Genomic DNA, 144,179 nt, shown 5'->3' with positions numbered 1-144,179 from the left:
AAAATGGTTTACTTTGAATTCTATGCCACTAGCTCATCAATCTTATCCTCCACTTGATTCACACAATCCAAGAAAACAAACTTATCATCTCATATTCATTTAATCTATGATCTTTTATATAATGCACCAGCTTGGCATTATCATACTTTTGATGCTCGACACATATTGCATTGCTTAACATCCACTGTGAAATTACTCGGCATTAACTAAAGTTTACTAGTGCTCAGCATCAACTAAAATTTACTTAGCATCAACTGTTCTGCTCGGCTTACACTAGAATGAAATTTTACTTGGCTCCAACTAATTTTTCTACTCGACTTGTACTGACTTTGCTCGGCACCTACTATCCACTCAATCAAGCTTGGCAGACAAACTTTGTGTAACTTGTTCTACTAAACTTTGTAAGCATAACCAACCTTTGTAACTTTAAGTAGATTATCAATACATCGTGTCATCACTATCTTAACTAATCATTGTACTTCATTACATAATCATAACTCAACCTTTCCTCTAGGTGTTATAGTTACATCTTTTGATCAAATCCTCTTCATCAACCAACTAAGTGGTAGTACTTTAATCTTATAAGTAGTTGTCTTACCAGCAAATAGAAAGTTTGACATCAGTGACAAAACAATGATTGAAACACATATTCTTCTTCAACAATCTTCCTCTTTCAATGATCTTTTCAATCAGATCTCAACAATCTCCCTCTTTGGCATTGATGACAAACCAAACTGATCAACCAAATCAACCAAATGGTAAACAACTTTGTTCAGCCAAATTGACTAGGTTAAAATAGTAAGACAATACCAAAAGGAAAACTTGTATTGAAATCTCTCCCTCTAGCAGTAACTTCCATCTTCTGATTAGGTTGCAAAATTCTTTCTTATAACTCCATCTTACTATATCTCCCTTTGACTAGGTAGATTAGGATTTCTCCCTCTTTCTTATATTCTTCTCTATCTCCCTGATCATACTTGTGTTCTCCTTTGATCAAAAATATCATCAATAAGCTTCTTCTCTCCATCTCTTTGACAACAATCTTTTGATATCTCCCTCTGTGATTATACATACTAGCTTGATCAAAAGAATATCTCCCTCTTTGACAACAATATGAAAGACATATGCCAAAAATTTGTCATCTTAAACATGTAGATATGGGCTTTTTTAGTTTCTTCAATTTCTCCCTTTGTCACCTTGCTTGTGAATAATTTGAAGTTTCAGCTCTATGATTACTTTAGGCAACTCCTAAAGTAAGATCCTCTACATCAATGTGTAACATATGAACATCAGCTTGTTTGATGTAGGGCACTCCTCTTGTTACTTAGATAAACTTTGATAGGGGTATCACACCTAATTTACCTCTTACATACTCATGAGCATCCTTAGGTAATGCTTTTGTGAAGATATCATCAATTTGCTCCTTTGTGTTAACATATTCCATCTTAACCTCTTTATCTTGAACTAACTCTCTTAAGTAATGATACTTGATTGCAATGTGCCTAGTCTTTGTGTGCATCACTAGCTTCTTTGATATATTGATAGCACTTATATTATCACAATAAAGTATCATTGGTTATGTGATTTCTTCCTTCATACCTTTGATAGCTATTTGGTCCATAAAATGTTTGTGTAATTTACAGTAGCAGTAACATATTCAGCTTTAGTAGTAGATTGTGAAGTACAATTTTGTTTCTTACTAGTCCATGTAACTAGTCTCTTACCTAAGAAAAATGCTCCTCCACTAGTGCTTTTTCTGTCATCAATATTTCTAACCCAATAAACATCAATGTAGGCTCTCAATTCAAAATTTTCACTCTTATTGTAGTATAGACCAAACTCTTCTATTCCTTTCAAATATCTCATTATTCTTTTCACATCCATTAAATGATTCTCCCTGGGGTTAGCAGAGAATCTTGCAACTATCCCTACAGATAATGCAATATCAGATCTGCTATGTACTGCATATTGCAATTTTCCAATCATAGACCTGTACAATGTTTGATTCACCTTAGCTGAATCATCATTCTTTGATAACTTGTGCCCTGTCACCATGGGTGTACTTACTGGTTTAGAATCCTCCGATCCAAAAGTTTTCAATATTTCCTTGACATACTTTGACTGAGTGATGTATATACCATATTTCGTTTGATATACTTGCAAACCCTCAAAAAAATTGATCTCTCCAAACATAGACATTTAAAATTATTACTTCATCTGATTTGCAAAATCGTTACATAAAAGCATCTTGACCTCCAAATATGATACCATCAACAAATATTTCAGATAACAAAATACCTTTTCCTTTCTCTATCTTCATGTATAGATGTTGCTATAATCAGTCCTTTCAAATCCAATCTTCATAAGATAATTATGAAGTCTCTCATACCATGCTCTTGGTGCTTGTTTCAAACCATATAGAGCTTTGTGTAGTTTATACCATGTTCTTATTATTAACATCAACAAAACCTTTTGGTTGTTCTATGTAAACTTCTTCTAATATGCCATTCAGAAATGCAGATTTAACATCGATATGATAAACTTCGAAACGTTTGCATGCAGAATAGACAAGTAGAGTTCTTACTCCTTCCAATGTAACAATAGGGGCAAATGTCTCTCCATAGTCAATTCCTTCTTCTTGTGCACATCCTTTGCAAACTAATCTTGTTTTGTTCCTTTTGACTTCACCATTTTCATCTAGCTAGTTTCTAATACCCACTTGGTACCAATCACATTTTTGTCTTTTGGTCTAGGAACTAGACTCCATGTTTTGTTGTTTTCTATTTGTTCAATCTTTTCTTCCATGGCTTTGTAGTAGTCAACATCTTCTAATGCATCTCTTGCTGATTTTGGTTCCTTCATGCTCAGCAAACATGTTTCACTTTTCAATATGTTTCTTGTCATTGGTTTAGCATCTTTATCTCCAATGATTTGAGTAGCAGGATGATGTCTTTTGACATACTTAGACAATCTTGGTTTAGCTCTAGTTTCTTCATTTTATCTTTTGGCTTTAGAATCACTGTGCATATCTCTATCAAGTAGTTCAACATCTCTTTCATGTATACTAATCTCAGAATCAGAATGTGCATCCACTTCACTCTGTAACTCAGCATCTGAATGTAGCTCAGTTCCTGAATGCAACTCGACATTAATAGGGTGTGACTCGATAGTCACTATAACTTGTTGTTGAATTGTGACTTGATTTGCAACATCTTCTTCAGTAGGCATACCTTCACAAAAGTATACAAATGATTTGTATTCTTTTGGTTATTTCATAGGTTTAGCCTCATACACTTTTGTATATTCATAAAAGTTCACATGTGCACTTTCCACAATTTTGTTAGTGTTATTATTCAAACACTTATAAGCTTCACTTCTTGTGGAGTATCCTAGGAATATACCTTCTTCACTTTTTGCATCAAGCTTGACATTCCTAACATATTTAAGAATGTAACACTTACTTCCAAATACCTTAAAGTATTTTACATTGGGTGAGTATCCATACCATAGTGCAAAAGGTGTTAAATGAGTACCATTCTTGATTTGCACATGATTCAAGGTATAGATAGTTGTACTTACAACTTCTCTCTAATATTTTAAAGAAATGTTCTTCTCCATCATGAGTGTTCTAGCATAGTCCATTATAGATCTATTCCTCTTTTTTAGCAATTCCATTTTGTGGAGGGGTTCTAGGGGCAGATCTCTGTCTTTTGATTCCTCTGTCATTACAGAATGTCTCAAATTCATTTGATGTTAATTCTCTTCCTCTGTTAGATCTCAAACACTTTAGACTTTTACCTATTTCCTTTTTAACTCTTGTTAAGTACCACTTAAACATTTGGAAAGCATCAAATTTATGTTTTAGAAACATAACTATCATCATCCTAGAATAGTCATCAACAAAAAATATTATGTACTTATTTCCCTTGTAGCTTTGCACATCAATTGGTCCACACAAGTTAGTATGAAAAATCTCTAGTATTCCTTTAGAGGTACAAGTTTTACTCTTAAAACTTGACTTTGTCATTTTGCCTAATTGACATTGTTTGCACACTACATTATCATACTTCTTCAACTTAGGAAAACCTCTAACTTTCTTCGTATTATTGATACTAACCAAGTTATCAAAATTAACATGACATAACCTCTTGTGCCATAGCCATATATCATCAAATTTTACAACAAGACAAGTAGCATCCTCTATACCAAGATAGAATAGATTACTTCTACTTTGATCACCCTTTCTAATTAGTTTCCCATTTGTGTCATATATCTTAGCAATCTTATTTTTAAACTCAACCTTACATCGTAGATTGTTCAGTTGTGACACACTCAACAAATTATAGTTAAGCTCTTCAACATAGTAAGCATTGTCACATAAAATCTTGTCTGTAAGTTTGATAGAACCTTTTCCTTTTATCAAACATGGTGCATCATTACCAAATCTTACACTATTTCCATCATAACGATTCAAGGTAATGAACTTACTTTTTTCTCCAGTCATGTGATGTGAACATACACTATCAATGATCCATCTATCATTCTTGTTTACACAACTCACAAGTGTAGTTGTATCATCTTCATCAGATTCATCCTTCATTGCAACATACACCACTTCATCATCATGTTCATCAGAATCATCCTTTTTTTCCTCTTCAACAATGTAGTAAGACTTATTGCCTTTGTCTTTGTAATCTTTGTTGTCTTCACCTCTTCTACTCTTGTACTTGTCACAACCTCTATAGTTCTTCTTTTTTGGACATCTAGTAGCAATATGACCAACCTCATTGCAATTGAAACAAATGATGGGTAACTTACCTTTGAAATTGCCTTTACCTTTGTGGAATCTTCTTGCTAGTAGTGCTTCAAGTTGTTTGATATACTCCTCATTTGTATCATTGTCACTAGAAACATACTTCTTTTTCTTCTTCTTCTTCTCATCAAGTTCCTTTAATGACACCTTAGCTTTGAAAGCATATTCAATATTTTTTAGGTTTGTAATTATCAAAGTTAGATAGCTCAAAAATAGTGAGTTTACCTACCAAACCTTCAAGTGATAGTTTATTCCTTGGAATACATCCCAGTTCTTGAATTGCAGAGACTGTAATAGCATATATAGGTAGCTCAGTGTTCTCAAAACTTTGCTTAGTATGGTATTATCATCTATCTTACCAGTAGCTCCTCTTATTGCATTGACAACTTCTTCTATCCTTTCAACATATTGAGTAATATTCTCACCTTCCTCCATTCTCATATCATCAAACTTACCTCTGAAACTTTTAGCTTTGGCTCTAAGAACATTTACATCTCCTCCATAAATAGTGGTTAGGGTATCCCAAATTTTCTTGGCACTATCAAGACCTTTGATATCATCAAGTTCGACATAACTTAGGGCAGAGGCAATCTCCAACATTGCCTGGTTGTGTTCTTTCTTCTTCTTCATATCTTTGGCAGTTGGGGAACCAACAGGATCAACATGCTCCACAAAAATGGTAGATTGTGCATGATCTCCAAGTCCTTCAAGGTGTAGCTTCATCAAGCTTTTCCATGCAGGAAATTTATCTCTATTGAGCTTGGGTACTTCACTTTTTGACATCTCGATCTTTGTGCTTCTAGTACTTTCAAACTAGTTCTCTTAAGCAGATAACTCTGATACCAATTGTTGGAATACTTTAGAATAACTAAGAGGGGGAGGGGTGAATCAATTATCCAAAGTCCAGATGTATAAATAAAACTTTTCACAGCTTAGTGAACCCATAAAACATTTATACTCATGCATGCATCCATAAGATTATGCAATCACTAAAAACTTGTAGGTTACTATCAAATCAACTTGCAGAAGTGTAAAGCATGAAACATAACATATTTATCAACACACTTGACACAATGATTTATGTGGAAACCCAATTTGGGAAAAACCACCAGTAACATGCTAGTCTTTTCACTCTTCTGAAGCGATGCTCTGTGAAAGACCAACCTTGTTAAAGGTTACAATACACACTATTAAATGTGACCCGATTAAAGGATTTCAATCACCCTATTAGAAGTAAGCCTTGTTAGAGGACTTTAGACCATTCACTTGGAATGTCACTTGGTTAAAGTATTTACAAATGACTGTTAGGTCAACCTTAATCCAAAGGATTTACCCTGGACTGATACAATTGTTAAAGAGTAAAAGTAAGTCTTTGATTTGATACAACTTACAACTTCACTTACAGATAACAGATCTCTATTCAGTCCTCAATTTTGCTTGGCCTTCATACTTTGTAGCTCTGATAGCTTGTTCACCCTTCAAGCATTCATCTCCTTAAGCCTTCTTGCTTAACATGCCATTACAGACTCTTCTTGTAGGTCACTTGATGAAGTACAACCCTTGACTCCTTGTCTCTCTTAGGTTCTTGCATATGACAACCTTGCTTCATGACCAACCAGTCCTATGAATAGGAAATTAAGATATTTTTCCACTCATTCTCCATTTTCCAATTTAGGGTTCAGATGGATTAGGTAGGATACAATGTATCTACCTCATATCTCATATCTCTTCTAGAAACTTCTCCTTCTATCCAATTTGATTTCACCTAAAAATGGTTTACCTTGAATTCTGTGCCACTAGCTTATCAACCTTATCTTCTACCTAGTTCACACAATCTAAGAAAACAAACTTGTTGACCTAAATTCATCGAATCTACGATCTTTTAAATAATGTAGCAGCTTAACATTATCAACCTTCTGATGCTCGACACATATTGCGTTGCTTGGCATCCACTATGAAATTACTTACATGAACTAAAGTTTGCTAGTGCTCGTCATCAACTAAAGTTGGCATCAACTATTCTGCTTGACTTGTACTGACTTTGCTCAGAACCTACTATCCACTCGGTCAAGTTTGGTAGACAAACTTTGTGTAACTTGTTCTTCTAAACTGTCTAAGTACAACTAGCCTTTGTAACCTTAAGTAGATTATCAATACATCATGTAATTAGTATCTTAATTGATCCTTGTACTTCATTACATAATCATAACTCAACCTTTCCTCTAGGTTCTATTGTTACATCTTTTGATCAAATCCTCTTCATCAATCAACTAAGTGATAGTACTTGAATCTTATAAGTAATTGTGTTACCAACAAATAACAGGTTTGACATCAATGACAAAAAAATGATTGAAATACATAGTCTTCTTTAATAATCTCCCTCTTTCAAGATATTTTCAATTAGATCTCAACACTTATCTAGCTCCTTTGTAATGTACACTTCCATTAGCATCCAATACCTTTGGCTCTTTATTGACCTAAGTGCTTTTAAATCATGGGCCTAGGTCAAACTTCATCCATCAGTGTAAAGTCTTGGTTTTCAATGGAAACTAACTTGTCGACATTTAACTAGATGTGGTGCGATAGGTTCAAATTGTCATGTATTATATGCACTCCCTTTTCCTCAAAACTGTCACATCATTGCTGACATGCTTCCAAAAATGAGTCAATATGTGGACCTATATGTTTCCTTCCCAATGCATCTCCAAGAGAGACCTTTGGATTTTTTGGGTCAATAGGTCCCACTACTTCATTCAGGTAGCCTCTAGGTATCTCGTTATGCTTTCACAGTGTTATTAGTTCTGATTCATCCTAATCCATGTGTCAAAACACCTCTGTCATGCTCGTAGTAATCATCACTTTGGTTGTGTCCATCATGGGATTTCCCAACATGACCTCCTTTATTTGGTATTCTTTAGGAGTTAGTTTTTAGATGTTGGCATAAGAAGGAGGAATGGTGATATGAGCTAGAAGGTCTTAATCTTGATTCTTCATGATGAAGGGAAGTACTCTAGCATCACCCTTAGGTGGCTCAAGATACTTTATCACTTTAATCAATTCCTTCATTCCCTCCTCTTCTATTAGCTCCAACTACATTTTCTATCGAAACATGACCTCCCTCTTCAGCCATGATGGTGTGGTCCCCATAGGTGACATGTACTTAGTTGAAGAAGTTAGTCATTCAACAGGATCCTTTCCCTAATTACTCCTCTCTGGAGTCTTCTCATGTTGAGGAGGATCTTCAAAAGGAGCTTATGTTCTTTGTTAGGCTAAGGATTTGGCCTCTGTAATTGAGGGAATTTGTTGAGTTTCTTCTATCAGCCCCTCTTTAGATACTTTATCGACATGAAGTAGTTGGTATTCTCCCTCCTTGGCTCCTTAACTTTGTGGTTTGTTCTTGTATTTTCAGAGGAGGTGAAGCTATTGACCCTTTATCTAGAATGATGGTCGCATCCTGTAGTGGTGGTGATGGAATGCCCAGAGGTCCTTAAAGAAGAGGAGGTAATTGATTCCAATCCTCTCCTAATGGCTTGCTCATAGGAGTATCTCTTATCTTCTCATTCACCATCTTAGTGCCCATTGGCACAAAATCAAAGTTTGAGAGATCGAAGACATCTATCCCTTCACCCTCCATCTCTACTATCCACTTCTATTGGTCATCTTCTAAAGTTTTTACTTGGATAGGCTCTCTTGGAGTGGATGAAGGTCTCTAAGTAGAGATCCTTGTTCTCTCTTCCTTTATGGCTTTGGTCAAGCATGTTCTTTGGCTCAAGGGGATGAACTCTATTTATTCCCCTTCTTCCTCATCCTCTACTTCAAGGATGGTCTTTGGAACTTGTGGGGAGGGAGTATTTTTTTTCTTTTAATCTCCTTCTCTGAGAACCCACCATAGTTATTTTTGTTTTTTCTTTGTTTGGTAGTGAAGGGGAGGGTTCTTCCTCTCAAGTTCCTAGTGGTGGGACCCCTTTTTCCTCTCGTTGCGCCCAATTTTTCTTTTCTATAGGTTGCTCTTGGCCAGCTTGAGGCTGGGCTATTGGCTCTAGCTCTTACTGAGTTGGTGTTATTTGGGGCTAACCCACTTGTTTCCTTGCCCTAGGGGTTGCCCTCCTCCTCTTTTTTCCCTTATCTACCTCAAAGTATTCAACCTCCTACTCATGTTGATGTACTTTTCCTAACCTTACTAGGGATTGAGTGGGGATGTTGGTATGATGACCTTAGCACCTTTTCCTTTCTAAGGTCTAGTCATGGCTTATAGAGGTATGACCTGGGGAACTGGATCCATTCGAAATGGTTTCCAAGTCTATTCCCTTATTAGCTCTACTAAATGTCTAGCTCGACGATCTATGGTATCACTCTTCTCTTCCCCTATTTCAACATTCATGACAGGCTTGTCATATAATTTATCCTTGTTATACAAAGGATCCATGACTTTTGGGGCATCCTTTTCTAAAACCTTTAGAGGAATCTTCATTTTTAGCACATTCTCTTAAAGATATAGACTCGTCCTACAATAATCCCTTATGCAAACATCATAGTCATCTACAACATTCATCTAGTGATCTTCCAAAACTTCTTCATGGATAAACTATTTTCCCACAAGATGTTGGACCATCCCAATGTTGTCAAAAAATGGGAAAGGAGAGTTATATGCTTCCAAGGGATACCGATCCCATTCTAAATCAAAGGTAGCAATATCTTATTTTTTCTTTACCTTGAATGTGCCAATTGTGATTAGCCAGACCCATGTCTTCTTGTGTTGTTTCCTCACTCTATCATAATCAAAAGTAAGTTAGCGAGCTATCTCCAAGAGTATCAGTCAATCTGAAGAATATCTCAAGAGCTTTTTGGGGCACATAAGAGTACCAGCTAACTGAAGATACATGAATGTCTTGAGCTAAATATAGTAGGCTCCTACTTTAGTGATTCCGGTTGTCTCCTCTATTGACATTCTTTTTGCATAATCTCCTTTAATGAATCTGATGATAGCAATGATGATCCCATCATTGATCACTCTGTATTCCACGTTTTGCAGTGGGAGCTTCTTTTTCACCAGTTGTGGGTAAACCACATAGGGCCAAGCATCTACATCCTACATGCTTCCCTTTCTGTGTAGCCTTGGATAATTTGTGATTCTATCCACTAGGAGGTACACCATGTATGATGTCATGTAAAAATGAGTTTATGTATTGAACGTGACTAGCTGTTCATCCAAGTTGTCACTTGGGATGGTGGCCCAATCAATGGTCATCTTTGTGGTCCTTCTCATTTAAATAAACTGAACCATCCATGTTAGAAAGTGACCCATTATAGGAAGGCCCATTACTCTATTGAGGAGGACAGTTGAGTATCCGATGTCATCTTTCATATATCCTTAGGCCATATCTACCTTAACCACTCTTCAACCCAAATGTGTCTTGTCAATTAAGAATGATGTTTGCACTAGTTTTTTTTCCTCTTTCTCATTCTCTTTGTACCACCTCTCTGATCCATCATAGGATATTTGTAGGTGTTGATCCACCCAAGGAAGATAAAATTCTTTCTCAATGTTGTGAGGTCAGAGGTCTAGGACTATCTCTCTTGTGACACTCTTCGTGACCTTCTCTTCTGTTAGACAATGTTTTGCCAATGTCACAATCAGTTTAGAGGACTAAATTGATGTAGGATGCGATGTTGCATTAACCAATCCACTTCAGATTAATATAGATATCATCAATGACCTCTCCTTTGGTTTGTTGCAAATGGTTAGAAAGGAACTCCAGTCAATGTAGCCTAGCTCAGTATCTCGGATCTCTGCGTGACTATCCTGGAGTCTTGATTTCTTAGGTGTTCCCTAGTATGTGAATACAACTAGTTTTGGTGTCATTTTCTCAACTATGGAAGATGATGATGATGTCATTTTATCTGCGTGAAAGAAACACAATTTAGTCACCTTATGTTGAAAGACTCAAAAGTGGACTCTATGGGACTCAAATTGACAAAAAAATGGGTCAAAACCATTCAAAATTGTAAAAGAAAGTGAGATTGTCCCCAAAAAATCTTGTTTTGCCTTTAGCACACCTAGTGCAGCCTTATATGTTCGTTAGTGCGCTTATTTGACCTTTAGAATGACTTAGTGCATAGTTGTGCACCAATGCACATGCGCACCCTAACAAGTTGTGCATGTCTGTATGTGCACAGTTGCACACATGTGCAACTGGCTTGTGCAAAGGGGGGGCATTATTCCTTTTATATAGTGGAGGTGCACACATGCACACCTCTTAGGGGTGTGCATGTGTGCACCTTTTTGGGTACCTTCCCTATTTTTAGGTTGTTTATGTTCTTTTTAATTTTTTAGGGTTTTTGGGCTTGCAAAGGTGTGCACATGTGCACCTCTTAGGGGTGCGCATGAGTGCACCTCATCGGAGTTCTTTACCTTGGTGTTTGAGTAGGGAATGGAACCAGAGCAACACTAAGGGCTTATGTGTGAAGGTACAACATTGGGGAGATGCAAAGAGCGAAGTGTGAGAGAGAGGGGTCAAGGTCTATTTATAGACCCCAATGCACAGGTGCACCCCAAGGTGGTGCATATGTGTGCATCTTTGAAAGGTGCACATGTGCATACCTCCAAAGGGTGCGCAGGTGCATGCCTTTTAAAGGTGCATAAGTACACACTTACTAAATAAACATCTCCCCTTGCTCCCACCTTGAAATTTGATTTTTTAAGCCTCCAACTCTTGCCTAACAGGGCCTAATTGAAGGCTAGGTTTGACCTAGACCTAGGGGAGGGTCCAAAATGATTGAAGGCTCTGAAGATGAAGCCTCATAGGAGAATTTAAAAATAGGGGGTCCCCATTTTGAGTCACAAAATGGGGCGTGCATTATGAAACCACAATAGTATGAAGTTTACTTTATTCCAGAAGATATGTTGTTTAAAGGTTTTCAATTGTGTATACCAAGAGGATCTATGAGAGTTAATTTGATTAAAGAGAAACATAGTGGTGGATTGGCTAGACATTTTGGTATGGATAAGACATTGAATTTTTTTAAGGAAGAGTATTATTGGTCACAGTTGTATAAGGATGTTCATAAGTTTGTAAGGAGTTGTGGAGTTTGTCCAGTTGTAAAATAAGTAAGTCATAATACTCAATTTTATATACCTATTTCAATACCTAAGAAACCCTAGAGTGATATTAGTATGGGTTTTGTTCTTGGCTTACCGAGGACCGCAAGAGGACATGATTCTATGTTTGTTGTTGTTGATAGATTTTCTAAGATGGCCCATTTCATATCATGTAAGAAAATATTTGATGTAATACACGTTGTTGAGCTTTTCTTCAAAGAGGTTGTTAGATTGCATGGATACCAAGGAGTATTGTACCTAATAGAGATAGTAAGTTTGTTGGTTATTTCTAGAAGACTATGTGGAAGAAGTTGGATACCAAGTTAAAGTTTAGTTCTACGTTCCATCCACAGACTGATGAACAAATTGAGGTATTAAATAAAAGCTTGGGTAAATTTTTGAGATGTTTAGTTAGGGACAAATCGAGTAACTGGAATTTAGTGTTGATACAAGCTGAGTTTGCACACAATAATTTTTTGAACATAAGTACTGGGAAAACACCTTTTGAGATTGTTATTGGAATGTAGCCTACAAGTATATCAAATTTGAGAGATATTGCTAGAGAGGCGAAGAGAAGGGTTGAGGGTGATGAATTTGCAAAATCCATGAAGTTTTTGCATGAGGAAGTGAAATATAAGTTGGTACAAAATAATTAGAAATACAAGGAGCATGCATATAAGCCTAGATGAAATATGATTTTTGAAGTTGGTGATGAGGTGATGGTTCATTTTGTTGTCCCGCATTTTATCACCACAAAATGTAGGTAACATTATGAAACTTTTTCAAACTAGTTTCACATTTCTTTGAGTTGAATTTGTTATTCAATTGGTTAATGTTGATCGATCAATTAACTCCAATTCATATAACAAAATCTTTTACTAAAGGCTTTCATCAAGTCTTTTTTTTTTCTATTTTTAAAACCTATACTTTGTTTTTGAGGCCTTAAACATCATTTTCTTCATTTTTAATGTGTTTTTATTAGTTTTTAGTCCTTTGGTTTTGCTCAAGTCATTGCTTTCAATTTTCCCTTTGGTTCAGTATATCTTAGGGCCTAACTAGAGTTGGAAATCAAAGATATGATCATTTTAGTGCCCAAAAAGTGGACTCTTCGAGTGCAACTCTATGAATTAAAAATATCATGTTATATTTTTAAGTTGACATTCACTTTTTGAAAAATATAACTTAAATTCACTTTATGTTATATTTTTAAGTTACTTTATCATTTAGATTTTTCACTTAAAGTAACTATAGTGCACTTTATGTTATGTTTTTAAGTTGAGCTACTTCTTAATTTTTCACTTAAGTGACTATGTTAACTATATAGTTTGATTTAAGTTTTGATTTTTAAATCATATGCTCTAGCAAATATTACTTTTAAAACGATATTCATACATTAATTTTTTGATATGATAGTTTAAATGTTATTTATGGCCCATTTAAGTAATATTATATCAAAAATTAAATTGCCATGTGCTTATTTAAGTCATTGAAGTCACACATCTCATTCTCTAGATCCAATTGCATATTTATAAAATATGCAAATGCATCTAGAGAGTGAGCTTTTGAACTAAAGGCATGTAAATGTCCCTTATTCAAAATATGCAATGACCTTTCAAGAATGAGCTACACATAAAGCATATTTTAAAAATATGCATATGCACTCCAAGAGTGTGTCCATATGCATGTTTTAAATATGCATATGCATCTTGAGAACTTGTTTTTGCTCAAGATGCATATTTTTAATATATGTATATGTGCTTCAAGAGTGGGTTTTGGTTTGGAAAGACCAAATGCATATTTTTAAATATGTAATAGCACCTCAAGAGTGTGTTTTGGCATTAAATCCATGCAGTGCCGTCTTAAGAACCCATTTTGGCTCCTAGGGCAAAAAGGTTAATGTCATTGGCCATCAAGAAAACATTTTTGGTGATTTCTCTTAGATTCTTCCATGGAATGACTTGAAATATTTCTCTTAAGGGGCATTTTTGCATCCTTGTGCCTCCCCATGCATTTGGAAACCTCATTCATATAAAAAAAAAGTTTGCTTTTGGTCTCATTTGGAGCCACGTTTTGGAGAAAAACACCCAGATTTGGGCCTTTAAAATTCACATTTTTGCTAAATTAAGAGTCATTTTGGAGTTTTGATCATTCTAGATGACATTGGAGGGCACGTTTTTACATTTTAAAGTGAAAATCAATTCATGTAATGCTCTCATGCAACCATATTTTTGACAAAAACGAGTTTCCTCTCATGTTTATTGCAAAATATGTTTTGTGTTTTGGTATTTATTGATCATGTTTTTGGGCACATACATGAAAAATGCCTCTTTAGATGCTCATTTTGAATTCAACATTGCAAGGTTGAAGAGGTCCAATTTTGTTTGAGAATTTTTTCAACATTGCAAGGTTGAAGAGGTCCAAGTTTGTTTGAGAATTTTTTCAACTCTGGAGTCTCTTTCTACTTCATTTTTTGCACACTTTCATCAAGTAAGTGGAGATTTTCCTTCTTGATAATTATATTCATGCTTATCTTGTTGATTTTATGCATGTTTTGGCTTGATGGTTCACATTTGTTGATTTAGATGTCATGAAAAGTGCATCTTCCCTTTAAAAATGATGAAATGGTTCATTTTCATGCTTTTTACTTTTTTGCAAACTCCAAATTTGAATTTGCATATTGAAGTAGCTTGCTTGTTGACATGTTTGAGTCTTTTGCCAAAGGTATGTTTTTCTTTTGTGTTTGCTTGTTTTCATTTTTTTTTCTTCATTTTGAAGAAGTTGCAAGTTCTTTCCCAAGAACAAAGAGCATCATTTCATTCCATGTCATAATGCTTCACATCTCATTCTTCACATGCAATTACATGTGTTTCCAACCATCACTTGCACATATATGTAATCTCATTCTCCATTTCCATTTTCATGCATCTCACTCTCTGCACCCAATTGCATGTCATGATTACATGAAAATTCTTTTACATTTAATTACATCTTGAGAACCCATTTTTTTACTAAAAGTCACTTTTAAAAGGTCAAAAAATGTCATGTGCATGCATTCCCATGTACTTGGACTTCACTTTTCCTTAGAGACATTTCTAAGAGCTCACTTTGCCTCACTTTCTCAAGGCACATTGCATCCATTCCTTTCATATGCAATTACACTTCATTAGCAAATTACATGTAATTTTGCTTTCCATGTCATAACACTTTTCGTCTCATTTTTCACATGTAAGCTCATCTTTCATCTGCATTTGCATGTCATCTTACTTTCCATTCCTTATTACATGTTGCATTTACATGTAATCCATTTTCCGTGCAATGACATCTTGAGAACCCATTTACACGCATTTCCATGCATTCCACTTTCATGTCTCAAGCATATTCCTCACTTTTTATTCCTACTTCATGAACCATTTTCTATCTTTTGCATATGCATGATGTCTCTTTTTAATATCATCTCATTAGATCCTTGAAGTGTTTGAACCATACTCCAAATCAACCTTTATGGTAATATCCTCTAATGATGTGTTCACATTTTGGAAATTTTTCATTGCAGCGCAAGCACAAGAGATACCCTCATCGCCAAAATCTAAAGGCAAAATGAAATACCAATTTGACAAATAGTTGGCTCACAATCTGACATCATGTCCATTCTTGACTATTTGTCAGATACAAAGATTAGACATGTTGACATGACTGATTTCTTGCGGAGGGTAGAAGCTCTTGTTAGTCATGAAATGAAACACAACAAAAGAAGTAATATTCACTTGGTGTCCACATTTCCCATGGCTGCCCTAGAACTAGAGTTTGTTCTTGGATGTGTGAAACATTTCAGTCCAAAGTCAAAGATGATCAAGGATGTTGATGATAATGTTATTGTAAGCCTTGATCCAGAGGTTATTGAGCAGATTTTCAAAGTGTCACATAGTGCAAAGTGCGTGGATTTGACCAAAGAGTCATCTTTGGAGATATGGAATGAGAATAAGGGGAATTATCAAAAGCATGTAAATCTATATTGGTTGGATTCCAAGAGAAACAACTTATCAAGATGGCCACAAACCATTCACAAATCTAATTTGAAGTCAAAATACAAAAACCTTATTATCCTTCTCAGCAGGATATGTGGTCTCAAAAATTCCTGTGATTTTGAACCATTGATGTATAAGCTCATTTTCCAAACCATGAATAATAAGGAACATATCTTTTGGGGAGAACTAATCAACATTGCACTTTGTCAATAGTTGCTCGATGTAGGGACTTTAATACCTTTCTACATGAATTCCTACTTGTTTATATTGTTGTTGCCATGGGATATTTCATGGACTCTCAACCAAAGGAGATCATCTTCAAATTCTAGTTTGGGAATATTATGATCAGATTACTCTGACTAATAGTAAGTACCATTATAGAAGAGTTTTGAATACATTCTTTGGGTATTTTTGATGCCTTTTGATAGATAATTGTCGGTTAAAAGGGTATTTAATGAAGCTTGGGAGAAGGTAAATCAATATGGCTGTATCTTTATTTAGTTTCCAACCTTTACTTACTTCAGGGCTGGGTACTTTAAAGGTGAGCCATATACCTTACCTAGGTATGCTAGTGACAGGATCATTTTAATGGAATCGGCCAGACAACTTATGGAAGTTCAATTTGATCAGCGTGCTCTGCATAGACTAGGTTTTGGTATTTCTTCAACCAAACCCCTGGTAATTGGTACTTATATGATCAATATTATATATAGAGAAAAAGCCATGGAAGTAGAACTTTAGTTGATCACATTGAAGAAATTCAAAGACAATTTTGACTTTGCTTACAAAGAAATGAATTCTCAAATCAAGAGGGCCTTTACTCATGTTCATCAGATCAAAGATGTTTGGATCAATATGCGATCAAAATTAGATATAATGAAAATGGATTACTACAGATTGACTTTGCAATAGATCATTGATCTTAACATGCTTAAGATCCCATCTAATTTCCAAATTGAGGATGATGGTAATATTCTTGATCCAAAATATCATCAAGTCAGTTTTGATAGACATTTCCCTTTGCCTATTTAGTGACAAAAAAGGAAAGTACATCTATCCTTTATAGATTTCAATCAATTTTGGAAAACACCAACAAGTGGTTGAAAATTAAAGGCCTAAAAAGGGTTAATTTGAAATTGGGTTTAGATTGTGGAAGTTTTGGTTCTCCTAGAAGGAAGTCATAGTTGGAAATCATAGGTAAAAATGGTACTTGTTCTTCTGATGTACACAAATCTCTCAAATTCAATTTGAAGGGTGGAAAGGGACTTTAATAATCTTAGATCCCTGAACCAATTCAAGAATCAGAGGAAGAGTTAGAGGAAGAATGACGAAGAACTTAACAAAGAAGATGAGGAGGAAGAAAGAGAAGTTATGATCATATCTCCCCCAAGACCTGCATCAACTCATGAACCATCCATGCATTAAGCACCTTTTCTGGATGTGATAGATGATGGTGTGGATTCATTTTCCACTATTTTCACACCTTTCGTCCCAACTTCAGAAGTCAATACATTGGCTCTTCCTATATCTTCAATAGCTTCTCCCATTTTAACAAATGAATAATATGAACATTTGGGGAATGTATTTGAGGATTTTCCAACTCTCACAGATGGTCAAGTTTCTCAACTTGATAAATCTCTAACAGGTTTTGAGTTTTTCATGACAAAATCCTCTCATCATGCACTTGTGAATTGAGTTGTGCAAAAAGAATCTTGCTTAGTCACCATGAAAATACAATCAAGATCAATGCCAATTGTCATTGCTGCATTTGTTTCCACAAGTAAGGATTTTAGTTTACCTACTTGGTTGATAAGAATTGCAATGAAAAGGAGAAAGGTGGCAGTACTCCCTAGATAACCTTCCTATAAAGAAAACTAAGTCCAAATCTTTGAAAGATAAGATTGTTTTTGAATCTTAGTTGACTAAGAGAAAACCAAGTTTGTAGAAGTTGTTGAGCCACTAGTGGACAAGCCTGTTGAACAACTTATCCATTCTTGTAACAAGTTCACCAAGGTAGAGATTGGAAACAAGTCACAAATGAGTTGCTTATAGGATTCTCAAGATGCACTTGCCAATGTATCAAAGAGAAACCATAATTATGGGAAAAAGAAAAACCAGCTTAAGCAGGAGGTTGCTCGTTTAAATGAAGTTATTCAACAACAATCTTTGCAAAATGTTGTTGTTGTGTTTCATACATCTAGGGAAAGAAAGATAGTAGAAGTTGCTAAGTCTTGGATAGGAGAAGTCATATCTGAAGGAGTTTAAGCTATTATAGATATGGTTAAATTCCTTAAGTGTATCAAAAACATGGATGAAATGGAACGAGATTTAATTTCTTCTTTGACTCAAGAAGCTAACACCTTGAAAGAGATTCTTGATGACTTGGATGAAATTGCTAAGTTTGATCTAGATGCCATGGTTACATGTGACATTCTTCCATCCTATGAAAATTTCTTCAGATATCAAGGACTTATGCGCTGCAAAGAAGAAACATTGAGAAAACTGATAACAAAGCGGTGCAGTGCAAGGCAGGAGAATCCCCAAAGGAGATGTTGTAGCCCCCAAAAAATAATAACACAATGGAGAATAAATGGGTAAAAGAACAGATCTGTGTAATCGTTTAGGATACCAAAACCTATTTTAGTCAAATCTCATTTCTCTATCAAAACTCAATTTTTTTTCAAAAACCAAAAATACCCTTTTATATATCTCAAATTCAATATCAACATTATATAAATTTTTGAGTGTTTTGATTAGTTATAATATGTTATAATATCAAAATATTATAAGTCAGTATTTCAACATTTCAAAAGATGCTCCCTCAAAAAAGGAAAAAAAAATAGTAAATCATATCAATTTTTTTTTTAAAAATTATATTTATCTCTAGAGGGGAGAGTCCTCTTCATGAATATGTAATTTTTTTTCAAGAAGGTGTAGGTTTGATGTGGAAATTTTGATGGGAAGGAAAAACTGTTGGATTCTGATAAGGTTGAGTTTGAGTACTTATAACAAAGAAAATTTACATAAAAAATAATTACTTGTTTTTTTGTTCTCTAGCTATATATGTCATCTATAAGATATTTTCAAATTAGAACAAAAAAATATGATTTGCATATACTTGTTTGACGGGAACTACACCGCATATTTTTTACAATTAAAAAAGGGACTTCAAAATAAAAGAAAATGAATAAATCATTACTCAAAAAACTTATAAAAATTATAGGTATAAAATTCATCCAATTCTACACATTTCATTAGTTTACATCATCTTCAAATTCTAAACACAAATACCATTTTTTTTGTCATTAATGTTGAATTGTCACATTTTGATATCCCATTTCTTTATAAAAGGTGACACAGGTTTGTGCTTTTACCCAAATAATAACACAAATATTTAGATCCAAAATAAAGACAATTCATAATATGATCATAATATTTACATCCAACATGCCCGACTGTAAAGCCTTTTGGGTTATGACCCAATACATAAGCAATTACAATAGTAATTCTACAAGAGCCCTCAAGATCCAATCCCAACTCTAGCTAGTCTAGATCCACACTCTGGTAGAAACCTCCAAGGAAGATCCAACTTGTACTCACAAGCCCACCAAGTAATCTCCTTGTTTTCCAAGCCACAACTCCTAGCCCTTCTTAAACTTTATCCAAGATCAAAGTGTAAACTGCCTCACATTTGGCACTTTGTCCACACACTCTAGAAAACTCGCTCTTTAGCTACTCTCCACACTCACTCCTCCTCCTCTGATTGAATGACTAATGACTAAAGACTCCACAACACCCCTTATTTATACTCAACCAAGCCACAAGTCGGCCTAGAATGCTAAAAACTAAATAAACCTATCATTAAATACTTGAAGAGCCACAAGCCGGCTTCCAATAGAAATTAAATACCAAATACATTTAGAGACTTAAAATACTTATTAAATACATCAAAATTAATTACCCAAGACCCAAATAGGTCCACTTAACCCCACCAAAATCCCTTAATCATGCAGGATAGCTAACTACCCTAGGATGCTTCTGCACCACAAAGTTGCAAGCAACCCTTGGAGATTATCGAGCAATAGGAACAAGAATCACATGTGATTTAGAGAAAATAGGATGTTTGATTCTTGATGAACAGTTGAAATGATGACTCCAGAATATACAATCAGGGTTAATGCCGACTTAGATTTTGAGGATTTTGATTCTCACATAATGAACAAATTTGTCTCGCATAAATCTTTGGAGAAACACTTGCAAGATTTTGTGGTGGCAAATTATAAGGTTATGCAATCACCATATGCAGATGCAATATGAATAGAGGCAATATCAAAGACAATGAAGATTTTTGATCTTCCTACAATGCATGATGTTATCATCAAATTTAATGCACTAAATAACAAATTTTAAGATTTTTATCTTGTTTTTATGTGTGTAGATCAAAGAGATGCATTGCATGGAATTATGTAATTATATGTAATGTGAATTACATGTGTAGTTGCATATAATCCAATAATTTCTCTTCTAGTTAGACTCAGTCAAAGTTGGTTGAGTTGCTCCCACTTTTTCCTCCATCTTTTTCTCGACTCCTATAAAATCCATCCTTTATTGTATGCAAGAGAGCTCTGGAGAAATTGTGCAAGCATAACTTTGATTGTGTAGCACCTTTTTGAAAGAAAGTGAATACAAATAATCAATTGAGACTTAACTTTGATTGAGTGAGATTGTTACTTTTGCAAGTTAGCTTTGACTATGATTTGTATTTGTTATCTTTGATTCACATGTTGTTTTGTATTCTTCATAATTGAGTATAAAAATAATTATGAAGCAATTAGAGCCGAAGCTTTGACTTGGAGTGGTTGTAGAGATATATAGACTAGAAGCTTTGTCTGTACCTTATATCTCTTTCTTGATTCACAAAATAATTAGGATATATTTATTTTAGGAAGTGTTTGTGCCCCAATCGGGGTTAATTTTAAGAAAACCCCCTTTGGAAAAATGTATAAAATCTTGGCAAATCCAGCATTATTTTAGGGGCGAAATATTAATTTGTATTGGCAAAAGTTTTTTTCAAAATAGGAAAAAAAAAAAATTTTATTGGTGATTTTTTTTCCATCGTATGAAAATTTTGTAAAACCGTGGCGAATCTTTAATTATTTCAAAAAATCGTGACCAAAAGTAAAAATATCTTGAAACCATAAATTTGTATCATTCAAGATACAATAGCCCTTTTTAATGACCGTTAGATGATCCAAAATCAATGGTATAAATCCTATTTCGGGCTAAAAAGTTAAAGTACAACAAGTTTCAGAGAAACTTTTTGAAATAATGACATTTGTCACAGTATAATCTATTTCGAGTGAATATTAGAAGGATAAAAAATTCTTTAGAAAGTCTCCAGAATAGAGACACTTGTCAAATCTATGTACTTTACATATAACCCGACTTAAAGTTTTACCATAGATTGACGAATGTGACCATCTATTAAGACATGCTTCAGAATTTGTGGGCAAAAATATTTGATTTACTATGTGGAAAGATTAGATTCCATTGGCGAAGTCACCATCAAAATAAAAATGATTATGAATCATTATTGGCGATTGATCTGAGCATAGGACCCAAGTTTAATAAATTGCGGGCGATGGCACCACCCCAAAAGTGCAAAAAAAATTGTTAAATTCAGGGTCCCTGATGAGTGAGATTCGCCACTAAAGTAAACCTTGGCCCCAATAGTAAAGCTTATTCGTATAGAATTATGATTGGATTTAGAGCCAAATCGACACACTTTCAACTAGCCTTTGAGTTAGTGTTGGTTTATCGATATCACTGTTTTCAACATTTAGATAGAAGTGTAGTTAGAGAGTTTATCCTGCCCATTACTCATTCTATGGGTAAGTGGATTCTTTCTTGAAAGTTAAGAGGAAAGAATATTGGTAACAACCTTTTACAAAATCTCTCAACTTCTTGCTTACTTTGAGTTGATCCAAGGAACAATGAGAGGGGGGAGCGTTCCCTTTAAGGTAGGAGATACTCTATCTCACACATTGTGGCCGGTCATATTATTTTGCGACTAGATTTTACCAAAAACTATCAGTTGCAAAATATCCATGATGCCCATTTGCCAAGTTTTCATCTTGGTACCTTCCCAAGGTGCCACAAGAAGTGGTTTTCACCATAGGACATAATTCTTTCTCTTTACTCTTGCTACCAAGATGTCTATTTACTAGGTTTTTGCCAAGGTACAATTTTCTTTTTTTATATGTTTTTTGATATTTCAAAAAGAGTTCAAGCCTTTTCCTCTTTAAATAATGTTCCTCTTCAAAGGATATGTCATGATAGGCCAGGGTTGCTGAAAGGTATGCTCATTAGTAAGGTGTTGGAAGGGAGATGGTAGAGAAAGTAAAATTATATGGAGGATAAAGTTCTATGCTTCGGATGAGATTCATGAGAGATAGGGATAAAAGGAAGTGGATAGTAGGTAAATGTAGGATCAAAAAGATTGTATAAGGGTAGGCGAGAAAGTGGAAAAGATCAACATTGAAACATACCTTGAAGGGTGGTGGAATGATGGAGGAGTAATGGATGAAATAGGTTGAGGTTTTGATATATGAGGTGGAGGAACATGTTTGGAAGAAGGTGAAGTGCAAGCCTTTGGAAGCTTGATTGTCAAATTTGATTTATTTCAAGATTCAAGTCTTTAAAAGGAGATTTTGGAATGCTTGTAACTTTTTATTTGGCTTTTCCTTTGGATGCATTAGGATGCATTTCTTCAATGATGGATTTAGGAACCCATATGTGCTTTGATTTCACCATTTGGTTAGTGGGCCTTTGCGGTCTCTTGGATATTTTTACATGTTGATTAGATAGGCCATAGTGATCTTCATTTGTAAATGGATTCTTGTGTTTATTCTTATGTTGTACATCCAAATTGCTTCCAAAGACTAGAGATTTGTGGATGAATAAGGATGATATGATATGTTTAAATAGATGGGTGGATAAAAACATGTCAAGGATTAATGTATATGTTGATCTTGGGGTATGAATGCATTTCTAAAATGAGATATCTGAATTAAAAGTGTTTGCAAAAACCACAAAACTCGATAATGATCTTCCTCCAAATTATATTAGTGGTACAAACAACAAATATGATTGATAATTTTAACTCCTGGGACAATTTTATTGTACTTATCATAGGCTAGTACTAATGTATTCACTTGTGCACAATGAGTATTATTAATTAATTATTTTGCACTCATCATAATCAATTATCTTTTCTAATTGATATATTTCTAAAGTTATCATATTTATTCTTGAACTTTATACATCACATAAAATATTTATCTCAAACATGATTGGTTAAATTGGTTTGGTCTTATAGGACCCCTTTTTTAGAAGATTGTTCATATTGCATTTTGTTGGCCAAGATTTTTGGATGCACATTAATTTTTTTATTTGAATATTGATAATGTGGTATTGACAATAATAACTATACATTACCTATCAAAATATAACTATACATTATTAACCAAAACTATGTATCATAATCTTCTTAAAATTTTACTAGAACATTAATTGATTTACCAACTTATTAAGTCAAATAATAATCTTTACTAAATAACGTAGTTAATTCACATGGTCACTATTTTTTGACTAGATCTTAACCTCTACTCAATAATACTAATAACCATTGTGACATTTATTAAATATTGCTAATTCATTAACAACTAACACAACATGTTGCATTTTAAACCAATTTAAAACTATACTATATTAGGCACTTCATATAATTCAACCTATTTGTTTATGGATTAAGTTGTTAATACCATGATTATCTAATAATAAATCAAGTTATTATTACCAATTATCACCACACAAGTACAATTAAATGAATAAATTTACTAGAGTAGTCCTAATATTCTTTTACAATATTTTAATTATTTATAATCTTTTAAATCTTGTTGGATAAAATAAATAATTAACTTCCATTAACTATGTTAGTACAATAGAAGAAAATATTCAATAGAATAATATAACATATCCAAGAGTTAATATTCAAACAAATATTTTTGAATTTTTTCACATATCTATTCTACTCTTTTATTATATAACAAAATTATTTTAATTATATTATAATTATTTTTTAAACTAAAATTATATTATAATTATTCTCTATACTATAATGATAAGTACACACCACTACGCGACACTTGTTTTTCTTTCATTCTCGACTATAGTTTGACCAAAAATTAATTTGGTAGCAACATTTTTAATTTACTAAAGAGGTTGTTGAAAGATATATTTTGGGTTTTGAAAAAAAGTGGTCATCTGTACACAAAATAGGCTATATTCATATGAATGCCTAGATATTAAAGATCAATTAGGATATGACATAAATCACGAACTGATATTATATGAGTTTAAAATTGACTTTAATCAAATTGACTCTTTGATAACATTTACAAAATGCAACCACTGACACTATAAATCTTGTCGTTGAACCCACACCTTTCTTAAAAATGCATTACATTTAGGGTTCGTTTGGTTGTTGGAATTAAAAAATGTTCGAATTAGTCAATTCTTGAATTTCTAAATCTAGACAATGATTTTTGGAATATGGTTGGAACTGTTTCGTTCACCTAGAAGATAAGTGGGAAGATGCATATTTTTCATTTCGTTCCTGGAATTGGAATTGGAATAAGACCAGTTGGTGATTGTTTTGAAACCATTTGTAATGTCCTTGTTTAAAATATTCATTACCTTTATAAATTTAACTCCATCTAATCTCATCAAAACATTTATAACTTTAATAATTATGAAAATGAAGTTTATTTTAATTTTCTTTAAATTACATTATACTAATAAATATAACTTTATCTAAAACAATATTTTGTTTTTTCCGTCAAGAAATTGAAAGTGGCTCAATGGCTTCCATTGTTTGTTTTCCTGCTGGCTTTGCAGGTTTAAATATAATTACTTGATCTCCTGCTAGCTCTACGGGTTTGAATTGCATTCCCACTATGATTATTGGTAGAGCTTCTCCTAATGCGGGTGACCTATCACAACTATCAAATCCTTTGATTGTTGTTGCTTCAATGAGGAAACCTTCCACCATTAAGGTTTTTGGCCTCTTGTATTTGGTCATGTTTTGGAGTTAGGTGAAGTTTTGAGGGGTAAGGATGCTTGCTCTTTGTCTTCCCCTGGTATAGTTATTTATATTCTATATGAAGAAATGCCTCTACTAGAGAAATGCCCAAATTGTAATGCTTTATAAGACTTACATACTTGAAAAACTATCAAATGTTGTTTATTCCAATTCCCCAAAAAGTAGATTTGGAATTCATTTTTCATTTCCATGTATTTAGATGGAAGATCAATATCTTGGATTCGAGATTAAAATAGAATTTGGTAATTTCATTTCCATTTCATCTTTTCCAAAACAAATGTGGAATATGACAATTTCGGTATACACAAATGCCAATTCCATCTCAATTCCAAGAACCAAATGGGCTCATAGAAAATAAGCTCATGAATTTTGGTGCAACCACACAATTATATCACCCTACTAGTAAAGTAGGAAAACTAGAGTCCTCAATGGCTCAAGGTGCATGATTTGAACGTAAGAATCACATCAGATGAAAAATTTCAGAACTACAAATAACTCCATTTTTGTCTCTCTCTAGAATTCAAAAAATAATTTCTTTAATGTTAACCCTTTAGGCTAGCAAGATCACGAGTCTAATAGCACAAAAATATCCCCAACGAGATATTTGCCCCAAATCTCTTAATAAAATCTCCAAATATTAAACAATAATTTTCATGCAATGGATCTAAAATTTAACCTACTAAACTTATATAATATCCAAATAAAATAAAGTCTCAAAAATAAATATTGTTATAACTCTCTAGCAGAAATGAATTTTAGAAATAATATTGCATTAAATTTCTTCAACAAAACAACCACAAAATACAATTGTAGGTACAATAATACGTCAAGATTTGATGTCAAAATATGAACCTAAAGCACTATGTGAAACGCTTGAGCGATGTCTTCAATTGGCAATGGGTTTCTATCTAGTGTCTCTTAGCCCAAGGGTTTCTATCCTCTCATTTGCTCTCCAAGAGAGAAAAAAATCCAAATTCATAAAACTAAGCTTGCAACAAATGAGCCCCATTTTCCTCTTTTAGTTTAACCCAATGACTCTTCATCTTCGTTTGTCTATTTTTTATTTCCTTTTTAAAGTAATACTTTTTCCCACTTAAGAAAATAAAGTGCTTGTATATAATAAAGTGACATTCACAATATAAGCTTATGTTTTAAAGCCACTTTATTAATATACCACCCAAATATTCAATCGTGAAAATCACTAATTAGAAGAACCCAAATAAGCATGTGATGCCACTCAAAGTCAAACACTTAAATACCACAAATGCTGAGCCAATTGACTTAATAAAAATATCAAGTATCTTGAAACCTTACTGCAACAACTTCAATTGACTGACAACTTGAATTGCCTAGGCCAAAACTTGACTTGGTCTTAGAGAAAACTTGGTTAGTCCATTGACCAAGACAATATGGCCTAGCAACACAACAAAATTTACTGTCCTCGAAAAGGAGTCACGATGAGTGCTCAACTTGCAAAGATATTTGAAATAATTGCACTAAAACCTTAAAAGTGAAAACCATGAGAAACTTATTTGAAAAAAACAATAGAAGAGGCAAGCTCTAAAGAGAAAAATAAATTTAATTGATGGAGATCATGGCATTTAGGTCTGCTCATTGTTTCATTGCTAGCTAGTTGTGGATGCCATAAGCTATTTGGCCTTGAAGACGTTCTTATAAACTTTAATTTCATTTCGTTTCATTAATACTTCAAATGATGGTGAAATATGATTGAGTATAATTAAAGATACGATAAAGTCATATAAATGAAAACAAATAAAAAATATATCTAAAAAACTTAAGATTGAAAAAATTCGTTTGAACCACAAAAGATTAAAACCAAGAAATAGATTAATTTTTTAATTAACTTATTAAACAATTTTTGTCAAAAATTGACAAGCATATACGTATTTCCCGAGGACGGTCCTACGTATGACATGGAGATTATCTGATACGGTGAAAAACTAGTTTTAGAAAGATCCGCCAAACTTTCCAACATTCCTTTTAAAAGTCCATTCAAAAGACTGCAACAGTAAAATGGTGATTTGGGATTGCAGACCAAAAACAATAAATACAGCGGAACATGTGCAATCTGGGAACATTCCTCTGAAAAGGCATGGGAAAAGTTCTTTACACGTTCTTAGACTATGGATTAAAAATATTGAATCACTCATCAGAGCACCTGCTCCACAGAATTTCGAATATAATTACCGCTCCAGATCATTGTAGCAAAGAAGAAAAAATTATAATACTGGTGATTAAAAATGACAACTGGTGCTCATGATTGCTCTTCTCTCTTTCTTTACTCGTATTCTACGCCGTATGGAAGCGGCAGATCCCAGAATAGTTTATAATCTCCTTAACTACTGCTACCTGTTTCGTCGAAGAATCGAGTCTCACCCAGTCCGATGCAGACATATTTGGTCGCTTTCTCACAACCCATTTCGTCTGTCGTTTTTGTATGTGCTAAACTATGGTTGGTCATGCATTCAAATCCAACCCGGTTTCCAAAATACCGTTAAGTACTTGTGAGTAAAAACGCGAGTAACGTAATTATAAATTGAAGGTTTCAACCTTTGCTGTGGAGACTTTTGCAGAAGAATTCCATTTCTGCCCCATCGGTTTCTCTGCCCCATTTTATAATGTCGTTGTATTCTCATCGGGATAACCGAGACGCCGCCTGTGTGTTTGCGTCACAATTTCCGACCATTTGTTGAGGTATGATGTTTCTGATCCAAATCGTAGTATTTGCCAAATTTCGTTGATGCTGATTGTTTTGAATTTTTGAAGCTTTATAAGCATTTTAGAATTCAGTTAGCTCCTTAGGCGGTACAGGGTTTGTAATTTCATGAAGGCTGTATTATTTTTGGTGCTTGAATTGTATAGTAATTTATGTTTTGTGGCATTAAGTAGAAACTATATGAATCAAATTTTAGGAAATGTCAGGATGGAGCTATTTGTTTTGTGAAACAATAAAGAGCTGCATATTGGAATAGCTCTGCAAGACGAAGCCAGTTACAGTGTGGAACTCTAGAGTTTATCGATGGGCTTTAACAGGGAAGCTCCGGCTTGGAAACCCCCGAGAGTTGTATTCATCTGAAATGTTTGTGGTGGACATCAGTTGACGAGGTCGGGTGCCGTGTGCTTCAGTGAACGAGGTCATTTGCGAAATCCCACTTGTCGAGCTTGATGAAATATGCACCCTTAGTTCTGGCGTCTACGCTGAAGAGTTTGCTTAAGGAATAATTATTAATTCCAAACTAACAGGCCTAGAGGTTTTGCAGAGCACAACTGACATTTTGTCGCAGAAATACACGAAAGGATAACATTGAAAGAATGCACAGTTTTATTTTATAGATCAATGGGGCTACAAATACAAATGAATTCTGCTGAAGTGAAATGCCAGGCAAAACATCAAAAAATATTAAATAACAAAGCCTCAGGCGCTTACAACTCCGTGTTGCATCTGCTGAGCTATGATCTAGTGATAATTGGGGGCATCTACCAAGCAGATAGCCCACTTTCAAATCTTGTAGGGCTCTTGTCGCGATTATATGGTTACTGTTTGGTAATAGTGCTGAAGTTGTACAATGTGTACTCCAGAGAAAGTAGGACTACAACTACAATCTGTCGAGAATCCAATGGCATGACATCGAAAAAGATCAACCTAGAGATATGCATGCCAAAGCCTCTTCACAAAGCACACACTCAACGTGCACATGGTTAGAACTTAGAAGGAGAAGAGACAAATGGCACTTTCTGCTTAGAAATTAGGTCGCTAAACACGGCGGGCTGGAGATTTGCAACAGAAGCTTGCTTCTGGCTTGTATGAATTGCCGATTTAGAGAACATCTGGAAGGCTAGAGTAATTATTCACCAGAATACTTATTTAGCAATTTCTTGGCAAAGCCACCTCCATTCAAGTTTTTCAACCTAATCTGGACAAAAGAATCTGTGTCATATTCCAAGTTTCATCGTTCTAATCATGTAGTGAATGCCCAAGGTGAAAGGGTTTTCTACATTACTTTTTCAAATTGAAGGGGATTTTTGTATTGGATAGAGTACAGCACCCTGGGCTAGTCTTCAAAATACACCTTCCTGAACTTCACTCTTGAAGTTGCAATAAAGTTTATTTGCACTCTTATAGATCACTAATGGGAGAAGAACAAGTTATTGCATTTTTCAAAACTTTATGGAATCTCTAGAATGTATGTTTATCATCCTTTTTTGTGTACTTTCAAGAAAGGATCCCAGGTTATTTAAACTTTAAATAGCCATGCTTGAAATGTTCGTAGCTTTTTTGTTGAGATTGCTTTATTTTATTTTATTTTTTGCACCAAGATATCTGTCTTACATGCTTTAATTAAATTTGAAAGTATGATGTTGGATCTTGATTGCTTCCCTAATAGTCAACTCAAGCGGAGGAATGATTTTAATGTGAAAGTAAAATAAAATTCAGTGCACACAAGAACTATTCAACCTTGTAGCTTGAAAAGATCCTGTTTTTGTCATTTGTTTGCTTTTTACATTTATGCAGTTGAGGTATTATGGCTCTTAAAGCATCAACAATTGTGCTTGAATTAACTACAAATTTTGTTTGTATGCAATTGAGGTATTATGGCTCTTAAAGCATCAACAATTGCACTTGAATTGACTACATATTATGTTTGTAACTGTAAGCAATAACTTCAAATGCTGCATGTTGGGATTAGCAAGATCTGTAAAAAATTGGGTGTTGAATAACATTTTTGGTTTTTGAATATTAATAGATTGCAGTTGATACATGCTCTTTGGAGAGGCAATTGATTTAACAGTAACTGTATTTAATATATGTAAAGTGGCTACCACCATTTATGGGTTTTATCTGATGCAAGAACTAAGCAGTGTCTGAGTATAACATTCTCAGAAAATAGAATCTATTAAGCATGCTATTCTGGGCCGAATCAGGAAGAATTATGGCAGAACAATTTGTAGCTGGTAGAAAGGAAGAATAAACAATAGGGCCTTAGAGATTTTACCATCAATTTAGTGCATCTTATTGATTGAGTTCTTTATGTTGAAAAACTTAAATTGTAGTAGCACTTGGATGCTTTTCTGATTAGACTTCGGTAATGTCACAAAAATAAAATAAAAAGAAAATTAGAAAAGAAATAAAAGAGGATTGAAAAAGAAATCACGATGCTAAAAAATACACACAATTGAATCCAGAAGCGAACTTCATAATCTTCAATGGGTTGTGGAAATCTGATATTATTATTTAGATAGTTTCAATTTGTTTTAGCTTGTTTGATGGAAAGGAAATAGTCACTTTCATGATATCTTCTTTAGCTATCTGAGTTAGCAATTACTGATTGTTAGGTAATTGTACATGCACCGAGTCCTAATTATTTCAAATATTGTAAAATGCTATATACTTATCGTGGTCATGTTATTGGTTTTTGTTCTCATTACAGGTCAGAAGAAGATTTAAGGTTTGCTTAAGTTCTATGTCTCCTGCAGCCTAGATCTTATCAGGGAAATGAGTACTCAATCCAAGCAGGTGATTATGGGGATTTCCATTGGTGTGACTGTTGGCGTGATATTAGTAGCCTGTTTGCTCCGCTGTATCATATGGCATAGAAAGCGTTATAAAGACCAACTGAGCAGGAATATTCAAAGTGGTATATCACTTCCCATCCGTGTTAACAGCATTGATTCAAGTACAGTACTTTCAGAGTCTGTATTTGATCATGGATCAACTCTAGCATCCAAACAAAATGGCCATTCAACTTGGTGGGGAAAACATGAGAAAAATTTTGTTTCTTCAGCCTCTGGGATTCCAAGATACTCATACAAGTATGTCATTTTTTGTATTTTAGATTTGTACATTGTGTCTGTTGATGGGCTTCATACTTGACTTACTTTTGATTTGATCTCTGTTTGCAGACTATCTTTTATTAAATATAAAATGTATTTATTTGACCTACTTCATACTTGAGTTGCTTTTGGTTTGGATTTTGTACAAAGCTTTTCTTTCATCAAATATTCAATGCACTTTTTTGTTAGCTTTTTCATCACTGGTAGTATTGTACAGCTTGTTGAAAACGCTTAATGGTGCTGGAGCACCTAAGCTATTGGAAGTCAATATGAAACATTATGATATTTCAAGTCCAAAGAGGTTATTCATGATGTGATAAGATTATTTCAGTCATAAATCCTTTAAATCCAAATGTAAGGATATGCAAGTCAAAGTTGTAAAGTTCTCCCAATAGGTCCCGATTGTGATTAGAAGGCTATATTTGTATAAAAGAGCCATGGAAGGGTAACTGTAAGAGTCATTTATAGTCCATTTTTAATGCGTTTGGAAGGTTCTTGCAACAATTTAAAGCCGTCGTGTCAGGAATGTAAAAGCTGTCCAAAAAGTTGTAAAATGCAGCTTTTCAAAACTTGCTAAAGTTGCAAAACAATGTAAGAATTGGGTGTTTGGTCCTAATAGGTGGTTGGGCAGTTATGTCCAAGAAAAGATTATAAAATGCTTGTGACAGGTCAAATGGAAGTGTGTGGGTAAGTTAGAGGAAAAGTTTGAATGGGATAAACCAATAAGCCTCTAAATAGCACCACCCTGCAGGTATTTGGTGGATGGTAGAGAGCAAAGTCTATCATTTCTATTATTTATCAATTATCCTTCATGTACTGAGAAGGAGGGATTGATGAAGATAGAAGACCACCAATGCGTCAATTTTGTAACGTATTTTATTGAGAAAGGAATAAAGAGTTTGTTGTTTAGAATTCATTTACAGTTATTTGTTGCAGGCATGTTTCTTGCCGCTATTTGGCATTTTTCTTGTATGCAAATAGATTGAGTGAAGCCTAAAACCTATTTGGGATGATAATATGTTGGTTAACTTTGCTTTGAATCCATTTTGAGCATTGGACTTGATGTGTGGAGAAAGTTTGAGTGGATTCTTTCAACATTGTCACAAAACCCTCATGGACAGAGTTGATGTGAAAGTCTTGTGCATATCTTTGTTTATAACGGTTGAAAATTAATGGTCTTCTGGATTTGGTTAGTATTGTGGATTTACTTTCATGTGAATTTGGTTTGAGACCAAAAGGTTTTATATTCTGGGAGAAAGATGTTGCCCTAGGCGGACTGCACATGCAAGTTTCTTTATTTCTTAATGACAGTAAAATTGAGGTTCACTATGGGGGTCATAATTTTAAATTGCACTGTTGGATTCTTTTCATATTTGAATATGTTTTTGCGATCCTAATTCTCCACAAACACACCGGAACAATTTTACAAATTCAGTCTAGGTTGGAAGATATTCATGTCTGTGTACAGGTCTATAAAACTGTCATCAAATTGACGGTCACAAGAATGAAAGGGTAGAATCTGATTATTGAAATTGACTAGATGGGTGAGGCATGAAGAATTGATTGAAAGGGATTTAAAACATGTGATCAGACCTCTCAATGGTATTGTGTGTCATTGTGACGAGGAGGGCGATAGGATGTAATGTTGGCAGATTTTGTTTGATGGACATATTTTGTCACAAACTTGACAGCACTAATGCTCGAGTGTAGATGTAACAGGGTATGGTTGTAAGAGGGGACGAGGAAAAGGGATAAGTGATCTGTTGTTTATGAATGTTGTAGGATTCAAGGATAGTACAAATTTGATTGATTGAATACAAGAATTAGGACAATGTGAGAAGACTAAAGGATGATGATAAAAAGTCGTTTGTTGCTAACAACATGTTTATAATGCAGGTAGATCAGAGTTATCAAATGATTGAAGACTAATGTGTGAAAAGTGAATGGAAGGTAAGTGGAAGATTGTATAAGGTATGACATCGCCTCAAGAGATGTTGATTAGTTATTGTTTGAGAGCGATCCTAGGAGAGGGTTAAAGATGGTAAAGTTGATTGATTATGGAACATGATTTTGGTGATGACAATATGCCTCTAATATGTAGTAAATAAGATTTTCAACATGAATATGTGAAGATGGCGGATTGGATCAAATGGATCATAGACGGATAAAAGGTTTTGGTAGATGCTCTGCATCAAATTGGTACCAGAGCTCAGCAAAAGATCTGGGCTAAGCAAATGAAGATTGTTATGTGGTTTTGGTTGACGTGTTTTATGGTTGCAGGTGCATGTCCACTAGCTGCAAATGGGCATGTTTGTCAAAGGGCCATAGGAGATGGTCTAGGGCTAGAGGAGATGGTCCAGTTGGTCACCTATCGTTCTTGGGTGAGAGGCAAGGAAAGGACTCCCGGGTGAGGGACAAGTTGTTGGTGAGTGGAGCAGCATTGGAGGGTGGACTTGAGTATGGAGCAGTACCTTGGAAGCAGCTTATGAACTCCATCGTTGGGAGTCTAATTGAAGACAGTGTTCAACAATGACATAGAAAAAAGACACGAAGAGGCAAAGTTGAATGAAGACAAAGATGGAGATGATTTCAGTCTCTTTTTTTTTCTTCTTCTTGCAGGTCATTGCATCCACGTTTCCAAGAGGCTTGGGAACTTTTCAAGGTTGGGGGTATGGTGTAGGAGCACCTAAGCTATAGGAAGCCAATATGAAACATTATGATAATTAAAGTCCAAAAAGTTATTCATCATGTGATAAGATTATTTCAGTCATAAACGTAAATCCTTCTAAATCCAAATGTGAGGATATGCAAGTCAAAGTTGTAAAGTTGTCCTAATAGGTCCTGATTGCGTTTAGAAGGCCATAATTGTATAAAAAGAGCCATGGAAGGGTAAATGTGTTGCAAAATTCATTTAGAGTCCATTTTAAATATGTTTGGAAGGTTCTTGTAACAATTTAAAGTCATTGTGTCAAGAATGTAAAAACTGTCCCAAAAGTTGTAAAATGCAACATTTCAAAACTTGCTAAAGCTGCAATCAGAAGTTGCAAAGCAATGTAATAATTGGGTGTTCGGTCCTACAAGGTGGTTGGAGAGTGAAGTCCAACAAAAAATTATAAAATGTTTGTAATAGGTTGAATTGAAGTGTGAGGGTAAATTAGAGGAGTTTGAATGGGATAAACCAATTAGCCTTGTTGATCATTTTTCACATACGTTCAAATGAAGTAAAATACATGCTTATTACTTTCAAAGTAATTTTCAGAAAATACATCAAAGAAAAGTATTTTTATTCATTTTGAAATAATGTTCAATATTTGCATGATGGAGTAAATCATGACAGAAATTAAATGCTGAAAGTAAATTTCTCCCACACATCTGACTGTGAGAGTAGTCTCTACGTGCTGACATATATCTATACCCTACTGAAATCAATAACTGAATAGAAGAGTAAAAGGAGAAAGGTTCATGGGCACCAGTCATTGCCTGTAATGACTGGTGATGTGGCATCCAACTGCGTCCATCCTCTCGCTGTTCCAGATCTTGCCCGTTCTGTGCTTCCAATTCCTGCATTCGCAAAGGAGAAGTGGGTTAGATCCAATGGATCTAAGCAATGCTGATGACTCACTCGAATCTCGCATTTACCATCCTACATGCTATTCATATCAGTAAGATACAGACATACACCAGCAAACAGAGACGTCAATTATGAAGTACAAAAGTATTAAAGGGACGATTTGTCAAAAGTTTTGAAATCTTTTGTTTCACTCATACAGTAAGAATGAAAGCCACGGTGATAAGATTCAGATACAGCAAAAGATAAACATTTTCAGCCAATAGAAAGAGTGCATGCTACAAATTCAAAAGACAAATATTTCAGAATTTCAACAGATGTAGTGGCGACATCCAAAAGTCATAGTCTCCAAGTGTCTGAACAAGCAGAGAGTTATTCTGATATTGGAAGCATTGCACTATCAGAAATGGAGGGCCGATGAGCAAAAAGGGCATGAGAGCAATATAAAAGTTCAGAGATTAAAGAACATCAGCATTGGAATGAATATCTAAGATTATCTTATGGAATTTACAAGATAGATTTATAAAGGAAAAAGAGGGACAAACGATAAGGAAGATAAAATTACCAGCAACATGTTATGGCAGCCAAAGTACAGACTCAAATAACTCCACCTCTCAGCAGAAGCATAAGAAAAGGTCAGAAAAGTGACATTCAAGATTCACTTACAGCATACTAATAGCAGAGATAAATTTCACATGCTCAAATTTGCAATCAAATGAAAAGACAAATATGGTACCTAAATGCATTTTTCAGCTAAAACCCAAAGGAAAAATCTGGTATACTTCCAACAGTAACCAATAAAAAATGATTAACATACAGCAGAAAGTCCTTGTAAGTAAGTTACAGATCTGAGAAGAAAAATGTTATCCAAAGTTAATCAAATAACAGCAGTTCAAACCAATGGCAAAGTAGATGACATCGATTGAAAAGAAGGTGAGAAAATGTAATGGAATGTCACAGTAACATACAACAGAAAATCCTCATAATAAAACATAAATCTGAGATATATCACCAGTATGCTGCCAAGGAGAAATACGCAAGATGGCGTCTACATGATAACCTCCATCAAATCAACCATTAGATACAAATCTATTGCAAGTATTTTTATAAAATTTTCATATACAGCAATAAGAAGAAGATTAGACATCTGGAGTCACTTTCTTGCATACCCATAAAGTAGTGAAGGTTTATAAAGGAGAATAAAAGAGGCATTGTCACTTACAGCAGTGAACAATAAGAGAGCCGTGTTTTCTTGCTTTCAAACCAAGACAAGATGTCATTTCCAGCATGCTGTTAGAGCTCCAAGTGTCTGAACAAGCAGAGGAGTTTCATACTATTCCAGTCAATGAAGAGAGGAAAAACCCACAAAGAAAATTACTCTCAGCATACATCAAATGCCATATGAAGAATACTAAATGATGGCTACAGTAGAGACTTTCATTTCAGATCTAGTCGTGTGCTTCCATGTTTGTTGAAAAACAAGAAAATGGCGTCAAAGTAACAGCAGACACCACTCTGCTCTCGTCAAAAAATCCATGCATTTTCACTACCACAGTCACGGCTAAGCCATAACAGAGACCAAATATCAGATACCCAAAAAATGGCTTCTTCAGCAACCAAAAAAAATCGCAAATTTGAACTCTAAGGCGGCTAGGGTTAAAAGAAACCCTCAGGCTATCTCACGCAGAACGCAAGAATCTCCAAAATGAGATTAAAAGCAAATAACTCGCCTTTCTTTGCATTATACATAAAACGCCCCTTTATCAAATTTGATAAAATTTTCGGGTTCGGTTACATGCTAAAGGCAGAGTTTTTGTTTTTTGCATGTGTTATCATACTACTTAAAACATCATTATTCTTTAGTTGATTTATAATCAATTTAAAGGTAATAATAGTTTTAATACACTTAAGTCTTAATTTTCTTTTATTTTATTTTAATTGCACAAGTAAATATATAAAAAAATTGTAATTATTATTTTATAATTGATATCCTATAAATCAATTATTAAAATAATGAACGTTCGTGCAATTAAAAATAATTAAAAGTCAAGAGTCAAGACGAGTTTAAGGAGAAGATGGTATTTTCAAATGCCAAATTTTAAGGGGCAGCTTTCAGAGTACATTATGGAGTGATTTATGGCAGTTTGGGGAGTTTTTTCTAGTTTTTCTCATGCATGGATGGTGGAACCTCAGTTTGGGGTATTTTGAGCGTGATTTTGGAATTTTTAGTTGTTTTTAATAATGAGTTAACTCATTATTTCGACCCAGCTTTTCTGCTTTGAGGCAGTTGTATTGTTTATATATACTCCTCTTATTTATGGAGGAGGGGTTCAGATTTGGAGAAGAAGTGCTTACGTGATTCCCATCCTTAGCATTTTTTTTGGTTTTTCTGATCCATATGCAGATGTACTGTTTTTGAGGCCTTTGCTCGAAATAAAAGTTTTCCTTGGGACCAAATTTGGAGTTAACAGATTAAGTTGTATGCGTGGAGGTGATTGATATTATTCAAATTGTGTTTTTTCATAATAGACCTGTCTGAATGATGTTTTATCTTGTATATTCCTTATTCGAAATAGCTGTTCATAGGTTTTGAGTCGTGTTTTTCGTTATCGATATATTCGATTGTGAATCAATTTTCCTTTCGTATATTTTCAAGTTATAAACCTTCTCTTAAATTATTGATATGAATCAGCAGATCTTCAAAAAAGGGTTTCTTGTGATTGTCTTATCAAAGCGTTCATTGTGTCTGAGGTATAGCAGTGATTTGTGTCATCATCTTGGTATATCACCTTAGTTCTTTAAGTTTTCCGTGTTTAGATTATTTTTCTCCCCTTTTCCTCTGAAAGTTGATTTTTCCATTAAAGCAAGTAAGGTATCAGATACATCATATAGGAACCGGCCTAGAATCCGGAGGTTCAGTCAAGTTACCAGTTACCCACAACTTTTGGCTGATCCCATGTTTCTCCAAAATCGCTGCAAGTTTTAGGACTTAAGGCAATTTTTCTGGGTGCAGATTTTGGCGATAACAAGCCTCTAACAATTACCACCTTGTAGGCATTTGGTGGATAGTAGAGAGCAAAGTCTATCATTTCTATTGTTTATCCTTCATGAACTGAGGAGGAGGGATTGATGAAGATAGAAGATCACCAATGCATCAATTTTGTAATGTATTTTATTCAGAAAGTTGTTAAGAATGTTATCTCTTAGTGTATTGAAACATCTATTGTTTAATCTTAGTAGTTATACACACACACACACACACAAGCCTCTCATATACTTACATTGCAGATTATCAATTACGTGAGAGACGATGATTTGTCACTCTTACATATGCTACAAGGTATCGATCTTCTATATTGGAGTTACGTCTGAGTCAATTGCTCTACCACCAATAAGCATCGGGTGTTATTATGGTTACACACCGATTGATAATCGGGTGTTATTATGTTTACACATTTATTGTTAATCGGGTGTTATTATGTTTACACACTGATTGATAATCGGGTTTCTTTATTGTTATATACACCGGTTGGTAATTGTTTATCAATCTTGTTTTATCACCATCGATTAGGATCGGGTGGGTTTTGATTGGTTTTGAAAAGATCCAATTAAATATATGTTGAGGCATGACCACGTAGGGGCATGCCCCTACATGGTTATATTTCAACATATATATATATATATATACTTGTTCTGTTTTCTATCTACCGATCATATCAATCACATTGGCATATCGATCTTAGGTTGTATCAGAGTACTACTTCAATATATATATTGAATATATATTGGATTTACATAAATCATTATGCACACATAAGAAGAAGAAGTCAAGCATTCACATAAGAAACTCAGAGATCTTCAGAATTAAATAATCTTAAGACTGAAAATATAATTGTTTAGTCTCCATCAATAAAGATCTATTAAACTTTACATGGTATTAGAGCCAAATTGGTAGAGAGACTTTCAAATATAATCTTGAATCAAAAGTGATAAAATGTCAAATAATGTTAGAGTAGAGGACAGGCTTGAAGAAGCATCGAACTTCTTTTCTTGGAAAATTCGGATTATTACAATTCTTGAAGAATTAGAATTAGAATATTTTATTGAATCAGTCATTTCGATACTTGAAGATGAGGTAGAAAAAGCCACTTGGAAAAGACAAAATAATGAAGCCATAAATTTTTTTGTGGATTCAATAAAATCATATTCTTCCATCCATCTCAAATCTCAAAAAGGCATTTGAAGTATTCAAGACTATTAAGGATACATTTGAAATCAACAACTCGAGTAAATTGATTAAATTAAAAAATCAACTGATGAATACAAATATTAATAAAGGAGAAACAATCTCATCCTACTTTGGAAAGATTTCTGAAATTAAAAATCATCTATCTTCTATTGGAAGCAAAGTAGAAGACCAAGAACTATTGATAATAACACTTAGAGGATTACCCATACCTTGGGAAGCATTCATCCAAGGCGTCAGCAGACCTTCAATACTAGCTTTTGATCAACTAAAAAATGATTGCACATTAGAAGAATCAAGACTAATCTCTAGAGGGATTATCTCAAATCAAGAGGGAGAAAATCAAGCCTTCTTCTCAGTCTCTAACAACAAAGGGAAAAAGAGGAAATTCAAAGGAAAGAAATATGACAAAAGGAAAGGGAATAATAATTACAAAAGAAATGACTTCTCCAAAGTTAGATGTTATAAGTGAGAAATTTAGACATACCTTCATAAATTGCCCAGAAAGGGAAAAAATCTTAGTTTCTTTAGTTGAACAAAGAAAGATAAAAATCTATTATTCTACTCTGCCTTATCAAGTGAGATTAAATCCAACAAAAATGTGTGGATAATAGATAGTGGCGCTTCCTGACATATAACAAGATTCAGAGATAAGTTTGAAACTTTTGGAAATTATGTCACTGAAGGAGTCACCATTGGAGATAACTCCACCGATCTAGTTAAAGGAATTGGGACCTGTTCTATACAACTAAGGACTGGAGTCGCACTAAAATTGAAAGATGTTCTCTTCGTACCAGGCATAAAAATAAATCTAGTATCAATTTCTAGACTAGCTGATGAAGGGTTTAAAGTTACCTTCAATGAAGACAAAGTTTTGTATTGGCCTAAAACCACTAATCTAAAAAATGTCATCACCATAGGGACTAGAGATGGGATCCTATATAAACTATGCACCGTTCAAAAGCAAGCTCTCAACCACGAAGTGACAAATTCTAATGAAGTATGGCATAGAAGACTCAGACATATTGGATTTAGTTCACTTCCAAATGTAGAGAAAATCACCACTGGAACACCTAGCCTAAATTCAAAACATATAGGCACTTGTAAAGGATGTGCTCTAGGAAAGAACATTGAAAGAGCTTTTCTTCCTAGTGAACACAAGTCTAAATCAGTTCTGGAATTAGTCCACTCTGAATTATGTGGACCTATGCTAACACTTTCTCTAGGAGGTTACTCTTACTACATAATATTCATTGATGATTTCTCGAGGAAAACTTGGATCTATTTCCTAAAGGTCAACGAATCAAATGAGGTTCTATCAAAATTTAAAGAATTCAAAGGAATTGTGGAAAATCAAATGTCAAAAAGAATTAAAACCCTAAGATCAGATAGTGGGGGAGAATATACTTATGAGAATTTCAATTTATTTTGTACCTCTATTGCGATTAAGAGGGAGAATATAGTACCTTATAATCCTCAACAAAATGAGGTAGCAGAAAGGAAAAATAGAACCATTGTTGAAGCAGCAAAAGTCATGCTTCATGATCAAAACCTACACTTCTCTTTTTGGGCGGAGGCCACCAATACTGTTGTATACATTCAAAACAGATGCCCACACTTAATACTAGAAAACATAACACCTAAAGAAGTTTTTACAGGAACTAAACCTGACTTAAGTCATCTTAGAATTTTTGGTTGCCCTATTTATATTCACATACCTAAAGAAAAAAGAACTAAGTTAGAACTATTTGGGAAGAAAGGGATATTTGTTGGGTGTAGTGAAAACTCTAAAGGGTATAGAGTCTATGTACTTGGACAAGGATTAGTTGAAGTAAGTAGAGATGTCATATCCGAGGAAAACATTGCGTTAAAACTATCATCAAGTTCAAAAGATGAGCCCATTACAGACTTAGATGAAAATCTACAAATTGAAATTTAGAGGGAGAACATATCAAAAGAGAATGAACTATTATCAGACACAGAAGATAGAGACATCTCTAATATCAGGAAAAGACCATTATGGGCAAGAAAAATGATTGAAGCAAATAATGTTGAACCAGATGAAATTTCCAAGGAAAGCAAGAAAACCAGAAACAAATCTTGTTACATTGTGTTAGTAACTGAGCTTACTAAATCTGAACCATTAATTGTTGAAGAAGCCCTAACTTGTCAAGCTTGGAAAGATGCTATGGTTGAAGAATATCAATCCATACTACAAAATGATGTTTGGGATATTGTATCTAGACCAACAGACAAATCAGTTGTTTCTTCAAAGTGGTTATACAAAATCAAATATGCTTCAGATGACAATATTGAAAAACATAAAGCAAGGTTTTTTGCTCAAGGTTTTTCTCAGAAGGCAGGTATCAATTATGAAGAAACTTTTGCCCCTGTTGCTCAATACACTTCAGTAAGAACAAGTATTGCGATTGCAGCCGCCAAAGGAAGGAAGTTACATCAAATGGATGTCAAGACTGCATTCCTAAATGGGGTCATTAATGAAGAAGTATATATTGAACAACATGAAGGTTTTGTTATAAAAGATAAGAATCTATATGTGTAAACTCAAGAAAGCTCTTTATGGCCTCAAACAAGCACCTCTAGTTTGGTATGAAAGAATAGATAACTAACTCACCAAATTAGGACACTCAAAGAACAAAGTTGATCCTAACATATATTGCAAAATCTCTACTGATGGTATGTTAATACTTGTTTTATATGTGGATGATCTATTGATAAGAGGAAATGGCCACCTAATTGAAAGATGCAAACAAGATCTTGTAGCTAGATTTGAAATGAAGGAGCTGGGCCTACTACACTATTTTTTGGGTCTAGAGGTATGTCAAGAGAAATATCATATCTTTCTAAATCAAACAAGCACCTCTAGTTTGGTATGAAAGAATAGATAACTAACTCACCAAATTAGGACACTCAAAGAACAAAGTTGATCCTAACATATATTTCAAAATCTCTAGTGATGGTATGTTAATACTTGTTTTATATGTTGATGATCTATTGATAAGAGGAAATGATCACCTCATTGAAAGATGCAAACAAGATCTTGTAGCTAGATTTGAAATGAAGGAGCTGGGCCTACTACACTATTTTTTGGGTCTAGAGGTATGTCAAAAGAAATATCATATCTTTCTAAATCAAGGAAATAGATAACTAACTCACCAAATTAGGACACTCAAAGAACAAAGTTGATCCTAACATATATTTCAAAATCTCTAGTGATGGTATGTTAATACTTGTTTTATATGTTGATGATCTATTGATAAGAGGAAATGATCACCTAATTGAAAGATGCAAACAAGATCTTGTAGCTAGATTTGAAATGAAGGAGCTGGGCCTACTACACTATTTTTTGGGTCTAGAGGTATGTCAAAAGAAATATCATATCTTTCTAAATCAAACAAGCACCTCTAGTTTGGTATGAAAGAATAGATAACTAACTCACCAAATTAGGACACTCAAAGAACAAAGTTGATCCTAACATATATTTCAAAATCTCTAGTGATGGTATGTTAATACTTGTTTTATATGTTGATGATCTATTCATAAGAGGAAATGATCACCTAATTGAAAGATGCAAACAAGATCTTGTAGCTAGATTTGAAATGAAGGAGCTGGGCCTACTACACTATTTTTTGGGTCTAGAGGTATGTCAAAAGAAATATCGTATCTTTCTAAATCAAGGAAAGTACATTGAGGACATATTGACTAGATTTAGAATGATGGACACCAAACCACTTGCGACTGCAATGGAAACTAATCTACACAAACTAAAGGAGGAAGTTGTACATTTAGAATCTATTGATCCTACTCTCTACAGACAAATCATTGGATCACTCATGTATTTGGTAAATACTAGGCCTGATATTTGCTATGCCACAAATGTCTTAAGTCACTTTGTATGTGAACCAAAAAAGACTCATTTAATGGCTGCAAAACATATCTTGAGATATCTATGTGACACTATTGGTCTTGGATTAAAGTACATAAATGTTGAAATCAAACTTGAAGGTTATATCGATTCTAATTGGGTTGGTTGTTCCATAAACCATAGGAGTACAAAAGGATGTTGTTTCAGTCTTGGGTCAGCGATGATATCATGGTTCAGTAGAAAACAACTTACAGTTGCTTTGAGATCTACCAAAGCTGAATATATGGCAGCGTCTATGGGAGCTCGCGAAGCAGTATGGTTGAGAAAGCTATTAATTGGATTATTTGGAAAGAAATTAGATCCCACAATGATTCATTGTGATAGCCAGAGCTGCATCAAACTTTCTGCTAATCTGGTCTTTCACAATTGTTCAAAGCACATCAAAACTCCATACCATTATATCAAAGACATGGTTGACAAGAATGTGATCAAGTTGATCTATGTCAGCACTAATGATCAAAATGCTGATTTTTTTACCAAGCCTCTTGCAAGGATGAAAATAGAGTACTTCAGAGATAAACTTAGTATGACAAATTTGTAAATACATTTGTAAATTCATATATATTCATGAATATTGAAAATTAGATTGTTTGCAATCTTGTAAAATGAAAGGTGACGATCTTTCATATGTGTTTAAGGTCACTATTGTAAGGTGACAATCTTATCAATAGTTGACCAACCTTCTGACACCAAAAGTGTTGAAGGAAAGTGTTATCATGGTTCTTCGTGCTGGATTTTGTTGGACACATTGATAACTGTTGTGAGGTTTTCACATCATCGCCCCAAAAATTTTGGGGACCACCCTTTTTCGGTTGCCTTGGCAAATTTTTTGGAGTTGTCTAAAGGTTTTCGATTTGAAAATTTTACACCGTGGATGCCTTCGGGGTAGGAGGGATGTGATTTGATTTGTTTTTTCCAACTGGTTTTAACTTGATTTTCCGGAGCATGTAATTTTATCCTTATGCCAAATAGGTTTCAACAACAACATTTTTTTCAATGGTTAAAACGATATCCGGTAGGATAAATTTGCAAATTTTTGGACTTAGACGGATTTTGAAAATTTGATATAATTGTATAAGTTCAGACATTTTTAGAATGAATTTTAGATTTAATTGTTTTGGAAAACTTGAATTTTTTGGTGAAAAAGGATTTTTTTTGATAAGTGAAATTGGAAGTGGAGTTTGAATTTCAAATGCCAGAAAAATGATTTATTTTGGTTAAAAAATCGAAGTTGTATTGCAAAATTAAAATTGAATTAAATTGCAAAATCACATTAATTGGGTTGAAATTTTCGCCTAGAGGATTTTAGAAATGATAAAAGAAATTGGTAATTTAAAATTTAAAATTGATTTTGGCTTGCTAAATTCAATTTTAATGATATTTTAATTGCCAAAACGTTATTAAATGAAAATTTTGACATCTTCTAGGCTTACTTTGTACCTATTTTGCAAATTTTGATCAAAACTAACAATTAAATGGGCCAATTTCACTATGGGCTAAGTAGTATTAATGTTGCATTTAAATCTGGGCAATTAATTAAGGGGCTAATTTAATTTTGTTTTCCCTCTAGGCAGGTCGGCCCACTTAGAGAGGCAAAAGGTTTAGTATAAGAAGGGATTCCCCTCTTATTTTCTCATTCCTTTTTCCTTCTCCTTGGATGTGCGATTTTCTTCTAGAGGCAAAAAATTTGGTATAAGAAGGGCTTCTCCTCTTATTTTCTCATTCCTTTTTTCTCCTCCTCCTTGGATGTGCAATTTTCTTCTATAGGCGAATTTTAGACTTGGGCGATTTCTTTTAGAGGCAAATTTTTTCCATTTCTTGGCGGCATTTTCTTCTTCTTGCTTGGGTGAATTTCTGCCCTTGGGCGATTTTTGGAGCAATTCTGATTTTTTCCAGCTAGGGCGATTTTTGTTAATTTTGATTTTCCATTTCTTGGTAGCGATTTCTCCTTCTAGAATTGGGTGATTTTATTTGTTGAAGAGGTTATATGAGTCGAGGTCTGATTTTTTGGCAAATGTGGGCAATTTCAAGGAAGTCAAAATTCTGATTTTTGCTAGAGCATCATTATTTTGAAGGAGGCTTGAAATTTCCAAATTTTGATCCCAATTTGAAGAGGGCCCGATTATCGATGGAGGCAAACTTAAGGTAAAATTCTATTCATTTTTAGAGGTGAGATTGGTTTTAAAGGCGGATTCTATTCCTTGCTCTTGCTTGGTTCGTTTCCCTTAGTTTCTTTTTGCACTCATCATCCACCACTTCATCATTCCATTGATAGGCTGAAGTTGGGAGATATAAGTATAGATTTCATGATAGGACATTTGAAGAGATAGAAATATGCTAGACCACCGTAGGATTAAAGTTGAGAGATATAAGTGTAGTCCATCCTAAGGTAATGAAGAGACAAAAATAAGTGGTAGTCCCACCCCTACGTTGAAGTTTGGAGATTGATAAGTGTAGAGATAGGACTTAGAGAGGCAGAAATAAGCTAGAATCCATCGATAGAAAGAAGGTTGGAGATTGATAAATTGTAGTCCATATCATTTAGAATGAAGGGGCAGAAATAAGTGTTTAGGATGGTAGATATTAGTGCAAGCAAGAACCCAAAGGGAACAAATACCAAAAAGGACAAAGAAGACATGATGCCTAAGACCACCTTCTTCTCGAAAGTGAGGCGAATAAGTGACTCCAATATCAGTATAGTGAACGTGATATAGTTAAAGGATAGATTGAAGGAAGGACAATCCCCTATGGCAAAGAAGATCTACAAGAGAGGAATTGTACACGCGGCAGCTTTCCCTCCTACCTTGCCTTGCCCGGAATTGGTAATGGAGTGTGCATCCCGGTTTGATATTGTTTCTGAACTCATCATTTTTGATGAAGGAAAGAGAGTGTTAGCCAACATCGGCAGACAAGTGGTCGAAGAAGCATTTAATATTCTCCAGTATGAAAGTATGACAGTGGTAATGATGGATCAGGCAGCTAATTCATTTTAGGATAATCAAGAGGCTTACTTCATTCATCTAAAGCAAAATTGGTTACACGAAGACAAGAAGGGAGTTACCAGGTCATCAAAGCTCACCAAGTCAGATTTCAAATCAGAGTATGACGATCTCATTGTACTTCTTAGTTGAATCATGGGCATGGCTCAAGGTATGCAATTCGAGAACTAAATGTACTACTTTATTGATGAAATTGAAAATGGAAAGAGAAGATTTGATTGGGCTAGGATTATAAGTGAAAATTTAGAATTGCAACTTAGGACAGTACAAAATCAAAAACAATTCTATATGGGATCCTATCTTTTCTATTTTATTGCAAGACTATATGAAAATCTTGGACTTAAGGCCTTAGGAGTGATTGGCAATGGGCCGGGGCAATGTTTGGTGTATGAGTGCTATCTACAGCTTCATTTGCACAACACCAAAGATTATAAAATGTTTTATAACGCCTTTTCCATGAAGACGGTAAGAATATTACAAGGGACACCTGTTAGGATGCTTTCATTAGAAGCGGAAGAAAAAGTTAAGAAGTATGGGGGTTGGTTCATCCAATTTCTGCAATTCACATATATTAGAGTAGCAGGAAGTACAGTTTGTCCCAAGATACTTCCAAGGTACCCGCCTGACAAGGTAGTTTCGATGGAGTTGGCTAGGCAACTTGAGCATTATGACAAAATGATGAAACTTAAATGTGAGACAGGGATTACCTTCTCATTTGGAATAGGCAATGATACTTGCCTCAATCCTATCGCCTTTGCAACTGCAGAGAAAGAGTTAGAATGGTATCATCTAGGATGGTATAGAGAAAGACAAGGATTCGATCCTAATGGTCTTATCGAGACATCTCATGGAAATACATTTAAACATGTTCCTACTATAGAAGATTTTTGGGCCAATGCACAGGATGACTTTCATTTGAGAAAGCTAACTTCCTCAAGGTTGTCAGTGGGTATGATGAGGGCATTTAGATGGAGATGCCTTGATATTCCCGATCAACTGGAAGATGATGAAAATGTGCTAAGAGGAGATTATGATATAGTGGATGGAACAGAATTGAGTCCAGTGGATTGGGATGATCATCAGGATCCTTCCTTAGAGGCAGTTACAAGGACAGTGTATCTACACACTGAGTTGTGGTACAATGGGAAGTTAAGGCAATTACAAAGTCGGAAGGTACACCTTATGAGAAGATGAAATCGGAGGAAGAAGGTCTAGCGAAGTCAGTTAGACAGAAAGGTGAGGGCAGTAGCCAGCAACAAAGAGTAGTTAAGAGCAAGAAAAGAGGTTTAGAGGTTGAGAAAAGTAAATAACATCAGGAACCTCCAACAAAGAGACAGAATGCAACACCGTTAAGGAAGAGCATAATTGAGTCTAGAAGCCAAGAGGATAATATAAGTGGACAAGGGGCCGCAGTAGAGGTGAGCTCTCATTCAGAATTAAGTGGTTATAGTAACAGTATTGCGTATTCTCCTCTCTCGGAGAACCAACATGGAGATGATATGATAGTTACTAGTGAAGAAGAGGATAGGCCAATTGAGATTGAGGAAGTAAGCCAGGCGCCCAAGGCTGTTGGTGATGTTTTGCTACTCGAACCAAATCCAGATTTGGGGAGATGCACTACACCACTATGGTTAAGGCAAATGCTTATGCCAAGAGGCGAGGTGGTGACTGCTCGAACAATTGAAGATATTCAAGGGTTAGTGGAAAAGGGTGATAGCGAGAAACAAAAACAAATTGCAAAAATAGTGGCAAAGGTAATTGGGAGCGACAATGATGGTCATCGAAAAATTCAAATTGCTATACCAAAGGTTAGCAAGGCAGTGGATGAGATTGTAGCTCAGGAGTATGAGATAGAAGAGCATAACTTGGGAAGAATCACGAATGACATGGAATGTGAGGAGATCCAGGAAGGCATGGTTTCAATTAGAGAAAGGTTGAAGAGGATTGTAAAGTTGGAGGCTAAAAACAAGTATTGGAGAGATTGCCAACCTATTCAATAGTTGCACTAGGCAGCCCTTCCTCAAGACAACGGGAGCAATATAGAAGAGATATTGGCTCAGTTGCACAAGGTCAAAGATTGGATCCATGATAGAATCCAAGATGGGCAAAATTTCTTGCCTTACTTTATCTCGACGTTCAGGCCATTGGTGGCTATTAGAGACAAATTTAGAACATTTGAAGGGGAGTGGAAGGATTTCTTTCCAGTCAAGGACTTAGCGATTCCCAAGCTACAAACATTTATTAAGCTACCGGAGAGATATTTGGAAAGAGCCAAATTGGTAGATGAAGGAGGAATGAGTACGGTGGAGTCTTGGTTTGTTGCCTTGACCATCAGATTGAAGATACTTGAAGAAAGATAGAATGAGATTGCACAGCACAGCCCAGGCGTTGACACTTCCATTTCAACCATGATGAGCGATGTTGGGGCAACATTTGATTTTGAAGATATCAAAGAGGAGGACGTTAATGAGACAGAGTTTGGATCAAGATTGGATAAGTTGGGGAAGTTTGCCATGAAGAAGAAACATTTGGACACCCTTGCCTCTCTCAATGCCTTTATCAGATATGCGAAAGAATATGAGAAGGATCATGAGAAGACACTGCAAGCAGCAAGCAACATGATGAATTTAGCTGAGCTCAAGATGAAGCATACAATTTGCCCTCCCATGAAGGAAGTCAGCGACATGCTAGCCAAGTTCACTGCCTTGGCTAAAAAGATGAAAGAAAATGGTAGAATTATATTAGAAGATCATTTGATGTAAGCTCAAATGGCAATTTCTCCTTTCTTTTGGGTAGGATAGGTGTCTGATTTTGATTGGCTACCATTTTGGTGCCTTCTCATTGGTTGCCACTTTTCCCTTTTTCATTGGTCCATTGATGAGGTGGCGTCTTCTCATTGGTCAATGGGGTGGCAACCCTAATTAGGGTTCTTGGGATTCAATTTGGATCGTTGATTTTGCCTCTTAATCTCTATCGTTGGTTGTAATTTGGGCCTCTATATAAGGCCATTTGCTCTCACTTGTAAAGGGTCGAAGAAAATTGTTGCTAAGATAATACCAAAATTGCTTCTCTTTATCATTGTTGTGACTTGCATGGTGATTAAAAACATTTGGTGTTATTGCATGGTTTCTACTTCCAATAGTTAAAGTTAGATTCTTTTGAAGTTGTTAAAGTAGATTTCATTTCAAGAAAGTTGTTAAGTAAGAGTAAGAGTAGACGGATAGTTGCATGGTGATATTAGTGGATGTTTGATAGGGATCTATAAACTAGGCCACTAGCATCCTAGTGGCTGGTTAGGAAGCCTTGCGTGGTAATCTAGTCTTTTTCCCTTGAATCATTGCATCTATGGAGGTAGAGCTGCTGGTAAGCTTTCATCAGATTCGATCCTCACCCATTTGCTAATCTTTCCATTCATAGGAGTAGGAGTAGAGCATCAAGTAATTCAGTAGTTGGAATTTTGAAGAAGAAGGAGAAGCATCATTGGCATACGCACTCTTCATCATCACCATAAACATTAGTTGACGCTCATATATTTTGCAAAGTTAGATTCATCACCATCACACCAAAAGTCCAAGTTATCCTTGAATGAACAACGTAAGGCCGTCTACGTGATTAACCAACAAATCACATTAATATAACTGAGTTAGTATCTATAGGTGTAAGGAACATTGGAGTTTATCTCATGTCTTGATGAGTATTTACTTTTCAAGAGAGGGATTGAGTGTTTGATATTCCATATCGAGTATTCAATCGCTATATGTTATGTAGTGGTACAAAACTAACATCAACAATAACCATCATGGTTATTTGGGCCGGATTTTGCCAGCCACCATAACTGATTAGCCACAGCTGCGTGGTATTTAAACTTGTATATATATATATATATCTGTTTCAAAACTACCATTGGTAAAGAGGGAGTGTTAAGAATGTTAGCTCTTAGTGTACTGAAACATCTATTGTTCAAATCTTAGTAGTTATACATACACACACACACACGCACAAAACTGTCATACTTCCATTGCAGATTACCCATTATGTGGGAGTCTATGATTTGTCACTCTTACATATGCTACAAGGTATCGATCTTCTATATTGGAGATATGGATTACGTCTGAGTCAATTTCTCTACCATCAATAAGTATCGGGTGTTATTATGGTTACACACTGATTGATAATCGGGTGTTATTATGTTTACACACCGATTGTTAATCGGGTGTTATTATGTTATAATCGGGTGTCTTTATTGTTATATACACTGGTTGGTAATCATTTATCAGTCTTGTTTTATCACCACCGATTAGTATCAGGTGGGTTGTGATTAGTTCTGAAAAGATGCAATTATATATATGTTGAGGCATGACCACGTAGGGTCATATACCTACATGGTTATGTTTCAACATATATATACTTGTTCTGTTTTCTATCTGCAGATCATCTCAATCACATAGGCATATCGATCTCAAGTTGTATCAGAATACTACTTCAATATATATATTGAATATATATTGGTTTTACAGAAATCATTAAGCACACATAAGAAGAAGAATTCAAGCATTCACATAAGAAACTCAAAGATCTTCAGAATTAAATAATCTGAAGACTGAAAATATAATTGTTTAGTCTCCAACAATAAAGATCTATTAAACTTTACAAAAGAAATAAAAAGTTTGTTGTTTAGAATTCATTGACAATTATTTGTTGCAGAATGTTTCTTGCTGCTATTTGGCATTTTCTTGTATGCAAATGAATTGAATGAAGTCTAAAACCTATTTGGGATGATAATATGTTGGATTAACTTTGTTTTGATTCCATTTTGAGCATTGGACGTGACGTATGGAGAAAGTTTGAATGGATTCTTTCAAAATGTCATAAAACCCTCATGGGCAGAGTTGGTGTGAAAGTTTTGTGTGTAACTTTGCTTCAAATGTTTGAAAATTAATAGTCTTCTGGATATTGTTAGTATTATGGATTTACTTTCATGTGAATTTGGTTTGAGACCAAAAGGTTTTATATTCTGGGAGAAAGATGTCGCCCTAGGCGGAGTGGACATGCAACTTTCTTTATTTTTGAATGACAGTAAAATTGAGGTTCAGTATGGGAGTCATAACTTTAAATTGCACCTTTGGATTCTTTTCAAATTTGATTATGTTTTTGTGATCCTTATTCTCCAGAAACACACTGGAACGATTTTACAAATTCAGTCCAGGTTGGAAGATATTCATGTCTGTGTACAGGTCTATAAAACTGTCATCAAATTGACAGTCACAAGAATGAAAGATTGGAATCTGATTATTGAAATTGACTAGATGGGTAAAGCATGAAGAATTGATTGAAAGGGATTTAAAACATGTGATCAGACCTCTCTATGGTATTGTGTGTCATTGTGACAAGGAGGGCAATAGGATGTAATGGTGGCAGAGTTTGTTTGATGGACATATTCTGTCATAAACTGGACAGCACTAATGCTTGAGTGTAGATGTAACAGGGTATGGCTATAAGGGGGAACAATGAAAAGGGATAAGTGAGCTGTTGTTTATGAATGTTGTAGGATTTAAGGATAGTACAAAGTTGACTGATTGAATAGGAGAATTAGGACAATGTGAGAAGACTAAAGGATGATAACAAAAAGTTGATTGTTGCTAACAACATCTGTAGAATGCAGGCAGATCAGAGTTATGGAATGAATGTTGAAGACCAATGTGTGAACAGTGAATGGAAGGTAAGTGGAGGCCATGTTTTTGGTATATGTTTTCCAAATGGTAGTGACCTCTTATACATATAAGAGGGTAAAGAATAGACACATCCCTTCATGGTACTTGTCTGTTCGTTATATATATATATGCTACAATTTATCTGAGTGAAGCTACAAAACATCAACACTCCCTCTTAGCTAGGGAGGATAAACACAGGACAGGTATTACACCATTGGTAATATTAGGTATGACAAAAATGTATCTTTGATAAAATGATATCTATCATTTTGATATCACAGTTGATATTATGAGTATTGGCCTCCTAGAATATCAAAGATATTCACCAAGTACTCAAAAGGTTTTGATATACATTTGATATCAAGAGTATTGGCCTCCTAGAATATCAATGATATTCACTAAGTACTCTTTGAGTAATGGCCTCCCAAAATGTTGAGATGCAAGACATTCACCATATACTCAATTTGTTTGATCTCATAATACAAGTTGTTGTAAGATCGTCACCTTACAATAACTTCTGCAAATCCAAGTGACATCATTTGGAAGTTGTTACTTCCTCATGATACACATAGGGGGTAGGCCCATTAAAATCACATAGTCAAGAGGCATATTCATGAATCATTGTCCTCTTGTCTGCTAGAATTTATTGATCACAGAGAATCATCACAACATGATTTACTCCCTCTTAATCAATATGAACGAGATTACTGAAGGTTGACTGACTCATATCATCTATTTGCTCCCTCTCTTTCAAGGTTGCCTGAAATGTCAGTCTCCCTCTCAATCTCCCTCTTTTTCTTGCAATAACATTCTCGGAGGAAAAGATCAAGGCAAATAACTCTTCTAATACATACAAAATTCCAATTAAGAAGTTGACCACAAAAAATCATAATAAGAATAATAAATTCTATTATCCATTTTCACAATAATGATAGTGGTATTTACATTAATAAATAATGATATCTCTATTTTCAAGTTAACATTATTATTTTATTTATGCAAAATACATAATTAGGATATGAACATATATTCAATACCCATCATTGATTAAAATTTTTTAGTTTACATACCAAATTATTATTTGTTATATCAATTACAAATTATATATATATATATATATATAAAGGCATTAGAATATACCTACAATGCATTGGTAGGATAGATGTACCTCTTCATTCCTTCTTTGCTTTCTTATAAACTGTCAGTATGAATTCTATTTGCACAACTTCATTCTAAGCAGTGTTTAATTTTGTGTGAGTGTCACCTAGGTATGCTCGCACTATGGGAATAGGAGGATCATTCGGTGATATATGTAATGGGTCTTTAATTTTTACCACTCCTTCAATGTAGGTTATTGAAAAATGTAATAAGTGTTGACCATTGGCTATGTGTTGTGCCATATTTCAATTATCTTTTCTCTCTCCATGCATGGTCCTCTATGAATAATTTAATTTGTTTGACCTCCTGTCAAAGAACTTCATATACCTCATGTCCTTTTCGTGGAGTGGGTCTACTTTATGTGAAATCATTTAATGCTAACAAGCATCCACGTCAATGGTCTGTCGTCCCTTGTTCGGAAACACGCAAACACATATATATGTTTTGATTTAAAAAAAAAAATTGTTTGCTCACTAAAAGTGTTGCTGTTGCAAGCAACGACACATGTTTGAATGGTAGTGTACACATGTTTGAATGGTAGTGTTCTCCATGTCCGAAGTCTTGAAGAGCAGGGAAAAGCTATGTTTTGACAAGGAAGAAGCGAGGAGGCCATCTGTCACATTGAACAAAGGAATATTTCCCACCGACAGGTTCAACTTGTGTGTTAGCCCACAAAACACTTTGCCCAATAGACCACTCACCACACACAATGATTTGGTTCTGCCATCTCCCCACTTTCTCTACTTTTGCTTCTCCATCTACTTTTGCATCCGGAAACAACATTGCCCTCTCCATCTCTTTCCCTTTCTCCTACCACCCAATCTATGTGGGAGTATTCCTTTTGACGCAAGGTAGAAAGGATATGATTCTCTCGCCACCTTTAATGGAAGAGTCCAAGCATATTAACAACGCCTACATTTTAATTCTTCTATTTGCTGACTATTCAATTGAATCTTCTCTAAGACTCTTCCTTTTAACCGTATCTCTATTTTAAAAGTTGTTTCTCTATCAAAGTATTGAGGTCTTTAGGATCTTCCTTAAGCAGTAAAGCTTTCTTCAAAGGAACATGGCTTTGATACCATGTTAGTTTTTAGAGGTCAACTACAAATGTACTCGCATTGCCATGTCTTTGGTATATGTTTTCGAAATGGCAGCGACCTCTTATATATATAAGAAAGTGAGTAAAGAATAGACACGTCCCTTCATGGGACATGTCTGTTTGTTAACATAATTACAATCTTATAATTAATTTCATACATACATACATACATATATATATAATTTCTTATATATATATATATGCTACAATTTATCCGAGTGAAGCTACAAAACATCAACAATAAGGTATGATATTGCCTTGAGATGTTGATTGGTTATTGTTTGAGTGATCCTAGGAGTGGGTTAAAGATGGTTAAGTTGATTGATTATGGAACATGATTTTGGTGATGACAGTGCCTCTAATATGTAGTAAATAAGATTTTCAACATGAATATGTGAAGATGGCTGATTAGATCAAATGGATCCTAGAAGGATAAAAGGTTTTGGCAGATGCTCTCCATCACTTAAAGATAGTCATTGAACTTGAAGTTTTAGCTTTTTGGCTTATGAATACCTAATGTTAAGATCTACAATGTGGTTGAGCTACAATTGCTATAAAGAGTTGTGTGCCTTACCTTGCAACCAATTTTTGTCTCCTTAGTTTGGTATCTATCAATTGGTTTATCATCACACTTACCAAGTGATCAAATCATGTAAAATTTATTAACTCCCCTTTCCTCTTTATTCCTTGTTTGCTTGTTATCTTTATGGGAGAAAAAAATTCCTGTCGTAAGCATTATTTTCTTGTAGGCTTGAAATGCTGACGGTTTAAACAAATTTTCCATGTATGTAGACATCGTTGTAAATGCACGGAGCTTCTGTTCCAAATAGAAAGAGGTTTTAGTGCATAGTGAATTTATTTATTGATTTAAAGAACCATCTTATTTTGAAGTTGGTAAAAAATAAACACAAGTTTGTGGCACATTTTACTCTTATCTTCCTTTTTTCAGAGCAATTTTGCCAATTCATTTGATTTTAATGCCACCCATGTGAATAGGCTTTTTCAATGGTCTTGCATATCTAGGTCTTCAAGATTCTCCTTTGCTTAATTTTCCTCCTGTTTTCAGAAGCTTATACTATTAAATTATTTTAGCTTTTGCTTACTAGGGCATGTGTTTCCGAGAATGGTTATCATGTTTTAGTGAGGTTAGCTTGAACTACCAATATTGTCAAATAATACCACATGATTTAGATTACTAGATCAAGTATATTTTGTTAAAATTTTAGCCAAGATAAGTTTGTTTCTAGTCTCATTGTTACACATTTCCTTAACTTATTGTTGAACATCTATAGTGATGCTATGTATTATTGTTGGTTTTTAATTGGAATTTATTTGTTTCTAGTTGGTGATCTGAACCAATCATTTCCTTTTGACATCTCTTAGATCTAGACCAAATTATACTGTGTAGGAAACTGTTTTTGTTGTAAGATGCTTATGTTCTTTTGAAGAAGTTTTTGTGTTTCGTGTGATGTACTGTGATTAGTGTCAATTTACTTTAAATGTATAGAACATTTCATGGATTCATTCAGCATGTAGCAGACTGCTAATAGTTGATTTGGCATACATATAGACTGCAGAAAATTTAGGAAGTTTTACTTTCATGCACTGGGTAGGTCTGTGAATGTACATGTGGTTCAATTTCTGCATGTATCATATTTAAGGGGGTTCAGTGATGGCCCCTTTCTTTAATTGGGCTATCTCCTCTCAACTAGTAGATTTGGTTGCAACGTTTACTTCACGCTTCCCTGTATACTCAGGTCTGTAGATATCTTTTTTTGGCTGATACGTATAAATCAACAAGGGCATTACATTTTAAGAGATCTTGCAGCTGCTGTTTTTTCTTATCACGGCCATTCCTTATCTCCAGTTTGCTACTTTTCTAGTGCTTGATTGAGGCTCTTTGTTTCTTAACCATATTCATTTTATTACTCTCTAACAAGTTCTTGTGGATAAATGATCGATTGACCAATTGGGCTGGTTTTATAACCAGAAAGTCATCATTGAACTGACTGTGAAGTATAGAACTAATTACTTTTTTATTACAAGTAAAGTTGCTGGGCAACGGTTTATGCCATAGTTGGAAGCAACAGGCTATTGAGTTTATCTTTCAACTCACTGCCTTATTTGGTAATTTACTGACTCTAATGAAATGATAATTTAATGGAAGAAAGAACATTTTTTCATGGCATATGCTTGCATCGACCATAATGGTCAACTGTTTAATTGTCAGGACTTTTAATTGGTTGAAGATATATAGAGAGGAAGCTCACTTCGATATGGATATTTAATTTTTTAAATTTTTTTCTGGGTAAATAAAAATCAGGTTATAAAAATACACAATCGATATTCTCTTCCTGGCAGCCAAACGTAGCTTCTTATTGTTTTCTCTTACATAGTATTTTTAAATTTTTATACTAGTTTTACCAGCTTCTCTTTCAGGACTTCATGTAAAACACAAGAGTGACATGTCTTTTTTGTATGCTTTTGAATTTTTTGATCAACATGCTCATATAGCTGCTTTATCATGTATGGCTGTACTGGGATCATTAAGGAATTATTTGTGCCATTTTCTGTATCTCCTGTTGTATTTCTGCATGAAATTTCACAAATCACTGATAGAATTCTATCGGCTGCTACAGGATGGAACATGGAGTGTAATCCTCAGGCCAGTATTAAAGAAATGAGGAAATTAGGCATAGGATTGGCAAATTTGAGAGTAAATGGCCATTTTCTGGGCAGTCCATAATCTCCCTCAGATTTTATGTTAGCAAGTTTGTCTATCTTGTGCTTAACAGTGTTTAATCTCTGATAAGCCTGTTAAGCATGCACCATTGTGTGTTATGTGCCCGATTACTTTCCTTATAATAGTGAACATATTTTTTCTTGTTCTATTAGCCCCAGATAATTAAAATTATTAAAAAAATTAGAAGCAGTACCTATCTATAATGAAGGTGTGTCAACCTGAGGTATACAACAAACAAGTGATTTGTGGTTTGGGATGGGAAGCCAAATCGCAGTCACTGGGGATGAAAATGACATCAAGTCCCTATTATGGTGTTTGATAAATGAACACAAGATGGCAGTTGGGTTACCGTAAATTCATCAGGTATCCCCTGGTATTTTAGTAGATATGGCTGTTTGAAGTGTTTGAAGTATTTTTGGTCTTGAATTATTGATAAATACCATCATCCACTGTCTTTGAGCTGGACTTGTACTTCTACTCTGAATCTTTGTAATATCATTTTGAGATGTCCATGTTTAGAGTGTGGATCCTGTAGCGTCTGAACCTTGTGCCTTGACAAGTTCTCAGATTGTACAACAATTTCTCCTTTTGTACTGTTTGCGTTTGCTGCAAATTACCATGAGATGAAGTTCTACAACCATTTATGTAATCTACTGAGGATGTATTGCATAATGTTCTTTTAGATGAAGAGATCCGATTTCAGTTTAATATTTTCGAAATTCTAGTCCTGCATTTTATATATTCTCCTGCAAATGCTACTGGGAGATAATATTCAAATGCCATGGATACGATTGAGCGAGGTTGTATTTTATAACAATCTTTAAAATGAAGAAGTCTGATGACTGTGTTTTTAACTCTCTCCCTTGAATAGGGGTTCGGCTTGATTTGTCAAAAAGTTGTAACTCGATTCTTTTGTGATGTATCGATTGTCATGCTGGAATTTAATTGAAGACACTAATAGTGTCCAAGTTATGAAATCAGCAACCGCATTATATTCTTCCATGTAGTGGAGATACACTGTAATATGTATGCTTAATAAGCAGATTAATGGTCAAAGTTGGATTTCCCTCAGAAATTAGATGGTTTTACCTTACGTAATACCAATCATAATCAATAGAGCTTCGATCTCTTTTCTTGTTATTGTGATTTTATGAAGATGGGGCATTAACAAGCATGATATTATCATTAATGCTCAATATCAGTCCTTATCCACCTCCTTGACCTGGACTTCTTCTTCCTGGCATGCCAAAATTAAGTACAAACTAAAGTTAAGGTAGCATCTCGGACACCCATGGATTGACAGAAAGATAGTGCTCGTGATAGAAATTTGAGAACCTTATAATTTTTTGAGTAGCATAGCTTATTTGTATTAGAAGTTGACAAGCTTTGCTAGACTTATTTGCCATAGCAGTTAGAAGAGGACCAAGGCACATTGTAAATAATCCAGAATGGTGAGACTTGGTGAGGACCCATGGATCCAAGTCTGATTCAGGTACAGTGAGTCTGCAGCCTTGACTGACAGACTCAGCTGAGTTTGATGGCGCCTCAACTTATGAGTCTTGGTGGATTTGCGAGCCTCAACTGAGGTTTTGAAAAAAAGAAAAAAGAACAGCTAAACAATTTGGAATTAAATTTAGAAAAATAAATCATTAAAAACATTTGCTCATATGCTATATAATATATATATTTTAATTTTTAATTGCTGGGTTTTGCTTAGTTTTTCCACCAGTTGTGACTCTGATTCCAAATTGAAACATGGCTTGAAGAGTTTTCGATGAGTCCCAATTTCAACACTATGATCCAATCCGATTGTCATTCCTGGTCTTGAGCAGAAAATTTCTTTTTTATCTGTTTGGCTCCTCTAAAATAGATGTTTCTTCTATCAAAGGATCAAAGTCTAATTGTTTGTTTTGTATGTTGTATATTAAGAGGTAGGGTCACAACCTCTTTGAGTATTGAACTTATTATTATGTACGTAACAATTATGCGCCTCTATTGCTATTAAAGCAATGAAAATCTCCTCTATTAACTTAGAAAATTGTGTCAAATATATGTTTGTGTTTTTCATGAAAGCTATATCCAGCTGTATCCATAGTTGAGGGTCTTCAAAAATGGCTGTATCTATATCCACTGCCATATCCGTATCCATGCCCATGCCACTTTGGCAATAAACTATCCAGTATTTATTAAGAAGTATTTAAGAAAAGACTGAATTCTTATTAGACAGTTTATAGATTAGTAACTATCTCCTTCAAATCATAAATATCATCATTTGTAATGGCAAGGATTGGACAACATTACAAATATGTCATAGCATCAACCCAAGTTTTCTGATTAGTAAAACATGGATTGGAAATAAAACTTTTTTTTAATAAAAAAAGAATAGTGCTAGTCAAAAGATGGTGGTGAAAAATATTTATATATTTTTGTGTTTTTTGGTAATTGGATTCCACTTTGAGATTGTATGAATGACATCTGTATGGGCTGACATAGTGGCAAGCCCAGTAAATCCCCCAAAAAGCTCAATGTTTTTGGTTGCCAAAATTTATCCCACCTTATATAAAATTAGTGTTTTAGGCATTCTAAGGATGTTGTGAGGTCCATTTCACTCTAAAAAATACATAACTATATATTTCCCTAGATCATTAAAAACAAGCATGGAGACATAAAATTAGATGAATGTACAAGATATAATCCATATTCAGCTTCGATTAGCAATGCTTGGTAGCCTAGAATCAGCTCAAGCATTCCCAAACCAGAAAATTGGCTCTCTCTCTCTCTCTCTCTATATATATATATATAACTCAGAAAATCAAAGCCAACTATAGAAATTAAATGCAATTTACTGTTTGATATCAGATCTAGGACCCAAGATGAATCTTACCCCTCTAAAAATGGCTCAGATTTAAGAAAGTACATCCAGTAGTTGAGAAGCTACTTATTGCTTTCATGTACCTAGGATTGAATAGTAAAAAATGTCAGAATTTTGCCTACAAATGCATGGGCACCTCTCACTTCCTCATATAGTACTTGGAGACCAAATATTCTTCTTAATAATGTGCCATACACCTAATTTCTCCTTTAAGTGATAAAATTGGAAAATGTTGTAAAATGGCATGTGACAAGAAGTTTTGTACATTGCCCTTCGATATTGACAAAGGCATGTGCCTCTAGATGCCCACGAGGGACACTACCCTTCAACCCCACTTGAGGCATTTCCTCCAGATTTCCACAAGGGGCACCACCCCTCAACTCCATTCGAATCTCTTCTTGACCCCATTAGGATCTTCACTCCTAGAGACCCACTAGTTATTGAGAACTCCTCTCATAAAGGAAATTTGATTACAACAAGTGGATTTGGGAGTGGAAACTAGAATTGATTACTTAGATAGTTGTCTTTATCACCATCATGATCAATAATGACGTATCATACCATGAGATAAAAATGTAAATGCCATTATTAGAGTCACAAACACATCTTTTAATGTTGAGAGTGTAACTAAAGTGAGTGCAAAGATTAAAACCTCTCACCACATTTTACTAGACTAGGATGATGGAAGATTTAAAATGCTGTAATATGCTGTATTATGATTGTTAGCAAGAAGATGGGAAGCAGAAATTGAAATTCCAAGCCCCAAGCAATTTCTCTTTTAAAGGAAAGGGACTCTTAGTCTGGATAATGGAAAAGCGAAAAACCAAGAATGTCCTATATGTTAAAGGATTAAAGCAGAGTTTCCAAGTGCAAATCAATTGTGTGACCAGGGGTACACTCACATTTCATCCTGGAGGATGTGAAATTAAGGATGGGAATGTGGTAGCAGATGCATTTAGAATAATTCTTAATTTTTCTATGTTCCCAAAGATATAAAAAGTGAACAATGTTGTATGGGGCAAGAAGATGAGAGTTGGTTATGGCACATAAGAATGGAACACCTAAACTTTAACAATCTTGTGAAGATTAGTCATAACTCATAAGTAAGCTGTGAAAGAGATGCCGAGGATTTAAAAGCCTGCAGAGATGACTTGTAAGCAATGTTAACTTGGGAAGCAGACTAGAGTGAATGTAAATCAAAGGAATACTCTAGATTAGAACCATTGGAACTTTACAGATCTTTGAGGTCCAACCAAAACAATAAGCATGCAAGGAGAAGGTATTTTATGTTATTAGTTGATGAATACTCTAGAATGATTCGAGTGGCATTTTTACAAGAAAATTATGAGGCTTTTGACAAGTTTAAGGCATTCAAAGCCTTAGTGGAGAACAGATCAGGTTGAGGATCAAATGTCTTAGATTGAATAGAGGAGGAGAATTATCTTACAATGAATATCAAGATTTTTGTAAACAACATAGGATAAGAAGACAACTTTCAGCTGCAAGAACTCCACAAAAAAATAGAACTATGGAAGAAAGAATAGAAAAGTCCAAGAAATGGCTAGAGCCGTGTTAAACAAGTCAAAGATTTTTGACACTTTTTTGGAGAGATGCAGTTAATATGACAGTGTACATTGTATATTTTTTATTTTGCACAATTTAAATTAGCAATAACAAAATACCATATGTTTTATGGAGAGGAAGGCTTGCAATAGTAAGGTATTTCGAAGTGTTTGGAAGCACATGTTACATTGTAATGTCTTCTTTTGGGATGATTCTAGATCTTGCCCTAAAATCACAAGTTCAATAAAAATGAGAAATGCAATATAGTTTGAATTATATCTTTACCAATAAAACGTCTTGATCTTTATCAGATTAATCTTGTTATAGATCCTTCAATCGGGTTAGATAATATTTGAATTATACTCCATAAGATAATAAATTATTTCTATTAGGATTAGGGATTCAACAACAAATATAAGTGCACATATAACAATAAATGTCTTATTCTATTAAAATAAATCATGCAACAGCTTTTTAACTTTAGGAAACAAGCCATCAATAGTTCCATTTTCCATAATCAACCATAGTAGGGTTTGGAGGGGAAAAACCACAAAGGGTTTCCGAAGACTATTCTACCTAATTAAGCCCAAGAGTGTGCAGCATCCAAGACAACTCACCCCTTGGTCCACAAATGCTAGGAATGTCCAACTAAAACAATTCTATCACTTGGGGGTTGGCCTACTTAATTTGAGGGAACCTAAGCTATTGAGGAAGATTGTTTTACCCAATTAAGCCCAACAGTGTAGAGCATCCAAGGCAACTTGTTGCATGGCCCACAAATGGCAGGAACCCTCAACTAAAAAAATTCCATCCACTTGGGATGGCCTACTTAGTTTGAAGGAACCGATTTATTGCCTTCTCCTAAATAAGTTTGTCCCATTCCCGTATGATTGCTTGCGGGAATAAGAATAGATAAACTTATCTATGAATTAAAAAATATATTAAAATTACAAAGTTTATTAACGTCTTGGTAAAAGATATAGTAATGAATATAGATGCATAATAAGATAATAACATTATCCGTATTGCATACCAAACACTTGTTAACGCACAAGTCTGTTTTTCTTCCTTATATTAATGTGATTTGCTGCTTATGATTAGAGTTACATGTGTCTGAAAATATTTTCTTCTTTAATCTTCCATGATTGTATGATTTGAGGTATTGATTAGCAATGATTAAGTGATGTTGATTAGAAGATTGATGAGTGCTGGTTAATGAATGGCGGTTTGATATATTGGTGAATGACGATTGAATGTATGCTGATTTGATTGCCGAATTGTTTGGTTTCATGACCCCAAGACAAAGTGATGATTGCTGTGTATTTGATGATTGTTTTCTTGATTTCTTGAAGGATTAGTGATTGCTAGATGAATGAAGGATTTGTTTTGGTGGATTTATGAGTGATGATTGATAATTGCTCTTTCCATGCTTGGAATGAATTCTTCTTTATACTTCTATTGGTGAAAGGGGACCACCTTTCATAACAATTGAGTTACTTCTTTTTGTTGTTTCCTTTGAGAATAATATATAATTTCCCAAACTGATATTCCTTAGATTTCCTCCTTAAATTAAACCTTCTCCTTTGAACCCTTCATTAATCTCGACCCTTTGAGAGAGTCACAACCTTCCATGATTACCACCTTTTAGAGAGTCACAACCTTCATCAAATCTGCCCTTTGTGAGAGTCAAAACCTTTCAAAACTACCACCTTTTGAGGGAGTCACAACCATTTCTGCCCTTTGTGAGAGTCACAATCCTACATGATTACAACCCTCTGAAATAGTCACTTCCTTGATTTCTTCTTATTTTTTTCTTCCATTAATCATTTTTAATTTTGGCATATTTTCTCATACAATGACCTCTCTCGTGAATTTCCCCATACTGGCTTCATCCCTTGCTTGTGTTCTCTCCATCTCCACCTGCACTCATGGTTGCGTTGTCTCTCTACGGTAGAGACTGTGGTCATCCTAGTTGTTGCCATTGCTTGTCGTCATTTGGCCTTGTTGGATCTCCCATCATATTTCTTCTTTGTCTTTCAGGGGTTGCCGCCCATTGCTTCCTATGGCTATTGCTTTTGCTTCCTATGGCTATTGCTTGTTGCTTCGTGCTTGCCTTTTGTTCCCTACCCTCCTGTTGCAGTGTGCACTGTTCTCTGCTCACGAGCTCTCATGCGAGCTAGGCAACTGCCATTGCTTCCTCTCTGCTCAAGTTTTCTTCTCATCTCTTGCTGTGCCCATGGGTGATTTCTTGCAACTTGTTTTGTTGCACACTAGTGCTTACTCCTTCACCCAGCCGTGTTTGCTAGTGACTGTGTAATGATTAGGGTTATAAAGTCAAGTTGTTTAGCTGTCTCACAAATTTGTTCAATTGTTCAAAAGTTTTCAATATGGGTTAGATTGGTCAAATGTGTAAGACCAAGTGGTAATTACTGTTATTGAGTCATTTTTGACATATTTATGCAAATTGTAACCATTTTGGGTTGATAGGATAGAGGGAAGGTCAAAGTGCCAAAAGTTGCAAAATTGCTAGAAAAGTTAAGCAATGGTAGTTTTGGTTTAAAAATTAGTTGGGAAGTCTGAGAATGCCTTTAAACATGGATGCAAACGCCACATGGATGGGGTGGAAGTATCTGCATTGTACGAAAAACCAAATTGACAATAAAAACTACACAGTTTCTTTTGTAAACTGAACAAATCTGATTGCATTTTGATTCTAAATCTCCTTTTATGTATTTAAATCTGATTGAATAGGGAAGTGTAACATGTAAAAGATCATTTGAACATTGATATGAAGTTTATTTGATCATTTTCATCCAACTTACACTGACTCTCCCAAGGATTGACAAATTTGATTCCACTTTATGTACCCACTATTGCTTGTGGGATGGATCTAGGGCAATGTATTATAACCTTTACTAACAATTGCCATGCAAGGAAGAACATGAAGATGTGAGGTTAAAGCCCTAGGATAAAGGGTTAGTCACTGAAGGTATACTTTCATGGTGTCATGTTGATTTGAGCAAGATCATTAAACAAGACTATGTTTTTATGATTGAATGTGTTTAAGAAAGTTGAGTAGATGGTGTATGATCCTTTGGTTTGGTTTGGAAGTGATGTGAGGGGTGAGATTGAGAAAGCTCTAGTTTGAAGCCTTAAAAGTGAGGGTTTTTTGATTAGGTGTGAAGTGTATGTGCTGAATGTGGCCTAATGCAATAGCAACACACTTCAACAAGTCATTACATGCAAGATTGATTCACACCTGGATATAGAGAAATTTATCATGGATAATCTAAACAATTTGACTTGTTTCCTTCTATCTAATAGAAGTATGGTGCTCTCAAAACCAAGAACTTCAGTGACTATAGGACTGCTGGAACGAAGGATTATAATGCATGCAACTAATCTATGATTTTGTAGTTTTAAAATGCAATAAGAATGAAGCTAATCTAGATGAGAAAGCACAAAGAAAACTAATATAAATGTATGCAAAACTTAGATCTAAGAAATGTACAAACTATACCAAGAAATGAAAACAATGAAACTATATGCAAATAACAATAATCAAAGAGCAATGGAAATTCTTGCACAAATTTTGTAGAGTTTCTATACTCACAATTCACACCTTAGAAATGAGAGGTAAGAGGTCTCAATTTAGAAGAATCCCAGACAGACTGATGATGGAGATTGAATCGGATGAATGGTTAAGATTTATTTGAAGTTGAGTTCAAACAAGATGTTTCCAGTTAAGAGAGAGTTAACTACTCAGTTGAGATTCAGTTAACTATTTTGTTTCCTTTTTCGATTCAAGTTTAACTAATTGTTTCCCTTTTCCAACTAAAGAGATGATTTTTAGAAATCATGGAAAGTATTTGAATATTATCTCATTTTAAATGTTTTTGTCAATTATTAAATACTTAAATGCAAATAATTGATAATTTGAGATATTTAATTTAAATAAATTAATAAATCCCATTTCATGTGTAATTGGCGAAATGGGATTAATTTAATTAACATGCTAGAATTTTAAATTAAATTAATTAGTCAAAGGGGGTTTAGATGCCAATTTTATTTCGATATTTAGGAATTTATTAATGTGTTAAAGATTATTGTACATTAGTGGTTTTATGCAATTGATACTCAGATTGAGTGGAGAAATAGGACTAGAGATGCCTAATAAATTAGGACTTGTCGATTATTGATTGATATTCAAGATTAGGGACAAATTGGTTTAAGAGACCAATTTTTGGGTTATACATGAAGAAGGTTATGGCATCACTTAAAACCCTGAAGATATGAGGTTTTGCAACATAGCAAAAGACTCTTCGTGGGTGTGAAGTTTGGGAGTCAAGTATTTTAAGGGGTTTCTTTGTAAAAGTGGCCTAAGTAGGCATAGTTCAAGGGTAGCAGGGTATTGGTTCTGATGGTCCAAAGTAACCATACCTAGTTTTTGGGTATGTTAAGTAACTATGAAAATGGTATATAGAAGTGTAATTCGTTTGGCAAGTAATTTGAAGAATTTTGAGTTGAGTGGGAAATGCTCGATTGGGAAGGCTAGTAGGATTAAGGCCTAGAGTGAACAGTTTGGTTGTTGGAGTTGAAACCCTAGAAAAGGTGGGTGTACAACCTTGAATCAAGTTATTTGGGGTGTGTTGAGACCCTTGGAAGTGTTGGGAAATTTTAGTGGGTTTGGTGAAACCTAGTGAATGTTAAAGGCAAGTGAAGTTTGAGAAAATTGGAATCTTAATTGTAGGAATTTGGTTGATTGTACATTTTGAGTTGGTCAGGACCAAATACCTCTTTATCAAAAGCCTTCAAAAGAAGATAAGAAAGAAGGATTCTCAACAAGCCTGGAAGAACCTTACAACACATTCCAAATTAAAGAGCAAATTGGTAGGGGAGACATAAAGTACTCCTAGATAACGGCTCTACACAGAATTTTGTTAGCCATAAATGGGTTAATGATCATTTCATACAGAATTTTATTAGCCATAAATGGGTTAATGATCATTTCATACCTAAATACAAACACAAGGGTATTAACATAAGTTATCAAATGGGGTATCCTTGCAAGGTGACACCTTAAACCCTATTGGTACCTTGGAAATGGGAGACTAGTCTTACACCAACAAGTTCCACATTCTCAATCCAGGATGCATTGAATTAATTGTTGGACTCGCTTGGATGAAACACATTGGGCCTTTCAAGGATGATGTCAACTGTGAAACTTTCAAATTCGATGGTCTAGACAAGAAACACATTTTATATGGGTTACAAGCTAATAGAACAACAAGCCGTCAATTAAAAAAAATTCACAATCCTTGTTAGGATTAAACCATGGATAGAAATAACAATTACATGCAAATCCACGGATAGAAATAACCAATAACAAAAAATAATAGATCACACGGAAAAGAACACAAGGCACCAAGATTTAATGTGGTTCACCCAATCCCTGGGCCACGTCCACCAAACAAAAGTCCAATATTTTTATGATCTGGTGATTACAACCTGATTACAATCCGTAATCCCTTACAGCTCAATACTGCCGCAAGAACCAATTTCGCATCACACCTTATAAAACAATCCCTAACCCTAAGCCCTTTTATACAAGTATTTTAACCGCTTTAGGGTTATAATTAATAATTACATGTCGGCCCGAAATCCCAATAAAAAGGGCTCAAATTTTTTTTTCCCGGGGCGATGCCCCGAACCCTAAAGAATTTATGAAGTATGTACAGTACTTTCCTGATTAGTCACCACAATCTAACAATCCTCCTATTCAAATCAACATCTTCAACAACACAAGCCAAGGTAGCACCTTCTGCAAACTTAAGGAGATCCTCTTCCCACAAAGAGCAATATTATCACATCTGCCAAGGATCGAGATGACCAAGAAGAAAGATGGGACATTCTGAATATGCCTTAATTTAAAAAAATTACCCATCAGATCATAAAGGTTAAATGCTTGTGTGGAAACATTTTTCAAGGAGGGGAGACTTTAATATCCTCATGTTTTTGAAATGTAAATAAATAGGCACGAACAAAGAACATACCTTGTCTTTTTATATAATTTGTAGTTTCATGTAGTATGGAAATAATTTTGTAATGAGTGGAGCTTGGCAATCACGAAGGCATCCATCCGCCATGTAGACATCATAGCTATGATGATATCTACATGTGACCAAAGATAATCACTTGTACATACCACCAAATTTAGTGAGCTGTATGATGGACGGATGGATTGATGATTGGTTGTGGTAACTATCATCATGTGATCACCATCATGTCATGCACTACATTTAGATTACATATGCAAATGCCATCAATATGCATGCATCCATCCAGGACATTCCATACATTGCATCATATGCATAACAATCACTGTCATACATACATATGCAATGGATGTATAACCATGCCATACATAGATACATCCATATTGAAGTAATTACATAATCATGCCATCTTTTTATAAGATCATTGCCTCATAGCATAATTGCCTTGATTATATCACATTACATTATCGCTGCATAATCATATCTGCATTATAAATTAAAAGTTAAAACTATAATTGAATTGCACTACCACATGTTTTCATGCTAGCCGACTCTCTTAATTATCACACTAACTTACCACACTCAACCAATCCATATATTTTGCATCATTGTGTGCATCCATACCGGGCTGATCCATCAATTATTGCATTATTGCGTGCCTCCACACTTAGCCGATTCTCATAATTGGGCTTGCATTACCAATACATAACAATATATGATTAATGACATTCACCGTAATAATCATCCTGATCATTGCAATGAGTATCGGTGACTTCATTTATTATTATTATGTGTTGAGACGTGACTATTCCATTGCGCCTCTTTAATTGATTAATCATGTATATGTATGGAGATCATATCATTACAAGAAGACATTAAAGATAAATTTGAGAATATAAAATTTAGTTCTCACTTGTGGATTGCTCTGTTTGGAGAAGCTGATTGCTTCTAGCAATTGAAGGTGCAAGCATTTATATTTATATTAGAGACATCATCCCAAAAGCATAATCAATTGAAGATATATGTGAGATAAAGACTGATCAAACACAACTTGTGCAATATCCATTTATTATTGTATCTGATCATCTCTGCCATAGAGACAACATTGCCATTATAGTTACCTGTATATTAGCATGATTCAATAACATATATCAGAGATAACTTTTCAGATTACAAGCCTACATTTCATTTCAATATCAAGTACAACATTTGTGATTACTGTAATGCGGTAATTCTAATTGATTGGCAGCATATGCATTTGGAATTAATTTCTATTTCCATTATATTCGGCATATGCATTTGGAATTAATATTCATTTCTTTTGTAGTTAGCATTTGCATTTGGAGTTAAGTATAAAAAATAATGCATTTCTATCATCATTAGTTTGAGTTATAATTATAGAATGTGGAAATTCAGTAGTGTCTCAAACTAGATAAAAAGGGACATTACACCACACTTGAGAGTGTTGCACCTATGCCCAAGAGTGTTGTAGGGATGTTGGCAATAGATGATGCGGATATGAGTCTTGTCAGTTTCTAGATAGGTTTGATATGGGTGTTGCGGAGATCCCACCACCTTTACCTAGCTTATTGGTGGGTACCCGATTAGAACAAGAAGTAGACATCCATCACGGGTTCGTAATAGAGCCCCTTGGAGAGTAGGATGCAATACCTTCCTGGAGGGAGGAGATGTTGATGGCATGCAAAGAGGTGATTGAGATAAAGGAGAGCGCACATTAGAGTAGTGTGTCCTTGCATCTAGTGACATTGAAGGATGTGTTGATTAAGAGATAGGTCCATGACACCACATTTGCCACACAAAACCGGACCTACAGGATGCTCTCGAATCCACACAGTGATACGTGGCAAAGTTTGACAACATGGCTGTAGTGATGGGGGGTGATTGATCTTGTTATGCAAGTAGATATCAGAGCTACCTAAGGAGAGATGGAGAGAATCCTTGTCTTCATGAGGAATGATTGCGAGTAAGAGTTTGCCTAGCACTTTATATTCCATGTATGCCTGGTTGTAGAGAGACTCGAGATGATGGAGGCATGGTGCAATCCACACTTGCAGGAGGGGCAAGGTGGTATGATAAACACCCTACACAATATGAAGAGTGTGTTTTGGTACACATTTTTTCAATTGTAGAAGGTAACACACTTAGTGGATGAGACTGAGACAAGAAGAGGCAGTAGTAGAAGAGGTGACAACTTCTTAGGATTAGTTGGCGCAACAACATAGGCTGACTATCACCAAGAGAGAGCTAAGAGAAGCCTGGGAGTAGGAAAGGGCACTTAGAGCAAGGAAGGAGGTACAACTTGGAGAGATGGAGGAATGTTTCATATCATTGGTCAGAGAGCTCGAGAGTACTAAGGACTTGATGGAGGCCGTGCAGATGGTGAGAGTAGCACGCGAGAGCCGATTGGTACCATAGAGAAATCCAAGACTCCTTCATCAATAATTTTTTGGTGCACCTTGCCAATGTGCTCAACCACTCGAGTGAAGTGCTCTCACCCCTTTTTTGTACTAGATGTTATATAGTTCATGAACTCCTTTTTTGTTGTGGTTTGGAAGCTAACTTCTTTTTTGGCCCCAGGGGGGAGGTTGTCTAATATTGGTGGTGGTTTTCTGATAAGAATAAATAATGTTTTGTTTAGTAAATGACAATGTAATGGATTGTAGTTCTTGGGATGTTGTCGACAATTGGCACTCTTAGCCAACTGTTGAGTGCCGTATATTCATGTCTTATATCAAGAACCCGAGGGACTCTATTATTGTACACATTACATGGTGATAGTAAAGTTATATCTTTTTGTTATATTGATGTGTCGTTCCTGACTCACTGTATTGAACAAGTTTTATATATATATATATATATATATATATATATATATACTTTGTAAGTTAAGCATTCACCATAGGGAGTAAGCAACCAACCTACTCGAGGCACCAACCCCACATTCACTTTGTGTGCACTAGCATACATACTAGAGCCACTAGCCCCTCATTCAATATGTGAGCATGAATCTACTAGAGGTACCAATGCCTCATTCAATTTCTCCTCTAATTTCTCCCGTAATTTTCTTCTTTAATTATCTATAATGGTGATTTTAAATCCCCCATGAAACTGATCATGATCTCCTCATAAATTTTAAATCTGCTGTACAATTTTCAAAAATCTCTCTCCAATAGGCTTCATCATAGTTCTGCTCCAAAATCTTCATCTTTGCAATTCTGCATAAATACTTCTTTATATATCTGCCAGAAATACATAAAAAATCTGTTTGCAAATCTTCCATAAGCTTTTTTTTACAATCTCTTCATCCAATATACAAATTAACTCTTTACTTGCTGGTGTTCATGATATATTGTTTGTTCTCCACACATACTAACCCACTGGAGTGATCTGCCTTTATATCTTTAATGATTCTATGAATGGATTGAGCTTGTTGCAATGGATACAACCATTTGTATTGTCCTTTCTTTCACTAACTCATCTGCCTTAACTCGTCACAATTTTGTTATATAATCTGCAAATAATTTCTTAAACTGTGCTCTTCATTTGCTCGGTGTATATGATATATGTCTCTTACTCCACAATGCTTCTCACATGCCTTATACTGCTTCTTTTCAATACTCTATTTGTCATGTATATATTATAAACTCATTTGTTCGATACACATTTTATCTCACTCACTGTATATCTTTCCAAGATAGGCAATTTCCTTTAGAGACATCTCACATTTAAAACATAACTCTTTATTCAAAATGCTAATGACATCTCTTCATTAATAAATCTGATTATTATTTTGAATGATTTCTTGTCTTTCTACTCCTATTAATTTATTTTCCAATTTATTATCACTATGTACACTTTGTCTCTTATGAAAAGAGACTTCCTTTGGAAGAATTATGGCTCTTCCAGTAAATATGATTTCTATCGTTTAATAATCCCTGCCTTCATTTACGTCTTCAATATAGAATCCTTGCCTTAACTAATATTTCTTCAATATAGACTCATCTTAGAAAATGATTGCTACATATTACATTTTATAACTATTCTTTATCTAATTAAATTTTCCCTTAAAGCGGTTAACCTGGGCAATGATAATTACTCTAACTTGAGCCACACCTTTCAACATATTTATGGAATTGTTGTCTTTAATATAATCTCTGCTTTTCGATAAACATATGCACTATCTGTAAGGTATCTTAATTGCTATTTTTAAAACATAACCAATGTCTTCTATTAATAACCATTGCCTAGTGAAATCACTGCACTTCAACAAACATAATAGCTGTTTTTGTATTATGGTTGCTATCTTCATATTAATTGCAGCCATTACTTATAGTCACTTATCATTCGTATCACTTCAAGTTGTAATTGATGTTCATGTCCTAATGATAATTGCCATCTAGTATTGTCAAAAGTTTTCTTGAGCATGAGTGATTATTACTATCAAAAGTTAATTGTTGTCACTTTTTGTTCATTTAATTGCTGCTCTTACTTCTCTTCATGCATCACTATTTGTTACTGACAACAATTGAAATATTTGTGCAAATTATGAACCCTAATCAAGCCCAACCATAAGCAGAGTATTTATAAAAACTCACTCATTATCAAAGAGAACACTATATGAAAACACAATAACATGCTAAATCGAACAAAACCAAATGCTCTCATGAAACACTTGATTCTCTTGTCCTATCAACAAAGATCTTGTTATGGGTTGAATGTGGGTATTGTCAGTTTTGCAACATAAAGCATAAGAGGCTATGATGAATGGAGGAGGTTGATTGATAATGAATGGATGCAAGTATGACAATGATGGTGATAGTACACTGTCAAGATAGCAAGGGCACAAGGACAACTTAAGCTCACAAGTTCTCTAAGGTTGCTCAAATTGCTGTATAGGTTGCATAAGCTTACTAGTGTCAAAATGAGGAGAAAATACCTTGTATAGAAACCTTATGACAACTAATTGCATGCAATGCAAGGTTAGGTAGAGTTTTGAAATGAGTGGATAGGATTAAGAGGCAATAAGGAAAATGAGTGGCTTGGAATAAGTGGTAGAAGAGGCATGTTGACTTTCCAAGGTGCATTGAACCTAGACATAGGTAGGATGAGAAAGGTCGAATGAAGAGTGAATTGACAAGTGGCACAAGGAGAAGATTAGGAGTTTATGATGTGAATAAAGGTGATTGGATAATATGAAGAAAATGATTAATGAATTTATGAAATAAATAAGGCATTTATTTCTTAAATAGGAGAAAGTAGACTATGGTAAAAGAGATAAATAAAATGAATAAGAATTTTTATAATTTTTAGAAGGAAAAGGCGAATGAATTAATTTGACTAAAAGGGGTAAAATGTTTTTCAAACACAAAATAGAAACAAAACAAAGGGAGTGCCCAATAGAGAGAGCACTATAAAATCTTGTCACTATCCACTAACTGGTCAGACATATAAGACATCGGTAGACAATTTTCCCTTAGCTACTAAACTCTATCCTCTTATTCGATTTGAAGTTCATTTGGCCAAGAAATCCGCAACACCATTCCGTTCTCTACGAATGTGCGTAAAAGTAATAGATTCCATGGAGCAACACAGTTGGAGAATTTGTTTGAGAAGGTGATAACCAATGCTAAATGCTAGCTAACATCCCCAAGCTTAAGCCTAGTTAACAAAGACACCACCACTTGAGAATTAGACTCACAAATAATCCTACGTCAAAACCAAGAGCACAGTTATGCCCAATAACATACAAAATGGTAAGAGCCTCCATTAAATTATTAGTATGGAAGCCCTTACAAACGGAAAAAAGTGAACATTACTAAAACTATCCTGGCCAACTCCACCAATGCTAGTGTGTCTTGGATTCTCTCGGGAAGAACCACTTGTGTTAATTTTTATAACTCTATGAGGAGGGGGTGTCTAATAACCCTCACGATTGATCCATTGCATAGGATGATGACACCGACTATTTTTCCCTTGACCAATATACACTAGAGCAGTTCTTTGAAGGGGGAAATCAAGATAATTGCAAATGACATCCCTAGTATCTACACCACTAGACAAATCACACTTAGTCATAACAGTCTCTCAAATAGAATTAATAATTTTCCACCACAAGTGCATGGCACCCATCCTTACATCTTGAAAATTCCGCTGATTCCTCTTCAACCAAACGTGCCAAATAATTAAAGAAGCCCAAGAGCCGAAGCCATCTGAAGAAAACAGGTTTTAGTAGGACTTTTAACCCAGTGGGCCCAAAGTTCAGACAAAGAAAAAACATGCCAATAGGTCTGACCTCAACCACCCCACCAAAAGTGCCAGATCTCTCTAACATAGGAACAATGAAAGAAAAGATGAGAAACAAACTTTGGGGTATGACAACACACGACACACCATTGAGGGGCTCTAAAAGCCCCGTTTGCATAGATTATCCCAAGTTAGATAATGAGTGTGGACCACCAAGGCACCTCCATACCTACAAACAAATGTCTAGTGAGTTCCAAGTACCCCACTTGTGGTCTATTTCATAGCATGTAAGAAAATAGTTATATGGTACATGCTGCTGATGTATTTTTCAAGAAAATTGTGACATTGCATGGATTACCAAGGAGTAGAATATTAGATAGACACACAAACTTGGTTGTTTTGGAAGAAATTGTGGAAGAAGATGAAAAGAGAGTTGAAGTTTAGTTCAACATATCACTTACTGTTAACGTTTGGTAGCTTTAGTTGTATAAACTTTAGTTATATATTATATATATAAGTGTGAGATATAATATCTATATTAATATATTAAATACATGAGATACTTATTTGTCATTATATTAATTAAATATTAATGAATAGACATTTCCCGTGAAGGGACATGTCTATCCATACTTAATCCTATATTAGAGAGATGACTGCCATTTGGAAAGCATATACCAAAATGGTAATGCAACTACATTTGCAGTAATCTCTAGAAAAAAAACATGGCATCAGATCCAGGCTGCAAATGTAGAAAAAGATATGAAAATATAGAGATTAAAATTTTTAGGAGAGTTTTAAGAGGCATTTTTCCTTTCGGTGGTTTCCATTAGGTACTTACTCTCAGTTGTCGTTGGGAACATTACAAGAGCTAAGAGGAGCATTGAACAAAATGAATCCCAAATATAAGCAGATTGATGATAAAAGAAGGCATCAAGATTTTGAAATAGGAATTGAAGTGATGGAATATTGGAGGAGAGATTCCCATAGGGAACATATAATCAAAAGATGAAGAAATTTGGTTCTTTCAAGATTATTAAGAAATTTGCTTCAAGAAATGCGTATGCAGTAAATTTACCAAAATGCTTGGTTATATCACTAGTGTTCAACATTGCAAATACAAATGAGCATGAAGGAGAACCAACAGTGGGTTGAATAAAACATATATTGTAAAAATAGAAGGAAGAAATCAAAGATATACTAGATTGTAGAGGTGGAATGAGCATAAGAAATAAATACTATAGTATATAGAACACTTGGTAAGATGTAAATGAAGGTTTATGGACACCTTAACATGGATATTTGTAGTCGAGGTGGACCACTTTGGTTTCCCTCTAGTTGTTTCATAGTGAGGTATCATACTCTTAATTACTTTAGGTGTTTTCTATAGGACCCTCCATAATGCAAAAGCAATCTTGCATCCTCTCAATTTTTTTTTCTTTCACATTTCTTTTATTTTGCAAGTTTCCGAATAAGTTGCTCTAGGATGATTGAGTTTACATACATGTGTTGTTATGTCTCAAAACTAGTTGTTGGTCAGATGATGTTACTTTTCAAATCCCTATGGAAGACCCAATTGAACCTTCATGCCAACATTTGAATGCATGTCCAAACTTATAGGTGTTAGGGGTATTTGTGATTGGATTACATTGAATATTGAGCACAAATCATGTATTTTTTTTAGGTCGACTTTTGATGGGAGTGCTTAAAGGAAGATGTAGTCTAAAGTTGATGTTGTCTACCAATGCTCCCTTCTCATTTGAATCTTAGACTCTCCGTTTTAGAGGAAATGTGTAAAGTTTTGGTTGCAGAAGAAATGAGTTGTGCTATAGCGAAAAATATACCTCTATCACTGGTCAACTCTTGATTGTAGCCTTGGTTGCATTTTTGACAGCTTAACTTGTGAACTATTGTTTAAGGGCTCTATCACTTTCCATCTCTACATTTGACATATGGTTTTAGTTGTTAATTTAAATTGTATAGGTCTAAGCTGGTTTCTGTATCCATTACTTCGGTAAATTCTTTGGTAATGTAATGTGGCTTTGGCTTCTTTCAAGAACCACATTTCCCTCTTTGAGGGCTAGTTCGTATTGACACGGCGATGATTTTCTTCCTTCTAGATTTGGACTTGATGCTGTTTGAGCATTGGATTCAGGCTTTCTTCCATCATCTTTAAGATGAAGTTAGCCTTTACATGAGTTATGTTGTATTCTCTACTTTCTGAAAAAACACTATCATAAGTGTTGGTTAGTAATAAATTGGATTTTTATCACCTATTGTACTATTTATTAGTTTTTAATGAATGGTGTTAGGACTAGATGACTAGTAGTTACACCTTGCAAAGTCCAAGGTCTAGGAGCAATCATCTAATATTTGTAGTATTGCAATTGATTTGCTCAAATGGAAAAGGGTGCATCACTTGGATGGAATCTTGAGATTCCATTGTTGGCATCTTTGGCCATATGTTATTTGTCTTATGATGGTTGAAAAAATATTAAATAGGGGGTTACTATGCAGACTGTGACTACCATTTTTAAGTAGTTAAATATAGTTGTTTGAAAGTGTAATTATTGCCTCATTTGGGAGTGCTTGAGAGTTGCACTTGGACCCTTTGGTTACAGAGGTAAAACTAATCAACCAGGAAGTTACTTTGTGTATTGGGAAGAGTTACATTTCGAAGGGCACACGGGTTGAAGGTGGACCACGTTGACTCAATTTTGGCTCATGGTTTGGTCTCCTCGTCCTATATACCGAGGGCTTGGGGTGGAGATGGTATGACCAATTTCATGCAGGGTTGTTTTGTGAGAATTCTTCCAGCAATAGACTGTAGATCTCTTATGAAAGACTGATACTTTGCTATTGTAGTGTAATATTTGTTGCTGAGACTGAGTTTTTGTAGGGTTTTCTTGGTGTAAGTTCTTTGTCATGTATCTCTTCTCCATTTCCTTCTTTATTGCTCTCTATTTAGTGCTATGACTTCGATGATTTCCTCTTTCATGGATTAACTAAGAATTTGTTATAGTTTTCTTTCAAATTGTAATACTTAGTTTAAAACATAGAATTGCATAATAATAAGAAAATTTCTTTTTATGTTATTGTTATAAAGTTTGTGCTTTGTGTTGCTTTGTGATTATTGGGTGAACAATTTCAGGGAGCTTCAAAAGGCAACACATAATTTTACAACTTTACTAGGACAAGGTGCATTTGGGCCAGTATACAGGGCTATGATGCCTACAGGTGAAACAGTAGCTGTTAAAATGTTGGCAACAAATTCCAAGCAAGGCGAAAAGGAGTTCCAGACAGAGGTAATTGCTTATCAATTGAACTATTCTGGTTAACGCTTAACAGATATTCTCATTTAATTACATAATTTTCCATGTTACATGAACACACAATCAAAGAGAAATTATATTGCTCATGAACAACCAAAACAGTGAATAAAAATAAAAATTACGTCCAATAATGATACATATTGTTGACTTTTTAGTTTTCTGAAAAAAAATGTAATGTTGTTCGAGTGTGGGATTCATTCATTAGCCTGAACTGGACATTTCTTGCTGAATGCAAGCAGATTATTAATGGCTACCTGGTATTTTTCAATGGTCTCTAATGCTAGCACTTTATAACACAAGCATTTCTCTATTTTTCCAAGCATTCCTTGCTACATCTTGGTTCCCTTGTGTGTGGAAGAAGATTAACGTGGAATTTGGTCCATATTTGTTGTAGGCCTGTAACATGTGTACTGTGTGTGGGAAAACAAGATGCTTTCTGATCTGTTCTCAGAAATCTTATGTATTGGAGTTTCTGTGGTATGCAGTGAGGAATATTATTGAATATTTCAGAAATAAGAACAATGAAATTCCAGCAGCTCCTTGTTAATATTTTTATGTTGAGTTTCAGAATTGGTATTCTCTAACATACTCAAATTTTTGTACATGTTTCAGTACTAATCAGCTCAATGTCCTAATTTATTCGTGGAATGCCTTCCAAAGATTTTTAGTAAGTCACTTGGATGTATTGTTCATACTGATTATTTATAGCAAGTCACCGATGTGAAAGTTGGTATCAAAGTTAAAATAAGTTTGGCTTTAAAAATATTTTATATTAAATGACTATGATATGAAAACATAAAGGGGGTAAAGTGTATTTAAGTCATTTTCATAAGGTGATTTTATTTTGGCACCTAGTAAGTTATAAGGTTTTAAATTGTTTAAAAAAAGTGTTATATGGAGATAGATGCCAATGTTGGAGATATCAGGCGAATACACAATTAATTCATAAAGTGACTAAGTTAATTTAAATTGTAGAGGGGATTAATTTATCATCATTCCCAATTGCAAGTTAATATGAATATTAAAAGGGAATTTAAAATAAGGGTTTCCGAAAACTTCATTAGAGGAATATAAAAGGGCATTTGAAGAAGTCATTTGATATGCTTGGGTTTGCTTAATTTGTCTCTAAGAAGCTTGTGAGCTTTGACTTCCATTTACAAGAAATCTGAGGACAAAAACTTTTGGAGTTTCTTGGTTGTAGATGAAAACCCATTCAGCCTTTTAGGTGGATTCATTTCAGAATTCACATTGAGCTTATTGCAGGTATTTGACGTTGAGAAGAAGCTGGAAATGTCATTTATTTCCAGGTCCAGAACTGCTAGGGTTTTCTATTTGTTGGTTTTTATTAATTTTCCAGCTAGGGCAACTTGATTTGGATTGAGATTTGGAAGCCATTTAGATGGAAAAATATTCTTACCATAGTTGGAATGTTTTATGAGATTTTGGCACAAGGGTTTGCATGTTTGGAAGGGTTAAGCAAGGTACAACTGGGGTTTGAAGGACAATGATTTATATCAGAATTCCTGAAGACATTTGCTACAATTTTCAGCTATTATGGTCATCCTTTGAGGTAACCATACCATCTACTAGTTGTTGGGCTTCCATCCTTGCTTTTGGGTATGAGGATTCATTGTGATTTGTGACCTCATCCCCATAAGATTTGAACCTTGATGGCAAGGATAACAACTCAACAACTTAACCATCACAACATGCCACTATTGTCAAAATGTCAAGTGGAATGAATTTTATTATTTGACATTCAAAACAAACATAAAAAAAGAAAAAAGAAAAAAGAAAAAAACAAGAAATAAAAAATCACAGCATGCATGCAAAGTGTTTGATAAAATATCAAATATGCAAAATAGGAAAAAATTAATGAGATTGATGAGGGGTTCTTACATATTTTTTGCTGTGAATATCAATCGTTTTGTATAAGAAGAAAATGTGCAAACAACAATGAAACTATCCATCTAGCAAAGCAGGGTTCATACAGAACTGCTGAAAATAATTCTAAAGTGAAAATTTTAATTTCAGTCTAGCTAGGTTATTAAATTAACTTAGGTAGAGGTTTGAGGTTAGCCTGTTTGGGTGAATAAATTACAAAATACAAATATATAAGATGAATTATCTTACTCTGATAACAACTCCACTAGTTTCTCTCTAAAACTAGGTGGGTTAACCATCTATATTCTTTCCCTCTTTACATTTTAATATGTACACTTGTGTTAACTCATACACAGATACACATTCGCAATAATAATATGTTATTTCTCAACAACTTAATAACATTATACACATTAATATTGCTAATTTAAACAGTCATGCAAACGCTAATTCCTAACACCTCTTCTTAGTGCAAAGATGGGGAGAAGATACATACACGGACTAGAAACGGAATCACGTGCTTATGCATACTTCTAGGTCTGAGAATTGCTTATGATCACTGTATATGAGAACTCATTCTGCTTTCACTTCTAGCAAACTTATCATCAGCTGACCACACTTTTAAGAAGTCAATTGAAGAATCTTTACAGTCATCTGCTCTCCTATAAAACTGTAAACTATGCTGCAATCCACCTCAAATCTTAGCAATGTATGGTTCATCTTCATGTCTTTTTCCCACGGAAGAAATAATGAATGAAGATATACTGCTCTTCGTTGTATTGCTTGATCTATATGCTTGCGGTGTTTCTCGATTCCTTGTGGATGTTGTTTTGCTTGGGCAGCCAACAACTTAACCTTCCCAGCTTTTTGTAAACATCCATCACACATATCTTGTGTCATCTTAATATCCTTCATGGTATGATATACAAAATCAGAACCTTTTTGGCTCGACTCCACAACACATTCCTCTTGTTTGACTTTCAAAACTTGAATGCCAATATTGGAAGACTCCATAACATTATGATCTACATGTTTAAGGGCTGCTAACTCATGGTTTCCCAAGATAAGGGACTGCTTTTCCAAATTAGAAAATCAGGGCCCATCTCATACCTTTGTGTAGTTTACTCAACATCATCAAGCACCTCTTCCTTCCTTGATGCATGTTCACCAAATGCTGAACCAATATCTGTCTTCCAATGTAATTCACATGCCTCAAAGTTAGATTGATTCTTTAAATAGTGCATCTTCATGACATCTTCAACATTAAATTTTTGTTTCGATACTTCATCCAATGAACCCCAAGAAATCCCTTGTGTGCCTTCTCATCAATGTATGTGGTATCTCTGGGAGCAACATCCCAAATGTGGTGGGAGTTTGACTATACTTTGGAGTCCAACTATCCTTGTTTTTTGTTGAAAATTTCAAAACACAGCTGCAGGCACACACATAACACAAAAAAAATCTCCTATAAGTGTTTGAAACATTCATAAGAAGATACAAAAATTCATAAAAATTGTGCAAACAGACAATGTTGTAAACTTAAGTCAAATAATAGTTTTGATGCTTTCTTTTTGCTTTCTCTCCACCATCCCCCCAATTCCTTTTGGTGTACCTTTTTCTCCTACCATTCCCACCTTCCCTTCGAGCTTGAGCACAATTTACTAGTCTCCCATACATTTGTGCTATATGGCATATCCCATCAACACCCTTTCTAGGTCATGCTCCCACCATTGTCACCTTTTCCTGTACAACACCATCAGGGATGTTGTCAGTAGAGTGGTAGATGAGGAGGGTTTCCAAGCTAAGTTCTTCAAACATCGCTTCATTGTTCTGGTGTCCTACTTAGTTAATTTCTTCAATCATGTTGTTCACATGGGTTTCCCTCTATTTTGGTTGCATCACATTATCCATCCAATCCATAGGACGAGTCGTGCCTCCGACCCTAATAATCATAGGACCACATTGGCTAGGCACATCTTTAAACTTCATGCCATGGTTGTCCATATCATTCTTTCTAAAGAGTTGGATCAATGCACATCCTACCAAGGTACAAGCTGCTTTCAAACCTGATTATCAGACTATGGATGACATCTTGACTCTTTGGGGCATTATCGAAGAGATGTGCTACCACTCCTCAAAGTTTTATCGTTGCTTTGATGACTTTTGCAAAGCCTTTTACTCTGTCCTGAGGATGACGCTTTTCTAGAGGCTTCTAGGCATTGGTATTTGTGACTCTTTAGTTGGTTATCACTACTAGGTGGGTTTTTGATTGTCTCGAGACTCCTTCCGAGTTCTTGGACTTCATCAAGAGAACTATTAGGATTAAGTAGGGCTGCCCCTAGTTGTCTACTTTATTTGGCATCTATATTAATGAGGCAAAGCAGTTTTTTTAGGATCATACCCTTGAGGAGGACGATTGCCTTTTCCACCAAATTGTGATCTCTATTATTCTTTTTGCAGATGATAGTGTTCTTTTAGATTCCTCTCTGGAGGGTTTATGGAGATAGCTGCAAGCTCTTGCGTCCTTTTGTGATGGTCTTTAATGCTCTTAAGGCTTCTCACCTCCATTTCTTTTTTAGGGGTTTGGAGGTGATCTCTTCCTCCTTCACTTCATTGGGGGTCAAGTTCTTCGACCCTCGCTTTAGCATGAGACTTGCCCTTCAACCACTGACCCTCTTTGGGTGACATGTTTAGGACACTCTGTCTAAGATGACACTTATGGATATCTTACTAGCCTTATTGTTCTCTATGGTTTTGTGATGCGGGGGCCTTTCTTGCTGGATTTCAATTGGACTTTTGCTGAACATGTTCAAATTCTCCTCTTGTGGTGCATCATTTGGTGCAAGCAATCCATCCCGCACAACATTATTCTCGTAGAGCATGGGGCTTATGCCTTTAGGTTTAAGGTCATCTTCAATTTGGTATGGGTCCTTCATTGCCTTTGAAGCATTGTAAAGTTGGGTGAAGGGCAGGTACCCCTACCTTGCCTATTGCTTGCCAAATTCTATTGCTACTTTTGGTATTTCTATTGGTAAGGCTCATGGTTGGTTCATTGAAAATTTCACCCTTCTTGGGTCTATTGGGATAGAAATGGATCGCCTCCCTCTTCCTGTATTCTCTTGACACGCCCCTCATCTTCTCACTATCTAATAGGAGCTAAATAGGTGCATCAGAGATGACATATACAAGCAGTTCATGTTAGAAACAAGAATTTTTTTTGGGGGGGGGGGGGGGGGGGTGAATCAATAATTTACAAACTTTAGGCACCAACTAGATATTATTTGTTACTTTAAACCATACATAACAAAGTAATGGTGAATAGTAATAGTAACCATGCACAAAGATAACTTATAACACCATATTTTGTCAACTAGGGAAACCCTAGCTAAGGGAAAACCCTGGTGGGGATGATACCCACTAGATAATATACTGATATATAAGTTCCTTGTTAGAGGATGGACCCTATTAGGAGTCAATGAGCAAATTCAGTATAGAGAGTCCCTGTTAGGAGACTTTAAATCCCTATTAGGAGATTCCAATCCTATTAGGAGTTATAGTATAGTAGATGCAAGATGAGCCCACTGCCCAAACATGCACTTTCAATTACAAGAAGAGCTCACTGCCCAAACAAGTAATCAGATTTCTGGAATATAGCTTCTTTCTCAGTTTGATCTCAGATCACAAAATAGCTTCACAAACTTGGCATATATCGCTTTCACAAAAGTTCGCATACAATTGCTCAACATAACTTCTCCAAGATAGCACACTTGAATTGGCAAGATTTTCTTTGCATAAATACCATGCCTTTACACAAATTGCTCCTAGGTCGGCTAAGACCACAATACACTTTTTCAAATTAGAGTGAACATCTACGATGTCGGCCTTAATTGGACAAGTAATTATTTTGTAAACAAAATAATTCATTTCCTTTAATCTTGCTGTCCTGTTACATTGCTAAAACGCGAATATCTCTTTTCCGTACAGTCCGTACAGACTTCCGAGGTTATACACGTCATCTTCAACATGTATACTATCTCCATCCAACTTCGCTAGTCATAATATGACATCAGCAACAAGGTACAAACAAAACAATTTGCTACTATATACCAAATTCATATTTAGACAATTTTCTAAGTACCAAAAGCTAAGTATCTTTATTTCGGAGATTTTTTGTAAGCATGTATATCATGTGTTGCCATGAATGACAACATTACATATCCTCATTAGCCAATTGTCAGCAATCTCCCCCTTTGGCATTGATGACAACAAAATAGGGAAAATTGTCTAAGTATTAAAAGCTTAAAATAAATAACACATTAATAGTACATCTATACAATTTGTCCATTTTACACATGCTCCCCCTTACAATATGATTTCATACTTTTCTCTTTACCTGATTTACAATTTTCTTATGTACTTCTCCCCCTTTGACATCAATGAGAAAGATTAAAATGTCAAAAGCTGTCCAAAAAATGTTCATCTGCTATCAAAGTTTCAGTAAGCATCTGCCTTAAACTGATAGCATCTTCATGCAGTCATCAAAGCTTGCCTTAAGATTATTCATACCTTTTGTCCATATATCTTTGGCTGTCTCAGCAGAGGTGAGACTTGCACATAGGGCATATGATGCACTCTCAACTGCATTAAGGTCAGAGTATAAAAAGTTAGAATAAGTGTCCTTGGCCTTGACACATTCCTCCAACTGTTTCTCAACAAAAGATATTTTCAAAGTAATAGATTCTCTGAAATCCGATACTCTCTTCAGAATTTGTTCCTTCCGAAGTTCTAGTTTCTTGATGTCATTCTGAATACTGGCCACTTGTCCTTCAAAATCATCAATTTTACTAGTAGGATGCTGTAATTAGCTAGATAGAGCTTCTAGCTCACTCATTTTTCCTCCAATCTGATTGTCAATATCCTTTAGTTAGCTTGTGAGGTAGAGTACACTTGATGTACAATATCTTGCCATCTTGTTGACACTTCCAAAGTTCCTTGATACAAGTATCAAGACTTATCAAATCATTCTTAATATTTTGACAAATGGTGCTAAACAAGTTAGCATCATGTGAGATTTGTGCCTTAGATTCTGCAACATTCAACAAATTTGTGAATTCTTCATCAAAAGAATTTAACACTGCCTGTGCCCTCTGTTCAAGATCTGCCTCTGTGTACTGCATTGCCAGAGTTTATGTAATCTGTCAGTAACCTCCATTAAAGTTCTCTGCAGGCTCTTTACTGTCTTGTTCTTCTGAATGAGTTTTGACAAAGATGGGATCAAGTTAGTTTGATCATCATCATCAGTTGCTAGGCTAGCAAGTGAAAGCGGAGTAGATGAACTAGAAGGTTTATTGCCATCTTCCCTTTGCTTCTTTTCAGTTCCCTCTTTGACTCTTCCTTCTTCTTCCTCTTTCTCTTCCCTTTCCTTTCTTTCTTTTTCTTTCTTCTCTTCCTCTTCTAATCTCTTCTTCTCATCTTCTTCTATTTTCCTTTTCATTTCTTCTTCGGCTACTCTTTTCTTTTCTTCCTCTACTTTCCTTTTCATTTCATCTTCAAGCAATTTCTGCTTGGCCTCTTCTATTTTCTTTTTCTCTTCTTCTAGTAACCTCTTCTCCTTTTCAATTTGTCTCAGTTTTTCTTCAATATCCTCGATATGAGGTTCATTTTGTTCAGAACCTTCAAATGGGTTTGTATCATCAATGTTAATGGTAACATTGGTCTGATCTATTTGCATTCTATCACTGCTCACTGACACTTCCGAGGTTTTGGGTGCAGGTGAAGATGCTGCCTTGGACTTTATCAACATATGATTTATGGCTGCCGCAGTTTCACTTCTAATCTTATCTTTCTCACCCACCATAAACAAAAATGGTCTTACCTTGTTTCTTAAATAAGGCGCTAGATTGTTTAACAATCTCTTGACTTCTTTGTCATCACTCTTGCATATTGTTCTTAACATAGACTTCCAAAGTTCTATGTGCTCTTCTCTAGTTGGTGTCTTCTTTTCTATGAGTGTCATAGACCTTTTGATTTACTGTGCCTTCAATATCCTTCAGTTTTAGATTGTTGGCTATAATTTATCTCACAATAGAGATATCAATTTGATCTTTCTCAAAATTGTTATATAAATCATAAAATTTGTTCATTTGAACAAAGTTACCTTCATTAACAATAGCTGAGTTTATCTTCTCTATCTTCGGCTTCACGAGTTGCCGAGCTTTTCTTGCTGACTGCTTTGAAGTTGTTACCTTCTCTTTCTGTTTAACTTCTTGTTCTTGTTCTTGTTCTTCACTAGACTCAACAATTGTCAACAGGCCTTTTGTCTCTTTCCTGGTCTAGTGGCTTGTTGTTTGACCCTTTTAGTCTTTGTGGTTACAACTTCCACTAATTTCTCAGATTTTCTTTTCGGTTCACTTGTCTAAACATCTGACGCTGCTATATAAGGAATGCTTTGTTCCGAAGATGTTTCTACAATAGACACTGACAAAGGTTTTACATTTAGTATACCTTGCTTCATAGTTTGCCTGACTGCGTGTGACTCACTCTCAGTCATACCGGCTTCTGATAAGGCTTTCTTCATTATAGTTTCTATCTTCTTGTGAGATGCCTTCTCCAAGGATGTTTGATGAGCTGATTGGGTAATCTCAACATAAGTTCCAAATCTATATTCAGCTTGGTCCTTCTTTGATTTCAACAGTAAATAAATATATCCAACTGTTGTTTTATCACTCAATTCATAACCCAAGGGATCAAGAAATGTTTTCTGAGGTTCTACTGCTTGAATAAAAGTAAAATCTGTATCAACCATAACACAAATACCTTCCTTAAATCTGTCTACAATTATAGGTGCAATTCTAAATCTTTGCCTCATTTCATTATCAAGTTCCCACTATCCAATATTTTATTTGCTGGACGTCTTCTACACACTTCTCTGATCTTCTCCATTGTACACCTCTCACTGCTCATAATCTCTGTGACTGACAAATATGGAAATCTTTCAAGCACATAAAAGAATATGTGATTAATCAGTGACTGAAATCTAAACACACCATTTTTAGTCCTCTTGATCTTTTCTAGGTTTTCAAGAAGTTGCATTCTTAGTATTTCACTAAGGTTAACTTGTTCCTTCTCAATGCATATCTTGTAGGCTGCATAGATGAATCCGGTTGACAATTCATCAGTCTTTGAACTGGCACATATAGAATAGGCAAGGATTCTACTCAGGAATCTTACATCTGCTTGCTTAATGGTGCTGGTCACCATGGAAACTGCCTTTGTGTAGCTATCAACTTTCTTCTTAACCATTTTCTCACCTATAGGTACACTACCTTGTTTACAAAGACCAGTTACCTCATGAATAAGGTCGGCTGAGATATCAACTACACTATCTTGCATCCATAGTTTCCCATCATGTATTTTGCTTAGTATGATTTGTGTCCACTCATCTGTGTCCAATTCTTGGTAAAAATGATATTTGAACAAGTCTAGTTCCTTCAAGTGTTCAAATTCAGGTTTCACAGTCATATTGTGATTAAAGACTAATTCCATATCCTTGTTCATATACTCACTTCCAATAGATTCAAGCTTACTGGTAAGATAACTTCCTACATCTTCCAAATGAAATACATCGTTCAGAGTAGTAGATAACGCTGAATTAGGGTTTCCTTCTATGGGTTTTACGGAAACAACCTTCAATTTCGGTCTCCTCATTCTTAACATTGTGAACTATCGACATAGCCATGATTCCATTAAATATGAACTTTTTATCAAATAGATTATGCAGAAAAACAATAAAATACCTTTTTCGAAAATAAGGTTTGCTTCGAAATCGCCTTGTCAAGTTGCTTTTGAGTGCTCTATGCTTCTGATGTATTCGCAATGAAGTGGTAATCAAGTTTGTACTTCATTTATTCCTTCAACTTGAACTTGCATTAATTGCGTACTTTGCAAACACAAAAAAGTTGTCAATTGCATTTTGAGATCAAATAACAGCTCAAGATCATCTATCCGATCTTCAGATGCCACACGAGGTTTACTACATCTTCCTTTCATCATGACAATGCTCCACAAAACTTTGCTGCATGAAATTCTTAGCAAAAACATAGTTTTCATCTTGTGTTACAGAGTTAACGTTCTTTGTAATAACAATAACTCTTAATTTCTTCATAACTAATTTAGATAAGCTCCAAATTACAAGCGAGCTTAGATACAATCTAAACTTATCTCAATACAGCTTTTCCCAACTTCGCTACCTCTAGTTCGATCTCTAGATAAAGTTTCAAATTCTTGTGTTGTGAACAAGCTTAATTCGACTTAATTGAATCAAACTCGATAACTGACTTCAATCTTCCTGTCTCATCATCTTCTAGCTTTCCTTTTGAGATGTCTAATCCTTTTACAAATGCCTCATTGAGTTCTTCTCGAAGTTCACTGACTACATTTCTATGTTCCTCATTGTCTTTGTCAGTTCTAGAGTTCCTTTCATGGTTTTTTCTGTTATCTCTGAAGTTCCTTCCATCATTTCTTCTGTTTCCGAAGTTTCTTCCATTGTTCCTTTTGTCTTTAAAGTTTCTGTCCATTCTGCAACACTTTGCCATATGTCCGAAGTTGTTGCACAACTAACATACTAGAGTTCTACTTCTAGGATTCTGCTGATCATCAGGTGCATGACAATTCCGAGCTATGTGTCCAAAGTTGTTACACTTATAACACACGATCTGTCTTCTTTCCTCATAAGGTCATCGTTCTCTTGATGTCCTTTCATTAGATCTTCTGTTTGTAGGGTTAGTATTCCTAGACATTCTACTATTCCTTCTATTATTATCATAATTAGGTTTCCTACAATTAATTGCTTTATGACCCATAGCATGACAATTATGACAATAAAAATCCTTAACATGATTAAATGACTTATTTGTACAATCTCTTTTCATATGACCTATCTCATTACATGAAAAACACTTACCTCTAAATTCATACTTGGTTTCCTTAGGAGATTCCACTTGGTTTGGTTCATCCAATATTTCAACTTCCTTGTCTTGTCCAACTTCTTTAGGTTTATCAGAAGATTGATTGGATTCAATTTTATCATCAGATTTATCTTTTTTCTTTGGATTTGATCTAATCTTAGGTTTTTTTGCAAACATGTTAAATAGATAACCAAGACTAGTCTTATCTTAAGTAGGTCTCTATATTGACATTGAATCATCAAGTCTCGCTCTGCTAGAATAAAGCTTCTCAACTTGTTGCTTGCACTAAGTTAATTCACCTTTCACAATAGTATTGTACTTATGAAGTTCTTCATGATTTTCTTTCAATGTTTCAAGCTGAGATGTCTTCTTTGCCACACTTGCTCCAAGATCTGCATTCTGAGTCTTCAAATCAGTTTCAATTTTGCTAGGATCACTCCTCAAAGTTAACTTCAGATTCGTAATCTTCAATTAATGCTTCAAGACCTTGTACTCTGTCTTCAGTTTTGAATAATCATCATCACTAGTTTCAGATTCAATAGATTCAGTCTTGGATTTGAGATGTTCAATATTTTCCTTCAATTGTCCAATGTATACTTTGGAGTCTTCATATCTGTCCTTTAGCTTATCTCTTTCTTCAGTAAGGAGATCAGTTTGTTCAAGTGCCTCTTCAAGGTTCTTCATCAACTGTTCCATATCCATAGGGATCTTACTCAAGCTGTTAAGCCTCTTCTGAGTAACTGTGCTTTGATACCAATTGTTAGAAACATGAATTACTGAGGGGGGGGGGGTGAGTCAATATTTACAAACTTTAGTTGCCAATTGGATAGTATTTGTTACTTTAAATCATACATAACAAAGTAATGTTGAATAGTAACAATAACCATGTACAAAGATAACTCATAACACCATATTTTGTTAACTAGGGAAACCTTGGCCAAGGGAAAACCTCGGTGGGGATGATATCCACTAGATAATATACTAATATATAAGTTCCTTGTTAGAGGATGAATCTTGTTAGGAGTCAATGAGCATATTTAATATAGAGAGTCCCTGTTAGGAGACTTTCAATCCTTGTTAGGAGATTCCAATCCTGTTAGGAGTTGTGCCAACTCTGTTAGGAGTTGTAGTACAGTAGATGCAAGATGAGCCCATTGCCCAAATATGTACTTCCAATTACAAGAATAGCTCACTAACCAAACAGGTAATCAGACTTTTGGAATATAGCTTCTTTCTCAGTTCGATCTCGGATTACAAAATAGCTTCACAAACTTCATATATATCGCTTTCATAAAGGTTCGCATACAATTGCTCAACATAACTTCTCCAAGATAGCACACTTGAATTCACAAGATTTTCTTTGCATAAATACTATGCCTTACACAAATTGCTGATAGGTGGGCTAAGACCACAATACACTTTTCCAAATTAGAGTGAACATCTAGGATGTCGATCCTAATTGGACAAGTAATTATTTTGTAAACAAAATAATTCCTTTCCTTTAATTCCGCTGTCCTGTTACATTGGTAAAACACGAATGTATCTTTTCCGTATAGTCCGTACAAACTTTCGAGGTTATACACGTCATCATTAACATGTATACAATCTCCATCTAACGTCTCTAGTCATAATATGACATCAGCAACAAGTTACAAACAAAACAATACACTGTTGTATACCAAATTCATACTTAGACAATTGTCTGAGTACCAAAAGCTAAGTATCTTTATTTCTGAGGTTTCTTGTAAGCATGTACATCATGTGTTGCCATGATTGACAACAATTACATATCCTCATTAGCCAATTGTCAACAATTCATTCATACTATTTCGGTCCAATCCCCATGGGGATCTTCACCTTAAAATGGCCTCTTATGCAAAGTAATATTGGGGACATTCTTTTGGTATCAGAGCATGATCTTGGCATCGTGCAGGGTTAAAGCAGAAAATTATGTGCAGATTTTTGTGTGAAGGAACCATAATACATTATAAGACAAAGATCAAACACCTTTGAAGATTAGAGATAAAGTGTCCTCGAGGAATTCTAAGGATCGATACATTCTAAAGGGGTATCCATAAAGACCTGGGAAGAGATAAAGTCTCTCTCAAGGATTATAGAGATGGATACATGCTAAAGGAATATCCATAGAGGCCTAGGAGGGGATAAAGTGTTTGCCAAGTATTATAGATATGAATACATCTGAAAGGGATATTCATAGAGGCTTGGAAAGAGGTAAAGTCTCTCCCATGGATTCTAAAGATGGATACATCCTAAAGGGATATCCATAGAGGCCTGGGAAGAGATGGAATCTCTCCCAAGGATTATAGAAATATATACGTCCTAAAGGGATATCCCTTGTAATGTCCCCAATTTTGTCGGCATCAGAGTTTCAGTGATTAACCTATTATTGTGATCCTTGTAGGCTAATTATTGTGGATAGAGGGTCTTCTGTGGCAGTGGCTTGGCTTTGGAGGGTCTTATCTTCTTCACATTTCTGTAAGCTACAGGTTGGTCTTCGTTTGGCTCAAATTGGACTTCGTTTGGGCTTAGTTTTGTGTACTTACTATTTGTGGTAAGTTGGTGTTGATCGAGATGAACCCTTTTTATTTTTGGAAAGTGCATTTCGTCACATGGAGAAATAATAGGTATGACTCCTATTTCAGACGACATATTTAAATGATGAGTATTTTGAGAGTTATTATATTTTTAGTGGCCAAATTATTATTAATTATTAAATGACTTATTATAAAGTTATAATTTAACTTTATAATTTCACTTAAGTTGAGAGTTGAGTTATCATTGGAAAGTGCCATTTATTAATTAGTCAAGCCAAGTCAAGTGAGAGAATCTAAAGGAAGCTTCTAATTAATGTTGTGTGGTGAAGCTTCTTGAGTGAAGTTACATTTTGGCAACAAAAGGGGATTTGAAGGTTATAAATATAAGCCCATTTGTTGAGAAAAGCACGCTTGATTATATATTTTCTTTTGTTGCCTTTGTGGCTTTTTCTGAGTTTTCCGAATTGCGTGCCCTTGTTGAAGTATAAGGGTTTCTGAGTTTCTGAAGATTGTTGAAGTCACTTCAGAGGTATAGTGGTTTCATTAGTTTAATCTCCTTACTTTGATTATATGTGATTGGGAGATTGGAATTATAATTTTGAGAATTCTGAGTTGGTGTATTCAAATTATGCTGAAGTATATAATTTGCCTTCCTCTTCTACTTTGATTTCTGTGTCTAAGAAGAGCTGCATATTGGTGCTTGCCTTGGATTTTTGGTGGACATATCAGTTAATAATTTCCATTTCAATTTTGTGATTCTTCTGGAAAGTGTGATTGGTGTAATTGATAAATTCAGAGATGACATTTGGGAGCCACGTGGAGTTTATGGGCAGAGAATTTCAGTAAGAAAGCTGGGACTGCATTTTAATATTATAAGGTCTGCATTCTGTTCTTAAAGGCCTGCATTTGAGTTTTATAGGCCTGTGACATCATTGTGAAGGCCTGCAATTTAAGTCTTTGGCCTGTGTTGTGTGACTGTAAGCCCTGCGTTATCTTTTGGGAAGCTGTGATTTATGTAGTAGAGGAATGTTGCTCATCTACAGTGCATTTGTGGAGCAGTTGGGAGCTACACAGAGCTGGAGCAGGTGTTAATGCCATTCCTATTTCAATCAGGTTTCATTTATATTTTAATATAGCTGCTTGTTTACTACAGCTGAGAAATAAATTTGCAAGATCATTTGAATTTCAGTCTACCAGTGCAAATTTACCACATTGTAAATGGGTAAACTATTATTTATCACAGTAAAGATTATTCAAAACTTGTTGCGAATTGTTTGACAAATTGACAAACAACTAAATAGCAAAGAAAATCTGTATTTGCCAACATGGTTTTTACATTGTTTTGCACACAAAGTGTTTGACGAAATGTCAAACCACTAATTAGCAAAGGAAATTGGAGTTATAACTGGATAGGGTTATTACATCCCTAAAGACATGGGAAGAGATAAAGTCTCACCCAATGATTATAAAGATGGATACATCCTAAAGGGATATCCATAAATTCCTGGGAAGAGATGATGTCTCTCCTAGTGATTATAAGGATGGATATACAGAGTAAAGGATATCCATAAGGCTTTAGCAGGAGAAGTTGTAATGAGCTATGTCGCTCAAGGGCTGTTCTAGAATGGCTATAAGGCAAGTAGAACCCTAGGAGGTCCTCCCCAAAGCACTGAAACCTGATTACAAACTCTCCCTAAGGATCAAGATTATTGTCAAAACTCATTATGGAACAAGGCAATGGATAAAAGAGAAGGAAAGTGGTACTATACATCAAGATAAGTTTCATCTTTGAATTATTCTTAGTAATTTTAAATTGAATATCGCGATCTTCAGATTGGATAAGTTATATTTGTATCTACATAGCACTTTTACCCTCAAGTTGAAATAACCATTTCAGGATTGTTGGATTGGATATTAGAGTTGTGCAATAGAATCCACTCACATTGAATTGGTGATTGCTTGACAACAAGTAAATTTGGGAAGGGTGGACTTTAATGTCCCCTGTCTAGAACAAGATTTATTAAAAAATAATAATAATGAATAATAATATGATTTATTATTATTATTTTTGGTCGGTAATAGATTTTTTGTATTAATTTAAAAAGTAAGAACATTACATCAAGTAAAAGTCCATCTATCATTTATCTTTGCTTCTCTTTAGCCTTACATTTCTATCTTCCCCATTTATGCTTATATTCACCTATAAGCTATTCCTCTATTCTACATATTTACTATTTAAAGTTTTACAGTCTTCACAATACTCAGAAATGCATAAAATTAAATACACTATGGGCTTGTATGTTTTCTCAAAATTTGAGCTCTGTCGCATCCTATGCAGCTATTATTCGTGTGTCATTCTATCTTAACATTTTCAAACTTGGTTTCTATAGACATCTGCTTGGTTGATTGGATTTTCTGCCCTTTCTTCGCTCTTCATCTTGTTAGCCTCAAGCATAAAAAGTCGACCCGTCTTGCCATTGCCAAGCCATAGCCCACAAAATTGTGTTTCTATTTGCCTTAAAGCTGCCTTGCTCAGTCACTGCCTGACCCCGATCAGGAACCACCACTACTTCAGCGTCGAGGGACATTTCTCCAAGGCTCGACACTTGTTGCATGCTTTGACCGTTCTACATGGCCCAGTTCCCTTACCACTCTCAACCACGCCTCCTCAACTTTCCTATACATCAATGGCTTTTCAACCCGTGCTTTCTAGCGCAAAAAGGGCACATATCCAAAGCGTCGAGCATTATCTTCATCAATAGAAAACTCACTTAGGTCTTGCCCAATTCTTGGGATCAACCACTCCATGATTGATTCCAAATCGCATTCTCCCTTCTTTTTGCTTTATTAACTTTCCTATATCCATCATTAAACCAATTGATTCTAATCTTTGGCCAATTTCTTTGAATCAAGCAGTCCCATGAGGAAAAAATCCTATTAGTCTGCCTCTGGGAGGTGATTACTTGCAGTGTTTCACCTATTGTTCTGTAAATTCTATCCCAAACTCTATCCACAGATTCTATCTTGTCATGAAAAATCTGCCTGTTTCTCTCCTTCCACACCTCCCATATAACCATTGAGGGACTAATAATCCATAATTTTGAGAAAGTGGAATTCTTGAAGTCTCTTGGCCAGCCTTGGAACAACGGTCGTAACTTATTTGAAATGGACTGGACCAATTTAGATGATGTCTCAATTTCTACCGACAAGTCTGTGCAAATTCACATTGAACTAATAAATGATCTACATCTTTCTCCTCCTGGTATAAAATACATCGGGTTGGTCCTATGAATCCATATTTATTCCTTCTTTCACAAGTTAATATTTTTCCTTGTATTGCTAACCATGCAAAGGCCCCTGTCTTCTGCAAACAATCCTTATCCCAGCATAATTTTGATGGCCATTCTTCCATACATTCTACTCTGCCTAACATCTGGTATACCACTTTTGCTGAGTATTACCCACTTTTTGCAGCACACCATATAATCTTATCATCTTTCTCCTTATAGATCACACTCCCATGTCAGAATATCATCTGAATCACTCTATTCTGATCCTCTGTTAGTCCCAAGGGAGTCCAATCTTTCCATCCCCATTGAAGGCCTACAAGATTTTCCTTTCTTTCTATGTAATCAGCTACTTTATCCCCCCATGCTCTTACTAAAATATGTTTCACCACTTGGACCTCATCAGAATTAGCTAGAATTGGTTCTCCATTCCAAGAGTCATCCCAAAACGAGGCCTTTTTGCCTTTCCCTATTTGCCAAGATAGATGATCTGTTATAACTTGTTTGCATTCAAGAGTAAAATTCCAAACAGTAGAACCTTTTAGTGGATTTCTAACCATTAATTTTCTAGAGGCCTCCCTAGAGTCAAGATATTTGTCTTGTAGTATTTGCACCCACAACTAAGAAGGGTTGGCATACATATCCCACATCAATTTGGCTTTAAGTGCATTGTTTACCTAGTGCCATTTTCTCAAGCTGACTCCTCTATGCTTCTTTGATTTACATATCCTTTCGCATGCTATAAGGGGAATCTTCTCCTCCTACACACCATTCCAAACAAATTTCCTCATCCTTTGTTCTATATATCTTGAAACTTTTAGGGGAATCTTTAGGCAACTCATAGCAAAGACTGGAATAGCCGAGATAATTGATTGTAATAGTAAAATTTTGCTAGCATAAGTCAACCATTTCCCTTTTCAGCTATCCTGTCTTTTAACACAGGCATCTATCAGATCTTTCCATAGATTGACTTTATTAGCTCCATTGAAAAGAGGGATCCCAAGATACTTATTAGGTAGAGTGCCTTGTTTCATACCCAAAATTCTACTGATATGCTCTTGGGTGGGGATAGGGGTATTAAAGAAAAAGATTTCAGATTTAGTTCAATTAATAAACTGTCCTGAAGCATTGCTATATTTCTCCAGAACTGTTTTAATATTGCTAGCTTCAAGAACAAATGCTTCTCCCATTAGAAAATTATCATCAACAAACAACAAGTAAGTAACTAGATCAATACCCTTGGCAATTGTTAAGCCTTTCCAAACCTTGTTCAAATTAGCAGTTTTAATGGACTGCCCCAATAGCTCTGCCACGATAATAAAGAGAAAAGAGGAAATAGGGTTCCCTTGTCTAATACCTGTGGTGGTCTTGAAAAAACCCTGTGGGCTACCATTGATCAAGATGGAGAGCCTAGGTGTAGAAATACAACTACAAATCCATTTGCACCAATCAGTAGCAAAACTAAACTGATCAAGAACTTGAAGAAGGCTCTGTTTACATTATCATACGCTTTCTTGATATCCAGTTGTATCATCATTCCCATTTCTTGAGCCAATTTTAGAGAGTGAATAGCTTCATGCACAACAATAATCCCTTTATAGATAGATTTACCTAGGGAAAACCTACTTTGCTCCCTTGAAATGATAGTTGACAAGACTATTTTCAGTCTATTTGCAATAACCTTGGTTATAACTTTGTGAGTAGTATTGCAGAGGGCTATTGGTCGGAAGTCCTCAAATGAGTCCTTGGCACCTTTTTTTGGAATCAATGTTAAAAATGTGTTGTTAAAGTCTTTAAACACAAAACCTCCTTTCTGTGATTCTTCCACCACATCCCATAAGTCCTTTCCAATTACATTCCACGCCTTTTTAAAAGAGGGTGCAGGGAATCCATCCGGCCCTGGGGATTTATCGCTTCCCAAGCTGGAAACAACATTTTTAATCTCCCCTTCCGAAATAGGTTTCATTAGCATGGCATTTTGATCCTCACTGATTAGTTTGGGAATACCATCCAATAACTCATTAGTAACATTCTGATTCTGCATGTTTTTTACAAAAATACCTGAGTAGAAATTTATAGCTTCCTTATTTATAGCATCCGCTTTCTCTAACATTCTGTCTTGTCTGTCCTTGATAGTAAAGATCTTATTGGCTGCTCTTCTTCCTTTGATTGAGTTGTGAAAAAACTTTGTGTTTCTATCACCCTCTCTAAGCCATAGCTCCCGTGATTTTTGTTGCCAAAAAGATTCCTCTCTATGTAAAACCTCATTATACTTCTCTTTCAAAATCACTTAATGATTTTACAAGGTTTCATCCATTCCACCTTTCATAACTATTTCATTTACATCTTCTAGCTCTTTTTCAATTTTTGCTTTTTCATCAAATATATTTTTGAAAACTACTATATTCCAAATCTTCAATTGATTCTTCACAAATTGAAGTTTCTTGAAGAAAATAAAGGCTAGGTTCTCTGATCTTTTTGGCGTTGAGCTCCACCATTTTTGGATTAAATCTAAAAACCCCTCTTCCCTTAACCACTTTTTTTCAAACCAAAAGGGGGCGCTCTCTGTAGTTGTATCATCACATATAGGAAAGTGATAAGATCCACCTAATGACATCACTTTAGCTTGGCATAGCCATTTAGTATCATTCCAAGCCCCCCAAGTAGAAATTTGTCTATCCTTTCGGCAATATTTGTAAAACCTTTAGGGCAGTTTGTCCATGTGAATTCATCATTATTTAAATCCGCATCTTGCAAACCATTAGCTGATACAAACTCTTCAAATTCCATATGGCTTTGACTGAGGCAACTTTTACCTCCTATTTTTTCACATTGAAATCCCCACCTAATAAATACAAATTTTGTTTCACATTATTACACTTATCTGTCAGAGCTGCCCATACCTGAGATTTTAAATCTCGGTTACATGGTCCATAAACGTTGAAAGCAAAGAAACCAATCCTCAATTGAAAGGAGTGCACTTTAATCAACTCCCAGTTTGTATTAGAATCTATCTACTCTACACTTATTGATGCTTTCTTCCACAGGATACACAATCCTCCAGAAGCTCCATCCACCTCTACAAATAAACTCCCCCACATCCTAAACTTTTTAGCAAAAGATTGTATATTGTCCCCACTTAACTTTGTCTCTTGAAGGAAAACCAAATCTGGCTCGGTATGATCAAGGCCTCGTTTGATCAAACGTCTTTTGTCAAAGGCATTGCAGCCTCTGACATTCCATGAAAGGGTCTTCATCTCTTCTAAGAAGAGGTATATCCTCTTGCTGATCTCAACAATTTTGATTGGTCTGTTGCATTACCAGCTATGGCAAGTTTAACTTTGTCGATTTTGGACCTCGTCTTCTGTCTTTACAATTAGGTTTATGAATTTGAGAGGGTGTTTGAGAGATTGTTCTATTTTGCCTTATGTCTACTTGACCTCCATTCCACATTCATCCTGTTCATTATCCTCCTTATGAGAATAGTAGTCCGACTCTGAGAGGAAGCTGTCTCCTCCATTATCTCTAGCTCTCTGCAAGGCATTTCCAAATCTCTGATAGGTGAGATTTGTATGTCTTTTAAACCTTCTTCGAACCCATCTCTGTTGCCTTTTGGGGTAGAGGCATTACTTGTTGTGGGATCCATTCCTGATTTAAGATCTGGTTCTTGTCCTCTATCCTCTAAAATACCTTCTAAATTTGGAAGGCTATGATCCAACTCCTCCATAGTGTGAGGAATGATATAGGATAAATTATTGAAATCCAGGCTTGCAGCTGAGGAACTACCTTTGAAGCTTTCGATCCTCATAAGGGTATATGGTGTCTCCTTTAGAACTTGAGTTGATCCTTGGGAATTATTTATCTCCATAGTCATATTTGGATGAGGAATCTTACTAGATCCTATTTCCAAAGTCACACCATCATCTAAGCGTGTAGAATTGGTTCTGTCCAAAATCATTTCTTCTTCAAAGGAGAGTGACCAGGAGGGGATAATTTCCCTTTGTTCTTCAATGCTTTTAACAATATCAACACATAAGTTCCCATCTAAACCTTTTTCTTTAAGATTATATTCACCTTTGCTGATCTCCTCTTCAACACAATCCACTTCCAATTTTTGCCTCCATTCCCCTTGAGAGGTGCTTAGCATAACAAAGTTTGGAACCATTTAGCAATCCTGCATTCTTATGAGGATTCTCGTATACTGATAAAAATGGTTTGAGTTTACCACCTCCTCATATAAATGATAAGATTCGAAACAATCCCCTATCTTCTTTAGCGTTTCCTCATCCTTAAACTCCCAAGGTAAATTTTTTAAGGTTTATCCATACCATCACATCCTTTACCTCTTCTAAATCAAGGTTGAAATTAGGGCGCCAATCCCAGATATACATACCTTTCCCATCTATCATGTAAGGCCTTCGCTTCAAAATGTCTTCCTTCCCTACTTTTGAGGGACATATGATCATCATAAACTTGTTTGAGAGCAGTTTCAAAGTCATATTTTGTCCCCAATTTCAATCAATCCAAGCCTGTATCTTTATTATAGCAGGCCATGACCTTAGCCATTTCATAAAGAAAGCTAGATTTCTATATCTACTGACCGATTCCTCCCATGAATGATTATTAATAAAAAGTGTAGTACCTCTTTGAATATCTTTATGATTCAACTCATTACATACCTTATCCTCATTGAATCATTACTCTCATCTCTATGAGTGAATCTCGCCTGCTCCTTTCTCCAAAACTTTTGTTCGATGTTTTTGAATTTGAAATTATTGGGCACTGGATAGATGTAACAACTTTGATTTCCAGCATACCGACCAGGCTTCCCTTCCCTACCATTCTAACCAAACCCTGTAAAGCCTGTGAATCTATCATTTGGAACATTTTTGCTCGCCCTACTTGGTAATCTGGAGCTAATATCAAAAGTCCCCAATCTTCTCTTTCGGAAAAAACCTACATCTCTTCCATTAGGGTTTTTCCTTGCAAATTTATCATTTGTGTTAAAAAAACTTCTCCGAGATTGAAAATAGGGATTCCCCCATGACACTTGAGATCTGCTTGGACTTGTTTTGACTTTCCTTGGGTTTTACTAGTCTCAATGTCGATCTCTGTAACCATTTTTGCACCCACTTCTATGATCGCCAGGGTTGCCATTCCCGCTCTATATAATATGATTTATTATTAAAGAAACTATATTATTAAAATTATAATGAAAGAATATAATGATATAATCTATGCTCCATGGAGTTTCCGGACGGGCACATGTTTCAGGTACAGGTACGAGTTGAAGCCAAAATTTAGGGGATGAAACCTCATGGGACTACTATAAAATATAGGGGATTTTAAATTTTTTTATATAGAGAGTATCAGACTTTAGAGACATAATTCAAATATGCATATCATAACATTGATATACCATTCACCATAGAATCATAGATTTATAGACATTTTATAATATCAATACATGGAAATTGAAAACTATCAAGATTAAAATCAAAATGAGAATATGATATATGATATATCCAAATATTGCATACAATTAGCAAAGATGCCCAAAGTCTCCAAGTATCAATGTATCATCACGATGCATGAAATCAAAATGACACAATGAAAGTAAATACTAGAAGTGTAAATGAGATGTCCAACTCCACAATAATCAAAAGCAATAATGTATCCGAGTATCTGCAAAGCGTAAAGCCAAATATATGGCTGTCCACTAGGAATCTAAATCTATATCTAAATGAAGATCAGTGCCACTCTCTTCCTCTGAATCACTGGTAGGGGTAGGTAGAGGGGCCTCATCCAATTGAACACCAAGCAGCCCTGGAGGTGTGTCATCCTCATCAATCTGCAATGCATCCTCAGGATTAACATCCCAATGTAGTGCTGGAGTCTGTAGATACTCAAGACTCTGTTGCTCTTGTAGTCGCAATACACTATGAACAACCACGAGCTTCTCCAATTGTCTAGAGGTAAGGTTGTTCCTCACGACGGATTGGATGAAGCTATATGTAGACCAATTCCTCTCTGCAGTAGAGGAACTCGCAACCTGTGAGAGAAGATGGATGGCAAGACCTTTTAGCTTAGGTGCAACTCTACCATGCCATGTCCACCATCCAATCGGGTCCCTTTGAGCTAATGTAGCTCTAGTAATCCTTCCCTTTGGTCTACCAAATGTTGGACCATAGAGATTGGCAAAGTCAAGCCATTGCCCCCGAATTTTCGCAGCATCCTCTGCATTATGCATTTTTGAAAGGGCCTTGAAGAAGCCCACCTTCACCTATATTGAACAAATTTTTTTTTAGAAGTTAGAGTTTATAAACTTTACAAACAAAATCAAAATTTTATAAACATATTATAAAATCAGAAATCTTAAACATAAATTAAACTCACTTCCTCAATACTAGATGGAGGCACTCTCCCAGGGCTTGGTGCATACCATTTTGGATTGACTACATAGGCTGCCTTACAAAGTAGGGTGTTCATAGTGTTCCACCTTTTCATTACAATGGGCTTAAGATGCTCCTCACAGAACTCCAAAGTAGGTTCCTTCTCTTTAATAGCTTGCTTGATTTGTTGAAGCATGCTATCAAAGGTCTCATAAACAATAAAAAAACATTATTTTTTGCCTTTTAACTTGGCTGTTAGTGGGTTGGGAAAAGAGGGACGACGTTTGCAAAAGGGGATGGTCGAGGGACGAGAATGGATTCCCTGGTACGGGATTTTGTCCCCCCATTTTTTGGATTTTTTTTCACACACTTCGGGCACGGTACACCTTTTCCCCAATTCGGGACATCATAGGGGATGAAAAGACTAAGTACCCATCTCCCTGTTTCGTACCCAGTACGGTAATGAGCCTAGAAAGGTCGGGGATGCGTCCCCGTGGAACACAAGATATAATGTTATATTAATGAATGATTATAATCTATATTAGCTTTGTGAATATATTGAATGACAAGGTTATATGGAAAGATCCCAAGGACCTTCAGATCTTAAAGATCATAAAATGGCGTTTTGTCAGCAAATACTTGCTAGAAAGGTAATTGTTTCAAATCAATAGGATAGGGTGATATGGGCTTTGAAGGATGGACAATATTTGGTTAAACAAGTATATAATGCCATCAAGGCATCATCGTATTCTCGACCCAAATGTAGGCTTTTTTATTTGCTGGGAATCGTCTCTGTTGCCCAAGGCTGGTTGTTTCACATGGCTAGCAAACAAAATCGAATTCTAGCAAGTGACAGACTCTCAAAGCTCAACATTACACAACCTTTCAGTGTGTATTAACTATTATGTAATGAAGCTAGTGAAATAGTTAATCATCTTTTGCTTCAGTGTGAATTTTCTGAATAGGTGTGGCAGTTTATTATGCATAAATTGTCCTTAGTAATGCCCCTCTTGCAAATCTTTGGCACTAGTTTCAAAGTTGGCCAATTCCATTTCCACATTCCTTCTATGCTTGATGGCGATGTTTGCTAGCTTTAGTAGTTTGGGCCATTTGGTTGGAGCACAACAAATGAATTTTCCAAAAATTTCCCTTCCCCAATAAGTTCAGTCCTCGTATCGGTTGAAAAGTCTATTGTTGAAACTACGGCAACATATGTAAGAAATTACCCACAAAAGACAATTACGTCTTTAGACATCAGGATTGGAAATAACTAGGAAAATCTCCCTTCTCTAGTTCATCAACTTGCTAGTCATTTAAGGAAACAAGCTACTAATAGATCAAAGGTGTGATGGATTCCTTCGATAAAGGGTTTTTAAAAATTAAATTTTGATGGCTCCTCTTGGGGTAAGCTAGGGCCTCTGGCATTGGTGCTTGCATTCAAGATTTTGAAGGTAATCTGATTGCCTTATTAGCCCAACCAATTCCTCTAGGAACTAACAATATTGCTGAAGCACAAGCTTTGCTTTGCGGTTTATCTTTTGCTAAAAGGTTGAATGTGAACACAATTCAGATTGAAGGGGATTCAATGGTGATTATTATCGCCCGACTTAATAAATCTTCAACAAGATGGAAAATCAAATGTATCCTGCAAAGCACTTGGAGTTTAATGGATTCGTTTGCTGAACGTTCTTTGACCCATACAATAAGGTAAGGTAACCTAGTTGTAGATGTGCTAGCGAATATGGGATGTGACAAATTAGATTTGGATACCTTAGTTCAAAGTATTAATATCAACGAGTTTCCAAATTTACTATTGGCTATTGAATAGGATGAATTGAATTTGAATATTTAAGTAAAGGTAGCTATTGGAATGGAAGTGGATAATTAATGGGGAACCTCTGCCTAGTTAATTATTCTGCATCATTGATTACTCATTAAATTTATTCTTCACAACTTTCACACATGATATATTTGTAATGCATTTACTTCTATTGTACTCTATGAGGGCATCAGAGTCAAGTGGGAGGAGATTAAGGGATATACTAAATGAAGTTGGAGACATAGCAAAGCTTAGGTCATTATTGAATAGCGAAGTGGCTAATTGCTTGGATAATTCTACAAAGCTAATTAATTCACTTCTGTTTTCATTTTCATCTCTTTCTTTTCTCACATGCCTTAGTTGAAATCAAACTTACTCCTATAGTACTTCAACTGGGTATCGGTGCCAAGTAGGTGGTGTGGAAGTATGGGGTATTTGTAGAGAGTGCTATTTAAGTTTATTGTTACTACAGTCTCTTCATCCCTAAGCTTTTGTTGTTGTTGTTGCTTTCACACATTTAGGTTCATCTGCTAGTGCGTCCCATTCACATAAATGGATTATTATCCAAGGAATTATAGAGTTAGGTTGGATATTGCTAAGTGGGAGCAACCCTTTGAAGTTAGTGTCTCAGATGCTTAGTTAGCTCAAGTTTTCATTCCTTCTTGCTCACAATGCTTTTGGGCCATTAAGCAGATTATTGGTAGTGAGGTTCTTTTGCCATTAGAGTGGCGTTTTGCTTTGCTTTTGCAGTTGGTTTCGATTTTCCCTCTAATATCATGGATATAGTACAGTTTGGGTCTATTTTGGATGAAATCATTGGCAGGACGATCAGAAAGGAATTTTGTATTAATATAAACTTGCTTCATATTGTTAGAAATTATGACCTATGGGAGGGGAATGCTTTGGTTGCTGGTCTTTTTCCCCACAAGCCTTTAAAAGATAATTGGGAATTTAAACTGGTATTTGACAACATGAAAAGAGTGATACTACTTTGAGGTTTGAGCCATTTCTTCAATGTCTTAGGCAATGTGGATTGCTCTTTTCCCTTGGACATTTGCAAACATATTTATTCAAAATTATTTGTAATTTTGGTAATTCTTGATCATACACATCATATGGAGCAATATATTGGTCTAGTTTTGTATTTTGTTTTCTATCAGGTGAAATTGAAGCATCTAGGTTGGCAATTCATTAGTTGCATATCTCAGAACATATTGAGAATGAGGATATCCAACCCATAGAGGAGTAATCCAGGTTTCTCTTTCACAAATTTGGACAATATTTTTGGAGTTTCGGGAAAATTGAAGGACTTTGAAGTCATGTTCAGGAATGCTTTTGGGGATCACTGTGACCTTGGAACTAGTGAGATTGTTTAGTAGAAATTGGGGGTTCTTGAGTTGGTGGCCTTAATTACCGATTTGGGGCTCCTTTCAACATATTGGGGATTTGTATGGTTATTGCCTTATTGGATTAGGGTCTTTTGGAAGATTATTTAGATCGACAAGGGTTTTTGGTTGGTTCTCCGATAAAATCCAATAAGAAGACTTGGTCGTAGAATGTTATGGCTATTGGTTGTTTGTTGTTATTGGTGATTGTATACGGTGGCTATTGGTCAGGAATGAATAGTTGCATTTTGGCTGTCTAGCTTTTATTGTAATTTGTGCTATGAAGACATTTTGCTGCTTCATATATTTCTACATTGTATCTTTTGTATTTGGTGACGATTTGAGGTTTTCTTTCTGGTTCTTTCCTCCGTGACCCTTTGAACTAGTTTATATATATTAATAAAATATTAGTGGCTTGCCACTTTCGCAAAAAAAGTAGAAAAATAAAACATATTATTAGTAAAATAAGTAATAATATTATTAGAATATAAAATAAATAAACAAATACTTATTAAGTAAAATATAACAATAATTAATGAATAATAAATTCTAACTTCAAATTAAAAAATACATATGCTAAGCAACTAAAAGTTACAATTTAAGGGATATCATAACCCATTGACACCATATAAGACGGGGATGTAGAGACAATTTGTGGGGGAGGGATCTAGTCATTGTTTAATATCACCGAGTCAAGGAGGAATACCTATTAAGTGGCTAAGAGGGAACACAATCAACAATTATATAGATAGAAGATTCAACAAGCAACACAGACCTTATACATAGTCAGCGGGGGGCCATCCTTGTGTAGTGAATTGTCATGGGAGGCTTTTGGTTGTCATTGCATCTTGTAGAGATTCCCCCTACATGGGAAGAGCTGAATATTTCTTGTGTTGCTAATTAATATTCTGTGCGAGTAAAGTTTGTTCCCACTCACTGACTCCTTGACATACTTCACTTTGACCAGGTGATTGCCACTCTTTTCCTGCTCGAAGCAAGGTTGGATTTCCCACAGAAGTGATTATCAGAAATTAGGTGGCATACAAAGCTTCAATAGAACCTGGTGTATTGATTCTCTCTGGCTACACAGATTTGATGAATGGCATCATCAACACAGATGAAGATGTTTGACTGCTGAGAGGCAGCCAAATCATTTGCTATCACTTGGAGAATGAAGGGGAAGTGGCAAGTTTGTGGAGCGATCTTGGGAAATGTGTGAAATTGACTAAAATAACTAGTAACAAATCAGTTGAGGAGAGAACCACCATTGATGGCACCTAATCAATAGAGGAAGACGGTCCTTTAATTGATATAGCAAAGACAATGATTTGGGAGTTATATCGAGGCATTTGGTTAGCTATTACTTGAATGAGATCTTCTCTAATGAGCCTTGAACTATTTGGCTAGAACAAGTTGCAAATCCATAACTCCATATCAGGGATAGGATCACTGGTTGTAAACAGTAGTATATATCAGACACAACATGAGATGCTCGTTAGAAGGTTAAAACATCCATATCTGAAATAGAAAATTTATTGCTACAGGTGATACTATTACAATAATAGATAACCGTCTATTATTAGTTAATGGCAATCTACTGTAAATATCTAGTTAGCTTTCGCTTTTTTAGCTTTCTTTGTTAGAATAAAATGTTTCTATTCTTTACGATCGTTTCCAAGAAAACATCGTTTTATTCTTTTGTATATATTGACCTTTCGGTCTCTGTTAATAAAAAGCAAGTATTTTGCCAATTACTTCGTAATATAATATTAGAGCCAATACTTAAATATTTTTGGAAAATTTATTATTTCGTTCGAAATTATTTGCTAAAATTTTTCGAAATAATTTCTAAGGTTTTTCTCAACAACCCGTCTAGGGTTTTTTTTTTTTTTTGAGAAATTCATCTACGAAGAATTTGAGTTTCGGCTAGGTTTCTTTTCTTGAAAATCACGATTTTGATAACTCACGTTTATCCTGTAATTCATGACTTGCAAATTGCGTCCGATTTCTTGTGGAAACTCCTACCGTCTCAGTCAAAATGCCCCTATTTTGAAAAAAAGTGGACAGTTCTTCTGCTTGCAACCACCATTTTTCTGCTATTTTTGACCTCCATGGCTATCGACTTGGCTTTTTGCTCAAAACCCTAGTTTTTTGAGCTTGAAAAAATATTTTGATTTTAGATTCTTGGTGGGTTTTTCGAGAGCTCAAGTGGGTTGTCATTCGATTTTTTTGGGTGCCTTGATTTTCAAGCCAATGGATCTAGAAAATGACAACATATTCCTTCTGGTTTTCAAGCTCTCTTCTGGGTCACTCTCCAAATTTTCTGGGTCTTCCATTTTTTGCCTCAAAGAATGCGCCTTCATCAATTTTCACAGTTTGTCATTGAAAACGTGCCATGGCATCTTTGACAAACATTCTGCTTGAGCACAACTCAAAATTCAATGGTTGAAATTATGACACTTGGAAGCAGCGAATCATCACCATTTTTGAATATTGAAACATTGATAACTTGTTTTGGGTGTTACAAAACGTCCGACTGCTCCTAGTTCGGATCAAGATACATGGGATCTGAATAATCAGGAGGCAGTGATGCTTCTCAAATTATTCGTGGCTGATGATCAACTTTCTCAGATTCCATCTAGCAAGACAGCTGCCGAGATCTAGACACATCTCAAAGGTCTTCATGAGACTTCTGACAAAAGCATATCTTTCTTTCTGAAGAATACTCTATTTTCTATTGTCATGGATGAGTGCACTTTGCTCTAGGCAGACTTGAATCGGATTAAATCGATTACTTGCCATCGGTCGCAAGATGGAGGAAGAGGATATTGTGGTTATCACTCTTCGGAGTTTACCAAAGTCCTATGAGCATTTTATCAAGACTCTCAACATCACATCTTTTGGTGTTGATTTGAAGTTCATTGATCTTTGCACACTGCTTCTTCAACAAGATCGGTGAAAACAACAGTTCGATAGTGTTGATGTCAATTTTGTACCACTACATAACATATAGCAATTGAATATTTGATATGATATATCAAACACTCAATTCCTCTCTCGAAAAGTTATTACTCATGAAGACATGAGAAAAACTCCAATGTTCCTTACACTTGTGGATACTAACTCAGTTATCGATGTGATTTGTTGGTAATCACGTAGGCGGCCTTACGTTGTTCATTCAAGGATGACTTAGGTTTTAGGATGATGGTGATGATTTTGGTATGAGTGCCAGATGATGTTGATGACGGTGATGGTGGAGGGGTGTTTACCAATGATGCTTCTCCTTACTTCCTTCCTCAAAGCCCCAAATACTAAACTACTCACTGCTCTACTCCTACTCCTTTGAATGGAAAGATTAGCAAATGGATGGAGATCGAATCTAATGAAAGCTATCTAGCGACTCTACCTCCATGGGTCCAATGATTCAAGGAAAAATGACTAGATTACCATGCAAGGCTTCCTAACAAGCCGCTAGGATGCTAGTGGCCTAGTTATAGATCCCTAGTAAACATCCACTAATATCACCATACAATTATCCATCTACTTACTCATACTTAACAACCTTCTCAAAATAAAATCTACTTTAACAACTTCAAAGGAAATCTAACTTTATCTATTGAAAGTAGAAACCATGCAGTAACACCAAATGTTCTTAATCACCATGCAAGTCAGAACAATGATAAATAGAGGCAATTTTGGTATTCTCTTAGCAACTATTTTCTTCGACCCTTTACAAATGAGAGCAAATGACCTTATATAGAGGCCAAAAATTATGAGTGGCCAAGATTAAGAGGCAAAATCAAGGACCAAGGTTAAACCTTACAAACCCTAATTAGGGTTACCATCATTCGACTAATTACATGATGGCACTAACTTTGTGGGCCAATGAGAAAATTACAATAATTTATCAGCCAATGAGAACATAGGACACTTGGCATGATTTGAGTGCATGCACAGGAAATTGCCACCTCATCAACCTTATCTTATAAGTTTATTTAATTTATTTAATCTTTGAGATGAGGTGAAGCCTTGGATGCTTGAGCTCGTCCTTAGAAACTTTCTCATCACCTCTTGAACTTGCTTGTACCTGACGTCTTGACCTTGAAACGGTGAGGTCTTCGTGCACTTGGGGTAATCTTACCTTGGCCTCGGTGGCTTGCCCAGATGTGAACCTCCTTGCAATTTGAGAGTCTTGCTTTTGGCCACCACCTTGAAATCGAACTTGACCTCTTTCAACCTTTTGTCTCGCTTTTCTCCTTTATTGTCCTTGCCTTTCTTAACCTTCCTATTCAAATTTGGTTTGCATGAATGGCCAAGCCTTGCCTCAAATATATCACTTCCTCCAAATTTTCTCTTCCTTGAAATTCACTCTCCCTTGAGATTCACTTTTCGATTTTCACCGCCTTTAAATCAATTAAAAGAGGTAGGGCCCCATATAGAATTGCTTTTGATTTTGCACGGTCGTAAGTTGTAACTCTAAATTAATCCTAGCTCAATCAAATCTTCTTTTTCCATTTTCAATTCCATCAATAAAATAATACATCCAGTTCTCGAATTGCATACCTTGAGCTAAGCCCATGATTCGGCTAAGAAGTACAATAAGATTGCCGTACTCTGATTTGAAATCTGACATGGTGAGCCTTGATGATCTGGTAACTCCCTTTTTGCCTTCGTGTAACCAGTTTTATTTTAGGTGAATGAAGAAAACCTTCTAATTATCCTGAAATTACTTGGCCGCTTGATCCATCATTACCACTGTCATGCTTTTATACTGGGGAATATTAAATGGTTTTTCGACCACTTGTCCGCCGATGTTGGCCAACACTTTGTTCCTTTCATAAAAAATGATGGACTTAGTAACAATATCAAATTGGGATGCACACTCTATTACCAACTCTGGACAAGGCAAGGTAGGAGGGAAAGCCGCGCATGCACAATTCCGCTTTTGTAGATCTTTGCCATGGGGGATAGTCCTTCCTTTAGTTTGTCCTTTAACTGTATCATGTTCACTGTATCGATATTGGTATCACTTATTCGCCTCACTTTCGAGAAGAAGGTAGTCTTAGGCATCATGTCTTCATTGTCTTTTTTGGCATTCGTTCCCTTTGGGTTCTTCAATGCACTAACATCTACCATCCTAAACACTTATTTCTACCCTTTCGTTCTAAATGATATGGACTACACTCATCAATCTCCAACCTTCTTTCTATTGATGGAATCTAACTTATTTCTGCCTCGCCAAGTCTTATCTCTACACTTATCAATTTCCAACCTTTAACCTAGGGGTGGGACTACCACTTATTTCTGTCTCTTCGTTACCTTAGGATGGAGTACACTTATATCTCCCAACTTCAATCCTAAGGTGGTCTAGCTTATTTCTGCCTCTCCAAGTGTCCTATCATGAAATCTACTCTTGTCTCTCCAAACTTCAACCTATCAATGGAATGATGAAATGGTGGATGATGAATGCAAGAAGAATATAAGGGAAACAAACCAAGCAAGATTAAGGAATAGAATCCGCCTTTAAACCAATCTTCACCTCCAAAATGAATAGAATTTTACTTAAAATCTGCCTTTACCAATAATTGGGCCCTCTTCAAATTCGGATCAGATCTCGAAAATTTCAAGCCTCCTTGTAAATAATGATGCCCTAGCAGAAATCAGAATTTTGACCTCCTTGAAATCGCCCAAATTTGCCAAAAATCAGATCTTGGATCATGTATCTCCTTTACCAAATAAAATCGCCCAAATCTAGGGCAGAAATTTGCAGCCTCTAGCAAGAAAATCAGATTTCAAGAAATCACCTAAGCAAGACAAAAATTTCAGATCTGCTCCCAAAATCGCCTAGGGCAGAAATTCGCTCAAGAGGAAGGAAAAAAATGACACCGAGCAAGGAAAATCTGCTCCAACAAGAAAATCACCTAGGCTGGAAATTGTCTCTTCCTGAAAATTCGCCCAACACATGAGGAGGAGGAAGATGAATGAGGAGATGAGAGAGGGGGGAGCTTCTCTTATACCAAAATTTCCTTGTCCCTCCAAGCTAGCCGACTTGTCCTGGAGGAGAGCAAAATTAAATTAGCTCCCTTGTTAATGGCCCAGATTTAAATGCCATGTTAAAATTACTTAGCTCAAAGTGAAATTCGTCCATTTAATTGCCGGTTGTGATAAAAAATTGCAAAATAAAACAAGGAAAGCCTAGGAGATGCCAAAATTTTCATTTAAAAACATTTTTGCAATTAAAATATTATTAAAATCAGATTTAACAAGCTAAAATCGATTTTCAATTTTAATTTACCAACTTCTTTCAACATTTAAAAGTCTTCTAGGCAATATTTCAAACAATTTAATGAGATTTTTGCAATTTAATCCACTTTCAATTTTGCAACGCAATTTTAATTTTTTTAAACCAAAATAAATCACTTTCTAGCATCCAAAATTGATTTTCCAAATTTAATTTCACTATCAAAAAATCTCTCCTCACCAAAAAAATCAAGATTTTCCAAAACAATTAAATCTAAAAAATTTCATTTTGAAAATGCACAAGCTTATACAGTTATATCAGATTTCCAAAATCCGTCTAAGTCCAAAATTTTTCAAATTTATCCTGCTGAATATTGTTCTAACCATCGAAAAAAATGTTGCTTTTAAAATTTGTTTGGCCTAAGAATAAAATTACATGCTCCGAAAAATCAAGTTAACACCGGGTAAAAAAAAAAATCCAACCGCATCCCTTCTGGCCGGAAGGCATCCAATGTGTAAAATTTTCAAATCAAAAACCTTTGGACAACTTCGAAAAATTTGCTAAGACAACCGAAAGAATTCCAAAAATCTGCGAAAATTCCCAAGGCTTGCCCGAAAAAGGGGTCCCCAAAATTTTTGGGGCGATGGTGTGAAAACCTCACAACAGTTAGCAACTCTAGTTCCACCTCCACAGAGCAGGCCTTTGCTGCGAAATCCTTTCAGAAGGATAAAAGAAAGTTTCAAAAGCCATCTTAGTAGAAGTCTTCTGCTCCAGCATCAGATGGTTCCCGGAAGAAGAACATTCAATGCAACTACTGCCACAAGTTTGGACACATGAAGGTTGAATGTCGGAAATGCTTAGCTGCACAATCTAAGCAATTAGGTTCGCAGCCCAAAGCGAATAGTGCAGAGCACATTGAGTAGACAAAGTCTGCCTTTTCCACCTTCATGGCTAAAAGACTTGCAAATCGTGTGAAGTCGTCTGCTTGGTATATTGATTCAGGTGCCTCTTGTCATTTCACTTACCGCAGAGACTGGTTTACCAACTACTAGCCTTATTCAAACTCTGTTATTTTTGGTGGCAGAGAAGAGTACACAGTTGTTGGCAAAGGCAACATTTAGATTCAATCTGCTGGGAGGAATCTCATATTCCTTGATGTGTACCATGTTCCAAGGATGAAACTAAATCTACTTTTAGTTAGTCAGTTGTTGCAACATTCTCCACACTTGGATGTCACCTTTAGTTCACATCAGTGCACCATCACTGATAGGGTGACTTAGTTTGCTATTGCCGTGGGTCTTGAGGATCATGGTCTTTTCAGACTTACTGATTCTAGTGATTCTCGGGACTTAGCTATGGCTGCTCAATAGTCTTCTGTCAGCATATTTTGGCATCAATGATATGGGCACTTAAATGTGCATTATCTCTCATAGCTTGCTTGGGATGAGCATGTTCTTGGATTGTCAGAGTTTCAAACTCCACAACTTAGAGTTTGTGATGCATGCCAGGCTGGGAGGCAACATTTCACACCTTTCGACAATGGCGATTCATGGCGAGCTTCTTTGGTACTTCAACTTATTCATGTCGATATCTGCAGCCCTATAGCCGCTCCTTCTGTTCTTGGGTCCAAGTATTTTTTGTTGTTTGTTAATGATTTTAGTAGAAAAATGTGGTTGTATTTCCTTAAAAAGAAATCAGATGCATTTCCTATATTTCAAAAGTTTAAACCTTTACTTGAAAAAGAATCTGGAAAATCTGTTATTACTCTTAGATTAGACAATGGGGGGGAATTTTGTTCTAATGTTTTCTCCATTTTCTTGGATACACATGGCATCAAACACTAGTTAACAACACCCCACACGCCACAACAGAATAGTGTAGTTGAACATTGGAATTGGACAATCATTGAGATGGCTCGATCCATGCTCAAACACAAACATGTTCTGAAGAAGTTTTGGGAGAAGTAGTTAACGTTATAGTTTATTTGTTGAATTGGTCACCCACAATGGCAGTCAAAGGTAAAATTCCAGAAGAGGACTAGTCAGGTTGCAAGCCTAGAATCAATCACCTGAAGGTTTTTGGATCCCTTGCTTTTGTTTGGATCCCTGATGCGTCATGCACCAAGTTGGATGCCAAGAGTTAGAAACTCATGCTTGCTTGGTACAACAGTCTTCACAAAGCCTACCACCTGATTGATATTGAGACATCCCATCTCATCTACAGTCGTGATATAGTCTTTGATGAGCAGCGAGGATTTTTCATGCCTGTTTCTCCTGTTCTTGATCCAGTAGACCAGCTTATGAAAGCTCATGATTTGGGAGTTCGGCTTCCATTAGGTCCACTTGATGGGAGGGCTCCAGTAGCTCTTGCAGCTCCAGTTATACCAGTGATACCTGTACAAACACCTCCAGCTTCTCTTGCAGGATCACCTTGCTTTGTAGATGTTTCACCTGAGTTTGATGCAGATTCTTTTGATGAGGAACTTGATCAACACACATCTCCTGATACTAGTGTTGGTCATTCTCCTATCTGGCCTAAGTGGTGGGCTAAAACACTTGCTGATCTTCGTGATGATGAGCTCATAGATGGGAGAACTAGTTAGAAAAAGAGTAAAACTACAGAGTCTGTGAACTTTGCTCTCATGGTCAACATTCACAGTGTGTTTGAACCTCAAACATATTCAGAGGCTAAAGGAATTCCAGAGTGGGAACATGCCATGATATATGAACACCATAGCTTGTTGAAAAACAACACCGGGGTCCTTTCTAATCTTCCACCAGGGAAGAAACCCATTGGTTGCAAATGGGTCTACAAAATCAAATACAAATCAGATGGTACTTTGGATAAGTACAAAGCTGGTTTAGTGGCAAAGGGCTTTTCTCAGCGTTAGGGCATTGATTATAAGAAGACCTTTGCTCTTACTGCAAAGATGAGCACCATCAGATTAGTCCTAGCCATGGCAAGACAGTTTGGCTAGAAGGTCCATCAGATGGATATCAAGAGTGCTTTCTTGAATGATGATCTCCATGAAAAGGTCTACATGACGCAACTTCTTGGTTTCAAGGTTGCTGGTAAAGACCATCAAGTTCTCAAATTGGTAAAAGCTCTCTATGGCTTGAAGCAGGCCCCTCGGGCATGGTACATCAAAATTGATAAGTACCTTAGTGATCAAGGCTTCAAGAGGAGTTCTTCAGACTCAAATTTGTACATCAAGACCACCGATAGTGACATCATCCTTCTGGTTATTTATGTGGATAATCTGATCATCACTGGCAGTTCGACATTTTTGATTCAGGGAATCAAACAGAATTTATGCTAGTCTTTTGATATGACTGACCTTGGGCTCATGCATTATTCCCTAGGTGTTGAAGTTTGGCAATAGTCTTCTTGTTGAAGATGAGACTATAGATTTGTAGTATGTTCCTATCACAGATCAGACTGCAGACATTTTCACCAAGCCTCTTGGTCCTAATAAGGTTGTCAAACTTAGAGGACAGCTTGGTGTTCTAGATAGATTAACCATTAAGGGAGGGTATTACGATAATAGATAATCGGCTATTATTAGTTAATGTTAATCTATTGTAAATATCTAGTTACGTTTAGTTAGCTTTTACTTTTTAAGCTTTCTCTGTTAGAATAGAATGTTTCTATTCTTTACAATCGTTTCCTAAGGAAACATTATTTTATTTTTTTGTATATATTGACCTTTCGGTCTCTATTGATAACAAGCAAGTATTTTACCAATTACTTCGTAATAGATACACATATTACATATCGTACATTGAAAGGGAACATTAGGGTAGGTGCAATTCAGATCGGCAGTTTCCATCCTAGCTGAGTCTGCATTAGTTATATTCGTTCTCCCAGAATCAGTGTTGTTCATAATAGGGAATTGTATAGACAATATTGCTATAGTGTTTCGAGCAGTAAGAGGAATCAATCATATTCAGCTACAAGCAATAAGTGAGGCATCTCTGTTTCAAAATTTACATTAAAATAATCAATCTATTGTAGCAAAGGCAATCAAATTCAGTCATTCTCAGGGATAAGATAAGTTGCCATCACATCAGCAACATCAGTCCTACCATCATCCACAAGCCCATTAAGACAATCATATCCAGTGATCATTATAGATACACATATAAAAATTACAAATTAGAAGATGACAATCAATGATTGCAGGAATTAGACTTCCATCAATGTTATGCTTATAACAGGGTGCAGGCATCAAACAGAAGGAACGGGCAAATAAGAATCATCGTATACATGCAATTCTCACAAATCAGGAACAAGCAATATTCATTAAAACCCTTGAAATCATATATAATCCTCGATTACTAATACTAGTCCTTATATCCAGATCCATAATAGACATATAGAGATTGTTCTTTGCTTCATCAGCATTAGTCTTGCAAACATATTTGGGATATACATATAACCTTTGCTGATCCAAGGCAGTTTCCATTATTAGGAATCTATAAACTCTTGTACAAAAGTAAGCATGCATATTAAGATACCTCTCCTTTAAGATATTGTTTCAACACCAGTTTGCAAGTCATATTGGATTAATAACAAATAAAGGATTGGGTAAAAAGAGGACTCTTACAAGGTATTTGTCCCTATTTTACTAATTGTAATATTGAGGACATTACATTGTTCTCGGCTGTCCCTTTGTCCCCTTTTGTGGTCTCTTGTTGGACATTAATAAATTAATCTTTGTCTTTATCTCCGTTGTTTTCTTACAGCTGTTCTCTTATTGTCTTTTTCTTCAGAATGTGGAAAATGATAAAATGAGTTTGGTTTTTATTTCTAGCTGTTAGTGTGGTTGTTAGGTTTAGCCTTGATGATAAGGGTTACAAGGGTCCTTTTGTTACCTGTGTTCTTTTTAAATGATTTTTTTTAATAGCTTTCTATGTTTCTGGGCCATAGGGGAAAGCTAGGCATTCTTTTACATAAAAATAATGTTCTGGAAACGTTTCCAAGATTTATTGATGATTGGGTATGGTGGAGGGGGGCATTCTCCACCAGTCCTACATCCTCAAGTGGCCGCTGTAGGAAATGCATCAAAATATTGTGGTGTACACATCCCAAGGTATATAGCTGTTTTCTAGTTTCTTACGCTTAAATGACATGTATTGTTTCTTATTAGAAAAATGTAATGTCCCCACTATCGGGGTTAGTTTTGGGACAATAATAACTACGAAGAATTGATAAGATCATAACAGATTCAACTGAATACTTATATGTTATCTAATTTGAAACCATTATCATTTGCAACAAATGTTCTCCACCAAGCTACGCTTGATCATTCCATGACATCTATGATGAATGCCTTCCACCGAGTTATACTTAGATCATTTCTCCACCAAGTGCACTTTAAGTGCACTTGGATCATATCATGACATTCTTAACGAATGTCCTCCATGGAGATATGCTTGGATCATATAATGACAATCTCAACGAATGCTCTCCAACAAGACATACTTGGATCATATTATTAATAATTGCATTCTTTCATTCTAGTATGACTTAAATCCATAAATAATTATTTAGAAAATATGTTTACTTATATACATATAACCACCATATATTTGCATATGTGAGTTTATATACATATATTTGTTAACTTAACAATATAGAAAAGCACCCAATCATACACATATAATTCACATATATTATTCAATATTAGCATCCAAGAAAATACTCCACCTACTATTCTTTAAGGGGCTGTGGTTTGGGGCTCATCTCTTCTTGGGTCTGATTGGGCCTTGATCGAGTGGGTTCAAACTTTATTTTTGAGGAGCATCATTAGATGTCATAGGCTCACTCCTCATAGTGTCATTCTTGCGGAGTTCGTCGCTCATCCTTTCAGTCTTGTAGCCATTTTTGATTTGGTTTGGTTCCTCCATCGCCTTCGTGGTTTTGCGGATCATGTTGGTGATTGTGATTGGTACTCCTATTTAGCTTATTGTTCGTTTGTGTCTACTGCGAGTGCTGAGTCTGGTTCTCGCGCATGTTGTTGGTATGCACAGGCCTCTTCTCTGCTTGGTTCGCTTGGGATTGATATTGATCACCTCCCCCCCTTTCAGTTCTTGTTGGATGCCTTGATTCATCTTCTCCCCTCTCAGTAGGAGTTGAATGAGCATATTAGACTTGACATCTATAAACAGTACATTGCCACTACTTGGGTTAACCCTCTTGGTGGGTTGCGCCCACAGATGTCCTTTTACGCGAAGCACTTTTTAGAGATGTCTGATGGTATTATTGGTTGTCCTAGCTACCTTTCCCGGAGGTGGTCTCATGCCTTGCATATCTCTTTGGGGTCGTTTAGAGTTAGTTCTCACTGTCTTCAGGTTCAGACTGACCATCATATTGATAGTGGAGAGCGGATCTACAGGCTTTATACTTTGGGTGAGGTGGAGACTGAGACACACTTCATTTCCCATTGCCCCATTTATTATGAGATCAGAGGGAGATTTTTCTGTCTATTTCGGGAATGCTTCTCACTCTGCGATTTCTTCAGCTACTATGATCAGCATTGTCTTGCACTTTATCTTCGAAAGGCCAGTATGCTTCGTGATAGCACGATCCAATCACTGCTTCCGCATCGGCACTCATCTACTTAGCTCATTACTGCCTTTTTCACACCATTATCCCCTTTGCGTGGTGTGTAAAGGCCTTCTAGCTCCAGTAGATCTACCAAGCATTCCAGATGTGTTAGGTCCCAGACTGGTTATTTGCACTAGCGACACTCCTCTATGAGTGGCCACAGATAGAGTAGGGCCTTTGCTCATCGGCATGCTTATCATTCAATGACTGATTTCCTTTCGCCTAGAAAGGACTCCTAGTCTCTCTCTTGGCCTCCTCTCTGGTTCTTTGTTTGCTTTCTCTTGTTGTTTGTATTTCTTTTTCGGACACCTTTGTGTGCTCCTACTGCTGTTAGCCTCATTGATGTAATCCTCCAATCCCATAGACCTTTTGTTGGACATTAATATCATAATCTTATCTATCTTATCCACCCAACTTACCTTAGTGGGATGGGGGACCCACACATTTAATTGACTCGCCATACTCTATGGCCAGCATAATTATATTCGCACGATGACTTTCTGCCCGAACGTGTGATGTCTGACGGTGTGCTTACCTTGCAGAAATTCTCCAGTAACCTCCAATAATTCTCATCTTTTGGTCCCTTCCATGGGTGGTACACGTCTCGAGCCAAATGCAACTGCAGTCATTGATCCGTCCTTGTCGAATTGTCTTTGTCCTTGATCGCATGTAACTGATCTGCATGTCCTTACTACAGGGTACTACGGTTTTGTATAAGTTTTCTTCTTCGTAGATCGTCTAAGGAGAAATTGTATTCTTTTAGATGGGTTCAATGTCCCTTCCGCTAATTCGATGCCCACATATTAATATGTGGTGATCTCACCATCACGTGACCCTTGTAAGGGTTGCCGATTAATATGTTCTTGATATTTGGTATTTTGAATATGTTAACTAGTCAATGTTAGTTATTATTATATTTATTATAATTATTTTATTAGTTTTTTCTGTTAAATAGGATTACTATTATAGGTATTATTATTATTATTTAAGTATTGAAGATAGATCAAATGGTTAATTCTATGGGTTATAATTAATCATTAAGAATGAATTTTATATTAAATCTATTTTACACCATCCATGTGTCACTATCGGCTTGTGAAAAAAAATTAAAACAAATACTTGCGAAATCAATTGTTCACAATTGAAGTATTCAAACTATTTTGACCATTGAAGCAATTCCGATCATAAATGACATTTGTTTACTGTCTTCTTCTTTTGATATCTTATTTATATTGTGCAATAATCCAACATAGATGCCATAATCTTTGTAAATTTAATTTTACTCTTCTTTGTAGATTTGATTCAAATTTCTTACAAAATATTTCACTTAATTCAAGGACATATTATATTTGAGCTAACCTTTTGAAGAGTTTTAAGTAATAAAATGTTTTTCCTGCCTTGAGGCTCTTATATGCGGTGATCATATTTTCCTAACGTTTGTTATTGAAATTGGGCTTCTGAATGCTAGGTGTCATTGCTAGGAAGGTTGCATCACAGAAATCTTGTAAATCTGGTTGGATATTGTGTGGACAAAGGCCAACGAATGTTGGTTTATGAGTTCATGACTAATGGAAGTCTTGCAAATCATTTGTATAGTAAGTTTTACTCATTAATATAATATGCAAATTCATTTTTTTCTTGATTTTCGTCACATTTCTATACTAAATTAATGTTCGCAAATATGCCAACTAAACTTTGATGAATTAGTAGTAATAAATCTCTTCATGGAATACTAAATATAAAACTTGATATTTACTATATGATATGCTCATCTCCATAATGTTTGAACCTAGATAGTTGTAGGAGTTGAGGTAGATAATTACAAATTAAAGTGTATGGAAAATATTTATATCTATTCCACCATAGAACTTAAGATATTTTAGATACTTATTTAGTAGTAGCAAGGGATCAATAAACAGTTAATTATACTGCTATGCTTATTTTCACCATAGATTTTTTATTTTTGTAGGCAATAATTTTTTTGTCAAAGTCAGATGCTATATGTATCGTTTGTATAATTGTTTGAGTTATATTTTAGAATTTTGACCTTTATATATTTTTCAGTGTGACGTTTTAGCATAAAGGTGATCTGTGTGTTAAGACTCAAGAGTCGGAATTAATTCAGGATTGCATATATAACATATTTTTTCAGATGAGAAAGGACGAACCTTGAGTTGGGAAGAAAGAGTTTCCATAGCCCAAGATGTATCACGTGGAATTGAATATCTTCATGATGGGGTAATTGATGAATATTATTTACAATATGATAACTGCTCAGTGTCAGAAAACTGATTGTGAGAAAACTAGGGTTCTATTTTTTGATAAATTATTCAATTTGGTTGTATTACAGGCTATACCACCAGTTGTGCACCGGGACATAAAGGCTGCTAATATACTGTTAGACCATCTTATGAGAGCCAGGGTATGCCAACTTTCTATTCTGAAAATTGCAATTTGAATCTTAATGGAGAAATTTAGTGTCTTTAGTAGAGATTAAGATTCTATGATCATTTGTCAAATGCTACTGAATTTCTTGAAAATTCGTTATGTAGAGATTGGAAGACGTCTGATTTTGGTATATCTTGTTACAATATGGTCATCATCTTTGTACATAAACAATGAATTTTCATTTTGAGAGTTCTTTTTGTCGTCTATTTTACTTTGGAAGTTCATTTTTATACAACCGTTTTTTTGCATTATTATATAACTCTAAAATTTGGTTTAATACTATTTAGCAAAGTTGCATTGATATGGGTATGGATACGGCCATTTTTATGGATGCAGCTGGATACAACATCAAGAAATAACACCTATATCTAACACAATTTTCTAAGTTATTAGAGGAGATTTTCATTACTTTGAAAGCAATATTGACACATGAATACTTATTAGTTAACTCTTTAAAATATACAAAAATAGTAGAGTTGCATCAGAATTAAAAAAAAAAAATTGTCTTTCTCATTTGGTGCAGTTTTGTTTGTCCCAATTTTTTTAAAAAATTGCATTAATGATGTTTTTTAAATATTAAATTTGGGAAGATTTACGTCAAATCTTTAAAAAATCAAACCACATAGTATTTTGCACGGTTGGAAAATCATGCTCTTTTAGGTAGACATGGGTACAGTATTTGATGTGCATCTGGGCAGAATTGGATACATTTACAAATTGGAAATGGGGATACAGTTGCCCAAGGAGGGACAATGGAGTTTCTAGAAACTCTGCTGTTTAGAGATTGATGTGTCATAGTTTCTAAGGTGCATATTTTTTATGGCTCAGTTTCATGTTCTTTCTTCATTGAACCCATAATTTTTTGGTCTTCGACTGGTACTGAAAATCAACAATTGTAGTCGATCATTACTGCATAAAGGGATTGGGTATCTGATCTGTAGCAGCTTTCAAATTGGCTGAAATGATGAAAACAATGATTTCTTCCTTTATTTCATAACTTCATTGACATGAGCCAACTATATACACTTCTATGTTGATGTTCAAGAAATATCACAGGCAGCACAACAGTTTAAGAACAAGGAAAAATCAAAGAGATTGAGAAACAAATGTTGTTGTATGTTCTACATTAGAAATGTTGAATAGGAAAACATTCCATGCAAGTGCTTGTCGAAGTTGATGAAAGATCAACTCCACAGCTCCCAAGAATTACCTACATGCAAACACCTTTCATAGAAAGAGAGAAGCAAAAGGCTATGGAGGCTGAAATTTCCAAATCCATAGATGAGACATTCTTGATGAGCAAAGAAAGAGATTGCTATTATCAAAAGTGAATGAATAAAATTACAAAGAGATCAATCCTTATAAAAGGAGATCAAAACCCTAATGGGGTAAAACCTAAGTTGCATGTTAATAGTTAATAAAAGAATTAATTATTATATGTCTAAAGTTTAGCTTAAGTAAACTAGAGATAATAAGTGACTTAATAATTAAATCGAAATGACTTATTTAATAGGGCAATATCTTATTACTATAAAACCCTCTTTATGATAAACTTAGGGAGTAGCTAAAAACTTAGAAACTATTGCTGAAAGCAAATTGGTTCCCGGCAACAAGGCCTGATGAGGTACCCAACCGTAGCCAAATCTCTGTAAAGAGGAGAAATAGAGAAAACCACATGGGAAAAACCCTACCCCAAAAAGAGATGGAAATAATGTTCTAGAAGATGGGAACAAAAGAATGATCATGAAGAACACCATTGAAGCATGAAGCTGTAAACATTGCCAAACTGCTGATTTGAAGAACTTCCACTGTATAGAACATGACCAGGTAGAGAAGACTAAGTCTGAAGAGCTGATTAATCAAAGATGGAAGAAATCTTCATGGTCTCCAAAAATAGGAATGAAAGAATGTCTATATGGTAAATGATCCATCTCACTGAAATGCATAGGTATCTAGCCACTGCAATCGCCTAGTACATAAGATCAAATACCGAATACATAGTTCACTCCATTGAATCAAGAAAGTAATAGAACCAACATAACCCCCCTTATAATGCTAAGAGGTAAGACATGAACACTGAAACTAAATGCAATATCTCCTGCAGAAAGAAGAACTAGGAACATTGAGAGTGCAAAAGAAGTACAAAAACCTATAATGGCACGTGTCATCGACACATCATGAGGTTAATGTCGTGGAAGGAACACTCGCTTGACAAAGGAAGATGGTGAATATGGCTAACATGAAACCTCCCAAGGCACTTTATAATATAGTGCGAGTACAATAGAACAAAAAGATGCGCAAGATTCTGAAATGCAATAGAGGGGCACTTTATCTTAGTGCGTTTGCAAAAATACTACAAAAGGATGTCAACAAAGATCAAAAGAGACATAAGGCTGATACAATAGATAGCGTCACAAGGTTCAAATTCGAATTCAAGTTCTTCGATCATAAAATTCGAATGAAATTTGGCAAGAGTAAAAATTCAGAAAAAAATTCGACATAAAATTTTAGTTTTATTTATTCATGTATTTTCTAATATTAGTAATATATCCACAAAATTGTGAAAATAACTAAACATTGCTAAATAATTTAACTAAATAACTCAATCTCAGTTTAAGATAAAAATACTATTATATTAAATATCTTAAAATTCGGATGAAGTTCGAAAATAGTACAAATTCGTTGAAATCCGAATCTCATGGATGAAATTCGACAAATCATGTGACTTAGATAGTATAACCCATGAAAAATCATCTGAAACAACAAAATTGATCCCCGAACCTAAAACAACCAAGATATCTACTAGAATGCAAAAACGTAAAAGACTGAATAGAATAGGTTTGGAGTAGAATTTGGAAAAGCAACCAGCATCATTGGAAAGAGTTGGGAAAGACCATTCAAATGATATAAAGAATTTTCAAATTGGAGATTGGATGCTCAAGATGTCTCTTGGAGTGCAAAATAGAACTTTTGGCATTGATTGCATAAACAGGAAACCAAATATCATCAAAAGTCCAAATAACATGCACCATCATGACGGGCTCGGAAAGAGCTTTCCGAGGATATAAGATTCGTCAAAAAATACCTCCATATGACAAAGATATGACCAAAATACCAAAGGTAGCTCAAAAATGTAAAACAAATCAAATGCACGACGATTAAAAGACCATCAAATTTTGCCTTGAATTTTCTGACATCACCTGTACTGCTGTCAGCATTGACAGACCTGCTGTACTATGATGAAGGACCAAAAAAGACTTAACATTTTTCACGTGACTTAAGAAAGAAAGCACTTTTTTTAAAAAGTTGCATGAAATTTTGCATGAAAAAATATTTTTCCAAAAATCTCTTTCAAAAGATTATTGCTGCTTTTTGAAATTTATTTTTTGAAAAATAGAAATTGGGAAGCGTCCTTGATCTGGGGGCAATTTTTTTGCCTCAAATTTCAATTGCGTCCAAATTGGACAAATTTTATATGGAAAATAGGGTTTTTGGGTGCTACAAATCCAACGGTGAGGTTCGTTTGGGCTCAAAATGCACCAAAAAAAATGACCCCCAGATCCAATACAAAATAACTTTGAAAACTGAAACCCTTTGAAATAAACACACATCTGAAAGCCAAGAAAAACCTCTTATAAACCGAACAGGGGCATGAAGATCTGGAGCTCTGATACCATGTTGAAGTTGATGAAAGATCAACCCCACAGCTCCCAAGAATCACCTGGATGCAAACACCTGCCATAGAAAGAGAGAAGCAAAAGGCTATGGAGGCTGGAATTCCCATATCTATAGATGAGACATTCTCGATGAGCAAAGAAAGAGATTGCTATTATCAAAAGTGAATGAATAAAATTACAAAGTGATCAATCCTTATAAAAGGAGATCAAAACCCTAACAGGGTAAAACCTAGATTGCATGATAATAATTAATAAAAGAATAAATAATTATATGCCTAAAGTTTAGCTTAAGTAAACTATAGATAATAAGTGACTTAATAATTAAATCAAAATGATTTAATTAATAAGTCAATATCTTATTACTCTAATAGTGCTATCTATAAGAGATGTTTGATCTTCATAATTAGGCTAGAGAGATACAGTGAGTGGCTTTCATGATACTTTTTATTGCCTCTAATACAGATCTCCTTTTTATCTATTCAATATGTACGTGTAGAAAAGGAGATAATTGTTAGCATGAATGCTGATGATATTCCTATGAGGGAGTATTCTAGCATTGTTGGAGCAGTAGAGAAACAATTAGCATTACAATGTATTGTATTCATTACTATGTTTGTCATTGATGTCAACATACTATGAAGATTGGCAAAGTAGCAGACAGAGAACGAGGTCGTATGGATCGAGTATTGATGATGAGGTCAATCAAAGTTGAGGACATGTTCTACAATGTCTTGATGATGTGGATAAGTGCGCATGTAGAAAGTCGAAGACATGTGAGAGTTATTCATGATTTATAGAAGACAGTGTACAGACAGAGTATCTGAGAAGCCGTTTCGGGTATTTGGATTGTATTTCGTAACAGGGATAGACTCTGGATAAGCGAAGTTAGGTAGAGATAGGGGACAACCTAATCATGATGTTAGCGAGTGTGCGAAGTTCGAGGTTGCACGTGTGAGAAGTTGTGAAGACTATGAGCCGACAGTATTTTGTAATTGTGAAAAAGATGTAATGAATTGTATTATCTTATTGAGGTCCTATTATAATTGTAATTGGAAAAGCCTCAAGGCCGACTCAATGAATTATTTTGAGGACTTGGTATGAAGGAAAGTTATTTTCCTTGTGATGTAATGTATGAGTTGTAAGCGAATTGTATTGGATTCATGAAGATTAATAAATGCGAGTAAGCGATCAAAGGGATCATTGTGATCCGAAGTTGGAGATCTAAGAAGTATTTGGTGTGGTATTGCCATAGTAAGAGGACATAGCAAGGGTTCAAGTTGCTGAGATCAGTTGCATTTCTATTATTCTGAAAGGAATAATAGAGAGGCTAGTTGGACAATGAGTTCAATGGTCATGCCCCTGAAGCTGTTTGGACAATGGGTCTTTCTGCCTTCTACAACTCCTAATAGGGTTGGGATCTCCTCACAGGGATTCAAAGTCTCCTAACAGGGATTGATATGTACTAAATGTATTTCATTGGCTCCTAATAGAGTCCATCCTCTTACAAGGAATATTTATATTAGTACATCATTTTGTGGGTACCATCTCCACCAAGGTTTTCCCTCTGATCAAAGGTTTCCCTAGTTAACATATCTCGTGTTATTGTGTATGTGTATCTTCTTAATGGTTGTTTATATTGATTGCATATTTGAAGTTTAATAAGGTCGATAAGTTGATAAAAGTTGTATTGATCAGATAATTGATTCACACCCCCCTCTCTTAGTTATCTTGGTGGAATTTACTTTCTAACAATTGGTATCAAGGCACTATTGCTTATCTGGACTGAATGTTGATGCTTCCTCTATGGGGGAGTATCTATGATTGAGCAGAGTCGTGAAGGACTCTTGGTAGCTAGTATTGAACAATGTATTTGGACACTTGAGATAGTTGAAGACTTTGAGTTGAAGATTGACATAATGATGCCTTTGTCATTGATGTCAATGGGGGAGAGAGTGCATGAAAAACATCTCCTGAATATTGGGGAGAGAATGCATGAAAAGATAAGCACATAGAATGGGGGAGAAATGAATGTGTATGAGAGAATCTCTTGTGAATGAGGGAGAGTTATATAAATGTCAATGGGAAAAGATTTATAAGTGAGAGAAAGTTATCAATGGGGGAGCAACAATTGTTCCTGAGAGTTTCAGATTTGATTTATAAAGAAGATTTGAAAAGATAAGAGCAACAACAACAGCGGAGTTGGATTTGGTATTCTTCAAACTTAAATGTTTTTCATCTATGTTGCCATCAATGCCAAAGGGGGAGATTGTGAGCATGAATGTTGATGATATTCCTATGGGGGAGTATTCTAGTGTTGTTGGAGCAGTACATAAATACTTAGCATGACTATATGTTGCATTCATGACTATGTTTGTCATTGATGTCAACATACTATGAAGATTGGCAGAGTAGCAGATAGAGAATGAGGTCGTACGGATTGAGTACTGATGATGAGGTCAAGCGCAGTTGAGGACATGTTCTATAGTGTGCTCTTATGATGTGGATGTGTGCGCATGCAGAAAGTCAAAGACATGTGAGTTATTCATGATTTATAGAAGACAGTGTGCTGATCGAGTATTTGAGAAGCCGTTTCTAGTAATTGGATTGTATCTCCTAACATGGATAGAATATAGATAAGCGAAGTTAGATAGAGATAGAAGACAACCTAATGATGATGTCAATGTGCAAAGTCCAAGATTGCACGTGTGAGAAGTTGTCAAGACTGTGAGCTGGCAATATTTTCTAATTGTGAGTGAAAAGACGCAATGAATTGTCTTGTTTGATTGAGGTCCTATTATAATTGTAATTGGCAAAGCCTCAAGGCTGACTCAATGAATTATTTTGAGGACTTGGTATAAAGGAAAGTTATTTTCCTTGTGATGTAATGTATGAGTTGTAAGCGAATTGTATTGGATTCATGAAGATTGATAAATATGAGTAAGTGATCAAAGGGATCATTGTGATGCAAAGTTGGAGATTTGGTATTGAGATTTGAGAAGTATTTGGCACAGTAAGAGGACAGAGCAAGAGTTCGTGTTGCTGAGATCAGTTGCATTTCTATTATTCTGAAAGGAGTAATAGAGAGGCTAGTTGGATAGTGAGCTCGAAGGTCTTGCTCCTAAAGCTGTTTGGACAGTTGGTCCTTTTGCGTTCTACAACTCCTAATAGGGTTGGAATCTCCTCACAAGGATTCAAAGTCTCTTAATAGGGAGTAATATGTACTGAATGTATTTCATTGGCTCCTAACAGAGTCCATCCTCTTATAAGGAATATTTATATTAGTACATCATTTTGTGGGTACATCCCCACTGGGGTTTTCCCTCTGATCAAGGGTTTCCCTAGTTAACATATTTGGTGTTATTGTGTATGTATATCTTCTTACGGTTGTTGTTTATATTGATCACATGTTTGAAGTTTAGTAAGGTTGATAAAAGTTGTATTGATTAGATAAGTTGATTTGAAGTATCTGTACGCTCTAGGTTAAATATTTTACTATTTGTACTTTGAGACATACTGTCAATAACTTTACATTCTTTTGCTATGTTGGATGCCTTTGCTAAATTGTCATCTTTTGCAAATTGTGGGCTATGTCTAGCACATCTAAATTATCCATCCTTTTCCACGTCATTCTTCTTTGGGTGCTTATCATCACATAATCCTTGTTCATTTTTATTGATCTCTATAGGTTACAAATAAAATGTATTTTCATGAAATATGCCACAGAGAATTTGTTTAATTGTTTTAACATAATTGTAACCCAAAAACTTCCTTATCATTTGGTTCCATTGGACACTGATTCTCCATCCATTATTCTTTGGAGTTTGAATTTGACGAGTCCAAGAAAGCTACTTCCTGACATATTGATTCATCAAACCGATTTTATAATTCTGACTATTGTTCTCGATGGAGATTGTTTTCTTTTTCTAGTTGGGGTTGGCTTGAGTTTCTACCGGCCAACCTCAACCCTACAATTTGTTGTACACTTTCTTCCATGGAATGATTACAAAAATTGACAAAAGTGTTGGTATTCCAATAATTACCTTTTGCCCCATCAGAGATCCAACTATCTTAATACCTTGTTGATCTACACCCATTGGTTGAGAATTTGGGGGCAAATGGTCAGCTTGTCCAAACTTCTTCAAATGTCTTATGACAGTATGTTTACATTAGACCCACCATCAGCAATTGTGTTGGCGAGAGTCCTAAAAGTTATATTCATCATTGCTGGTTTCTTTGTCCTATTGTTAATAACATTGGATTGATGACTTGGTTGCTTGACAATGGAGGTTCAGTTATGGGTTGTTTCATGCAGCCCATCAATATTCTCCAATACAATAGCATTTCAAAGTGCAAAAGGACTTTCTAATAGATCCACTTTTTTAATTGGTACAGTATTTTGAAGTTTGAAGTACTTGTAATTTTTGACCTAAATAGTAATTGATGCACATCGTACTTGCATTTGGAATTTAGTGATGTTGTTCGTTAGCCATAACATCTCTACTTGGGCCCTTGCTTCTTGGAGTCTTTTTTGTGTGTGGGTCTGGGTACATAGCCTATTTGCTTGGATGTGAGTGACAACCAATACTTAATTATTCCTTATATCGATCATGTTGACACTAGCCTTTTGCTTCGGACATCTAACTTCATGATATCTAGGCCTACACCATTTGCACAACAGTTACAATTTGTCTTGGTTGTTCTAGCAGTCTCTTGCAAAGTGTTTGCATGCATTACATTGTCGACATCGTATGTGTTGAAACTTGAAAGTTGTCATTGATATCAAAGTCAGTTTGTAAATTTTCAAAGTACACATTTTCCAATCAAGTTGGGCAAACTACACCTGCAAAAATTGGTGGCCAAATTATAAGTCAAAATGCATTAAAGAAATAAAAATAAAAATATTATATTTGCTTATCGTGGCAGATCCCCCTCCATCTTGGCACCCACCTTTTGTAGCATTTAAAATTGAAATTAAAATGTTTTACTAGTGGGCGGACTCCCTTGAGATGAGCGTCCTATCCTGGGATGCAGATAAAATAATATTTTCCTGTCTTGACTGACCTGTTTTGGAGGGTTGGATCTATCAATAAAGGGGTGCATTAGCATGAATAAAAGGAAGATCATGTGAAGTTTATTTCAATAAGCATTCATTGAGTATTGTTCCCATTTTCATAGAAAATCTAGAACATACCTTAGAGCAGATCTAAGGTGCATGTATGGGCAGGTTTTAAGGTGAATTATTGCAGATCCATGAACAGAAAATATTGAAGATTATGATCAGATTTTAGGTGAATGTTTTGCAGACCTATAAGGAGGAAACATTGATGGCTATAATAATTACACGATTTAAAAATTAATTGTTAGAGAAGATTTGTGTTGGAATATTGTCATTGATGTCAGAGGATAGCAAGGCAGAAATTGATAGGACAGATTTGGCACCCATGTTAGAATTGTTTTTCTATCAGATAAATTAAAATATATAAGATGTTACAACCTGCTCGGGTCGACTTGTTTATGGGAATAAAAGAATGCATTCAAAAATTGATTCCATGAGGGATGACCCCTTGAAGTGGTGCACCCCAAGTTTGGTGGTATTTAAATTAAATAAAAATTATTTTACCGGGCTGCCCACCTTGTTTTGGGAGCCCACTTTGGGTAAAGAATGTGTGTTTACATTCATGAATAGAGGAATTTTAAATAGAGGTGCCTAATTGTATATTTGACTTTTCATTAAAACCAGTCCCTATTTGTAGTGCTAGTTTACCCACTTATACCATTGATTTTGAATAGTTAATTGCAAAATGTAAATGTTAGCAACTCATCTCATGAGAGTTGAAGCATTCAATTCACTCCCTCAAGCTTTGTTCCTTACGCTGAAACATCCTTGAAACAGAAAACGGTGGAAAGCATGATATACATTTTTGTACGTTTCCCACACTTTTAATCTATAGATGGTGATCACATCGTGGTGATTAACATACCTTCTTGTACAACATGACTAGATATTAAATTGTAGTTAAACGAGATAACAAGTCTATTGTATGCATATGTTTTATGTTATTAAAGATGTAAACTTACTTGTGGAGTATAATTGTATATTTATCAGGTTGCTGATTTTGGTCTGTCCAAGGAGGAAATCTATGATGGCCACAAGTCAGGTCTCAAAGGAACATACGGTTACATGGATCCTGAGTATATGTCAACAAACACTTTCACACAGAAGAGTGATGTATACAGCTATGGTATCTTTCTTTTTGAGCTGATTACGGGGAGGAATCCACAACAGGGACTTTTGGATTACATCAATCTTGTAACTTAGCTTACTCTTTTTATGATTTCTTTCTCAGAATTGCATTAGTACATAATGGACACTGTAGTTGCCTTTGGAAGTCTTTAGTTCATGGTTGTGTTGCGTGGTGTTCCTATATTATAATTCACAATTAGTTTGCTATTGTTTTGTAAATTAGAACAATGCAAGATGAGAGATCTTATGTTTAAGATTTATGCTTGTGCAGGGAAGGTCGGGTATTTTTCATTGATTGAAAATTTTGAATTTATGCATGCAACTCTATAGATGTCAAGTAGACTGTGGATAGGCTATGTCTGTTGTTTCTCTATGTAGTTTCAGTGTTAGAAATCATACTCTTCCTTGGTCATCATGCACGAAGTAGACTAATGCCTTTTTTTCATCTTTAAATTATTACTTGTTAAACAGGCTGCAATCAATGCAGAGGACAAATCAGGGTGGGATGAGATACTCGATTCACGGCTTAATGGAAAATGTGACTTTGAAGAATTTCGTACCATGGCAGCTCTTGCATACAAGTGTATTCAAAAGAATCCAAGGAAGCGGCCAGCTATGAGAGACATGGTACAAGCTTTATCAAAATTCCAAAAGAAAAAGGTTATTGAGAATCTGAGCCGAGCATCATCAGTTGTAGGGGACGGAAACTCTGAAGTTTTAGAGCGGATAGAACTTCAGATAGCCCAGTTGAACAAATTAAGCAACATATCAGAGAATGATGAAGCATGAATGTATATCACTCTGAGATAAATGGGGTTGCACAGGGTCGGGGGCATTGATTATGCTATATGCAGCATTTCGTCAGTGGGATTAGGATGTTATTTTTAAACCAATGTTACCAAGGCCATATAAGCTTGTTCTCTGATTCTAACATTTCTAAAAGGTTTTCCAGATGTCAGTTATGATTCTTCATCTTAAGAGGGTGCTCAGCTTTTAATGTACAATGCTAGAATACCTGAAGATCAAGTCGTCCAAGTGGAATCAATCTGATTCTTGCCGACATGTCATGGGACCTGATGTATATAAGTTGAGTTCAAATGTGATCTTGAGCACTTCCCCTTTAAATGCAAAATGGGGATATGCTGTGCTCAAACATTGGACGTGAAATTCTATAATTATTTGAGGTGGCATATTATGATATACCATCGAACAGATCGTCTTTCACAACTGATTTGGTGATTTCTGATCTGGTTCTTTGTGTTTTTTAATTGGGCTTCCATGTTGATTGTAATAGTCGTAGGTGTTTGACGATGTTGTCAAGACTTGGGATATCAAGCACTTTGATGTCGGAAAAAAAGGAGTAATAGCTTGGGCCTCAGGGACTGACACGATCTGGCCTGTTTTCACTATAGCCAAAAGCTGGGAACGATGAATCAACTATGTCTATGTACAATATAAGACTTACATTTGTGAGCATTCGAACGAGGGAACATGCATGCAGGTGAAGGTGGTTGTAACATGAGCTTATAAGGGCTACAAATAGGGGGAAAACTTCATAGGTTTCATAAAACTACTCAATTGTCACGTTTCATATCGAAGAACATGTATTGACTAAATTTTGCGCGGTTGCTTCTTACAAGGTATGTTGGCCCCGCAAATGTATGACTAGCGAAACCTATAGAATGAAGCTACTCTTCAAAGCGTCATTCGAAATGAGCGTCTACAATTTTTATTCATTACTCGCATGGGTTGTTTTATAATTTTCTGATTAAATAAAAAAATCTAAAATGAGGAACAAATAGGGGAAAACAATTTTTGTAGTTACTAGCTTCATTTAATTATCTATTAGATGTTGAGGGCCTTAAACTCAGCAAAACTTGATCTCTAGTGGGCTCTTTGTGAGTCTTTCAACTTCACCAGTAGATCAAGGGCCCTATAACACTAGCGTCATTTTCAAAGCAAGTTATTCTTGAAGTGTCATTTGAAGAAATATTTAGATTTAAAAAAATTGTTTGTTGAGAAATAAATTTGTAATAATATAATGACTAGTGGGTGTCTTGTTATCCTTGAACTTGAAACAACAAAATAATTTGGAGAATAAGACTAAGAATAGATATCATGCAGTTTGATAACGGAAAATCTTTTTAAAGTGTAGACCATGCATTATCAATGCTTCCAAGAAAATAGTCTTAAGAGTTGAAGTTTTTTAATAATTATAAAAATTATTTGGATTTAATTTTGAAAGAAGTTTTTCATATCGCTATTAGGATTCAATTGTATAGTTTCTGAGACATATTCATTGACCCAAGTTTCATAAGTAGTGTTTCACAAGAAAGCATCTCTTAAGGAAATGAATGAAACACTTAATTGCTTTTAGGCGATGCTCATAGAGGTGAAGCACCAAGCCTTCTCGAAAAGTCATTCATCCTTGTTTAACTTGTGGAAAATATCTCTTATTCATCACTTGAAATAGGTTTTGAAAAGTAGATTGCATATCGATTTTCCTTCTTCACGTTGATATACATTTGCCCAATATTTTCTTTTGATAGTTAATTTTCGAAGTTGACATAGAGAATTGAAAAGTATAATATGTATTTTAGTTGGGATTATCCTTATTTATATAAAAAGTCTTATTTATTTTACCAATTTGAAGGAATTTTGATTTTGATTTTAATATTCCAAAATAGTTTACTAATTAGGTTATAATATATGCGTGCTACTCAAGCTAAAATTTAGTTTACAAAAGCTATAGCTAACAAAATATCATAAAAAAGAGCTAATAATCCAAGGCCAAACATAAAAGGGCACTTCAAACATCATCAAAACCAAACTACTAGTCAATAGAGTTTTGGAGTTTTAGTTTTACATTGTAGGCCTATATGCTTGGACATTGTGACTAAAGTAATTAAGGAAAATCTCATCCAACTCTTTAACTGGACAATACTAACTTCATTAATTACCATAACTCAAATGAAAGTCAAATAACCCTAAGTTAAATACAAACCAATACATAAGACATTTGGAGAAACCCAAGCTAGAAAAAAAATCACCACCCAAAGATATCCAATCAATCCTTCAACAATGAGTTAGATCAATACAATTGTTCCCTTGAATTGAACAACACTTCTTTACCACAACAACTTGGAAAACAATCTATATAATCCTGTATTGCATGCTCTAATCAAGAAGAATTTAAAGTGAAACGACGAGATGGTTTTTGAAACCACTTACAAGACTAAAGATGTTATGGATTCAAATTGCATCATGTTTCCTGGTCTAAAATAACCTTGGCTCTTATTACTTTATGATCTACATATCCTCCATGCCACAATCATTAATATAGGACTAACCAAATTTGGGTATCCAATTTACTCTCATTCCTTTGGATGTGTGCATCAAGATGGTATAAAAATGGGTATAACTAACCACTTTTTTCTGTCTTTATGAAATTGACTAAACTTGAACTTGGAGGAGAAACTTGAGACTTATGCACACAAAATTTGAAGATATCAAAAGAACGAACTATAGTACTATGAATTTATTTGCAAAATTATTTTAAGTTTTTCTAAAGTAGATAAGATTAGCAAGTCAAGTCCTTCCCACAACAAATACTTTCATTATTTTTCAATAAAATATAACATAATGCTTGATGTGCGGGGAAAATAATACTATTGCATTTAGTATTTTAAGAAACCCTTTGGTAGAAGGACATTTTGAGGGTGAGAATTATAAGTTATGCATTTTTTTTTACCATTCTTTTTTGTATTTTCCAAGTGGATGCATTCTGAAAACTAGATACCTGTTCATATGGGCCAAATAACTTGCACCAAACTAATTGAATTTTGATTCTCATTTTGAAATTGTAAAGAATGAAATGTAGAATAATAGTATATAATTTATTATAAAGTTGGACAAGCAAGTCAAAAGTTATTAAATTTTTTGTACATGTATGTCTTTCAAAAGTGTGGGAATAGTGGTAAAAGAAACTACAAAATATTATGTTATTGTTATTGAAATCCAAATAAAATATGGTTAGAAAGACCAAGATACATTAAAATTATGGTGGTAATTTTACAAATGCCAACTTGATAGTGTATAAATCTAATGACAATGAAGTTGAGAAACCATATTGGAAGGAAAAAATTGCCAAAAATAAGGAAATCAAGATCAGAAGCCAAGGGCTTGTCATTCATACGTAAACACACACTTGCAAAAATTCATATGCACTTTTTACTCAAAAAACACCATCGGGTTGTTTTATGTAGTACAATTGTATTTTAACTCATATGCATCTATTCAATAGAAAGTCATGCAAATACACACATTTTTCTATATACATATATGTATATATACGTGTATAAATATATAAATATATTAGTATGTATATATGCATTTATAATATGTATGTATGTATATCTATATTTAGATACTTATATATGTCTAAAATCAAAATCCATGAGTGAAATGTAGTCTCTGTGACTAAGGAAATAATATTTCACATTGTGAAGAAAGATCAAATTGAGTCACCTAGTCTCAATCTATTGGCATCCTCAAGGGAAAGTATTCTATGGGACAATAGGTGGATTGAAGGGACACTTAAATACATTCCCTCAATATTTTGTGAAACATTTCTCTTCCTCACAAGGAGTGCAATAGGGGGTTCTCTATCTATGGGATTATATTGATTCGGGTACCTCCCCATTAATATTCCATCTTGGCTCTAATTTATCATTTGCCATTGGTTATATGGATCAATATAGATGTTGATCTTTTGCAATGAATTGCTTTCCATACTAAGTATGCACATAGACAAACTTGCCCTTGCTTCCATGGCCAAGTGGTGCAAGCTAATAGGGGAGAATCCATGAACAACAAAATGGATTGTTGCGTTATCGTTTGCTTGCATGAAAGAAAATTCTAGTGGGCTTGAGCTGTTCATGAGTAATACACTTAGAGCAATGGACATTCCCAAGTTGAAACCCCTTGATGTAGATTTTGAAGTCATAAAATAACTTTACAAATATCTTCAACAATATTATCACCAATCTAGTCCAAAACTTCTTAGAAAAACATTTCTAGCCATGCTTTGGGCTTTCCCTACCATTCACAAACATCAACTGCTTTATTGGAGCAAGCTCAAAATATGTATTATTGCTGCTTCATTTGCGGCTTGGCTATGATACCATGTTTTTTTTTCATGAGATCATGTAATGATACTGCCATTTTGTGGTATATGTTTTTCAAATTTAGGTCCAAGTGTATAGAAATAGGAGTAAGAGAGACATGTCTCCATAGTAATCAACAATTGTCATTGAGTTAATTGTCATTAGACTATATATATATATATATATATATATATATATATATATATATATATATATATATATATATATATATATATATATATATATATATATATATATATATATATATATATATATATATATATATATATATATATATATATATATATATCAAATGTATTAATGTTTAACGAATAACCATAGGGGATTGAGTCTAGATCAAATCAATCTGATTGAAGCTACAACATCAACAATGGTAAGGTAGAGTAAAACAAGATATAAAGATTAAAAAGATAAATGATATATTTTTAAAAGCTATAATATTAATTAGTCTTTTAAAATTACAAATGTTCTAAAGGAACAATATATTTTCATACAATTCATTTTTTTGATGTAAATCTTAAAAATTATATCAATTGATGGTTTGGTAAAACTAGTACCTTTTTCCAATGTTTAACGAGGGATGAATTTAGTGGTGTCTAATTTGACTTTTATTTTGTCCCAACACAATGATTTGGAGTTAATATTTAGGATTAGAAACCTCATTTCGTATGAAGCATTCGTATCATTTGTTCGTATGTATCATGCCTTGAATATAAGTTGCCTTTACTACATCCAAAGTTACCTTAAATTTATTTGTGCATCCATATTACTATCAATTAATATTGTGTTATGACATATCACCATAATATGTTATAGCATATCACAAATTTGTAATGTATACATAAAGCATGTTTCTCTCAATGCACTTCATGTGTTTTGAGTTAGATTATATGAAGCTTGTCAAGAAACTCAACAAAAAACCTTATCTTTCTATTTATCTAGATTATATGCACTTTAATACCTTTATTTCTCTACATCAAAATTACCAAGATGCATTATAAATGCATTTGATTCTGCAATAATTGATTATTATTCAAAATCCTAGCAACAAATATAGCTCCCTCTCTTATTTATGCACATACCATTGTACATTTTCTATTAGTTTCCCATGGCTATTGTAGTAAAACTATTGTTAGATGAATAGTTTTCTAATGCTCTGTTGTTTGCATCATCATGTTCGTATTCTATGCCACTCATTGATAGACATGTATGCAAAATGACAAGTATTTGAACTATTTAGAAAAATATCTCAAACTAATGTGGTCACATGGACTGCAATGATAGAAGGATGTACCCATAAATTTTTTTTTGAAAAGGCTTTAGAAACTTTCAAGCAATACAATTGAGAAAAGTAAAGCCAAACACCGCAACTTTTTCCTACGTTCTCCCTGCCTGTGCCAAAATGAGAGCTTTGGAACAATGAATACACATCCATGGAAACATAATTGAAATGAGGCTTTTGTCAGATATTAAAGTTTCAAATGATTTGGTAGACATGTATACAAAATGTGGAATAATAGACAAGGCTCATAAACTGTTTGATAGAATGCCTCAAAGAGACGCCATCTCATGGAATTCTATGATAGCAAGCTATGAACAAAATTAATTTATTAAAAAAGCTATTGAAATTTTGAAGAAAATCCATTTCGTAGGTGTAAAGCCACATTCTACAACCTTTTTCATTATCCGCCCTACTTGTGTCAAAATGGGATCTTGGGAAGAGGGTTTGCAGATCCATCAAAACATAGTCGAAGGGTGATTTTAATCATATATTACAGTTGGAAATACTCTCATAGAAATGTATACAAAATGTGGAAACATAGACTAGTTGCATGCATTATTTTATAGAATGCCTAAAAAAGATACCATTTCATGGATTGCAATGATTGCAGGATATGCACAAGATGGATTTTTTGCAAAGGCTTTGGATACTTTTAAGGAAATGCCCCAAGCATGAATTACAAGAAATCAAATAAATGATTCAAAATAAACCATATAGAATGCCCATGCCTTCTTTCACAGTGAACTATAGAGAGGGATTTGAAGGATATAACCTCTTGTTATTTATGAGCTAATTTTGCAAAATCTATTTGAAATGTAGAGTTTGATTAAACACCCATCTTCACAAGTACCCTCCACTAATCCTAATTATAGGTCAGATCAAGATTTTTGGCTCTCTAAACTAAATTCATACTGAAATAAAGAATTTAATTAATATCCATTTTTATGTTCACCAATAACCCTTGTTATAGGCTAGGTCACCATCTGTTGCTTTGTGAGCCAAATTCATCATCCAAAACTTCTTTAAACTTGAGTTGATTTGTCCTACTCAACATGATTACTACCATCAGGGCTCATTGAAATCAACAAACTCAAAATTTTCTTCAAAGGTCGAAGGTGAATGGAGAGAGATTTGATGGACAAAGGGCCACCAGGAGTAAACATATGTTGATGATCCATCGAGAAATAAACACTATCGACAAAATGTACACTTCATCTTCCCATTGATTTCCTTGAAGAAGTACGTTAAGTAAAATTTCTCCAACTATCCCAACTCTAAGGGTGATGTCTAAACACTAAACTAAAATGCATTTCTTACCAAGGGGGACACATTTTTCAAACTTTTTCAAATTTCCCTCTTATGTGTTATGTTTTAGTTTAGGTTTTAGCCAATAACAACTCAGAGCACCCCAAAATAGAACAATATTTGGATATGTTAGCAAAGGAAGCCCCTTATCATGTCAACACGAATTGCACAGATTGTTGTTGCAGTTTCCATTTGCTATGATTAAAAAATCAAACAGATAGTCATTTCAAGCTTCGCTTCATCTTGCACCATCTCTTTATTCTCTTTCTTTTTCGTCACTTTCCTTGCAAGTTCCACTTCATCTTGTGTTGTCCTTTCTTTCTTTATTTTTTGTTACTTTTTGGGCCTGAAATTTATTTTCTGATATGAGACATTACATTTTTTGGTCAATGTTCCTGTTTATTATCCTATTGGTTAATTATTTTATTAGAAATAATAATATTTGTAAATCTAGATAAGAGTCTACAACACAATATATGCTAAATTGTGAACCTCTTATCTAGGAGGTATTGAGTCCTAGTCTACTCAAGCTTAATAAATAATAATAATAATTGAGAGCACACCCATGGTCTAGCGGTGAATTGGGGTGCCTCCATATAGGACATCTTAAGTTCCACTCTTGCTTACTAATATATGTAACCTGACCCACTTTGCCAAATAATAATAATAAAAAATGACAATGTAAATAATAAGGACACATAGCATCTAAGTTCCTACCCATGTTTAGTTAGGTTGTAGTTAGATTGTTTAAGCAAATGTTAAATGTCAAATTAAACAAGCAAGTTGTTAACATATTATTAATTATGAGCCCATCATTCCATAGACAATACTCTGATGTAGAATTCCTAGAAGAAAAAAAAATCAAAGATTTGAAAATAGTTTTTATTCTTAATTCATTGGTAATCTTCATATATTGAAGTTATCACATAACATTTTAAAACAAATCATAACTCTAAAGGAAGACACTTGCCAGAACGTAATAGCAACAAATTTTGGAATAAAGAACAAAATAACTTATATTAATAATTATAAAACAAACAATCGAATAGTAGCAGTTGAAGCTCCAAATTATGCAACATTTATTTGTTTCTTCTGTGAAACAAGAATTAAATGATAATCATATATCCTATAAGCATAGTGCCAGCAAAGACTCATGTTGACATAATCTTCTCATATGGGTTAGAAAAATAGTCCCAAATCCAATTACATGTATTTTGTCTCCTATTTTTATTTAAAAAATATGGTCCACAGATTCCATATTTGTTGAAAACTCATGTCATTGCCAATGATTTATAATCTACTAAATTTTAGTTAGGTCAGACCTAAATTAAATTTTCTAAATAAGTAAGCAACATCTTCCATAAAATACCAATAGAAACAAACTAATTAAAACTATGGTTGTAGGTTTACAACATCACCTCTGAAATCATTGTTGGAAACTCATACCGCCTCTAAAATCATACTACCTCTAAAATGGTTGCTAATGAAATAAAGAATAAATCAGCACAAAGAAGTATATGCATTTGAAATCATATTGCCTAATTGTTGATTAAAAAAAGAATTAATGAGGAGAGAGAAAGTATATGCATATATTGTTAATAACTAGAAGACTCCATAAATAGTACTATTTCGAAGACTTAGAGGAATATGTAAATAAAATAGAGAATTAATGAGTAGAGAAAAATCATATGCATATATTGTTAATAATTGGAAGACTCCAAAATAGTGGTAATTAGAAGATTCTGTGGTGAATGTGTAATCTTATTTTATCATTTGTGTTATTTAACGTAGAAGGGATAAGTTTTTGAAAAAAGATAGTTTTATCATCAACACATTTCAAATATAAATAAGACAAAACATATAATTGTATGTATTTGTTAAAATATGATAATTTAAAAATTAACCAATATATTTTCATTCTTATTGGCGGATGCTTTGACTTTTAAAAAGTGACTAATTTTGATATTTAATTGATTTGAACGATTACATTAGTATCTGGCCAAATATAAATAATGTCAATGTACATAATAATAGTAAATATTTGTGCCAAAGTTTATTATAATAAATAAGAAGATATAAAGTTTACAAAATGGACAAAAGTTAAAAGCCAAACTCATGAGTGTAACACACTTTCATGAATAGAATTAGAGATAAATATGTTTACTTCAAATAAGAAAATTGCAAGATATATGAAGATTATATAGAATAAAAAGTTTGTGAAAAATTAAATGCTACAATTGGTCAATTAAATTGAAAAGTTTCTTTTCATGAATGGAATAGGGAGGGATAACCTTGTGTTGGGTTTCCCTGGTGTTGCCTGTTTGGATACCTACTTTACAATTAGAAAGCATAAATAGTTTTTCAAAACCCCTACATGCACTATTCTACTCAAGGGCAAGTGGTTTCCCATCGCTACTAGAAGTGTAAGGTACTTGTTCGGAACAAATCATTAGAGGCCCTTTAGCAAAAGTAGAAAGAAATTTTTTCCTACAAAGAGGGGCAATTAGTTCGATAAGGATTTCTCCTTCACCTTGGAAAAAATCTCTTTGAAATAAGATATAGGATATGATCATTTATCTAAAGTTAATCACTTTGTTCTTGCATGGGCACATGCATAATTGACTTATATATGTGTATGGTTTGGGGCTAATCCCTACATTAAGGAAAAAAGAAGAAAAATGCAACCTTCTCATATGTATGGGGCACGTTGAATTTATATGCTTGCATAGGTTTCTCATGGATTCTTTGAATGTTTTATCAAGATCGATTTTGATGCGAATGAGTTCTTTTATGCGAAGTTCTTTCAAAGTGTTGCATGGCCTGATCTGGATTGATCTGTTTGGTTGTGTTCATAGTCTCGAGTAGACACTAAAATTTATCATTGAGAAGCTAATAAATTTGTGGTAATTGTGTGAATTTTATTCATGCTGCCTCTAGAGCATACATGAATATAGGCATAAGGAATATTTACAACTATATATTACTAATAGTTTGTAAACTACACATAGTCTTCCTGTTGGAAGGAGCAGCCCAAGCGATATGGTGATGGGAAGACAAGTTTTCTTTATGGAAAAATGTTGCAGAATGAATCAACAAAGCCATTTCTGAAATCTTCAAACTTGTAGGACACACAACATCCCCTAAAGATAGAAATTGGTGCCCTAATAGAAGAGAAGTTGAAACAATCTTCTCAATTACTGAAAATTTAAATGATTATTGTTAGTATAGTGCCTTAGTCTTTTCTATAAAGCTATTTATAGAAATGTGACTACACCATTGCATCTCATCTAGTGCAAGTGCTAACAATTAATTGAACACACAATATATGAAGGGAGCTATTGGTAATTTAGTGAAAAAATTAAGAGCATAATTATTTTCACCACCAGTTGCCTATAATAAAATTTAATAGATAAAAGATAGTTGGTTGACCTCTAAAACTTTAGCAACAAATAATATTTATCCAATCCCATGGATTCAAACCTAACAAACCTATATGTATGTATGACTATTTTAAATATGATAAATTAGAATGAGAGGATAAAACAAAAAGAAATGCCAATGGGAAATAGAGACATTGATAAAGATAAATACTTTTCAACTAAATCTAATTTAATTTTGATTTATTTTAATTATTAGTATTATATTTGTATGTATGTTAATTGTAAAACCATTTCTTTTTGTCATATTGTTGAAAAAAATAACAAAAGTAAATTTTAAATAATGTTTTGCAGTGCAAATCTAATTTAATTTTGACTTATCTTATTTAATAATACTATAATTGTTGGAAATGATTGAAAAGATCATGAGGGAGATTGTTGGAAATAACTGAAAAGATCATGAGGGAGATTGTTGGAAATGACTGAAGATATCATACATAAAAAGTAATGGAACTGGTAAAGAATGTTCTCAATCATTGTTTTGTCATTGATGTCAAACTTGCTACTTGCAAGAATGACAATTTCTTTAGTGATCCAAATACTATCAATTGGTTGATTGACAAGGAGGAGGCAATCAATAAGATGTAACTAGAACACCTAGAGAAAGGTTGAAGTTATGATGTTGTAATGAATTAGAAGGATCAGTTAAGCCATTGATGAAAAAGTGTATTGATGACATACACTAAGACACAGAGAATGGGCATACTGAAACATATCAAAGATGTAAGGTTTTAGCTAAGTCATTTGTAAAGCCTAACTAAGTTCATTAGAAAGAGAAAGCCGAGCAAGCTAGTAAGTCCCGAGCAGATACAAGTGCCAAGCAAAAATAAGTGCCGAGCAGATACGAGTGCCAAGCAGATACAAGTGCCGAGCAGATACAAGTGCCGAGCAAATACAAGTGCCGAGCAGAAACAAGTGCCGAGCAAATACAAGTGCTGAGCAGATACAAGTGCCGAGTAGAAACAAGTGCCGAGTAGAAACAAGTGCTGAGTAACATAGAGGTGCCAAGCATCAGTAAACCAATAGTGCCGAGTTCCTACATTATTTCAAAAATCAAAGATTCGTCAGATCTAAGCCAAAAAGGTTGTTATCTTGAATTCTATGAATTAAATAGAAGATAAGAATGATGAGCTGGTGGCACAGAATACCATGTAGAACATTTTTTCTTGGAGAATACAACTGGACTCTAGATGAAGTTTCTAGATAAGAGCAAGATATGGGGTAGATACATTGTATCCTACCTAATCCATTTGAAACCCTAAAATTGGAGAGGGAGAATCGAGTGGCAAAGGCAATCCAGATTTCTATTTAAGGAGTCATAAGGTCACGAAGCAAAGAGAGAGAGGAGGTCAAGCATGAAAGCATAAAGTGCTGAAGGAGATGCTAAGGAGTAAGAAAGCACAGTTACTCTGCTTCAATAGATGACCACAGATATGGTTGCATTGGTATGATGAGTAAGAAGACTCAAGGAGGTAAAGCTTGAGATGACAAGCTGTCAGAGCTGAAGTGATCAAAGCCAAGCAAAAGGACTGAACTGAAGTGTGATATGAAATCTGCAAAATATGTTGTAAGATGTATAAGATCAACAATCCATTATTGTTACTTTCTAGCAATTGTAACAGATAGTTTAAATCCTATGGAATTAGGTTGGTTTAATAGCCATGTCATAAATCCTTTAACAAGGTGACATTCCAAGTGAATGTTCTAAAGTCCTTTAATTAGGCCCATTCCTAACAGTATGGTGAAATCCTCTAACAAGGTCACACTTAACAGTGTGTTTTAAGCCTTTAATAGGGCATCACTTTAGAAGAGTGAGAATTAAGTAGTATGTTACTGGTGGTTTTTCCCAAATTAGGTTAAATCACTATGTCATGTGTTGATCTTGCATGTTTTATCCTTGCATATTGATTTACTGTAATTTGCTAGGATGATTGATTTAAGCTTGGATGTATGAAAATTTTATGGATTCACTATAATTTGTGAAAAAGTATTATTAATGCATTTGGACCTTGGATAACTGATTCACCCCCCCCCCCTCTCTCAGTTATTCTAAAGAATTCTAACAATTATGTTTTTGTTTTTTTTATAAGCAAGAGGTCGAGGCCATTGATAAATTTGAAAAATAATACAACCCAACTCAAGGGGCACTGAGAGGATAGAGTTGAGTAATCGTCCTTTAGTTTAGCCTTAATATATGTATTACATTCTTTGCAAAGTTTTTTTTGAAATACTCTAAGGTTAATAGAAAACCTTAGCCTCCCCATCTCACAATATTTCATTTCCTTTTTTCTACCTTGGCACTAATCTAGTTTAAAAAAAAATACCACATCCACTAGAATACTCTACGCTAATTGTTAGGAGGTTAGTGAAAAATGTTTTAAAGACAATTATTGATAAGGGATAGCTAATTTAGTGATATAGAGCAATGATGCTAAAATATGAAAATTAAGAAACCAAGACCAAAATCCTATAACCAACAAAGTAAATACCAAATGAAAATGGAATATAGAATTTCAAGTGTTTCTTGCTACTATATCACATGTCACAATCCTTCAAAGGGAGCAAGAGTTACAATCAGAGAAACTTAGCAGAAAGACCTAGAAAGATCTCAAAAAGATTATATCTTTACTCCTAAAGAATGATACAGAAGGAGAGGAGCGATTAATCTACAAGCATGTGAGATAGTGATGGAGAGTCATAATCTTCTGATAAACCCACTTTCTTAGGATTAGAAGTGTCAAAACATTCAAGACTTATCTCGGTTCATTCTCCCATGCCCCGATTCCTCCCTTTGTAACATATCATTCAATCCAATCCCTTACTCAAGTTCTTTGTACATGCATAAAATAGAGCAAAAAATAGACATTACAGTGAACTATCGGGAGTGATTCTATAACTTTGGTTAGATCAAAAGAATATATTATAGGATAAAGAGGAACCAACTATCTTCCATGTAGTGAAATATCATAATGATAGGGCATGCATATTAAGAGGTCATCTCTTATATTTTTCAAAACTTTTCTAGCCTCCCTAAGTATTCTAGCTTAAACAAACATCTGCAAATCTTATTGATACTACCTTTGTCCAAATCAATCAGACAAATCATTTGCATAAATATTGAAGGAATGTCACTAAGAACCCTATACCAGTTTGGGTTTTTCTTTACTCGAAATTCTAAAAATGTGATCCAGTAATGGGATCATCAAAGGCTATCTAATTAGGATGGCTTTTCAGTTTGATGATGGTATTCATCATTAGAGTCCTTCCCACTCGGCTACGAAAATGTCATTCAAATTTTCTAAAATTCTAAACATTTTACATCTTCCTCCAGTGATACACTTTCCAATGACTGTTAGTTTCCTATTAGCTCAACTGTTGCATAATTAAATCCCATTTTAGAAAATAAGCATTAACCAACTATATATCAAAACAAGGGGAGAGAATTCTAAGAGAAAGCCATAGAAGACTATGTATATGCTTTGTATAATTTTCTAAAAGAATCTAAGAGGAGCACTAAAAAGAGTAGCTCCAATTGAGACATTAATAAAATAGAGCATCTCAAATTGAGACAACACCTACAAATTCAAAGGTTGAGAAAGGTTGCTCAAGATAAACTGATATCCAAATATTCATTCAAATTTGAAAGAAGCCCAAAAAGTCCAAAAACATTATGGAAAGTAGCATTTACATCAATATAATAATTTTAGCTATTACATATCCGAGCTGCATGAAGAGTTCCATATTACTTGGTATAAACAATAAACTTCCACTACTATCTATATACTCATTACTACCAAATATACATACTATGCATGAAACTATTGATAAATTTTTTTATTTATAAAGAGTCAAAAATAGGGATATCCCCTATATGTTAACTAAGCCCTAGCCTTATAGAAACTATATGAACACAAAGAGAATTTGGCATCTAGTCTTCACATTTCCGCTAGTCCTTTACCCTTTAGGTCCATCTTTTGAGAGCTTGGTCACTCTTCACCATACCTCTTTCATTCTTTGACCTTCACCCTGCCAAAAAAATGTCATTCTTTGAGTCATCTACTTTACCTTCATAATCTAGAATGGTGACATTCATGTGCTTTGTGATTTCCTCAAAGCCCTCCACTCCTCCCTCCTTTAAATATTTTGAAAACTATGTAGAATCTTCTGGTTGTTTAAGATGGAAGAGGTATTGTTTAGGGAAAAAATGGAGACACTTTAATAGATTGTAGATCTCTATTTTTCTGGACCACTAAACCATTCAATTATGTATGTGAGGGAAAGAGGGAAATCTCCAAATATGATTCCTCTTTACAATCCAAATTAGATTAGCTAGAACCCAAATGAGAAAGGGCACCGATACCAAATTTGAATTGTCAAGGAGAATACAATACAAGGAAATGAACTCTTTGGCCCTTATAGGATAATGTGTATGAAAAATTGAACCAATTTGTTAAATAATGCAGATCTAGATGCTATGTGTATACAATCAACCCAATTAATATATAGATTTAGAGTAAAGATATGAAATGAAATAAAGTATAAAAGAATCACCTTTAAATATGTAGAGTAAGATGTATTTTATGTTTGAAAGTCACAAATCCAAGTCTATTTCAAAATATCCAACTACAGATTCCTGAATGAAACAATGAAAGGAACAAAACCCAAAAATTGTTTGTCCAAAAAAGAAGGAAGGAATAGGTTGACCTGGAAGGATTGATTCTCACAAGTTGACATAATCTAATAACATTGTAACAAAATTGAACCAAATTCTCCAAAAATCTTTTGAGGATTTATTTCCATATTTGCATGCAAAATTATGCTATCTCGCTCCTTCACACATAAAGTGAAGAGTTTTTCTTGTTGGGTTGGATGAGGGCTTGCCTTGGTCAAGCCCTAGCTTAAGGAATTAACCATAAATGAAAAATATAAATGTAAATAACTGAAAACAAGAT

General features: G+C 34.9%; 2 protein-coding genes across 3 annotated transcripts; one reads left to right on the top strand and one right to left on the bottom strand.

The window, feature by feature from the left end:
* Positions 1–27,096: 27,096 nt before the first annotated feature.
* On the top strand, positions 27,097–129,730 carry LOC149570017 (calcium/calmodulin-regulated receptor-like kinase 1). Its single transcript, XM_089822678.1, has 8 exons — positions 27,097–27,815; positions 30,551–30,932; positions 76,330–76,483; positions 117,117–117,243; positions 117,801–117,886; positions 117,999–118,070; positions 127,880–128,083; positions 128,489–129,730. Exons 2-8 carry the CDS (start codon positions 30,616–30,618, stop codon positions 128,804–128,806), a joined length of 1,278 nt encoding a protein of 425 aa, XP_089678804.1. The 5' UTR covers positions 27,097–27,815; positions 30,551–30,615; the 3' UTR covers positions 128,807–129,730.
* LOC149570018 (uncharacterized) lies at positions 34,217–35,855 on the bottom strand. Of its 2 annotated transcripts, none has more exons than XR_016361784.1 (2): positions 35,744–35,855; positions 34,217–34,514 (listed from the first exon to the last, which is right to left on the bottom strand). XR_016361784.1 is itself a non-coding variant. In XM_089817853.1 (2 exons), exons 1-2 carry the CDS (start codon positions 35,093–35,095, stop codon positions 34,221–34,223), a joined length of 303 nt encoding a protein of 100 aa, XP_089673979.1. In that variant the 5' UTR covers positions 35,096–35,723; the 3' UTR covers positions 34,217–34,220. The 2 variants fall into 2 exon arrangements, 1 of the variants encoding a protein (XP_089673979.1); XM_089817853.1 differs by lacking the exon at positions 35,744–35,855 and adding an exon at positions 35,087–35,723.
* Positions 129,731–144,179: the final 14,449 nt, after the last annotated feature.

Source organism: Cupressus sempervirens, chromosome 3 (assembly GCF_028749045.1).
Source record: "Cupressus sempervirens isolate cs-2001-9-10 chromosome 3, ASM2874904v1, whole genome shotgun sequence".
Classification (NCBI taxonomy): Eukaryota; Viridiplantae; Streptophyta; class Pinopsida; order Cupressales; family Cupressaceae; genus Cupressus; species Cupressus sempervirens.
Note: the sequence above shows the minus strand (reverse complement) of the source record. Positions and strands in the feature narration are given on the sequence as shown.

Coding starts and splice junctions, on each gene's coding strand:
- LOC149570017 (XM_089822678.1), top strand. CDS start 30,616: ATGAGTACTCAATCCAAGCAGGTGATTATGGGGATTTCCATTGGTGTG. Junction 117,244..117,800: donor TCTTGCAAATCATTTGTATA/GTAAGTTTTACT, acceptor ATATTTTTTCAG/ATGAGAAAGGACGAACCTTG. Junction 118,071..127,879: donor ACCATCTTATGAGAGCCAGG/GTATGCCAACTT, acceptor TATATTTATCAG/GTTGCTGATTTTGGTCTGTC.